Genomic DNA, 144,179 nt, shown 5'->3' on the forward strand with positions numbered 1-144,179 from the left:
TAAATCAATGTTTTTATTGCAATACTGTCTGGCAACCCTACACGTTTGCTTGCTGTTGGTCGTCGTGCGCATGGCAACGAAGTCCAGCGTCGCGGCGGCGGTCATCGTTTGACAGAGCCAACAGTGAACGGCAAATTGCGCGCAATGTTTATGAATCAATCTCAAGGCATCCTTTTCTTTGGGTGAAGATTCAATTCGCCTAGATGCCATACACACAAACCCACTCACTGGAGGAATTTAGCGAGATCATACCGCTGGGTGGCACCGTTTTAAGGGATATTCAAACCTACGGGCCGAGACTGGGTCCGGGCCGGGGCCGCGGCCGAGACTCGATAGGGCTTTTGTCGCTTCGTTCTCACTGCACAAAATGCTCACCGGGCTATAGCGCCTGCGCACCAGCAATTTATGTTGCGCGAACGCACGCACAGTATGAAGCGGTTGTCATTTATTTTTGTTTTTGTTTCTCCGCACTTTCTCCAGTGTGTTTGATGTACATTCATCCAGAACTTTCTTTTGTAATTTCTACAGGAATCTAGGATTCCTCCAGCTTTTTTATGATTTCCCTTGGAGTGCTTTCTGGGACTCTCCCGTAGTTCTTTCTGGAAAACCTCTAATGAGATTCTTCTAGGAGTCCTTCCTGGTATTTCTCCAGCTACTCCGTCTGGGTTTTTGTCCTTGAGTTATGCTAAAATTTCTTCTGGTATACTTTCAAGAACTGGTTTAGAATTTTTCTCCAGAAATTCCTCCAGGAGTAGCTTCCCACAGTTTATTTATTTTCAGTTCAACGGGAAGCCCTCCTGAAGTTCCTGAGAGTGAGTTCAGGAGCTCCCCAGGCATTCCTCCAGGGCACACCCAAAAAATACCAAGGGAATTTCTTTAGAATTAGCCCAAGAATTCCTCCAGCATTTGTCGTAGAATCACCTTGGGATTTTACTGGGAATTTCTCCATTATAACTCTGGAAATTAATGCAGGAGTTCTCCAGCAATAATGCATGCTTCTCTTCAGTATTTTTCCCGAAAATTACTGAAGGACTCAAGGGATTTCTCCAGAAATTCCTGCATTAATACCACCAGGACTTCCTCAAGGGATTCCTCCAAAAAATCCTCCACGATGTCAACTAAAAATTCTTCCAGTAGTTCTTCCAGGAATAACTCCAGAAATTCATCTCGAAATTCCTACAGGAATTTCTCTTCAGGAATTGTGGAAGGGATTTAATCAGGAATTCTTCCAGGGATTTTTCAATAAATTGCTCCAAGACTTTCTTTAAGAATTCCTGCAAGGATTTATCTGGGAATTCCTCTGAAGATTCCTCTAGATTTTTTTCCACGGTGTCCCCCAGGAATTCTTCCAGTTATTCCTCCATGAGTTCCTGTAGGAATTCATCCCGAAATTCTACCAGGAAATCCTGCAGGGATTCCTCCAGGAATCCCACCATAAAATCCTCCTGTAATTGCTGCAGGAGATTCTCTAGAGGTTCCTCCAAGGATTCCCCTAGAATTCCTTCCAGAATTTCTCCCAGGAAATCATCAAGAAATTCATCCCAGGAAATCACCAAGAAATTCCTCTAGAAATTCCTCTAGAAATTCCTTCAGTAATTCCTCCAGAAATTCCTTCAGTAATTCCTCACAGAATTCCTCTAGGAATTTCTACAGGGATTTCTTCAAAAATTTCTCCAGAAAGTATTCCAGGCATTTCTCCAAGAATTACTTCATGAATTTCTCCATAAATTATTCCAGGAATTCCTCCATAAATAACTTCAGGTACTACTCCAGGAGTTCCTCCAAGAATTCCACCGGAAATTCCTCAAGGAATACCACCAGAAATTCAATCAGGTATTTTTCCAGGAAGTCTTCTTGGAAATACTCCAGGCATAACTCCAAGAATTTCTCCGTGAGTTGCTCCAGGTATTCCTACAGGATTCTTACAGATGTTTATCCAGGAACTACTGCAAGGTGTCCTCCATTTTTTTCCAGGAATTCCTCCAGTGATTCCTTCATAAATTTCTTCAGTAAATGCTCCAGAAAATTCTTTAGAGATTCCTTCAGAATTCCTTCCTGTATTTCCTCCAGGAAATCGTCCAGAAATTTCGCCAGTGATTCCTTTAATAAATCTTCTATGGATTCCTCCAGGAGTTCGTACAGAATATCCTCCAGAAATTCCTCCAGACATTCCTCCAGAAAACACTCCAGGAATTCCTCTAATTTCGCCAGTGATTTCTTTCGTCCAGAAATTTCGCAAGGGATTCCTTTAATAAATCTTCTAGGGATTCCTTCAGGAATTCCTACAGAATATCCACCAGAAATTCCTCCTGGCATTCCTCCAGGAATTCCTACAGAAAATACTCCAGGAATTCCTCCAGGAATTTCACCAGGAATTACTCCAGGAATTTATCCACGAACTTTTCCAGAAATTCCTCCAGGAATTCCTCCGAAAATTCCTCCAAGAATTCTTTCAGGAATTTTTCCATAAAGTCTTCCAGGATATACTCCATGAATTACTCCAAGAATTGCTTCAGGAATAACTCGAGGAACTCCTCCAAAAATTCCTCCAAGAATTCCTTCAGGAATTCTTCCATAAAGTCTTCCAGGAAATATTCCATTAATTACTCCAAGAATTGCTTCAGGAATAACTCTAGGAATTCCTCCACGAATTGCTTCAGAAATGACTTCAGGGATTCATACGGGAATTCTTCCATGAACTACTTCAGGCTGTCCTCAAAAAAATCCTCCAGGAATTCTACAAGGAAATACTTACGGGATTCCTCCAAGAATTACTCCAGGAACTACTCCAGGAAAGCCGTCAAAAATTCCTCCCGGAAACAATTCAAGAATTCCCATAATTTCTCATTGAATTACTCCAGGAATTCGCCAAAAAATTACTTCTGGATTTTTTCCAGAAATTCCTCTCAGAATTCCTTTTAGAAATACCTCAAGGAAATGCTTCAAGAATTTCTACAGAAAATCCTTAAAGAACTCCTCCAGAAGTGCCTCCAGCCAATCTTTTAGAAATTCCTTCACGATTTTTTTCAGGAACTTCTCCAGATTTTGCTTAGGAATATCCCCAGGAATTAGTCTTGAAGAACTATTCCAGAACGTACTCCAGGAATTACTCCAGGATTTCCTCAAGAAATGTCTCTAGAACTTCCTTCAAGAATTCCTTCGGTTAACTTTCCAGGAATTCCTCCCGGAATTATCTCAGGTACAGTAGTCCTTAAAGAGTTAAATCTATGGAGTTACTACAGGGATTCCAGGAATAGCTCCAGAAACTCCGTTAGAATTTACTCCAAGGATTCCTCCAGGAATCACTCCAGTAATTCCTCGAGGTAGGATGTCATCCAGGAATTTCTGTAGGAATTCTTGGAAATAACTTTGAACGGATTCTTGATTGAAATATTGAAAGAATTCTTGGGGGAGTTCCCGTAGCAGTTTCTGGAATAATTTCTGGAGGATTTTCATGGAGAATTCTGGAGTGATTTTTGGGGAAGATCCTGTAGGAATTTCTGGAGGATTTCCTGGGAGAAATTCTAGAAAAGTTTATTTAGGAATTCCTCCCAGACTTCCGCCAAGAATTGCTTCAAGAATCCCTCTATGAATTTCTCCAAAAATCCCTCGAACAGTTATTCTTGGGATTTTTGAAGAAATTTATTCAGGAATTACTTTACAAACTCCTCCAGGAATTCCTTCACAAATTCGTCCAAGAATTTCTCCATGAATTCCACCAGGAAATCCTCCAAAAATAACTTGTGAGATAGCTCCAGGGATTCCTCCTTGAATTCCTCCAGGTATTCCTCCAGTGACTGTTTCAAAAACTCCTTCAAGGCTTACTACAGGTATTTCTCTAGGGATTCGTAATGAAATTTCTCCAAGGAAATCCCCCAGGAATTCTTCCAAGACTCCCTCCAGGTATTTCTTCAAAAATTTTTTCCAGGTATTATTTTAAGAGTTCCTCCAAGGATTCCACCAGGGATTCTTCCAGGGAGTAATTCCTGAAAGAAACTCCGAAGGAACTCCTGGGAGGAATTCTTAGATAAATTTCCGGATGACATCCTACATAGAGGACATACTGGAGCGATTCCTGGAGGAATTCTTGGAGTAAGTTCTAACGGAGTTTCTGAAGCGCTTCCCAGAGGAATCCCTGGAGTAGCTCTTTAAAGAATTCCTGTACCTGAGATAATTCCGGGAGGAATTCCTGGAAGATTGACCGAAGGAATACTTGGAGGAAATTCTAGAGACATTTCTTGATGAAATCCTGGAGTAATTCCTAGAGTAGGTTCTGGAATAGTTTTTGGAGAAAGCCTTGTAGTAATTCATGGAGAAATTCTTAGAGTGTTTCTGAGAGGAATTTCTGGAGGCCTTCCTTAAAAAATTCTTGATGAATTTCTAAAATAAAACCTTGAGAAATTTCTGGAAGAATTTCAGGATGAATTCCTGGAGATATTCGTAAGCAATATCTGGAGGAATTCCTGAAATAATTCGTGAAGGAATTCCTAAAAGATTGGAGCCACTTCTGAAGCAGCTCTTTTAAGAATTTCTGAATAAATTCTTCAAGCATTTCCTTGAGGTATTTCTAAAAGGAATTCTGGAAAAAATCCGGAAGGTTTTTTTTGACGAATTCCTGGAGTAATTCAAAGAGAAATTATGGGAATTCTTGGATTGTTTCCAGGAGGAATTCTTGACGGCTTTCCTGGATAAATATTGGAAAGAATTCGTGCAGGAATCCCTGGAAAAATTCCCGTAGGAATCCCTGAAGTCATTCCTGGAGCAATTGCTGGAGGATTTTCTAGAGTTATTCCTGAAACAATTCTGGAGGAGTTCTTTAAGGATTTTCTGAAGAAATTCTTGTAGCATTTCCTTGAGGTATTTCTAAAAGGAATTCTGGGAGGAATTTCTGGAAAAAATCCAGAAGTAATTTTTTGACGAATTCCTGGAGTAATTCAATGAGAAATTATGGGAATTCTTGGATTGTTTCCGGGAGGAATTTTTGACGGCTTTCCTGGAGTAGTTCCTGGAGTAATTCTTGGAGGAATCCCGTAAGTATTTCCTTGTAGAATTCCTGGAGGATTTTTTTGAGGACAGCCTGAAGTAGTTCATGGAAGAATTCCCGTATGAATCCCTGAAGTCATTTCTGAAGCAATTCGTGGAGGAATTCCTAGAGTTATTCCTGAAGCAATTCTTGGAGTAATTAATGGAATATTTCCTGGAAGACTTTATGGAAGAATTCCTGAAAGAATTCTTGGAGGAATTTTTGGAGGAATTCCTCGAGTTATTCCTGAAGCAATTCTTGGAGTAATTCATGGAGTATATCCTGGAAGACTTTATGGAAAAATTCCTAAAAGAATTCTTGGAGGAATTTTCGGAGGAAATCCTGGAGAAATTTCTGGAAAAGTTCGTGGATAAATTCCTGGAGTAATTCCTGGTGAAATTCCTGGAGGAATTCCTGGAGTATTTTCTGTAGGAATTCCTGGAGGAATGCCTGGAGGAATTTCAGGTGGATATTCTGTAGGAATTCCTGAAGGAATCCCTAGAAGATTTATTAAAGGAATCCCTTGCGAAATTTCTGGACGAAAGAAATCACTGGCGAAATTAGAGGAATTCCTGGAGTGTTTTCTGGAGGAATGTCTGGAGGAATTTCTGGAGGATATTCTGTACGAACTCCTGGAGGAATCCATAGAAGATTTATTAAAGGAATCACTGGCGAAATTTCTGGACGATTTCCTGGAGGAAATACAGGAAGGAATTCTGAAGGAATCTCTAAAGAATTTTCTGGAGCATTTACTGAAGAAATTTATGAAGGAATCACTGGAGGAATTCCTGGAAAAAAAAATGGAGGACACCTTGCAGTAGTTCCTGGATAAACATCTGTAAGAATCCTGTAGGAATACCTGGAGCAACTCACGGAGAAATTCTTGGAGTTATGCCTGGAGTATTTCCAAGAAGACTTCCTGGAAAAATACCTGATTGAATTTCTGGTGGTATTCCTTGAGGAATTTCCGGTGGAATTCTTGGAGGAACTCCTGGAGTAGTACCTGAAGTTATTTATGGAGGAATTCCTGGAATAATTTATGGAGAAATTCATGAAGTAATTCTTGGAGAAATGCCTGGAATACTTTCTGGAGAAATTTTTGAAGAAATCCCTGTAGAAATTCCTAGAGGAATTCTGTGAGGAATTACTGAAGGAATTTCTGGAGGAATTACTGAAGGAATTTCTAGAGGAATTTCTAGAGGAATTTCTTGGTGATTTCCTGGGATGAATTTCTTGATGATTTCCTGGGAGAAATTCTGGAAGGAATTCTAGGGGAATCCTTGGAGGAACCTCTAGAGAATCTCCTGCAGCAATTACAGGAGGATTTTATGGTGGGATTCCTGGAGGAATCCCTGCAGGATTTCCTGGTAGAATTTCGGGATGAATTCCTACAGGAACTCATGGAGGAATAACTGGAAGAATTCCTGGGGGACACCGTGGAAAAAAATCTAGAGGAATCTTCAGAGGAATTCCCAGATAAATCCTTGCAGGAATTCTTAAAGAAAGTCTTGGAGCAATTTATTGAAAAATCCCTGGAAGAATTCCTGATTAAATCCCTTCCACCATTCCTGAAGAGAAATTCCTGTAGGAATTTCGAGATGAATTTCTGGAGTTATTCCTGGAAGAACTACTGGAAGAATTTTTAGTTGACATCGTGGAGGAATTTTTGGAGGAATCCCTTGAGGAAGTCCTGGTGGTATTAATGCAGGAATTTCTGGAGAAATCCCTTGAGTCCTTCAGTAATTTTCGGGAAAAATACTGAAGAGAAGCATGCATTATTGCTGGAGAACTCCTGCATTAATTTCCAGAGTTATAATGGAGAAATTCCCAGTAAAATCCCAAGGTGATTCTACGACAAATGCTGGACGAATTCTTGGGCTAATTCTAAAGAAATTCCCTTGGTATTTTTTGGGTGTGCCCTGGAGGAATGCCTGGGGAGCTCCTGAACTCACTCTCAGGAACTTCAGGAGGGCTTCCCGTTGAACTGAAAATAAATAAACTGTGGGAAGCTACTCCTGGAGGAATTTCTGGAGAAAAATTCTAAACCAGTTCTTGAAAGTATACCAGAAGAAATTTTAGCATAACTCAAGGACAAAAACCCAGACGGAGTAGCTGGAGAAATACCAGGAAGGACTCCTAGAAGAATCTCATTAGAGGTTTTCCAGAAAGAACTACGGGAGAGTCCCAGAAAGCACTCCAAGGGAAATCATAAAAAAGCTGGAGGAATCCTAGATTCCTGTAGAAATTACAAAAGAAAGTTCTGGATGAATGTACATCAAACACACTGGAGAAAGTGCGGAGAAACAAAAACAAAAATAAATGACAACCGCTTCATACTGTGCGTGCGTTCGCGCAACATAAATTGCTGGTGCGCAGGCGCTATAGCCCGGTGAGCATTTTGTGCAGTGAGAACGAAGCGACAAAAGCCCTATCGAGTCTCGGCCGCGGCCCCGGCCCGGACCCAGTCTCGGCCCGTAGGTTTGAATATCCCTTAAAACGGTGCCACCCAGCGGTATGATCTCGCTAAATTCCTCCAGTGAGTGGGTTTGTGTGTATGGCATCTAGGCGAATTGAATCTTCACCCAAAGAAAAGGATGCCTTGAGATTGATTCATAAACATTGCGCGCAATTTGCCGTTCACTGTTGGCTCTGTCAAACGATGACCGCCGCCGCGACGCTGGACTTCGTTGCCATGCGCACGACGACCAACAGCAAGCAAACGTGTAGGGTTGCCAGACAGTATTGCAATAAAAACATTGATTTATTTCACAAAATTTTGAATTCAAGATTGTGACAAAACTATGAAAGATACAATGTTGCACCAAAGGACAGTTTGGTAGCGTATCAAAAAATGTATGTTTTGTAGAAGAACATTTCTCACATTTATCACGTTTTTCACGAGTAAACTATCAAAAAAGGTGAAAAGGGGGTACATTTTTAAGCATTTTTTACATAAAAGTCAAAATTTCTGCACTTAAATGACTTTTTATCAATTACCTGTCCAAAGAGCATTAAAAGACAAAGCTTTAAGCTTTCTATCCGTGCGCTAAGATTGATTTTACGGTTCATAGTTTCTGAGTTAGAGATGTTTAAAGATGGGGTAATTCAATAACACTAATTTTTGAATAACTCACTTAGCAGTGATTTCCGGACCTACCTGTAGAACAATTTTTTGCTGCAAATATGGTCTACTTTCACCTCCTTTCGGGTGTAACACGAATTACCAGTCACCCTGTATGTATACCAATTTAACCCTTTCTTTGGGACCATATATGTCTCCGCCGATAAAACCGAGCATAGCAAGCGTGTTCAAGTTCAGCGAAACTGCGGCAGCATCGGCGAAACAATACGGTTCCAAAAGATTAAGAGAGATGCAGGGACGTTTAAACCTCCAAAGGTTTCAAGGAAATTAAGATCTTATTAGTGGCAAGGTAATGGCCACACAGGATACGTTCGGTCAGGTTTTAGACGTCTCAAAACAAGGAACAAGCTCACCAAACCATACGACTCTCCCGAACAATACACTACGACATCAGCCAAACACAAACATACACACACCAGATAAACCACCAGACGTTTCACGATTCAACCGACCGAATTCAAAACAACGCATGCAAAGGAATGTACGTGACAGACCGGATATTTCGGGTGTTCTAGTTATAAAAAAAAAATGAAACGGCAAAGCTCATATTACAATCGGGTGTCTGTGTATTATACATATATTTATAGCTGTCTCCAACTGCTCCTTCCTGGTTATCACCTAGACATAATCACTCACTCTAGAAGTGTTTGCCACTCGGATTGGGTGATACAGCACTTCCCTTTTATGCTTATGCTCATACTAGGATTGGTTACTTTAGCGCACACCTTCTCTAAACCCTACACTTCATCCATATCAATTTAGTAGTTTTCTGTGTTTCCCTAATATTCTTTATTTTTATAACATGTTGCGTCACTTCCATTCTGTTTTCAAAACTTCACATCACTTAATCCCTCTCATGGTATAAAAATACTGCGTTTATTCTTCATATGTGTGTGTAACTGTATGTGAAGCGTAACAACGGACCGAGTCAAACAAATCGAAACGTTCCGCTTTATGAGGCGGAAAACAACTGTCTGGGGTAGGTTCAGATAAGTAGATATTGTCTTGATCTCCGACCTCGAACGGAAAGATAGTAGTTGAAACTTAGCAGTAAGAGTGTTTTAAAAACTTGTTATTTTAGATAGCGAAACTTTTGCCTATTAGAGCATTTGCCATACATTACGATTGATTTCCTCGCACAAAATGCGAGACTCAAGAAAGGAAAGCCGAAAAATTCTCTGAATCTCACGCCTTTGTTTTTTTTTTATTCTTTCACACGCCCATTCATCATGCATCGAATTGGGTGTATTTGGACGGAAAACAGTACATTTGCTTCTAGTATTTTATCGCTTTGCTTAGCCGGGAGAAATTACACTATAAAAAAGCAATCTCGTGTGGAAAACCGAAGGATTAAATAAAAGGCAAACACAATATGTCATCGAGAGTATAATTTGAGAGACTTCTTCCTAGTGATAGCGACGTCATAGAGAGAGTCTCAACGAACGGACTATTTGAGCCAACGGTCTTTCTTTGCTTTTCTCGAGTTACTAGCTGTTTCAAAAACATGGGGTTTCTTGCTTGCACGTTCCGATTCTACGAAGTTCTAATATTAATACCGCTTCCTCTCTTTCAGTGTTCATCACGAATATTTACAACCTCACACGTTCTACATCCAATCATACCGGTTGAAACACATCTACTTCTCTTTCATTCACTAACATTGTTCTTAGGAATATATTATCTATCTCACTAGTAGTGTTTTTGTTTTACTTTCTTTTTTTCATATAGGTTATTAATTTGAATATAATTCATAGCGGTTTGGGGGATTAGTTAACTAGTTTCTGTTCTGAGAATTGCCCCCACGTGGCAGCAAATAAAACGACCCTAAATGTGGTTACCTGACTAATTAAGAGTAGAGGATGGAAGGACTGACAATTTCCTTGTTTCTCATTTTTGTCACAATCGGTTGCGTAGCCTTTCGCGTTAAAATTTGTCCCTAGATCACATAATAAAACCGAAAACAGCGATGTTCGAAGACGGAAGCCAAAGAAGGTCAAACTGAAAGTTTCCTCACCTCATTGCCCCGTGGACCTGGACAACGACAAACTAAAACTGAACCGTGATATTTACATTCCAGTTCGAACCTCATTCGAGCGGAGTGGGCTCCTCGGGGAATCCGGACACTTCGGTTTGCTCTAGGATGGGGTTACCGTCGCACTGGTACGATATCCGCAATCGCATTCGGAGGGTGGCCTGATTTCGAAGATGGGAGGATGGAGAAAATGCATAGAAAGATGAGTTGAACGTTCACTACAAATACATGTGGCCTTAGCTTCTAAACGATTCTCTTAATATGGCGACCGTGACATGATAGAGAAACAAATTCGGAATTGAATCATAAGGAACAAATTTACATATTTTTTTCTTAGTAAATATGCAAATTTGCAAAAAGTTTATGGCGCGAATTTCCTATTTGCAGGAGAACGTACCTCATTTCATTTATTTAGTTAACATCAAATTCATGATAATACTGAATCAACCATTTGCCGCCATAATACTCGATTTGCAGCTGCAGCTCTCCAACGTCGGTCACGCCCAACACTCGCCAGATCACGCTCCACCTGGTCCGCCCATCGTGCTCTCTGCGCTCCACGCCTTCTTGTACCAACCGGATGGTTAGCAAACACCAACTTTGCAGGGTTGTTGTCCGGCATTCTTGCAACATGCCCTGCCCACCGTATCCTTCCGGCTTTGGCTACCTTCTGGATGCTGGGTTCGCCATAAAGTGCAGCGAGCTCGTGGTTCATCCTTCTCCGCCACACACCGTTCTCCTGCCGCCGCCGAAGATCGTCCTTAGCACCCGTCGCTCGAAAACTCCGAGTGCTTGCATGTCCTCCTCGAGCATCGTCCACGTCTCGTGCCCATAGAGAACCACCGGTCTTATTAACGTCTTGTACATGGTACATTTGGTGCGGGGGTGAATCTTTTTTGACCGCAGTTTCTTCTGGAGCCCATAATAGGCACGACTTCCACTGATGATGCGCCTTCGTATTTCACGGCTCACGTTATTGTCCGCCGTTAGCAAGGAACCGAGGTAGACGAATTCTTCTACCACCTCGAAAGTATCCCCGTCTATCGTAACATTGCTGCCAAGGCTTGTCCTGTCTCGCTCAGTCCCACCTACCAGCATGTACTTTGTCTTAGCCGCATTCACCACCAGTCCGACCTTTGCTGCTTCACGTTTCAGGCGGGTGTACTGTTCTGCCACCGTTCCAAATTTCTAGCAATAATATCCATGTCATCCGCAAAACAGACAAATTGGCCGGATTTCGTGAAGATCGGCTGTTGAGCCCGGCTTGTCGCATAACACCTTCCAGGGCGATGTTGAATAGTAGGCAGGAAAGTCCATCACCTTGTCGTAGTCCCCGTCGAGATTCAAATGAACTGGATAGTTCACCCAAAATCCTTACGCTGTTCTGCACACCGTCCATCGTTGCTCTTATCAGTCTAGTCAGCTTCCCGGGAAAGCTGTTCTCGTCCATAATTTTCCATAGCTCTGTGCGGTCGATACTGTCGTATGCCGCTTTGAAGTCGATGAACAGGTGATGCGTTGGGACCTGGTATTCACGGCATTTCTGGAGGATTTGCCGTACGGTGAAGATCTGGTCCGTTGTCGACCGGCCGTCGATGAAACCGGCTTGGTAACTTCCCACGAACTCATTTACTTTAGGTGAAAGACGACGGAAGATGATCTGGGATAGCACTTTGTAGGCGGCATTCAAAATGGTGATCGCTCGAAAGTTCTCACACATTAACTTGTCGCCTTTCTTGTGGATGGGACAGATTATCCCTTCCTTCCACTCCTCCGGTAGCTGTTCGGTTTCCCAGATCTTGACAACTAACTGGTGCAGACAGGTGGCCAACTTTTCCGGGCCCATCTTGATGTGTTCCGCTGCGATACCGTCCTTACCAGCCGCTTTGTTGTTTTTGAGCTGGTGGATGGCATCCTTAACTTCCCTCATCGTGGGAGTTGGTTCGTTCCCGTCCTCTGCTGCACCAACATAGTCATTTCCTCCGCTGCCTTGGTCCTCTGTGCCTACATTCTCTTCCCCATTCAGGTGCTCGTCGAAGTGCTGCTTCCACCTTTCGATCACCTCACGTTTGTCCGTCAGGAGGCTCCCGTCCTTATCCCTGCAGATTTCGGCTTGCGGCACGTAGCCTTTGCGGGATGCGTTGAGCTTCTGGTAGAACTTGCGTGTTTCCTGTGAACGGCACAGCAGTTCCATTTCCTCGCACTCCGCTTCTTCCAGGCGGCGCTTTTTCTCCCGGAAGAGACGGGTCTGCTGCTTCCGCTTCTGTCTGTATCGCTCCACATTCTGTCGGGTTCCATGCTGCAGCATTACCGCCCGCGCTGCATCCTTCTCCTCCAGAACCGCTCTGCACTCCTCGTCGAACCAATCGTTTCGTCGACTCCGTTCTACGTACCCGATAGTGCTCTCAGCTGCGTTGTTGATGGCTGCTTTGATTGTACTCCAGCAGTCCTCTAGAGGGGCCACATCGAGCACACCCTCGTCCGGCAACGCTGCCTCGAGATTCTGCGCGTATGCGGTGGCGACATTCGGTTGCTTCAGTCGCTCTAGATCGTACCGGGGCGGCCGCCGGTAATGTACGTTGTTAATAACGGAGAGTTTTGGGCGCAGTTTCACCATCACCAGGTAGTGATCGGAGTCGATATTAGCGCCACGATAGGTCCTGACGTCGATAATGTCGGAGAAGTGCCGTCCATCAATCAGAACGTGGTCGATTTGCGATTCCGTTTGTTGTGGTGATCTCCAGGTGTAACGATAAGGGAGGCTGTGTTGGAAGAAGGTGCTACGAATGGCCATGTTCTTGGAGGCGGCGAAATCGATGAGGCGTAGGCCATTTTCGTTCGTCAGCTGGTGGGCGCTGAACTTTCCAATCGTCGGTCTGAATTCCTCCTCCTGGCCTACCTGAGCGTTTAGATCCCCTATGATGATCTTGACGTCGTGGTTTGGGCAGCGGTCGTACTCGCGTTCGAGCTGCGCGTAAAATGCGTCTTTGTCATCATCAGTGCTTCCGGAGTGAGGGCTGTGCACGTTTATTATGCTAATGTTGAAGAATCGGCCCTTGATCCTCAACCTGCACATTCTTTCATCGATCGGCCACCAACCGATCACGCGCCTCTGCATGTCGCCCATCACTATAAAAGCTGTTCCCAGCTCACGTGTGTTGCCGCAACTCTGGTAGATGGTATGATTACCTCTAAACGTTCGCACCATAGATCCTGTCCAACACACCTCCTGCAGCGCTACGATTCCGAACCCGCGGTCCTTCAGTATATCGGCGAGTATGCGGGTGCTCCCGATGAAGTTGAGAGATCTGCAGTTCCACGTACCGAGCTTCCAATCGCAAGTCCCTTTTCGTCGCTGTGGTCGTCGCCATTGGTATCGGTTCGCATTCTTCTCTTGTTGATTTTCCGGTGCTAGTCTTTTTTACGGCTGGCTCGCAGGGCCTGACACCAACCCACTAACCCAGGGAGCTGGGCTTACCTTCCCGGAAGCTACGGGTTCTGCATTGGCATTTCCTCCAACTACAGTGCTAAATAGCTAGGCTCGAGCACCAGTCTTCGCCGGGGGTGGTGTTTTTAATGGGCGCCCAGGAGAACGTACCTGTTGCAGACAAAATGGAAGCTGAATTTGTTGCGTACTTTTCAACTCGTGAATAATCAATTATTACTAACCCAAAATCGAAACTTTTTGATGATCCATCTTCAGCAGCGTTGCAGCGTTTACCGACTCGAAGTTACCGCTCGAAAATCACAATGCAAGGCTTAAAAATCTCTAAATTTGTGGTGCACGATCTTTGTCCTATTCTGTTCAAGTTGGGACAAACGAATGTTGCATTGGGTAGAATATCGCTCAGGTTGCGACATTGTCGTTATTGTTGCGCGATGGTTGAATTTTGATTCACTGGGTATGGGGTATCCTAGTGTAAACTACGTCCGAACCGCAGATCTTGGTCAACCTTCAACGTCGACCCAGGGACCTCGCGATCAACTTCCCGACGCTACCCCAGAATCACAGACCCCAACGAACATAAGGGTATTTCGACGGATCAAAGCGAACTCGCTCGTTTGCTTGCTATAAGTAGACTCAATTATATTCTCCGAAATACCCTTATGTTCGTTGGGGTCTGTGATTCTGGGCTAGCGTCGGGAAGTTGGTCACGAGGTCCTTGGGTCGACGTTGAAGGTTGACCAAGATCTGCGGTTCGGACGTAGTTTACACTAGGTCATCCAAACCGTTCTTGAGTTTACATCGTAAGGCCTACGGGTATAACGATAACTTTTTTCACTATACAAGCTACAATATGTAATCTATCATGTCCAGTAAATCTTCTGAATGTTCAATGCAGTGCACATCATCATGTCAGCTGGGGCCATCCAAACCAGGTCTCGTGCCCGTGCTTGCGAAACTACTGTCATAGCCATAGATTTTTAAGAACTGAGCTCTAGAGCACTAGATTACACAGAAACCCAAAAAAATCTAGGAATGATTGGTAACCTTCAACTATTCAGTGAGCATGATTGATTATGTAGGGTTACTCTATGTAGCGGGGAAATTTTTTGATACAAATGTTAACTGAAAGTTCTTAGTTGTAGGAAAGTTTAATAATCTTGAAATATCTCTAAGGTATTTTGGAACGGCTCTGAGGAGTTTCACAGAAGTTTTTTTTAACTAGTTCATTTATTTGGGGCTCAATCGCGTTTAACGCTTTGCGGATCCAAAATTCATTTTTTGATATTATGTACAAATATAATTCTTATACAACATAGTTAGTACGGGACAGAGCCAGGATACTCGTGGCAGCTCGAGATTATTTCACAGAAGTTTGCGGATGTGGGTGGTTTAGACTAGGTAACGTAACTTTTCACAAACGATTACTACAACTAATGCAGATTTAAAAAAATGAGTGTCATAACAACATGTAGATTTCAATGAGTTTCTGTAAAACCTTAAATATTTCAAAGGTAAAGGTAAATATTTCAAAGGTAACTAACAATCGCATGCCACAAACAAGCATGCATGCTGAATTGTTGCTTTATAATAGTAATGATAGCTGAACTACAAATATGCTGCACACATTACAGAATAAAAGATTTTTCAATTGAAAAAGCAGCCAATGTTCAACCGTTCAACCTTTCGCATCGATATTAATGATAATTTGAAACACTTATCAAGAGTTAAATTTTCTATTCGATTTGCAATCATGTATTTACCTTTAGTAAACCAATACCGTTTTCTGCTTCTTGTTAAGTTGACGTACAAATTAGCACATGTATCTGTATAATATGTTTTTCACAAGTCGAAAAAGCGCTTTTGTTTCATCTGTACTTCGACTCAGAGTACAGGATGCAAAACACGTGTTTTTACTGAACAGCAGCTGAACTAATATATTGTTCAGTTGTTAACCATAATGTTCTGTGGTTATGTGCCAATTCACCACTGCTGATTAGAAGTTGAAGCATTATCACTATTAAACCACGGGAAGTTTATGTTTTGATTCATCACTTCTAGGATGACACAGATAGTAAGGCATGTGACTGACAATCGGCGGGTCTCGAGTTCGAATTTTGATTTGAGTAATTTAATGTGTAATTAATATTTCATAAGAGTTGTTTGTAGCATAAGTGTCAATCATCAACTCTCGAGGATATTGAAAAATTTTGAATTTCAATTATTTTTAATCATTTTTGCTAAAGCTGAATAACAGCTTTACTAAAACACTTTTAACAACAAACAGCTCAGTTGGCACACAACACTATGCTCTATAATTTCTCCAGATTTGTGTGAACAAAACCCAAACAAAGGTTGTACCTGAAAATTATTCAAATGTTATTCAGCATCATGCTGAATTAATTCGTCTGAGAGCAAATTGAAAACTAACTTTGATATTGTGATATTGCAAATAATGATAACTTAGGTTGTGGTCATTTTAACGGTTAAAACATCAAAAATAAGAGAAGAAAAATATTCCCATAACATCAAGATGGAATCAAATTTAATCAATACAATCAATAAAAATATGATACCAATTTCTGATTACAAATCAAATTTTCGAATTGCTATCATTTTGTTGTAAGACTTTGCTCGGATAATCTTTGAAGAATATTAGAAAATATGATTTATTATGTATCGTTGTTCAATGCAGAAGGCTAGCATTGCAAGTTTAGATATAAGGTTGCGTACATAGAAGATTTGATGACACAAATTATCACAAAACTATCATGGAGTGCCCCTTGAGAGTTAAGAGATTCATGGACCCTTTGGTTGTGTAAAGTTATTTTACGTCCATTTATTTTATGCCGGATTGATTTTCGTTAACATTTTTACGTCCAAAACTTAGATTTTAACGTCCATTTCAATCATTGCTTTAAATCTTGAAAAGTTTTCTAAAAAACGCATAAAATGTTTGAAAGGACAACAAAGGCCAAACAGTGATAGCTCCTGATACCATTAATTCTTCTGTTAGGTGGCAACACTGTTCAAATATAGGCATATATTGCAAAATATTTGACTCTTTAACACAATTTAAGTAGACGTCAAACGCTATTTCATGTTGCATAGAATAAAAGTTCTCTTTGAAAGCTGGCAACACTGCCAAACTGTAAATAAAAATCTGAATATGTAATTCACTACATTTGGGATGGTGTTCATGTTCATTGTAGTTTGAAGTAAAGCCTTGAAGTAAAGCCTGAAGCCTTGGTTGATCTGGAATATCTCAAAAGTATCTTCGAATGACTCATGAAATTATTACAGTTGGATGTGTAACGTTACAGTTCATTGTGAAAATAACTACTGTTACTGTCAAGAGATAAACTACAGGACAGTTTAGACGACCCTAAATGTCCTGAAGGTTTATAATAATATCTGGCAGACTTCAGGTTGGCCCAGTAACCGCGATTGATTATGCAACATTAATCAGTATATCAGATATGGCTGCTGTTACGAGTATATACCTGAACTTCTAAACTCTAAGGTAGTTTGGTTAATCTGAAATATCTCTGTAGTAGGGTCTCCAAATGACATTTGAGAATTCAAGAGCTTCACGGATCTCATCATATTATGTAATGCTATTATTTATGGCGAAAAACACATAAAATTATTATTGTAGATTTGAAGGACGTCATTTTAGGGCAGATTGGACGACCATGAATGTCCCAAAGCTTTATTAAAATATCAAGTTACTTCAGATTGGTCCAGTGACTGCGGCTGTTTTCGCAACGTTACTCAGTATAACAGATATGGCTACTGTTACGAGTCTACCTGAAGTTCTAAACTCCAAGAAAGTTTGGCTGACCTGGATTATCCCTATAGGCGTTGTGGAGCGGACCTGGTGTGGTGGTTAGAACACTTGACTATCACGCCGAGGACCTGGGATCGAATCCCACTCCCGACAAACTTGCGAAATGTGAGTTCTTCCTTCGGAAGGGAAGTAAAGCGTGGGTCCCGAGATGAACTAGCCTAGGGCTAAAAATCTCGTTAATACAGATAAAAAAAAAAAAATATCCCTATAGTGTTTATAAATGGTGTGGTGATTTATAATACTGCCAAGTGGGCCGTGATGTTTGAAGAGCCATTACTAGTCAACCTGTCAATAAGTGAGGATCTCAAAATACCACATTGGCGACGACCAACAAGAACCCAGCGTAGAAAATCGAAGCAGATTGGAATTTAATTTGGAATAATAATTATCAATGGTAAATATATACTGTCTGATCCCGACGGATAGTATCTGATCGGGTCAGACAGAAAAGGGCAAGGTGCCTCGCCGGCGGATGAAAATCTGGCCGGTGCAGGCGAAAAGAAATAGCTCACCTCAAGAGGGAGCTGCCGTAAAAGGGAGCTAGATGCTGAAGCGAATCGCTTCAAGCGATGGATTCGATCCATCGGGTCCAGCGATAGAATGCCTACCTAAGAAGGAGGCAACCGAAGCGGCAGTTTCGAACTGTCGGGTCCGGTAGTCGTAAAAAGCTCGCCTTTCGAAGGGAGCTGCTGAAGCGACGGATACGGTCCGTTGGGTCCAGCGCCAAGAATCCTCACCTTTTAAAAGAACAACCGTAGCGGCAGATACGATTTGTCGGGTCCGGTGGTCGAAAAGAAACAAATACATTCTGCCAGGTTTGGCAGCGGAAAAAAGGTAAGGTTTTTAGACGAGGATATCAATTCAATCGAAAGGATATGGTCTACACAACCTTAGTCCCAAGGTTACATGGCCAAAAAGGAGCTACCGTAACAACAATTGAATTCGGTGGAACTACCCAACTACCCAACTCGCCTCGAAAGGGAGTTTCAGAGTGTTACAGTTACTTGATAAAACCTCGAAGATCGCATGTAGGTAAATATAGGTAGATGAAGTGAATCATTTGCTGATGAGTGAGGCATGAGGCAGTCGTCAAGGATATGTGCTCCACATACTATTGAAAAGAACACCGACGGCATCAACGAGTATTTGTAAAAGTAGTGTACTGTACAATATACTTTATTTATGTTCACGCGAATGCTGTCGAAGATCTAGTTAGGACTCAGCTTTCGAATTTGAATTTTGGATTTTGAATAGATAACTGTAGCTATGACTACATTACAGGACTTCTGAAGTGTGACGCTTCTGTTTAGGAACATCTATGAAAACTTTCTCTCACTTCACTTGAAAAAAAGGAGATGTGGTGATTTATAATACTGCCAAGTGGGCCGTGATGTTTGAAGAGCCATTATTAGTCAACCTGTCAAGAAGTGAGGATCTCAAAATACCACAAATGGCATTATAGATTTCAAGAGCTTCACGTATCCCAGTAAATTATGACAAAACACATAGAATTGTTCTTGAGGATTTGAAGTACTTCACTATAGGACAGTTTGGAACGCCTAGAACATCCCAGAATATAGAAAACCATTTGATATTCTTGACGAAGGTTGAATCAATACATATGAACGTAACTCATATCTAAATTTAGCTTTTAGAACAACCGGTATGTCAATTATTTTGCTTCTCCAAACTTCATGCTGTTCAGGATGTTCTAGGTTGTCAATGAAGTCTCAAATACAAATTTTCCCATTTTTCCTTAAAAGATTATTTATTCAATTTGCAGCAACTTTGCCGAAGACATTGTTCTGTTTTATTAAATGTGTGAATTTGTATTCTGTACAGCCCTTTCTACGATCCATAAGGATTTCTCCAGAAATTTCGTCAGGGTGTTTCTTCTGGAACTTCATTGAATATACTTTTAAATGCCTTCCAGGATTTTTCACAAGATTACTTCCATGCTTTTATATCTTTTGGAATTTATTCCGGATTCCGTCATTTTTCAATATTCGATCATTTCTTTCCGGAATTCCTCCTGTAGAATCTTCCACGACTCATGAACTCCGAAATTTTTTCAGATGTTTTTATAAGGATCCTGTAGTATTCCTTCCAGAGGTCTTTCGGCATTGATCCCAGAGTCCCTTGCAGGATTTATCTACGTTTTTGTAAAAAAATGTGACCTTTCGTAGGGTTTATCCCGGGAACTCTACAAAAGATTCTCGCAGAATATCTCTCAAATGTTTGTTGCGGATTTCTCTTAGAGTTTCTTTTGAGATCCATCTTGAATGATTTTCCGTGATTTCTCCCGGAGTTTCTTTCTGGAATATCCCAGGAGTTTTTTCCGGGATTTTTGCAGAGCTTTTACAAGAGTTATTTCTGGGATTTCTACTGGAGTTCCTCCAAGGATATAATAATTTTTCACAAATGTTCTGCAGAAGTTTCTTCCGGATTTCTTCCAGAGGTTTTATTTGTATTTTTCTCCAGAGTTTCTTCTATAATTTCTTCTAGGAATTTCTCTCCGGATGTGTGTTAAAGGTTATCACGGGATTACTTTTGATGTTTCAACTGATTTTTCCTGGTGCTTTTCCCGGCGTCTCAAGAGTTTTTTTAGGAATTTATCCTGGGATTTCTTCTTAGATTTTTTCGGGGTTTCCTCAGGACTCAGGCTAATATTTCTCATAGACTTCTTTCGGTCATCTCAATTAGAGAGTTTCTTAGGCGTTTCCTCGTACATAGTTTTTTCGGGATATCTTGCAATGATCCTCCTGAGATTTTTTCTCCAGATTTTTCCGGGATTACGCCTAGAGTTGTCCACGAAATTCCTACCCGAAAAATCCCGGGATTGCCCGGATGTTCTTCTTGGATTTTCTCAGGGATTTTAGCAAGGATTTTCAAGAATTTGTCTCGGAATACCACTTGAGATAACCTACAAAACCTCTTGTAGAGAATTCCCAGAGGAATATCTTAAGAAATGCTGGATAGTTCCTGCAAGGCTATACTAATTCATCACACATTTTCTGCAGGAGCTCTTCTCGTTTTTTTTTTCAAAAATTGTCACTGCTCCCAGTGCACAATGGGTCCAGAGCCGTATTTACGAAGACAAAAATGTTTGTGCCTAAACCATAAGTTTTAGATACATGGTGTCTTTGGAAAACTTTCTTCTTATTTTTCGACCTTTTTTCTCATTATTGTGAAATTAGGGTGGTCCCTCTGGTTTCGCTGATCCAAACATCTGCTTTTTAATAGTTTTATGTACGTTCACAAAATGTTCTACAAAGTTATAAAAGAACTTATTTAGAGCAAGTTTGCCGAAGAAACCATTATTCTATCTCTTAAGGTTCCTAACTTATAATTTTTTAAAGATTCATGTTAGGGTGATCCATGAATTTCAGTTTTCCTGAAATAACTTTTAATTCGTTCGTTTCTCGTAAATACTTTGTTCCGAGCACTTTTAGAACTATCAACGACGCATATTTTTTCCAAAGAGCTCAAAGTTCTAACTCTCATAGTTAAGAAGATATTGGCATTTTTCTTCGAAAAATCACTTTTTTTCAAAATGTCATATCTCAAAAAGGAGCATATGGATTTTTAATCTCCCGGTTGCATTGGAAATATCGTACTCTGTTCTATTTATGGTGAAAAAACTGTAGGTACCTTTTTTGTTTAAAGCTTTTTATTGAATTTTGAAAATACGATTTTTTTTTTTCATGGAAAAGCAGTTGTAACTTTGAAAATCGATGAGATACAAACTTGGCGTCTTCGACAAAATTGTGAGTTTTTGGCTGCTATAAAAGTGCCCAGAACAAAGTATTGCGAAAAAATCAACTTATAAAATTATATTGAGTAAAAACAGATTTTCATATGGAAAGCGGAACAATTTCAGCAAATTCAACTCGTCTTTGTTAGATAGATCAAAGTAGCCTGGTAAATGGTCATCCATTTCATTGTAGAACCAATGTTTATTTATACTATCATCACCATTTAGGCACAATGTTGATAAGATATTGTAAATCATGTAACTTTGATAGGCTTTTACGTTAACCTAAACATATACTAGTGATTGACATTTTCACTATCCATACATTGAAGTGATGAAATTGAAATTAAATTTATGGAAATCAGCTCAAAATCACATTTTAAGTTGAGTTCATTGACGAATTAAGGATTATAAACAAATTTAAATATTTTCGACATGGTTACTTCGATCTATCTAACAAAGACTAGTTGAGTTTGCTGAAATTGTTCCGCTTTCCATATGAAAATCTGTTTTTACTCAATATAATTTTCTGTGTTGATTTTTTCGCAATACTTTGTTCTGGGCACTTTTATAGCAGCCAAAAACTCACAATTTTGTCGAAGACGCCAAGTTTGTATCTCATCGATTTTCATAGTTATAACTGCTTTTCCATGAAAAAAATCGTATTTTCAAAATGCAATAATAAGCTTTAAACAAAAAAGGTACCTACAGTTTTTTCACCATAAATAGAACAGAGTACGATCTTTCCAATGCAACCGGTAGATTGAAAATCCATTTGCTCCTTTTTGAGATATGACATTTAAAAAAAAGTGATTTTTCGAAGAAAAATGCCAATATCTTTTTAACTATGAGAGTTAGAACTTTGAGCTCTTTGGAAAAAATATGCGTCGTTGATAGTTTTAAAAGTGCTCGGAACAAAGTATTTACGAGAAACGAACGAATTAAAAGTTATTTCATGAAAACTGAAATTCATGGATCACCCTAACATGAATCTTTTAAAAAAATATAAGTTAGGAACCATAAGAGATAGAATAATGGTTTCTTCGGCAAACTTGCTCCAAATAAGTTCTTTTACAACTTTGTAGAACATTTTGTGAACGTACATAAAACTATTAAAAAGCAGATGTTTGGATCCGCGAAACCAGAGGGACCACCCTAATTTCACAATAATGAGAAAAAAGGTCGAAAAATAAGAAGAAAGTGTCCCAAAGACACCATGTATCTAAAACTTATGGTTTAGGCAAAAACATTTTTGTCTTCGTAAACACGGCTCTGGACCCATTGTGCAGTGTCTTTCACGAGATTTCTTCCGAAGATTCTTCTATGATTTCTCCAAAGAATTTCCGTGTGCTTTCTTCTGGAGTTTCTCCCAGGAGTTATACTGGAGTTTCTCTCGGGATATTTCCAAAAGTTATTTCTCTAAGAGTTTCTCCATGAATTTCGCTTGGAATATTCTTCCAGGTGCTTCTCCCGAGATGTGTCTTAGAGTTTTTTAGGAGATTGTGCTGGATTTTCTCTTAAGCTATTTTTTCGGAAGTTCCTCCAGAGTTCCTTTTGGGATTTCTGCAGAAGATAAGGCTGATTTTTCTCCTGAAGTTCTTCCAGCGATTTCAATTGGAGAGCCTTCCAGTCTTTTTCTCGTAGTTGTTTCCAGGATTTCTTGCAGTGATCCCCCTGACATTATTTTTTCCAGATTTTTCCGAGATTACTGCCAGAGTTCTTCCCGGAGTTTCTACCGGAAATTGTCCCGGGATTACCCCGAATGTCATTTTTAGTATTTATCTGGGAATTTTGCGAGGATTTGAAGAAGATTTCCCGGAATATCTCTTGAGATAACCTAAGGCATTCCTTGTAGGAAATTTCCAGAAAAAAATATCAGAAGAAATCCTAGTGAAATCTTACAAGAAACTCGGGGAAATCTAAAATGGGACTTCGCAGGAAATCCTGAGAAAAATTGATAAACAAAAAAATGTGGGAATAATCCTGGAGGAGGCATTGAGTTAATTCCAGGAGAAACTCTGAAAACCTCTAAGAGAAATTTCAAAACTTCTCAATAGAAAAACTCTGAGAATCTCAGAAAACTCTAAGAACTACAGTAAGATTCTCGCAAAAATCCCCAATAAAACTGTTGCAAAGTCATCCCGGTAAACCGATAAGAAAAATTTCTAGAGGAACTTTAACTTTTCCGAAGATCCCTGAAAGAAATCCTAAAATGTTGGAAGAATACCAGGAAAACCACTATGAGTAATTCCGGAAGGTACTCCAGAAGATCCTTTTTTATCGGATTGATGCTGAATTCCAAGACTGTCAACCTCTGTGCATGAGAATAACTACAAAAGATAGAGCTAACTGTGCTTTCAATCCTCCTAAGATGTTTTCCGCACTACGACGGTGTAGTGCACGGTCAGCGTGCCTGTTCTGGTCTTATTGACCCCAACATCCTACTAGGGTTAAAGTATTTTATGCTTACCTTTGCAGTGCTGGATACTCTCATCTCCTGAGTGATGGTTCCCCCGGGTGCAAGAGTGGAACCAGACGGCGAGAGCATCTGTAACGTAAAGCTTCGGGGAACGGCAGCCTACAAAAAACATGTTTTCTTAGTCACTGACTATAATGAAAGTTGTTCCTCGCCCTACCTGAAAAAGGTATTGTTCTAGTGTAATTAACGAGTTATTTACAGCTGTCATGACGATCTGCAGACATCCACCGCTATTCTTCGCCACTAACTGTACAAGTAGACCGTTCTTATCTAAGGCTGTCAAGGTTTTCGCGTGCTCCTGAAATAATTCGAATTTAAGATTAACATCGGTGATTGATGTAAGCTAATGGAATGCATTACCTCATTATTGTTAATCGACGAGAAGTCGTTGAAAAGGCTATTGGCGGTACTACTGCTATTGATGAGGCTGGTTGGTGAGGCCAGTCCCGTTGGAATTGTCGTCGCTGCCGTTGTCGCTGGCAACGTCACGTTCGAGTTCAGCAGATTGTCCAATCCGCCGAACGAAGAAGAACTCGTCACACCCGTGGTCTGCGGTCCAGGAGCCTTTATACTGTTGTCGTTTAGGCTGTTCAGATCCAGTCCAATGCCTCCGCCTAGCGGCGGTATGGCCGCTGGTGGAGTGCTGGCTGGCATATCCAGCCCTCCAAGCAGATCCAGTAGGTCCTGATTGTTGGAACTACTTGGAATGGGAGTCTTTCCGTTGGTCGTCGCCGTTGGAATGATGGAGTTTGTTGGTGAAACAAGGCCAAGACCGTCCGCAGGATCATCGCTTCCACCGCCCAGTAGATCAAGAAGAGCATTCTAGGGGAAATCGAACGTATTTAGATGTTTTAGAGATAAATCCACCTAGAAATCAATCATCAATCTCACCGAATCAGATCCCACTTTCAAGCTACCACCTCCTCCGGACAGCGACATCAACCCGCTGCTTTCCAGCTCATCGCCTTCGATCAGATCGATACTATTCGAGTGCTCGTCGAAGATGCCATTACTGTCGTTTCCATTGGGCAGCGATTTCTGTATCTTGGGCATCTTCTCCAGTAGAGCCGGACGCAAGTGACTGTAGTCACGGAAGAGCTGTGAAAATTCCACACCCCGCTGCTGCAGGTCAATGTGCAGATGCGTTCCGAACGCTTCGATGATCTGTTTCGCCCGAGCTTCCCTAAGAAAATATTTGGAGAGTTGAAACCCCTGCCCGCAATGTGCCTAGAGCTTGAGTTAATACTTACTCTTCTTTCGAATTAATTCTAGTGCTGAGCTTGGCCAGCGACACCAGCGTGTACTGCTTGCTGGCCGTCGACACCGATGTAGACCATAGCAGCTTCTGGTACAGTTCCACCAGTTCACTCTCTGCAGGAATTTCAACATCTTTGGTTTAGGCAAGTGTGTGTTCAACGAAAAAGAGAGAAACAAAAGGAAGCTACGTTCTAACTACGGCTGTACGACTACGTGATTTGTATCTATTCTAGAGGTGAGATCCAAGAACACTCGGACAGAGTAATTTCACCACACGTTCCCTAGTAGCACATATGTCATACATGAGTCGGTATGACTCTAATGTGACCAAATTTGGTCATATAGGAGTCATATAGACTCATCTACAACATATGTGTTATTCGGGTTACCTTCGATCCGTTCGCTGCTCAACACCAGGTCGCCGTACTCCCCGATCGTCCAAACGGCCACCTGCAGCAGAGGTTGCTTATCCTCGAACGAGTTGGTAATGTTGTGAAGTGAATCCCACAGCCGGAGCCCGATGTAGGCCTGCTCCTCCGGTGGACTGTTCAGAATCAGCTGAATGGTGGAAGATACGACGTCATCCCGAACGTAGTTTCCAGCCTGTAATGAACGATCGCATCAATTTGTCATCGAAAATAACCATGTTCAGGAACCCTTACCGCAATCAACACGCTCAGCAGAGTATCCAGTCGCCAGCGAATGGACGTGGCGTACCGCTCGGCCACGTGCACCATCCGACTGCTGCACTGCGCCTTGAACTCGGCATCGGCCTTCTCCAGGAAGATCAACAGCTCCTTGGACATGGCCCGGATGTTCTGGGAGTTGATCAGGGCAAACGAGAGTTCCATCGCTCGGCGCCGTATCGAAACGTCCGGATCTTTGAGACATTCCAGGATGGTGCTGCGATGTCGCTGGACGGCACTGATGTCGGCATGGACCGTCCGCAGGAGCGTGTTTAGGGCCACGTAGCGGATGTTCTTGTCGCTGTTCAGCAGGAATCGACCGAGAATGTTGACCGCCAGCACTCGCAGGCCGCCTTCGGATCTGGGAAGAGTGGGAGATATACGACAGTGAATAACTGCTGAAACCCAGTTGTTATTTCACTCAATACATAATATCTCCCTCAAGCAACACACGTGTTATATAAGAGTTTCGACAGCGCAAGTTTTGGTTGTATAGAAGTTAATTATACGTAATTCTAACATTGTGTTGGGATAACGTCAAATAAACTTCTATACAACCAAAACTTGCGCTGTCGTAACTAATATATAACATTTGTGTTGCTTGTGCCACTAATTACAAAATCTTCCGAAAATTTCCCCAAAAGAATTTTAAAGAAGCCACACAAAATAATCAATCTGGAATTTCTCCGAGAAATCTGCAACAAGTTCCTTTGATTAGATTTGGATTAGATATGGATTTGATTTGAATTGAATTTGAATTGGATTTGGATTGGATTTTGATTGGATTCAGTCTGGATTGAATTTAGATTATATTTGAAATGGTTTTGCGATTGGATTTGGTTGGGTTTTTGATTGGATTTGGATTGGACTATTTCTAGATTTGGATTGAATCTAGATTTAATTTGGATTGGATTTGGATTAGATTTGGATTGGATTTGGATTGGAAATGGATTGGATTTGAATTTGGATTGGATTTGGATTGGATTGGAATTGGATTGGATTTGGATTGGATTTGCATTGGATTTGGATTGGATTTGAATTGGATTTGGGTTGGATTTGGATTAGATTTGGATTAGATTTGGATTGGATTTGGATTGGATTTGGATTGGATTTGGATTGGATTTGGATCGGATTTGGATTGGATTTGGATTGGATTTGGGTTGGATTTGGATTGGATTTGGATTGGATTGGATTTGGATTGGATTTGGATTGGATTTGGATTGGATTTGGATTGGATTTGGATTGGATTTGGATTGGATTTGGATTGGATTTGGATTGGATTTGGAGTGGATTTGGATTGGATTTGGATTGGATTTGGATTGGATTTGGATTGGATTTGGATTTGGATTGGATTGGATTTGGATTGGATTTGGGTTGAATTTGGATTAGATTTGTATTGGATTTGGATTGGATTTGGATTGGATTTGGATTGGATTTGGATTGGATTTGGATTGGATTTAGATTCGATTTGGATTGGATTGGATTTGGATTGGATTTGGATTGGATTGGATTTGGATTGGATTTGGGTTGAATTTGGATTAGATTTGTATTGGATTTGGATTGGATTTGGATTGGATTTGGATTGGATTGGATTTGGATTGGATTTGGATTGGATTGGATTTGGATTGGATCTGGATTGGATTTGGATTGGATTTGGATTGGATTTGGATTGGATTTGGATTGGATTTGGATTGGATTTGGATTGGATTTGGATTGGATTTGGATTGGATTTGGATTGGATTTGGATTGGATTTGGATTGGATTTGGATTGGATTTGGATTGGATTTGGATTGGATTTGGATTGGATTTGGATTGGATTTGGATTGGATTTGGATTGGATTTGGATTGGATTTGGATTGGATTTGGATTGGTTTGGATTTGGATTGGATTTGGATTGGATTTGGATTGGATTTGGATTGGATTTAGATTGGATTTGGATTGGATTTTGATTGGATTTGGATTGGATTTGTATTGGATTTGGATTGGATTGGATTTGGATTGGATTGGATTTGGATTGGATTTGGATTGGATTTGGATTGGATTTGGATTGGATTTGGATTGGATTTGGATTTGGATTGGATTTGGATTGGATTTGGATTGGATTTGGATTGGATTTGGATTGGATTTGGATTGGATTTGGATTGGATTTGGATTGGATTTGGATTGGATTTGGATTGGATTTGGATTGGATTTGGATTGGATTTGGATTGGATTTGGATTGGATTTGGATTGGATTTAGATTTGGATTGGATTTGGATTGGATTTGGATTGGATTTGGATTGGATTTGGATTGGATTTGGATTGGATTTGGATTGGATTTGGATTGGATTTGGATTGGATTTGGATTGGATTTGGATTGGATTTGGATTGGATTTGGATTGGATTTGGATTGGATTTGGATTGGATTTGGATTGGATTTAGATTGGATTTGGATTGGATTTGAATTGGATTTGGATTGGATTTGGATTGGATTTGGATTGGATTTGGATTGGATTTGGATTGGATTTGGATTGAATTTGGATTGGATTTGGATTGGATTTGGATTGGATTTGGATTGGATTTGGATTGGATTTGGATTGGATTTGGATTGGATTTGGATTGGATTTGGATTGGATTTGGATTGGATTTGGATTGGATTTGGATTGGATTTGGATTGGATTTGGATTGGATTTGGATTGGATTTGGATTGGATTTGGATTGGATTTGGATTGGATTTGGATTGGATTTGGATTGGATTTGGATTGGATTTGGATTGGATTTGGATTGGATTTGGATTGGATTTGGATTGGATTTGGATTGGATTTGGATTGGATTTGGATTGGATTTGGATTGCATTTGGATTGGATTTGGATTGGATTTGAATTAGATTTGGATTGAATAGTATTTGGATTGGATTCGGATTGGATTTGGATTGGATTTTGATAGGTTTTGGATTGGATTTGGATTATTTTTGGATTTGATTTGGATTGACATGGATTTGGACTGGGTTTGGATTGGATATGGATTGGATATGGATTGGATTCGGATTGGATTTGGATTGGATTTGGATTGAAATTGGATTGGAATGGGATTTAATTTGGATAGGATTTGAATTGGATTTGGATTGAATTTGGATTGGATTTGGATTGGATTTGGATTAGATTTGGGTTGAATAGGATTTGGATTGGTTTTGGATTGGATTTGGATTATTTTTGGATTTGATTTGGATTGACATGGATTTGGATTGGATATGGATTGGATATGGATTGGATTCGGATTGGATTTGGATTGGATTTGGATTGAAATTGGATTGGAATGGGATTTAATTTGGATTGGATTTGGATTGGATTTGAATTGGATTTGGATTGGATTTGGAATGGATTTAGATTAAATTCAAATTGGATTTGGATTGGATTTTGATTGGATTTGGAAAAGATTTGGATTGGATTTGGATTGGATTTGGTTTCGAATTTGGAATCTTTTGATTCTCTCGATTCTCTTGGTCCTCTTATTTCTATTGATTCAATTGATTATCTTGATTCGCTTGATTAGAATATCTTGATTCGCTTGATTAGATTATCTTGATTCTCTTGATTCTCTCGATTCTCTCGATTCTCTTGATTCTTTTGATTCTTTTGATTCTCTTGATTCTCTTGATTCTCTTGATTCTCTTGATTCTCTTGATTCTCTTGATTCTCTTGATTCTCTTGATTCTCTTGATTCTCTTGATTCTCTTGATTCTCTTGATTCTCTTGATTCTCTTGATTCTCTTGATTCTCTTGATTCTCTTGATTCTCTTGATTCTCTTGATTCTCTTGATTCTCTTGATTCTCTTGATTCTCTTGATTCTCTTGATTCTCTTGATTCTCTTGATTCTCTTGATTCTCTTGATTCTCTTGATTCTCTTGATTCTCTTGATTCTCTTGATTCTCTTGATTCTCTTGATTCTCTCGATTCTCTCGATTCTCTTGATTCTCTTGATTCTCTTGATTCTCTTGATTCTCTTGATTATCTTGATTCTCTTGATTCTCTTGATTCTCTTGATTCTCTTGATTCTCTTGATTCTCTTGATTCTCTTGATTCTCTTGATTCTCTTGATTCTCTTGATTCTCTTGATTCTCTTGATTCTCTTGATTCTCTTGATTCTCTTGATTCTCTTGATTCTCTTGATTCTCTTGATTCTCTTGATTCTCTTGATTCTCTTGATTCTCTTGATTCTCTTGATTCTCTTGATTCTCTTGATTCTCTTGATTCTCTTGATTCTCTTGATTCTCTTGATTCTCTTGATTCTCTTGATTCTCTTGATTCTCTTGATTCTCTTGATTCTCTTGATTCTCTTGATTCTTTTGATTCTTTTGATTCTCTTGATTCTCTTGATTCTCTTGATTCTCTTGATTCTCTTGATTCTCTTGATTCTCTTGATTCTCTTGATTCTCTTGATTCTCTTGATTCTCTTGATTCTCTTGATTCTCTTGATTCTCTTGATTCTCTTGATTCTCTTGATTCTCTTGATTCTCTTGATTTACTTGATTTTCTAGATTTTCTTGATTCTAATGATTTTCTTGATTTTTTTTTTTGATTAACGAATAACACTTACTTGATATCCATAATGGACAGCACCGTCTCGTACAGGATCGTATTCCCGACGTTTTTGCTCGTCTCCGTATTGGTGGCAACCTGCGCGAGGATATCATTCATCGCCTCCGAAGCATCCGGATCGTTATGGCCGAGTATTCTAAGTAACCGGAGGATTTTCACCTAAAAAAGAACAGATAAAAAGAAGCAGGTCAACAAACAGCTAATTTACATTTTCATAAGAAAGAAAAAACATCAAAGAGACGTGCGGAAACTTACCTGCAGAAACGGATCGCTAACGCCACTCACGTCGTGCTCGGGCGAGTAACCAGCTAGGATTAGATTTTTCAGGATCCGCACCAGATTGGGGACAATCTAGTAGTTCGAGTCGAGTGCCGGATGAGGGGCGAAAAAGAAAATGAGAAAAGAAAATTAGATTAACGTTCGGTGGAAGCGACCCAGCCACAGTGCAGTGCAGCAACGTTGTCGTCTCGTCGAATATCTTTGTTTTTTTTTTTTTTTGAGTGGGTGGTGGAGGAATGCTTTTTTTCCGCGTTTTCCATATCGCATCGAGTGCGACATTAGGGCGGCTTTATTTTTCCGAGTAGCAATGATAAAGCACAATGATCAGGGTATTTTTTTAGCCGTTTTTTTTTGTGTGGCTGGGTAATGGATTCAGTCCGGTGATGGACGGTCGGACGAATTTTCTCATTTTGAGATATGATGCACATGAATCACGAGATGGGGAACAATGGAGAAAGGGCTGACAATGTTGCAACTGCATACCACGGTTCCACTAAGGGCCTGTCCATAAACTACGTAGACTCCTAGGGGGGGACGGGGGGGTCTGGCCTAAGTCTACGCTCCATACAAATTTCGAAAATTTTGTATGAACAAAAGTCTACGAGGGGGGGGGTCTGAGATGGCCGAAAAAAAGTCTACGTAGTTTATGGACAGCGCCTAAAGACTGTATTTCAAATCAGAGCGTATATCTTCAAGACTTTTTTAAGCAAGAAAAAGAGGATTGAAAAAATGTGGCACATTTTCAAATTTCAGCAACAGATAGATGTTCTTGCTTTCAGTGAAAGTAACAAGCTCCTGTGCAATCATTGTACGGAAGTTTTTTTATACATTGACACTATGTATCGCTTCACAGTTCTCAACGGGTTTCCAGATGCAGTAGCAATTCATTGTCAGCACTTTTCCATAGTGCTGGTGCTGACAGCGACCTTTTTCTAAAGTAGATTTTCACTGCCAGCGATTCGAAGAGAAATAAAAAATAAAAGGCAAATGGTTCCAAGAGAAAATGAGAGCACAAAAACACTGGAGTAAACTTGAACAATTAATGAACACGTAAAATGGAAAAGCAATCAGTAGATCCATGAGACACTGCACGGGTAAAGGAACGTCATAGAGTACATATTGAAAATATGACTAGAAACTCAGCGACACGAAATACTATGATCACGATGCAATGTTCGTAAGCGATTGATCCATTCGATATGTAATCCTAGGGGAAAATGCATGCTGCATTTCACCACAGGGTTAAGAGCAATAGGTTTGACACATGCACCACGGTATACATTCCCTACCTACTGGACGACGTACATTCCGAACGATTGCATGCATAACATAATGAGTTATGTAGGACGGTGCGGTATGTACTGCGAAAATGCATTTAGCTATGCTAAAAGGATAATGAGGATGAATGATTAATCTTTGTTGACTATCCTTTCAGGAGAGGATTACATTAATGGTTTTGGTTGGCTTATTAAAAATGTGATCAACTATCATTTGGGCAGGAGCACCTATTTTGGGCACCCAGTACTATAACTCAGTTAATTTCAAACCATTTGACCTGAATTTTTGCACATGGCTAGATACTGTGTTTATCTGATTGTTTCTCAAAAAATCAAGTCAGTCGGTTCAAAATTGACCGAGTTACAGCAGCAAGTGCCCTAAATAGGTGCTCCTGCCCAAATGGTCCCAGACCCTACTCCGTTAAAGTATACTAACTTATTGGGTTTCTCATCATCCAGAATCTCAGAATCCACTGAATCATCATTTCCCAGCGAAATTTCACACTAAACAAACATATTTTGTTTACCTGTTCTGCATCCGACGCCCCTGTCATGAACTCAACCGAACTTGTGTATGCCAGCCGCTGTGAAGTCGTGTGCGAAATTCGACTGTAATGATAATGAATTTTGGCCAAGTCTAAATGGGTGCAAATGTCGCAATACTTTCAGTCCTGATAACCCATGGTGGTGCAGAGGGCCGGAAAGTATAGTTTCAATGAGTTGCAAACTGAATTTTTTAACACAAGCTGGATAAAACCTGATCAAATCGAGTTTTGTAACGAGTTAGGCAAGTTCTTCCTGGGAATTCTCCAAAAAGTTTTTCTGCAATTCCATGAGGAGATCATCAGAATTTAATTCTGAAATTCTTCAAAGAGTTCCTATTGGCATTCTTTCAGGAAATTCTTCTGGGATGGTGCACTGAAGATTGCAAGGGCAAAAATTCCAAGTACTTCTAGAAATTCCTCCACGAGTTACTTATGGGGGTTCCTGCAATAGTTTCTTCTGCGATTGTTGCAAGATTTCTTTTCGAGATTCTTGCCGGCGTTTCTTGTGGAATTCATCCATTAATTCGTTCTTGATTTCCTCCAAAGGCTTCTGCTAGTTTTGTCCCAGAATCGTTTTTTTTTTTAATACAAAATTTCAAGATTTTTTTCTGTGAATCCTCCAGAACTTTCTTATGCGAATCCTTCAAAAGTACTTTTTAGGAATTACCTGAGTACCATCAGGATATCCTCCAGAAGTGAGCTCCTTCTAAAAATTTCGAGGAGTTCCTGCTGGGAATCTCCCAGAACATCTTTCAGGAAATCCTCCTGAAGTTGCTTTTCAAAATCTTAAAGAAATTTCTTCTGAAGATCCTCCAGAATCCTTTTGGGAACCAGGAGCTCTTTGTATGAATTCTCCAGAAATTGCTTCTAGAACACCTCCAAGAGTTCCTTGAAAATTCCGTACATTGCATTTCTGGATTGAGGGAATTCCCAGATGAATTGTAGTCTAAGCTGTTGTAAGAATTCCTAAAGAAACTTTTGAAAAAATTTCTGGAGAAGAGAAAGGAATCCATAAAAAATATGGTGGGACCCAAACGCATTCGCAAAGAAAGTCCCAGAAGGATTTCATGTTGAAATACTCTAAAGGTGTTTCTGGAGAAATCTCCAGACGGAATTCCTGGAGTAATCTCCATCTCCAGAGGATTTTTTTTAGGAATCCTCAGGCAGGACTTCTTGGAGGAATTACCAGAAAAAAACTTCGGAAGGAATGCCCATAAGAACTTCTTTTATTTAGGAATCTCCAGCTGGAGTTTATGATGTTGTGATCGGGAGACTCCAGGAAAGAGAACTAAATTCAATACGTTTGAACTACTTGGGATCTGATTGAACTTGTTTTTTTGCTAACATGTAGTGGGTTGTTGCGGCTCATAATAACGCGATCCATGGTAGACGCGATGCTCTATTGCCTAGTACGCCAATATCCTATCTCAATCGGCCAATCCTAGACATCCAGATGTACCGCATCCAACGGCGGTTTGGTGAACAAACCCGTCATCGGTTTTCATATGACCATACGTGATGCTTTACCGCTACTTTTAATGTTGGTAACGGTCCAGGAACCCAACGGGGAAACAAATCGGGGATTGTAGACAGTGTATTAGTGGATGCTGTCACACTATTGGAAATGATCATATAAAGTTCTTCTTTCAGGTCTCAGTGCGTCCATTTCACATGGAGGTAGAATACTAGCTGCACACTATCCGCGAGAATCGGCCTGACGGTGGCGAGTCTGATAACCGCACCGGTCTTGTCATGTGTTTAATCGTATTGCCGGATGCATCATCCTGCTGTCCAAACATCCATTTCAATTTCAGAGGCTTCACTCTCTTCTGATAGTTCGAAATTGGACAGACCTTGATATCTTCCACCTGCAAATGATTTACGATTCTTGGTTGGCTTTATCGACGACAACAACAATGGCCTGATGGCCCCTTTCCCCCTCTTGCAGCCGAATAAAAGGAGCTTGTTCAGATCCGGTCGAACACCGAACCACATCTCAACAGGAGTAACACCAGAGGGCAGGGTTCGGTTGAACCTCTCCATTGAACACCATTCTGTTGGCGAGTGTACGCTACCGTCATTTCACCGTCAGATCAAAGAGAAACATCAGAATGAATACGCTCTAAGGGCCGGCTAGCCCTACGTTGTGCTCCTATGAACGGTTCGCGAAATTGCTTGGCTTGTACACATGCGTCGTCACAGAAATCGATCTTATATGCCTTTTTTTCCATAGCTTTCAGCATTTTTTAACGGGCCATGGTCTCCAATCCGCGTTGGCCGATATTTTTGAGTCGACGATGCCATAAGTTGCCGATTGCTACCTCGCAGTGATTCGCCTTTGCTTCCTTCAACGACCGCACAAGCTCGTACAGAGGTCACCTCGGTTGCCAACAATTTGTCGCTTTTTTTCAAGACTTCCATAGAACAGAACATGAATACCTGCATCGGCCATCTCCCTAACGCATATGAGGTTCGCACGAGCTACAGAACGTAAAGTACTTTCTTGCTCACAGCATTGATTTCGCTGATCTATTCCGCAAGCATGGTTTCTCCTTCTTTAGCAACCTTGATCTTCCATTCATTTCACTAGCCGACAAACATTTTCTTCATAATAGTTCCATAGTTTACTTATATTCTATTTAATGAAAATATCCATATGATTTCACAACTCCTTCAAGGATTTCTCCATGAACATATTCAGCGGTTCCTACCAGTAATCGTCTCGTGATTCCTCCGCATAATTCTTTAGGCATTTCTCTCAGGATTTCTTCTGACATTCTTCCTGAGATTTCTTGAAGTATTTGTCAATAGAGGTTTTTCCAGGAATTGCTTCCTGGAATTCCTCCTGGGGTTTCTTCAAGGATTTCTTGTAAGATTCGTTCAGGGATTTATCAAGAATTCTACCGAAGATTTATCTAATTGATTGATTCCTCCTAAAATTGCTTCATTGTTTTTCCCGGGTTTTCTCCCTGTATTTCTTTAGATATTTCTGTTGTGTTTCCGAGAACCCGGGAAAACCAATGAGGCAATCTTAGGAGGAATCAATTTCATGTCAAAGTCTTTCAAAGAATTCTTGTAAAAATCTGGAACTCTGCAGAATTGTGGAAAAATCCCTGAACGAATCTCAGGAGGAATCCTTGAAGATATCCCAGGAGGAATCCCGGGAGCAATGGTAGGGTTTCCTCCCGGGATTTTTTCAGGGGTTCTTCCAGATATTTTTCCATCATGGATTCCTTCAGGATTTTTTCACGGATTGCTTCAGGAATTTCTCCTGAATCTTTTCCAGGGTTTCTCTCATTGATGCTTCCAAGATTGTTTCAGGGATTCTTCCTTTCAGAGATTTCTCCGGTGATTCACTCAGGAATCTCGCCAGTAATTACATCAAGGATTTTTTCATCGATTCTTCCGGAATTCCTTCTCTCCCATGACTTTGTTTCGGATTTCTTCCGGGATTTCCTCAAACATTCCTCCAGTATTTGAGTGTAGAATTAGCTTGAAGTTAAAATACACACAATTATTTATTTATAAAAAAAAAGCTCCATTATTTACTCTTTCTATGGTTCTTCCAGGGATCCTTCCCAGGATTTCGTCAGGAAAACCCCCCATCTCATTGGTTCTCCCAGAATTGAGTTTTTTTCCGGTGATTCATTCTAATATTGCCCCTAGGTTCCGAGTCATTTGGCCGAATCCCGTTTGGCCTAATGCCATTCGGCCGAATGGGTCATTTGGTCAAACGCCGTCGAACTCCAAGATATCATTGAAGCAATTTCTGGAAAAGAAATGTCTTGAAGGAATATCTAAAGGAATGTGAAAAAAACATTGGGAATATCCTTAAAATGTCCCGAAGAATTTCCAAAAGAAAATTCTTTTGAGAAAATTTTAAAGGAGTTCTGAATTTCTGATTCGAATCCGTGAATCATTTTCTAAAAAAATCCACGAGGTATTTTTGAGAAAGTTGTCCATAAAAGAGTTATCCAAAAATCTTTCGATTTTTTTTTTTTTTTTCAAAGTTATCCTTTGAGAAGTTTGTAAACAAATCTCTGGAGAAAAATCTGGCCATATTTATAAAGAAATTATTAGTCGAATTCATATTGAATTCCATGGGAGATTTTCTGAAAGCATTCCTGCAGAAAATTCCAGAATGGATCTCACGATTTTTTAAAAGAGTCCTTGAAGGAATTTCCAAGGAATCCCAGGAAGATTTCCTGAGAAAAAATCAGATTTTCAAAAAAAAACTTCCTGGAGCAATCCCTAGTGGAATTCCCGGAGAAATTGAAGGTTGCTGTGCAAAATTCTGGTGAAATCCTGGCAAGAATTTCCAGAGTAACCCCAGTACAAGTTTTTGAAGAAAGTTTTGAAACATTTTCTGAAAAACTCTGGAATAGTTTCTGAAGGCATCGTTGAAAGTTTTATCAAAGGAATCTCTTAAGATTTTCCTGAATGAATCTCTGAACAAATTTTTGAAAGAATCCCTGGAGGAATTTCTGCTCAAATGGATAATTTGTTGGAAACAGAAATTAAGGAATTTCAGAACTAAATCATGCAAGATGCTTTGAAAGAATTCTTTGTGGAATTTTTAGAATAGGTTCCGCAAAAGAATTATTCTTTGTGACACTTCTGGAGGAACACATGGAAGATTTTCTGAAATAATTTGTAACCTGTAGGCGAATTCCGACGCCCTTTTTCTTCGAAGAAAAGAAAACTTTCTTGCTGGTAAGCAATGGAAGAAAATTTCTTCTCTTCGAAGAAATTGTGCGCCGGAATTCGGCCACTGATGACTTAATTTGGGAAGTTTTCTTTGGAGACCGTCGTAGTAAAGTGAAAAATCCCTTGAGGAATTTCAGAAGGGATTCCTGGAGGAGTTTGTGAAGCAATTCGTAAAGGAATTCCAGGGAAAATCCTCGGCGACATGTTCAAATCCCTGAATAAATTTCTGAACATTTTGAACTGCCGGGACATTTATGCAAATAACGTTAATGATAAATAAGTTAAGTGAATGAACCATACATATTTTTGAAGACAAAAGATTTCGATCGTAACTAACTAGCGAGATACTGGTTTATTCGTTATTTAGCGAGAATTACTAATACTAAAAACTCCGAGCCTCCGAAAACTCAGTTTTCATGCAGTTTTGGTACATTTTGGAAGACAAATTAAATAAAAAGTAATAAAAAAAACTATTGCTTCGATTTTATGTAAAATGATTTTTGTAGACATTTCGAAAATTGAAATGTCCACTGAATCGAGGTATTTGTAAAGATTATATTGGCAGCTAGAATGTCAAAAAGTTTCTTTGAATTATTTTGATTATAATTCGGTCAAACGGTATTTGGCCAAACGACAATCGACTAAACAGCGTTCGGTCAAATGGCCGGACACCTTGCCCGAGTAGCCCTAGAATTTCTCCGGGGATTTTTATCAGAAATTGAATTCCTCCAGATAACACCTTTCCAGGATTTCAGTCAGGTTTATTCTAAGTACGAAAGAAGAGGAGTCTTCAATAGTCTAACGGGCTATATTTCTGCAGCATTGCTGGCGAGATTCATAGCATGATCTATGACGGAACACTGCAACAAAACTGCCGAAAATATGCAAGTTCCCCTATATCGGATATCAGTCGAAATACGAAATATCATCTGCAGAATCGAAGCAAGATTCTAGACGTAGTTCATCAAAATTTTTGCTTGAAAATGCATATTTCATGGTTGATAGGTAATTGATTGGCGTTTAATGCCTCTAGAGATCAATGTGGGCAATGGTTAGGTACTTGATGGATTCCTTTCAAAACCGTTGAATGCACGAGTATACAGAATGTTATGATATTATTGACGTAATGGCAAAATCAGCAAAGAAAAGTTGTTAAAGTATCCATGTATCCTGATTCCTGAAGGAAAACTCCGAATTCCTGAAAGAATTTATGATTTATTGATCTGAGTTGACGTTTGAGAAACATTTATATTTGAGGAGCAAATCTTGTGCCCTAGTAGTACTCAAGTCCTACATGAGTTGGTGTAACTTTTACATGATTCAATTTAGACACATGAAATGGAACAGCACCGATTTTTTATTTTATTCTTTTGTAACTGAATTACCAATTTTGATGAAGAATAGTTACTGTTTGTTATGAAGTGTAGTGTAGTGGTGCGATTAACATGATCACAGAACTTATTCGACAATCAGAAAGGGCTAGACAGTAAACGACAAAACATGGAGCCAAAATGAAGTACACGTAATATCGAAAATAATGTGCAGAAAAAGTAAAAACTTACCAACAAAAACATAAAAGAAATACAAAAGCTACCCAATGTTCATGCCGATCGAAAAACATACATTGTTCGGAAATGTTTCCATCAGGATCTAGAACAGTCTAGCAGAATAAAATATGCAAAACTAAAACCAAACAACGCTTCAAGCTTAGAAGCAACAGAAAGCCGACAGAAAGAACTTCTCAAGCGCATCGAGTTCTGCAACTTTTCGATTTCCATTTTTCTGGTACCACCGAGAACAAGATGGAACGACACTTGACGGGCAACATGAGATGAGAGGGTAACGACAAAGTGGTACTTTGATTTTTCGTACAACATAGCGATGGGAAAGAACGAAAAAAAAACTGCGAAAAGTTAACGAAATTGGAAGAAAAATTACTGCAAAATGGGAAACGAAGCGAGGGGGTTTTCTTCTCCTCCACAACAGCAACGACGCGGTTCTAGTGCGCGTTTTCCCTCGAGATGGGATGGGGGGAGCAGAAATTGGAATTTCAATGAGAGCAAGCAAGAAGGAGTGATAATTCAAAAATTGCTTTAATTAATTAGAGACTGTTGCAGACGGTTGACGGTGCTCTGTTGCAACCGTTCGAGAGGGACTTTGAGACGAGTTTTAAAGTGGATCGCGGATAAGCGAAAACGCGAGACGACATGACTTTATAAAGACCGTTATTATAAATCTGGGGAAGGGGGTTCACTAGAAAGAACGGGAACTGGAAAAGCAGGGAGCTGCATTACCTCTTGGTTTCCACTATCCTGGCAAGCAATAAAGTATGGGTAAGACGTACACCAAGAAAATGGTTAAATTCATGAAGTTTATTTGAGAAATTTTCGATTGTGTTGAACTGGGAATTGTCGAGCGAATGATGAAGGATGTACATGATCTAGTTGGGTTAAGTGGCGAAAATCTTCAAAAACAAAACAAAAACTCAAAAAATAAAAATCGTCTAAAGAACTAAAAATCTTGCAATGTTGTTAAGAGTATTCAAAAACTATTCGCTACAGACGAGGACTACTGTAGTATATCAACCCTTTTATTCACTTAACATTTGAGCTGAAGCAATGAACGTTTAGAGTAGGCAGCTCATTCATTGAACGAAGTTGATTTGACTCCGCTAGAAACGCACTAAACACTTGATTATTATTATAACAACAACACAAAAAAAAAATGAGACAAAAGTCAAAGATTCTAAAAATCAACTAATTCCCTACACATGTCACTAGATAGAAATATCAATGCTCAAATGTCTAAAAAGTGAAAGACTACTCCCATAATAGGGCAAAAATCTAAGGACTAGATATAAGTTTCACGGTCGCAAAAATAGGTCACTAAAAAGAAAAACTAATTCTCAAATGAGAGCGTTTCACAGCTTTCGAATTATATTTTTGGTAAAATTTCAAAAAAAAACTAGGATGTAGGTCTAAAATGAATTCAGTTCTTGTATCATAAAACTGGGCTAGAGAATATCACTTCTTGTTTCTCATTAATTGGTGATTATCTCATGAATCATTGGAGCCATACCTATTATTATTATTATTATTTTTTGAAAAATCACAATGTGATACTCCCTAGACCCGACACTGTAGTAGATGGCTCAACATATGAGTGCCGAAATAACCAAAGTCGACCGACATACACTCCCGTTCAAAAGTTTGGGGTCACCCCCTCAAAAACATGTCATTTTTTTAGGCCCATATCTCCGCCAACTCGTCCGATTTCAAAACTCTAGGTTTCATTCAAAAGATATTAAGTCAAAGAAACTTTGAACATGATTTAAAAGAAACTTTTTCAAAAAAATGTTGTATGTAAGCTTAACCCAAAGTTGCCAAGTTTTCTAAAAAATGAATATAAACTTACGGCAGTGTCGCTGGAAATTGGGTCGACCAAGTTTTAAGACGAGCGCGGTAATATGACCCATTTTCTATTAGCTTTCAACTGCTTTTTACAGAACTTAGCTAAAAAATCTAGAAAAAAAGTTATTAAGTAAATTAATCCTTGATGTCATCGATCGAAAGTTTGGGGTCACCCCTCAAAATGCTGTATCGGCCAAAAGTTTGGGGTCACTATCGTAAAACATGGAAAAGTGATTTGTTGATATCTTTGTCATCTTTCATTTAATTTTAATTCTTCTTGGCTTATTTGAAACAAAATGAATGATACTTACTGCATAGACATTGAACCACTCATATTTGTTGAAATTTACATACTAAAACTTAACGTAAAGTTGCCTCATTTTTTGAAGCGTGGTAAAATGTGCTAACTTTACATAACATTTTTATATACAAAAATCGTTAAATACGTTAAGTTGAAGACATCAAACGTAAATTTAGTTAATTATCTTTGAAATGAGCCAAAAATAATCAAAATTGAACTATAGATGACGAAAATATCACCAAATCACTTTTCCATGTTTTACGAAAGTGACCCCAAACTTTTGGCCAATACATCATATTGAGGGGTGACCCCAAACTTTTGGTCGATGACATCAAGGATTAATTTACTTAATATCTTTTTTTTCTAGATTTTTTAGCTATGTTCTGTAAAAAGCAGTTGAAAGATAATAGAAAATGGGTCATTTTACCGCTCTCATCTTAAAATTTGGTCGACCCAACTTCCAGCGACACTGCCGTAAGTTTATATTCATTTTTTAGAAAATTTGGCAACTTTGGGTTAAGCTTACATACAAAATTTTTTGAAAAAGTTTCTTTTAAATCATGTTCAAAGTTTCTTTGACTTATTATCTTTTGAATGAAACCTAGGGTTTTGAAATCGGACGCAAATTGGCGGAGATATGGGCCTAAAAAAATGACATGTTTTTGAGGGGGTGACCCCAAACTTTTGAACGGGAGTGTATGTACCTACCAAACTAAAACTCGTTTAGAGGGGTTGAAATGGAAAAATAATAAACTCACCGGAAACAGGCGAAACAGATTAGAGAGACTTACCTTTTTGAAGTGATTCAGCGTGTCCTGGCTCTTCTCGCACATTTCCGTGATGAGGGTGACGCCGGCGATTAGGATACCTGGGGAAAGGGGAAGCAAAGGGAGCAGAAAATGGGTATTAGATGGAAACATGACATGTAACCGAAAACTCATACATTTCAGGAGTGGTACATTTAGGTTGACAACTCGCGATAAACTGCGGTTTGAGAAAATAGGAACATAATAAAAAGCTTGTCTTAGTCATTACTTAGGTATCTTGACGCAATGCAATACAACTCCATGTGCAATGACGGAATTAAGTACTTCGGATGCAATAAGCATGTACAGGGGATGGCCAAAATGTTTGGGATAGGCAACTTTTTTTTTTTTAAAAAAAAGGTCAACAAGCTATAACTTTTCATAGAGCGCATCAAAAAATCTCAAATTTTGACTGTTTGTCAACCTACTATATGTGCATCATTGGTACAAATTTGGGCTCGATTGATTAATATTTCGCAAAGTTGGAACCGTTCGGGTAAAACACTATTTTTTAGACAACTCATTTTTGAGCTGTCATATCTCGGAAACCAGTAAACCGAATTGAATGAAATTTTGAACGTACTCTAACAATATGTAAATGCTTCACAAACTATTAAAACATAGGTACTTTTTAAACTTTGAAAAAAGTTATCATAGATTGACACTTTTTGGATTTTTCTCGAAAAAATGTAATTTTTTTACATCAATGTCAATAAATTTTAGTGTTGATATCCAAAGATTTTCCACTTCTGTTCTCAAGTTATCTCTAATCAGATATACAGTGAAACTTCCATGAGTCGATATTGAAGGGACCATCGACTCAAGGAAATATCGAGTAGTGGAACAAAAATCCTTTGGGAAGCTTTTTGGGGGACCATCATAGTAACCCAGAAATTATTTTTCAGTATGGAAAAAATTACCTCCATGAGTCGATATCGAGTCAAGGAACATCGACTCATGGAGGTTCGACTGTATTAGAGCCTATTTAGATTGAAGGAAGAACACATTTAGTAATTTTTGTGTGGTATTGTAAATTTGACTTATTTTCCTCTATATGGGTAAAAATTTCAACCCGGTATAACTTAATTCGTCGTGGGAAAATATTATATTTTATAATGTCGTATTAAGTATCAATATATCGTTGATAAACGTTAAAAAATTCATTCAATTCGGTTCACTGGTTTCCGAGATATGACAGTTCAAAAATTAGTTGTCTAAAAAATAGTGTTTTACCCGAACGGTTCTAATTTCGCGAAAAATGTATCAATCGAGCCCAAATTTGTACCAATGATGCACATATAATAGGTTGACAAACAGTCAAAATTTGAGATTTTTTGATGCACTCTATGAAAAGTTACAGCAAGTTGAATTTTTTTGTGGGAGAAAAAAAGTTGCCTATCCCAAACATTTTGGCCATCCCCTGTACTTCGTTTTCGACGCGTTCACCGTGAGTCCGACCTTTGCTGCTTCACATTTCAGGCGAGTGGACGTTCTGCCACCGCTACAAATGTTCTAACAATAATGTCCATTTCATCCGTAAAACAGAGAAATTGGCCGGATTTAGTGAAAATCGTACCACGGCTGTTGAACCCAGCTCGTCACCTAACACTGAGTCAACCATCTTGTCGTAGTCCCCGGCGAGATTCGAACGAACTAGACAGATCGCCCGAAACCATTACGCAGTTTCTTACGCCGTCCATCGTCGCTTTGATCAATCTATTATGAACTTCCGTTCCGATGCCGTTCTCGTGCATGATTTTCCAGAGCTCTTTGCGGTCGATACTGTTGTACGCTGCCTTGAAGTCGATAAACAGGTGGTGCGCTGGGACATGGTATTCGCGGAATTTTTGGAGGATTTGCCTCACGGTGAAGATTTGATCCGTTGTCGAGCTGCCGTCAACGAAGCCGGCTCGATAACTTCCTACAAACTTTGGGTGAAAAACGACGGAAGATGATCTGGAATATCACTTTGTAGGCGGTATTCAGAATTGTGATCGCTCGTAAGTTCGCGCACTCTAACTTGTCACCTTTCTTGTAGATGGGGCAAATGACCCCTTCCTTCCACTCCTCTGGTAGCTAGTAGGTCTCCCAGATCCAGACTATTAGCCGGTGCAGGCAGCTGTACAACTTTTACGGACCTATCTTGATGAGTTCAGCTGACTTATTGTTTTTGAGCTGCTGGATAGCTTCCTTAACTCCACGTTCGTCAGTCAAGATGCTCCCGTCCTTATCGCTGCACAGTGAATCAAAATTCAACCATCGCGCAACAATAATGACAATGTCGCAACCTGTATTTGTTGCGACAAACAAACCCATGCGACATAAGTTTGTCCCAACTTGAAAATAATGGGATTAACATCGTACACCACGAGTTTAGAGATTTTTAAGCCTTGCATTGCGATTTTCGAACGGTAACTTCGAGTCGGTAAACACTGCATTCTGGTGAAGCTCTATCATCAAACAGTTTCGACTTTGGGTTAGCAATAATTGATTATTCCCAAGTTGAAAAGTACGCAACAAATTCAGCTTCCGTTTTGTCTGCAACAAAAAATTTCGAGATCATGTCATTATCTGTTACCACACTCAGCGAAGTAAACTACCGAAATTCATCAAAATACCTTATGAAATTTAGCCATAACTGTAAAGTATGGATGCCATAAGAATACCTTATAGAAATTGAACATGCTTATCATGACCTAATTACATAAGATAAACTTATGGAAAGAGCAGAAAAATCACAAAATGATGCAGACTGGAATCGATCCATGAACGTCGAGATCACTGAGCTCGTGCCCAAACCACGCGGCTATCGACGCTTGAGAATATCGTGTTGCTAAATGTGTATAAAAGCCAAACTGTGAGTCGATTCTGCGTCATAGACCGACCTTATGAATTGTTTAAAGGCCATTTCATAAGTTAGACCTTATGATAATCTTAGGTTTATTTGCCTGAGTGCAGTAGGGATAAAGAGTAATCGTCGCACCTTCTTTGTTGCTTGTTTTGTGCCTCTTTTGTCTGACAATTCTCTTCACCCCTGCAAATTTCGGCTCGCGGCACAAAGCTTTTGCGGGATACGTGAAGCTTATGATAAAACTTTAGTGTTTCTTGAGAACGGCACAGCAGTTAAATTTGTTCACTTTCCGCTTTTTCCAGGCGACGCTTTTTTCCCGAAGAGACGAGTCTGCTGCGCCCGCGTTCTTTTATATCGCTCAGTAATCTGTCGGGTTGCGTTCTTCTCTTCCAAAATCTCTCTAGACTCATCGTCGGCCGATGTGATGTATCCTGACTCTCGCTGATCTCGTCTTTCGATAAGTTTTTGTCTTCCTTCTAATTCATCTCATTCTTAGATTTGCTTTCATTCGGGTGCACCTGCGCCACATTCAAAATGTCCGCGTTGTCAACGACGATTTCTTTTTTCAAAATTTCTACAATTTCATCCTACACCGTTTCTTACGAATACCACTGATACTATTACTTCTCCAGAGGTGCGGAGCGTGGGAGGGGGGACGGTGGGGTTAGAACTCCTGACTATCCCGCCGAGGACCTGGGATCGAATCCCACTCCCGACAAACTCGCAAAATGTGATTTCTTCCTTCGGAATGGAAGTAGAGCGTGGGTCCCTAGATAAACTAGCCTAGGGCTAAAAATCTCGTTAATACAGATAAAAAAAAATACTTCTCCAGATACAATCCCAGCATATGAAAGCTTCCCTTCCATCTTGTCATTGAGGGCAAGAGTCCCTCCGATGCGCTTTCGCTTGACGATACAAGAAAAACGTTTCCTTCAATCCTTCATAAAATAATCTTTGTTGTCGGTTGAAAACGCCGATCCATGACGGGATTCTTGTTTCGACTTCCATGAACACTTCTCGGATTCCAGTGTGCATATGATCAAGACTAAGCCCCGCGGGGAAGCTTTTTCGAATCACGTGTTTCGAATCACGTTCCCAAACTTTTCAAGCACCAAAGACAAACTTCCATTCGTAATTTCCGGTGGCAAATCAAATACACAAATGTATCGCATACTAACGCTTGCGATAGACATATGTACTTCTATTGATTGCCTATTTTAATGGGAAAATCTTCTAGCCTCTGTGTTCTTCCGCAATGATTCCTCCGGCATCGATTCCTCAATGGCACGAACTTCGCGAAAAATGAGCGATCATGTGCTTTTCTATAGGTATGCTGTTTCAAGTTGTTTGTTTGCAGCTAGTCCGTGTCCAACTTCTTCATAAAAATCGCAATTTCCACCTAGGATGGCCGTGGGCTACCCAGCGGAAAGCGGAACTGCACCGTATTAACGAACATTTCGCTCATTTCAATCATTTTTGGTGCGACACTAACGAAGGATATGACCTACCGACAAACAAAGCAAAGCGATAAACGATATCCAATGTCTAGCAACGCAAACTGAAGACAAAAATACTACCTGAGCAAAGAGTACAATCCGTCTGTATCAAACCTCAGCTTCGACAAAACTGAATTCACTAAGAATTCCTTCAGAAGTTACACCGCAAATTTCCGCAGAAATTCTTGGAATTTGTCAAGCAGATCAACCGAAAATTCTTCTAGTAGTTCCACCAGAAACGTTTATAAAAGTGTCACAAGGAATTCCTCTAGAAATTGCAAAGAGTATTGTTCTTTCTCGGAGCTCACTGGGACTGCATCCAAGAGATCCACCGGGAATTTATTCAGGGGTACCACTTGGAATTGCTGTAAGAGTTTCACTCTGATTTCTCTAAGAGTTCAGAGAAGTTTATCCAGAAATTCTTCTGGAAGCTCCACCCGAAAGTCCACTAGAAGTTTCTCCGTGTATACCTCTAGGAGCTCCATCGAGAATTCCTTTGAAACTTCCACCGAGAATTTCTGTAGAGAATTTCACCGGAAATTCTTTAGGATGATTTGCAACAGGAATAGCTCAAGGTGTTTCACCGGGAAATTCTCTAGGAGTTTCACTGAAAAAATAACTCTGGATGCTCCACAGGCAATTCTTCTAGGACTTCCATCGAAGATTTTCTTGGATTACCATCAGAAAACCCTTCAGGTGTTGCTCCAGGAAATCTTCAAGGATTTTCCTCATTTTCGCAGAATCTTCTACAATTGGAGGTTTGAGTGTTCGACTGTTTGGATGCACTGGATGTTGGATCTCTCGGCTATGCAGTAACCAAACACCTTGGAACGACAACGGGGACGGTTTTATTTCGTTGTCGTTCCAAGGAGTTCGGTGACTGCGTTGCCGAGAAATCCAACATCCAGCTTATCGACAATTTCTGTAGAGTTTACACCAATATATACTGTTTCAGAAATTATAAATACCCTAACGATTGGTTGCCTTTTCAATTTGAGCACAATATTTAAAAAAGTTTCTTCTAGCTCTTTTGGCAAACATTCTAACGAAGCAAATAATACCAACTTTGTTGATTTGCTCTGTAAACAAGATGATTAAAATTTGAAGTTGCACAAAGCGGTAAAAAATGTAGCATTGTAGAAAAGAAAAAAATCTCATAAATAAAACATGTAATCTCCAGATATAATGAAAGTTACTGTATCGATAAGAAAAGATATTTCTCGATTAGTAAAAGTAATTTTCTCTGAAATGTTTGATCCAGAACTATCATTGTGGGTCATCTCAATGCAATTTTTTTTTTCAAATTTCTCAACAGGGAAGCGGGAATCGAACCCTCACCCATAGCATGGTGCGATTATGAGCTTGGTCACCAAGCCATGGTGACTCTAACCGCACAGTCACGAGGATCCAGCTTTAGTCTTCCACATTTAGTGATAAATGATGTTGAAATGATTAAAAAATACCTTTGTGCAAATGCCAATTTGGAAAATGAAGTTAGCTGTTAGATAACACGACTGTTCTTCAAAATATCATGACAATTGGAAGGAAATACAAAAAATATTGAGTACAATATGCTGTACTCTTAAAGAAGTTGGTAGAAATCATCAGAACAGTTCATTTTATATGATAAACGAAGTGTATTTATGATTTCTGAAACAGTCTTTAATTGCTCTACGAGTTTAACTGGGAGTCCATGTCGACTTTCCACCAGGAATACTTCCAAGAGTTCCACCGGGACTTTAGGACTTTGACAGGAATCTCCCTAGGAGCTCCACTGCGAATTCTTCTAGGGAATCTATCTAGCAGGAATTCCTTCAGTAGACTTTCCAACTTTCGTTCATTAGGATTAGAACTTCGTTCTCAGGTAAATTCTGCAAATTCCTTCATGATTTCCTCCGGCAATTTACTCAAGACTTTTTTCCAATCTTTTCATTTTTCTAGTTCCTTACGCATTTTTCAAGTTTTCTAGGAGTTCTGTAAGGATGTTCTATTGAAGATCGACCTAGAATTACTTAAAAAAAAATCTCTTCAGGAAACCTAGAGGATTTACTAGTGAAACTCCTCGAGGGATTCCCAGTGAGACTCCTTTAGGTATCCCTGAATAGCTTGTGGAATTTCCGCTGGAACTTCTATATCTGAAGCTCTACCGATCGTTCGGCACTGGATTGAAACATAAAAGGCACCTTGAAAAGCAATGCTCTAAGCTCCTATCAATTAATCATTCACTCAGTTTTAATTTAACTGCGTGAAAAATCACCGATGCGAGTGTTCATCCATGACGATCCGACGGCAGACGACATGTATTGCTTTTACTCACATGAAGCCAGTTACCGATAGCTACAGTCAGTTCCATCGTCGTCGCTTCTGCCTGAATCACCTTCAAACTGAAGCGCGCGTGCCATATAACTCATTCACATGATGATGATAGTAGCTAGAAGGCACACATTCCAGTCCAGCACGTCTTGCTCGATTTATTTACCAGCAAACGGGCAATTGCATGGCCATAAACGAGTGGTTCTTATTGCTACTTTGTGTGAGATAACGCACCACACGCCCCCCACGAATTGCGGTACTGCAATACGACGACGGAGGATCGCCAGCGATGCGAAGTGTGGAGGGTTACGGCGAGCCTTCCAACCCAACCCAGCTCAGCTGGGAGATAACACGCTAGTATAGTGGTCGTCGCTGTCGCTGTCGCTGTCGAACGATGCGATCCGGAACACGCACGCACGATCCATAGGCAGCCAGTTTGGTTTGTACAGTAGCCAGCTGGTCTACGACGCGACGACGGTTGTTGTGTGATTGCCTCTGCATCAGTATGGACCGGACCATCCTCTCCGCTCTATACGTGTTCCGAAAGCAGCAGCAGCATGATGGGAGATTATTTGCATTGACTGCAAATTAATTCACGAACACAGTCGTCGCCATTTCTTCATTCATTTTGGGACCCGCTTGTACGTTAGGTCGTATGAATAAATTAGATCCAATTTGTGCCGGCAGCAATGAATGTAGAATACGATGGCGACGATGACGGTGTGGCTAACCCAAAAACAGCCGGCTTCTTGGGCCGACAAACAGAGTACAGAATACTTCATCATGGGGGTTGGGTGGGATTACAAAGGGGTTGCGTTGAAACAAAGTGGGAGGATTGTAGCATGAATCTGTGACTCTGAGGAAGTGGGAGGGTGCTGGCCTAAGTCAACGCTATTTACCGGAAATTTTGTATAGATAAAAGTCTACGAGCGGTTGTCTAACATACCGTTCAAACCAGGATTGCGATCAATACGATGTTTGTGATAGGTCTATCATGTTAGCATGTAACTTATTTCTGAAGTTTGTTGATTACTAGACTAAAACTAGGAGGAACTCGATGGAATCCCAATTCAATATCATCATGGCCCTCATATAGTTAAGACAGAAAACTTTCAGTTATTCTACAAACCAATGTTGAGAACAACTGAGATGAAATTCTTGAGTCCAGTCGAGGTTTCTTCAGGATTAGAAATTTTCTGTTTTGTTTGAAAAGGGTAATTATGTAGTTTTACAAATAGGGAGGCACATGCAGAAGAGAAGTAAATTCAAGTATGGATCGGAACGATATGCGGAGGTCTTATGCACCGCCAATAACTGTAACAATGTAGGTGTACCCGGATTACGGATTACCCTTCAATAAAATAAGATAAAGATACTGCAGCGTATTCTGTTCAGCAGTCTTCGACTACTTGAGGAGTTATTTGTCATTGATCGTTGAGCAGTGGAGGGGCTTATGCTCCTCTGAAAATGGAGACTGCGAATTCAAACACTTACCGTGATTCTTCTCGTTCAGCAGTGACCGGGTTGCCGGCAGGAAGATTTCCATCAGCTCCGGTACCCTTTTGATGATCCGAAATGCACAGAGGGCAGCTTTTTTCCGGATGTAGGCATTGGGCGAGCGCATCAGTTTTTCCACCTCGCCGGCCAAATCACGGGCCATCTCCGGTGACGCGATGGCTCCCAGGGTACACAGTGCCAGACCAACCACAAACTGGGTCGTACTGTTGAGGTCACTGTTGGTAGAAAGAAGAAATTGTTGACTTTAACTAACAAACAATGACGTAAACTAAAAGTACTAACTTTTTCAAACAATTTGTGATAAGCAGGTGGACGTCTTGCCGTTCGTCCAGCAGTAGCATCGCCCCCAGATAGCCGATCCGTTTGTCTGTGAACCGGGGACTGGCGGTCAGTTTGAGGCACTCGAGCTGGCCAAAGTGCGCCGGATAGCCGAGCATGTGAATGTACAGAAGTTTGGCAATGTTTCGACACCGCCACACCGAGTCCTCCTCACGGAATGTGCCCCGGATGTAGGCGCATTCTCGGTTCACCACCGCCCGCTCCTCGGCGGCCGTCCGGGCGGCACGGATCTGTCGGATGAGGTCGCGCAGGCGGGTCGGCGTCGGGATGCGTACTGTTTTGAGTAAAGCACCAAAGTCTAACGTTACAAGGTATCAGTCGCGGATCGTTCCAGTAAAAGCTCACAGTGCAGTGTGGGAAGGGACACTCGCGGGATGTTGAATAGTTACACCATGTTGAGTTGAAGGTTTGTATGGGATGTTCAGTCCAAATATATGGGAAATTGGATGACCTCCAGTCTCTCATACAGCAAGCCGGTTTTGCGAATTCGGCTCAAAATTGAAAGAATGGTAGTTGATACCCCAAGGAACAACTTTGTAGAAGGCCATATCATGAAAAAACTTAATTTAGTTGCGGTTTCAGCTAACGAAAACAGGATGAGGACATCTTCACCCGTTTACTCTCGGTTGTTACATGCAGCACATGTTTGCCATTCGAAACATGCACACTGCATCATAGACGGCTATATTGTCCTTGCTTTCCATTGCTCACGCACGTGGTGGATGGAAATCAAGACAATGAAGAATTACATAGCTGCCTATGATGTAGCGCGCAAGCTTCGAAAGACACACACGTGCTGCATATAACAACCGAGAGTAAACGAGTGAAGATGTCCTCATCCTGCTTTCGTTAGCTGAATCCGCAACTAAATTAAGTTTTATCATGATATGATCTTCTGCAAAGTTGTTCCTTATGGTATCAACTACCATTCTTTCAATTCTGAGCTAAATCGAACTCGCCAAACCGGCGTGCTGTATGAGAGACTGGAGGTCATCCAATTCTCCATATATTTGGACTGAACATCCCATTACAATTATGCTGCACACGGCAGCATATTTGAGCAAAAATAACGAAACTTTAAAAAATACCGTGTCTCAAGGCAACATGATGTAACTGTTACATTTTTATAAATACGACTTACCTCGTTCAATTGTATCGTTGATCGCCTGTCTTATGGTGGCCATATTAAATGCTGGATTGAATCTGTTGGAGAAAGTGATAGAAAGAAACAAGCATAAATTAATGCTCAGGGGGACGGTTTTCGCCAGCTAGACATAATTGCACTTAAGTCCTTAAGTCCTCCTTCGTCAATAATTGACAGTGACTGCTGTTGGAAGCGACGAAAGGAAAATCATTAACTGATTCATCAACAAACAACTTTACGAGCAACACTCACAAGCAAGTGGTGTTGGTTACAGCTTTGATGCTTTGTCACGTGTAAAAAGAACTCTGAGAAACATCGGAAAAAGGAACCTGAATGAAAGTCTTTTATAACTGCTTAACCGTAAATAAGAAGACGTCGGTGAGACCTGCCAGTAGACCAGATTCTGAAATAGTGCGAAGTTATTAAACGGTACGTCATCGATCCGGTTATAGACTAGTGTCAAACATAGTAAACATATGAACGTAAAGAATGTATGTAGTTCATAGGCATAAATGTCTTGAAACATGAATAAATTGCGAGCATGATTGGAGCCTGTTTCCGAAGAAAAGCATGGAACGTGGTGAACATTGAATTCAAGTGGGTTTCGTAGATAAATAGGGTAAAAACACTAGATTTCGCCCCCCTAAAATTCTACTCTAGTCTTCGCCACTTCATACATAAAAAATGGAATTCGTATGTAGGGGGCGAAGACTAGAGCAGTGGCGAAGTCTAGTGCTTTTACCCTATCTAGCGAAATGCAGATTATGCTTCCACAAAGCTCTTCATAGCTCTTCGTGGAGTGGGTATTCAGCACGACCACGCTGAGGGTGACGGGTTTGATTCCCGGTCTGTCCAGGAACTTTTCATAAAGAAAACTTCCTTGACTTCCTTGACATAGAGTATCTTCGTGTCTGCCACACGATATACACATGCAAAATGGTAATTGACAGAGGAATTCAGAAAAGCATAACAAAAACATAACATAATTATATCAACGATCAATGAATATTGTAGCAGGATATGATAGATTTAGTTTTTTTTTTTAGAGTGACCAGGTGGAGCTGCAGGACAGCTGAAAGCAAAGCCTGGACCCTTTCCCTACTTTCCCCCTACTATGACCAATACTCACGATGGAGACGATGTCGTCAACTTGAGCAAAGTGTGCAGTATTTAGTATTGGGTCGTAGTAGTTATCAAAATACAGTGTCGCTTACTGTTCTCATCACACCCGTATTTTGTGGAAGCTCTAGAAATGTAATGTTTTGATACTTTTGAAGACTACTCAGTGACAATTATCAGAACTAGCGTTTGTAGCCGGTATGGGCAACTAATTTTTCTGACATCATCTCCAAACAATAATCAAAAAATATCCCAAGTTACATTGTGCATTCTGAAAGTTATTTCAAGTTAAATACCAATATTGTTATGATGAACCGATGTTGATCATCTACTCACTGGAATCATCTTCAAATAACTCTCTTTTTGAGCTTCTATTTGATGTTGTGGACATAAAACTTATCAGTCGAACGCCTTATGTTAATGTACAGTTAATGTATCCTATGTCGTCGCTAGTCGTCTTTTGCTTCTCTGTGTTCATCTCTTGTATCCCTATGAAGTCTGAATTATCCCTATGTCCACCGTATCATAGCATAGTTTATACTACATCCAAATTACTACAGTTTTCCATGTTTCTGGATCCTGACAAAAAATAAGATTAAGTTTTAATTTTGATCACATCATAACTCCTGCTCCTTTACTTTTATTGTCATAATATCGACTAAGTCAGGTCGTAAGGTAAGGTCGGTTAGTTGGTTATTGTATTAGCAATTGAAACTAATAAAGATCATCCATCAACTATGGTGTACTCATCCCTAACACAATCTATAAAAATAAACAAATCTCATTTTAAAATAATAATTTTCTTCATAATCTTCTAATAGCAGTCAATTTGAATGTTAACATAAAAGCTTCCACTGTAAGCAAACTTGTCTCAGCGTCACAGTGCTTGGAGTAAACTTATGATAAATACACCTAAGGGAGCCCCTAGGATTCTCAGCATCGGTCATGTCTATATAAACATTTCCTACTCTCACGTTATTCTTATAATGCCAATTACATTGAAAACGTCAACGTATAGAGCCTGTCACGATGTCCACCTAGTCAAGTAGTGAACCATTTCTGTCGAGTTTAGTCAAGTCACGACGTTCCGGCGTCAGAAATACGTCTTACACGTGACCAGTGGATCTATTCGATGGTTTATCACACGTTGGAAACAGAATAGTTATATTCTTACCTTAGGTGTTTTTTATGATTTTTACTCACGATTCCTCTTCATTTGGGCTGCAAAACGGTGAGTCGATAAAGAGCGTCCAACATAGCTCTGGTCCTCACAAGTTCCTACTTCATGCTTCCACGGGTCAAGCGATGACAAAGACCGTCAGCTAAGAGTTGTGTGCTTAGCTGGTAGTGCAGCCTGGGCACTGTTGTCCTTCTGACTTCAGCTAGATTGAGGAGGTACGATTCGAGCGTTTGTTCACCAAGGAGGTGCGGCTCAAACAGCGTCTGTTCTGGCATCCAGCGGCTGAGTAAGAAACGCTGCACCACGCCCAGCTAGATCCAAGGTGGTAGACCTATCAGTGTGGTCGTCCCAGTGTTGGTTGAGACGTTAAACAGAACTGGCACGATGGCCCTTCGGCGAGACAGGAATGTTGGCGTAGGCCCAATAAGCCTTCCGTAAAAATCCCCATTGCGAATAACATAGGCTACTATGTACAGCAGAGGCCACTCCGGCCTTAGCCCGGTAAGGTAAGTCCTCTTCATTCGATTCCGTTGTTCATGATGAATGGTGTTTTGCTTTCACTTACGTCTTACATGTGGCCGTGGTGATAGAAATACTCGGAGTTGTTATTTTGCTCATGTAAAAGGAAGGGAAAAGAAAAGAAGGGAAGGAAAGGATATGATTAGTAGTTGTTATTCGATACAGTAGAGAGGTTGTGGTGATACACTGGATTCAGTTTTTATATGGCTGGTCGATTCGCAAGATGAAAATATGTAACAATCCAATGTATTCACTCAATGGCTGTTCAGAATGGTTCCACGGACATGGATAGCAAATCATTAATTTTTCAACATATCGGATGTGTTTTAAAAATCGTTCATTTATGTAATGTACTTTTTCCCTGAAGTACGAAAACGCGCGATCGCGAGTTAATGATTTACATCCCATCTTCAAGGGATCCCTACAAGCTCAATGCATCATTCTAGCACTTTAGAATATCAGCGTTGATGAAGCTGTTCAAATATTACGTAACATGTTTGGGAAAAAAATATATTTTATTCACTCAAAATAAATTACATTACATAATCTTTCAACAACCCTTTACTTGTTCTCCCAAAAACCCTGCCTCGACCAAGTTGGCAGGACGCTGCCCAAACCCTCTCTGAACTAAAGGGCAGGGAGGATATGATAGATTTAGTTTGTACAATTCTTTATTACATCAACGAACCAAACCGCAAAATGACTGACAATTTTCAGGTCGTTTTGACAGATGTAATATGAGCATGAAAAAGACAGTAAAAGATCGATGAATTAGCATATACATATGATCCGTCTTTTTCGTGCATGTGTGTGGTTTGTCAAAATGACCTGAGAAGTGTCAAACATTTTCATGGCTAGCTGTGTTGATGCAATGAAGAATATGACAGAATAAAAGGACGTAATAGCCGTTTTTTTAACCTTTCAGGACGCGCGCCATCAAGCAACCCAAAACTGCACCGCGCTCGTGCTGTATACGACGAGCGAGGTTTTATGGTAGTGTTGTACTTTTTACAACAGCGCGCGTGCTTAACCCCTTAACTGACAAATCTCAGGTCATTTTGACAGATGTAACATGAGCATGAAAAGGACGGCAACAAGATCGATAAAGTAGAATATGTTATCCGTCTTTTTCGTGCATGTGTGTGATCTGTCTAAATTACCTGTGAATTGTCGAACATTTTCATGGCCAGCTTTGTTGGTGTAATGAAGAATTTCATTAAATCATTACAATTCAGAAGTGGGATATGCTACCCGTATTCGAAGGCATTGGATCCAAATTTTGAGTTAGTTGCTAAGAACACTGCAGATGATTGTGAAACAGTTTCCAACAAGAAAGCGAAATCGAAAATTGAAGTGCGGTCTTCCAAGGAAAACGTTGGAATTTAACAAGGAATGTTGGGAGAAGCGTAAGTACGGCGCATTACTCTCGAGCTGGAAAATCTGAGGATCTTGTGGAACAGAAGGAGCTAGCTGTAATCTAACTGTAACTGGTCAACGCAGAAACATAGCGTATTCTCAAGAGCGAGGCGCAATAAAACATCGGATAGTATGTTACCGTGTTGGAGTTTGACGGATACATGAAGTTGGTGAATCACATCGAGGACGATGTGTAACATCAATATGGCCGAATTGTAGCAGGCTATGATAGATTTAGTTTGTACAATATGAAAGAATAAAAGGACGTAATAGTCGGATCTAGACAAATTTAATTAAATTATAACAATAAGTAAAAAAAAATCGTGTTAAGTACTGTTTCTTTGAGTTCCACTAAGAATTTGCATCCTTTGACAGATACGTATTTCGACCTCAACTGTAAGGTCGTCTTCAGTGTATTGTACTTGACTCGACTGACTCGACGAGTCAAGTACAAGACACTGAAGATGACCTTACAGTTGAGATCGAAATACGTATCTGTCAAAAGATAAGGATGCAAATTCTTAGTGGAATTCAAAGGAACAGTACTTAACACGATTTTCTTTTTACTTACAGATATTCCCCTAACAAGCCCAGGTTCAACATCAAAATCATTACAATATGTATACCGTCAAGGCGCCATTCACCGTGGGGGCTCCATTCACCGTGTGCCTTCGAATATTTTTTCATTATTTCCATATTATGATTGAATGATATGACAATTTCCCTTCAATTTCACCAAAACAACACTAATGTATTGTTACCATGTCAAAACGCTCATTAGAAACATTTAAAAGTATCATTTTGACACTAAAGTGTGTTTACATGAAGCGGGTTTTTGCTCGGTCACTGCATTCATAGTGAAAAAACGAAAACTGCGCTAAGGTGATTTGAGCGATAAACTAAATGTAGTAACGTTTTTATTCCACCAAGAAGCAATTAAATTCACATATCAGGTATGTATTTTGCATTACCGAAGTAAGTTTAACAAGAAAGAACGATTACTCGTACTTTTTAATTGAAGTAAAAAGGCACGGTAAATGGGTACCCTAAAAATCAATGGTCTCCATTCACCGTGCCCCATATTGTCCCATATATCTAGAAAAAATCGAAAATTTGAACATTCTTTTTTCTAATTAAATCTTGCAAGTTATTACTTGAAACGAATTTAAACGAAGAAAATTCCCTTGGCTGGGTTGTTTTGATCATTTTTAAACAAAGTAAAATAAAATTTCTCATACACGGTGAATGGGTCCCTACTACCACGGTGAATGGTGACCTACCACGGAATTAGGCGACCTTACTACCCTTTACTAATTGTACCATATCACCAAATTTTGTGAAAATTTTTCTACTTCTGTGGGTATTGCTTTGATTTTAACCTATAATGAAGGCAATTAAAAGCGGCACCAACAATGTTTATAAGACTGGTGTCAAATGACAGCCCTTATTTGCCCCGAATCCTCTTAGATCCACGGTGAATGGTGCCTTGACGGTATTAAGGTTTGTTATATTTAGATTTAGATAGTTTTGCTGGAAAACAGATTTGTATTATATCATAATTATAGCAAAGTTAGTTACATACAATAAATTAATAGGGGGATTCACTTAACAGCGTAAACTGATTAAACGTCGCGATCACCAAGGCAATCTTTGATTATTTCATTCGCAAAATCATGAAACATTTAAAATAAGTAGAAAATCATGGCTTACGCAGCAATTAAATCTGTTTAGTGAGTACCCCTAATATGTGATCAGATCATTTTTATATCAACATCATAACAAACTCAGTTATAGTTTCGATATTTTAGATAGTATATTTAGTGGGTAAATTAATTACTCTATGGCACCATTGAGCTTCCTCTCGCTTGTCGGATGAAGATCACTGCGTCCAGATTTTAGAACTATTGTGATACCCTTTTGCTGTGCGGTACGCAAGTGATCTCAGTAACATGTTTGTCACTGAGATACCTTGGTATCGACTGAACTAAAGACCATCTATTATTGATGAATAGAGATCCTGAGTCACAGTATGTGACTCCCCCATTCTGGCGAGACTAGCTTTATAAAGTCAACCACGTCCTTGGGAGATAAGATCCGTATGTCAGCAGGCCCTAAAAAGGGCTTGCTGAGAACTTTGAACCTACGTTGGGTGAGTGCACTGCAATAGCCGAGGATGTGTTCTAATGTTTCTCTCTCCTCGTCATAGAAGCGGCAATTTGAGGTTTGGATTTCTCCGATCTTTTGTAGATGGTATCTGCAGGGGCAGTGTCCAGTTATTAGACCGGTGTAGATGTTGAGATCCCTTTTGTTGAGGTTACGTACCAAAGGCTGAATTACGAAAGGCTGAAGTACCAAAAGGCAGAACCACAAAAGGCTGAAATTACAAAAGGCTGAATGCATCAAAAGGCTGAAACAACATAAGGCTGAAATAGTGATTCGACTAGTTTTAAAACGCACCAGCCAAACGACTAATCTCAACACTAGCGACTCAGACAAACAGGCGTATCACTCTAATTGGGAATAATTACATACATACACTGATTTAACGGTCTATTTAAAATTTTGCTTATTGACAGGTTAACCGTGGCACTCGCATTGGTTTTGCTTGAGCTTGACGTTTGGTCGTCCTTTCACCCCTAGTTCATGGCTGGCCATACTAAGCCCGTTTGGGGAACATGCTTCAATTACTATGTTCAAAATCGAAAAGCTTTACGACTGTTCATAATGCTATGCATTATTGAACGCCTACATTACTAAGACAATCTGTTTCAAAAGAATAGCATACATTTCAAAGAAGGGAAAATCTTGTATAAAATTGTAAGTATCCGTAACGACAACAATCTCCGAAACAACATGACTAGAAAGAATAGCCCATGTTTAAGGAAGGAAAAATTTACGATATAAATATTATCAGTTCCTTTCTGTGTTCGTTGGTATGCATCATTAGCCTATTCACTAAGCTCAGTTCCCAAACTCAGGTCCATGCTGAGGGTTACGTGTTTGGGCCAAGAACTTTTCATTATGAAATGTTTCTTGACTCTCTTTGGCATGGAGCATCTACGTGCCAAAGCTGAGAAGCAGGCTTTATATTAGTTGGGGCTTAACTCCAGTAAAATGACGAAGTTCTGTAACGTATATATGTTTATGCATTTTCGTATTTTCAGCCTTTTCAATTTTCAGCCTTTTGTTATTTCAAACTTATGTTACAGTTTCCTGATTTCAGCCTTTCGTATTCAGCATTTTGTGCATTTAGCCTTCTGAAATTCAGCCTTATGTTACCATCCTCTTTTGTTGAGACCTAATAGTTGTTGGGTTTTCTTGGGGTTAATCGTTACGAGCCTTTTGGATTGGCTCGTATGGGGAAGTGCATTCCAGTTTGATGTGATTTGACTGACCATAGGGTCTGGGACCATTTGGGCAGGAGCACCTATTTTGGGCACTTGCTACTATAACTCAGCCAACTGTGAACCGATTGACTTGATTTTTGAAACACGATCAGGAAGGCGCAGTATCTAACTATGTTCAAAAATTCAAGTCAATTGGTTTGATATTGACTGAGTTATATCAGCAAGTGCCCAAAATAGGTGCTCCTGCCCAAATGGTCCCAGACCCTATATGGTAATTCGTCAATTGTTGAACGGTTAGTACTGGCATTTTTGTTTTTGTTTGTTTTTCCGTGCATAGTTCCACTTTAGTTGAAAAATATCCAGTGAACGTCTAGATCCACTCATTCCTTATACTTCCCATTTAATTTGTATTCCCTTAAATTCCGTTTTCTAAGAGAAAATAGAACATTTAAATGGGAAGTCTGTAACCCAAATGTTGAACGCTTCCATCAGTTAGCTCATCCTAATGTTGGACGATTCTCGCCAATTGTTGAACGGTTCAAGCTTTGTTCGTAATTGATGACGTATAACCCGACATAAACCTATCATTGACCTGTATTTATTTTCGCCACCAAACCCAACATAGACCAAACAGTTATGATGTGGGTCCAACAGTGGTCCAACATTCAATAAAATTTGACCCGACATCCGATAATTTCTTACTCTGGCGGATTTTTTTCCGGGTTTTTCGTGTTTTGTGCCCAGTTAGTCATTTGAGTGACAATTCATTCAAATGAGGGAGCGTTCACAAATTACGTCATACAAAAAATGTCCATTTTAAACCCTCCTCCCCCTAGGTCACACTATTTGTATGAGACCTCTGAAATTTTTGTATGGGTCGTCACACTTTGCTCCCCTCTCTCCTCAAAGCGTGACGTAATTTATGGACGTTCGCAAGGAATCTCTTCCCATTTGAAGAGAGCTCTAGTGGACTGAAATTGTTTTAAACATAACCAAATGCAAAAAATGGCTTAAAAGATTTAACTAGAAGCGAAAACGACTGAAGAAAAGAACGCATTTGAAAGCCCCTGAAACACTCCTGGAAACACATGGGACCCACTCAACCCCCTAGAACACCTTTGGAGCGACCCTGAAATGCTTTGAAAACCCGTGGATCGCTCCTGAAAAAGGTGCAGTGAAAAAAAATCTGGCAGACATGCTAACACCGTAGGTTATGCCAGTGTTCATCAATTGGATCTTAGATGCATAATGATAGTGTGATAAGAAAAATATTTTTTTTTCAAACGAAATTACAACAAAAAATGTGATTTTGAACAATGGTAAACTGTTAAGGACATCCTTCCAGTTCTTGTAATTATGGTGTGACTTTGATATTAGCGGTCGATTTGCCAGCAAAGCTAATTTCGTAGCAGCAATTTCTAAAAATTATTCTTAAGAATTGTGCAGTTTTCGTGTCATCAGCGGTAAAAATTTGCAATCGATATTTTTGACGTAAAATATGTATAATTTTGTAACTTTGTTGGAGCAATCTCATAACACACATGTACACGCATCTACATCATACTTTTACGTTGATGGAAAATTACTTAAGTTAAATTTATGATAACATCTTCAAAACTGTTCAACATTTGGGTAGTGTTCAACAGTTGGCAAATTACCCTATTTGTTTAGTTCCATTTTTACAGACCAGTCTGAGATCCCGCAGAAGGGCTTTCATTAGATCCATTCCTGGCTAGCTCATCAGCAATCTTGTTTCCCTCTAGACCCGTATGTCCTGGGATCCTATATAGGTATGTAGACACGATTGCGTATGGATAAGTTTTTCAAAGCCAGAATGCATTTCCACACTAGCTTTGAGTTACAAGTGTAGTTATTAAGCGACTTAAGTGCCGCTTGGCTGTCAGAGAAAATACATATTTTTGTAAATTTATACTTTCTCCTCAGGCATGATAACACGCATTCTAATATTGCATATATTTCTTTTGAAACTTTTTCATGGTTTTTCAACTTTATGACGTTATAACTCCCAGAGTAGTTTATGGATTTCTACAATTTTTACACACAATAATCGTGAGTATGTATGTAAGATATATGCAGTTGACAGCCTATACTCGTAGCCTTCGGACGCGTTTACCGGTCTCCCGTGCTTCATACCGTTAAAATGAGTGGTGTTCGGAAAAACACATTGGTAGTTGATTTTAGCGTTGTTCCAGGACGACCCGATGTTCGAAAAGTCGAACAATTTCTGGAAAACGAAATAAAATTAAATCTTTCGGACGTTAAAAGTCTCCAGTTGCACAACACGCGTAACTGTGTGTACCTTGAGATGGTAAGCAATGATATTGCGCTGCGCTACGAGGAAGCGCACAATATCAAACGAGTCTTTGTTTGGAAAGACAAACCATTCAAAATACCGGTATATGTGGACAGCGAAGCAGTGACTGTCCGAGTGCATGACCTTCCCCCTTCAGTACCTCATACTACGGTAGCGGAGTTTATGAAGAAGTACGGTGATGTGTTCTCTATACAAACTGAACGCTGGAAACACTACTTTGCTGGCATACCCAACGGGGTTCGTGTGCTGCAGATGCGAATCAAGCACCCAATCCCATCGTATCTTTCAATAACAAATGAGATCTGCTATGTGGAACACCTAAACCAGGTCAGAACATGCAGGCGATGCTCCAAACCAGTGCATCCAAAGCAGAGATATTTGGATGTGAGCGCATCCGAAACCCAAACAACAGCTACAGCAGCAGCAGCAGCAGCAGCAAGTGCCCCATCAAGCGAACCGATATTCACCCAAGCTGATTTTCCACCGATGTGCAGTCATTCCAGCGAATCTTCTCCTGATGTGAGTGATACTTTCATCGAGATTGTAGCAAGAAGCAGACGTGCACTTGCGGAACACGAGACCAAAACGACTACCATTTCAACGAACCAAACCGAACAGCAGAGCACGAATGAAGACGACGACGACGACGACGACGGGAACGACAGTTCAACTTCACCATACGAGACCTACGATGGCACCAACAAGCGGCGACTGTCAACGAAGCGTAGGAAGGATAAAAAAAGTTGTGTGCAACTCAGGAATCACAGAATGGCTGTGATTCGAACTTGTCCAATAAAATGTGTAAATAGTAAATTCGGCCCCGTTAAGCCTTTTTGGCGCATGGGCCTACCAAATAAAGAGATTATAAAAAAAGATGTATGCAAAATTTGAACTAAATCCATTAATAAACAAAAAAGTTGTTCATACACCAATCGGACACATCTCATATAGAACCGGATGGGGGCTACTTTGGACATTTTTATCTATAACAAAACTGCATCTCAAATTCCAGGGTTATTTAGAAAACTACTTTGTACCAATACTGTAGTATACTGTATCATACATAATTTCAATAAAAATATGCGTTCTAAGATGGTTCTGTGCTACCTTTGGTATTATGAATAGCGTGATATTGCTATATAGATAGCCTGAAAAAAAGGGACCATCAATCCTTTATTTAGGTGAAACGGTCATTTATAATGTATAACGATACAAATATTCGATTGTTTATGCTACGTTGATACATTTTGAATGAATTGATCAACCCTTTGAAATTTATGAACTGTAAAAACAACGCTTCAAATGTTCTGATACGTTATGTATATTTTATTGGTTTATTCGATGTTTTTTTCGCGTCCTGACAAGCAATACACGGCCTGTTTGAAAAATAATTTCAACCAAATGAAGATAAACTATTGCTTCATAATAGTCCCAAAGACATCAAACAGATTTGAACCATATTTTGAATTCAAAAAATCCATATTCAAAAGTGTCCAAAGTAGCCCCGCATTTCACGACGGTATTTTATTGTTGATTTCCCCTTGAGTTGCTCTAGAAATTGTGGCTGAATATTTCTTCAGCAATTTCTCCAAGTATGTCCTTAGAAAGGCCTCCGATGATTTTTACAAGAAATGCTCTAAAGATTCCTTCTGAATTTCTCTAATGCCAGAAGGATTTGTTGAAAAATAATTTCGTATACATTTCTCCTTTGAAAAATCCTCCAGAGATTCCAAAAAGAATTTCTTCAAATAATTCTTAATAAATTCCCCCCACGAATCTCACAGGAATTCCTCAAAAGATTCTATTATAGCAAGACTTTTTTTTCATAAATTTGTCCTAATGATTTATTCAAGCATACCTTAATGAATCCTTTTAAATATTTATCCAAGAATCCCTTCAAAAATTGCTCACAGAGTACGATCAAAAATTTCTTATAGGTTTCTGCAGAAATTCCTCCTTGGCCTACTTGCGTATGTTCATGCCTGACGACGAAGTATGAAATGGTCATTAGAAAAGAAAGCTCTTGATTAATAACTACGGAATTTCTAATAGAACACCAAGCTGAGAAGTAGGCTTTGTTTCAGTTAGGACGTTATGCTAAGTTCTTGCACTTGATTCATGAAGGTACTCCTTTCATGGAACTTTAAGAACTCCCCCAAAGATTATTACAATAATTTTCTCCCAAATTTCCCTTGGGAATGCCTTCAGTGGCAACTTCTTAAAGGATTATTTCAGGAACTCTTCCAAGGACTTCCTCCACGGATTCCTTCAGGAGCGCCTATAAGGATTAATTTTAGAACTCATCTGAGAATGCCTTCTGAAAGTATTCTAAAAGTTCCATCAGGCAATGCGTTAAGTAAATAAAGTGTTTAGTTCAGCCGCGAAACAAAGTGTTCTCTGTAGTGACCGATATTCACACGGGTTCCATTACAAATTCCATCGAAAATTACACCAAATACCCATTCTGGGATTCATTGTACTATTCTTTTAAAAATTCAATCATGAATTTATGAGTTATATGTTATAATTGTCAAGATCATCATAGGGGATCTAAACGCTCAGGTAGGCCAGGAGGAGAAATTCAGACCGACGATTGGAAAGTTCAGCGCCCACCCGCTGACGAACGAAAATGGCCTACGCCTAATCGATTTCGCCGCCTCCAAGAACATGGCCATTCGTAGCACCTTCTTCCAGCACAGCCTCCCGTATCGTTACACCTGGAGATCACCACAACAAACGGAATCGCAAATCGACCACGTTTTGATTGATGGACGGCACTTCTCCAACATTATCGACGTCAGGACCTATCGTGGCGCTAATATCGACTCTGATCACTAGCTAATGATGGTTAAACTGCGCCCAAAACTCTCCGTTATTAACAATGTACAGTACCGGCGGCCGCCCCGGTACGATCTAGAGCGACTGAAGCAACCGGATGTTGCCACCGCATACGCGCAGAGTCTCGAGGCAGCGTTGCCGGACGAGGGTGTGCTCGATGTGGCTCCTCTAGAGGACTGCTGGAGTACAGTCAAAGCAGCCATCAACAACGCAGCCGAGAGCACCATCGGGTACGTGGAACGGAGTCGACGAAACGATTGGTTGAAAGAGGAGTGCAGAGCGGTTCTGAAGGAGAATGACATAACGTGGGCGGTAATGCTGCAGCATGGAACCCGACAGAATGTGGAGAGAAATGGAATGGAACTGATGTTCCGTTCACAAGAAACACGTAAATTCTACCAGAAGCTCAACGCACCCCCCAAAGGCTACGTGTCGCAAGCCGAAATCTGCAGAGATAAGGACAAGAGCATCCTGACGGACAAACGTGGGGTGATCGAAAGGTGGAAGCAGCACTTCTACGAGCATCTGATGGGGAAAAGAATGTAGGCACGAAGTTCAAGGCAGCGGAGGACGGGAACGAACCAACACCCACGCTGAGGGAAGTTAAGGATGCCATCCATTGGCTCATAAACAACAAAGTGGCTGGGAGGACGGTATCGCAGCAGAACTCATCAAGATGGGCCCGGAAAAGTTGGTCACCTATCTGCACCAGTTAGTAGTCAAGATCCGGGGAAACCGAACAGCTACCGGAGGAGTGGAAGGAAGGGGTAATCTGTCCCATCCACAAGAAAGGCGACAAGTTAATGTGTGAGAACTTTCGAGCGATCACCATTTTGAATGCCGCCTACAAAGTGCTATCCCAGATCATCTTCCGTCGTCTTTCACCTAAAGTAAATGAGTTTGTGGGAAGTTACCAAGCTGGTTTCATCGACGGCCGGTCGACAACGGACCAGATCCTCACCGTACGGCAAATCCTCCAGAAATGCCGTGAAAACCAGGTCCCAACGCAACACCTGTTCATCGACTTCAAGGCGGCATATGACAGTATCGAACGCACAGACCTATGGAAAATTATGGACGAGAACAGCTTTCCCGGGAAGCTGACTAGACTGATAAGAGCAACGATGGACGGTGTGACGAACAGCGTAAGGATTTCGGGTGAACTATCCAGTTCATTCGAATCTCGACGGTGACTACGACAAGGTGATGGACTCTCATGCCTACTATTTAACATCGCTCTGGAAGGTGTTATGCGACGAGCCGGGCTCAACAGCCGGGGTACGATCTTTACGAAATCCGGCCAATTTGTCTGTTTTGCGGATGACATGGATATTATTGCTAGAACATTTGAAACGGTGGCAGAACTGTACACCCACCTGAAACGTGAAGCAGCAAAGATCGGACTGGTGGTGAATGCGGCTAAGACAAAGTACATGATGGTAGGTTGGACTGAGCGAGACAGGACAAACCTTGGCAGCGATGTTACGATAGACGGGGATATTTTCGAGGTAGTAGAAGAATTCGTCTACCTCGGCTCCTTGCTAACGGCTGACAATAACGTGAGCCGTGAAATACGAAGGCGCATCATCAGTGGAAGTCGTGCCTACTACGGGCTCCAGAAGAAACTGCAGTCAAAAAAGATTCACCCCCGCACCAAATGTACCATGTACAAGACGCTAATAAGACCGGTGTTTCTCTACGGACACGAGACATGGAGGACCGGACCTGCAAGCACTCGGAGTTTTCAAGCGACGCGTGCTAAGGACGATCTTCGGCGGTGTGCAGGAGAACGGTGTGTGGCGGAGAAGAATGAACCACGAGCTCGCTGCACTTTACGGCGAACCCAGCATCCAGAAAGTGGCCAAAGCCGGAAGGATACGGTGGGCAGGGCATGTTGCAAGAACGCCGGACAACAACCCTGCAAAGCTGGTGTTTGCATCTGATCCGGTTGGCACAAGAAGGCGTGGAGCGCAGAGAGCATGATGGGCGGACCAGGTGGAGCGTGACTTGGCGAGCATCGGGCGCGACCGAGGATGAAGAGCTGCAGCTGCAAAAGTTGTTAACTCATCACAATGACATCCGTCATGCACTATGTCTTCTGTATTATTTTGATAGCAAAATTGCGACATTCGCACATCGAAAACAAACACCGATGAACCGAATGATGCCAAACTGAATCGATTATGAAAGACAGCTGCCCGGATTTTTTTTTTCTTTTTGCTGTCCCGGAGAAGCATTTCGCGTATCATTTCAGTTGCCATCCACTTTCATTTAATTTGGCATTATTGTTAGAGCGCTTTTTCTCCGCCATAACCAGCAGTTTGCAATAAAACAAAAACACAATCAAACGACGCTGGAATGAGGCGCCGAAGAAAGGCGAAGAAACTATAGTTTTATAACCAACTGGTGTCGCAGTATTTGTTTTGGAAGACGTAAAAACTACTGAAAGAATGGCTGAGCCGAAGAGTAGCTCACCCGCAGGGAACACAAAACCTAGCGGTTGTTGCTCAGCTGCTAGTGGTCGATCGAATGGCCATGGTTTGTTTTTAAACATAAATTGCACATGTCCCCTTTGGGGGGCTTATGAGAGCTTTGTTCTATCCCTGCGAACTTGGAAATGGAAGTTTTTAATCGATTTTCACTGGTTGACCTAAAATTAAACTGCATTTCATGATTAGTTACAAGGTCCTGGTACCCTTACTAAGGCGGACTTTGAACATGATTTGATAATTTTACTAAACGTTTCAAGAATAATTGTTCTCAAGAGATATAGCCAACAGTTTCGTACTTACAACTATCAAACTGGCACAATAAGCACAGCTATTACTTTCCAAGTATTGCTCCCGTATCAACAAAAACCGCCAACTCTGCACGTGTCTGATATCAACAACACTTAAACTGCCAGTGGAAATACTCGGAAATGCTTTCTTGGTGGTTCGGTTCTGCCACGGCTGTGTAGGAAGTTATGAATTGAATATATTTGCCAGCCAATTTGCATGCCACCACATACTTATGTACTACTAGTCAGTTCTCCATATACCTACCTACAGACAGACGTGCTAAAAAGGGCGGCAAAACCTTGTTGAGACCGTGCTAGGTATCTACGCGTCGGGTGAATAGCAACCACCGACGAGACCGACTCACTAGGACTAGGTAATGCATTGACACTCTGCGAAGCGAAGTAAAGCGAAGAGATTTGAATTCCATAATGCTAGCCATAACGAGTGGTAATCACTTTATTAACCCTTTTTAATGCACCATCTCGGAGAGGGTAGATACCTTTTCGGCGGCCACTATGGTAAAGGTGCATATTCGCTCCGCGTTGAAAATTTTCGGGTTCAAAATGTAGAACTTATAAACTTTCAATCGATACCGATCTGGTTTTGTTGCTGCTGTTCTTTATTGTGCAGTGATTGTAAAGAGTTAAATCTTGCCTAGTTTGGGTAGTGGCTATGGTTAGGACAGCTCAGATTAATCTTCTGTGTAAAAGAACAGCAACGTTCAATTTCTGCAGACTTATGCAAAATGGTACAGCTCAAGTGATTTTAATCCAACCTTACTTTCGTAAGGGGAATTTCTATCACCTTGTGAACCTGGTGTTTGCTGTTTTCAGCAAAAATGAAATGGCAAACTCGCGTGTCATGCCTCGAGCATGTGGCTTGTCAACAACGCAATCTTTGCTATACTCATCTCTGAACTAACCACCAGATATGCGTGTACTATCGAATCCTGAACCATACCGAGAATCGAACCCAGACACCTTCAGCTTGTTGGACCCACAAACATTCGTCTTTATTTATCCAATCAATTCGCCGAGATTCACAGTCTCACCCAACCAGTAGTCAATTGATTTGTTTTTGCGTCGCGCAGTTCCATCTACTCAATCGCTCGACTCGACTCGCCGCGCCGTCGTCAGTCCAATTAGCATCGATTATCTAATTGCGCGTGTTCAAAGTCACTCGTGCCCATGTGTGTCGGCGAACAATACGCATTGACTTGCGATACGAGCCATGTATTGTGTTCGAAAGAACTATTCATTCGGATAAGGGGCATCATCCGTCAGAATAAATGACTCAAAATGTGCAGTAATACCTAACAATAACCGAAGTTTAGTTTGGAATATCGAGGTGCCTGTCCCGTAGATTCTGACGTGACGACGTCCACGTTCCGAGTGATTCATGGTTTTCGCAATTGCAAACAATTTTACGTTGGGTCCGGCCATTACTGACCGCAGTGGTCGTAGTCATCGACGACGACGGAAAGCTTATTGACTTTGAGCGAGTGACACAGATGGGCACGTTTCAGTTAACCATCCGTGCTTTTTCTTCCAACCAGTCCAGTAGTGTGTCTACACCGTCTACACAGCTATAACGTGTGCACGACGATGATGGCTGGCTCATTCATCATGCAAAAGCGTTCGGATTGAGTGAAAACAAATCCCCGATTGCTTGCGGTGGTGCGAACGACGACAGTGATATGCGGTTGAACTACACGACACCTTTCAACCGAGCCTTCTGCGCTCTGACTGCTGGATCTGGGATGACGTATGTTTGCATGACTGCGAACAAAAGGGCAACATATTTTCTCATACATATACTTAGGTATATAGGTATAACAACAGCCCAGGAAACGAACCAAAAGCTCTTTGCTCCTCTTGGGACGCCAGACACCAAAATCAGAACAAAGAGACATCGACACCAGCAACGACACCTTGAAGGTGTGTGAAAATGTGGACGGAATAGTTCACCTAATACCGGGTGGGAATAGAAATGGTGTTACTAATTCACCCCATGTATAATAATCTTAGACCAGTCTCATAATCCACTCATTAAGGAGTGTATCGGAAATTAACTTAACTATATATGTTCAAAACATCCTAAAAAATAATTTATTCAAGTTATAAATAATTTTATTTTTGGAGGTACTATATAAATCCTTAGAAAAAGGAATGGCACTTTTGCTTTTGTAAAAATAATTATTTTACATGGACATCAATCTCAAAGTTTAAACGCATGATCTTGAAATTTTGGACACCTCTTAAAAATTTGAAATTGCGGAAAAGATGGAAATTTTTTTGATTTTTTAAAATATTTTAGCGCAAATATATATTTTCCCAGATTGCTCATAATATAGGTAAAAAATTATTTTCAAGAAAAAATTCGACTCCATTTTAGCGCAACTCTTAAAAATGAAAAAAGGTCATTTTTCAGGGAACCCATTTTTTGATGCTCATTCAAAGCACGATTACGCAAATAAAAAATACATCCAATTGATAATTCAATTTTTCTTAATTGGAAATGTTTTTAGACTTAACGACGAGGTAGCTTTAGTAGAGAACGGAATTGTATAACCTTTGAAGATATTTGAAACAGACTGTCAAAGTTCGACAAAAAATTAGTGTTTTTTTAGGAAAGGCCATTTTTTAAATGTTGAGGGTTTTTCGATCATAAATATTTTTTTTTTAAGTTGGTGTTCGGTGATATGTTATGTGTACATAACTGCTAACAATAATTAATATTTTTTGGATTTTTCGTCGTACAAGTTTTATTCGCTACACGTTATTGAAATGCTGAAATTTTTAAAAAAAACAACAATTTGTCCAAAACTTTAATTTGTGAGATGTATTCATTCTACAATATTTTCAATAATGCTAAACATTTTTCAATTTTTTTCAGGCTGTTCTAAACTTGACTGTATTGTGAAGATTTGATAGAAGAACCGAAATGATAAGACCAAACATGCTTCGAGATAGAGCATCCTGAATGTTTATAGTTAATTTCCGATACACTCCTTAGTGTGAATCGAAAAAAAAACCAGAAGAGCTTTGTTGGAAATGTCTATCCTTTTCCTTTCCTTTTTTGTTTAACGTTCTATTCGGAAAAGCCCCTGCTTCTTACCCTGCAACCGAAGACCAACAACCTACTGTTTCCGAAATCTCAAAAACTGTTAAAGATTAGGATAAGTCACGAACTGATTTGACGGCAAACACTTTCTGCGCGAACAACGGACACGAACTGGAACTTAGAACATACTAACCATAGTCCAGCAGTGCACAGCAGTGCTGGACCAGCACGGTAAATGTCGTATGGCGTATGATGTTTAAAACCCTTAGGTCAAACTTGGGAACACACTTTGGTATCAAGTCTTTGCTCGAGTATTCTGCTGGTCTACAAGGCGAACCTGCTCCTCGTCACCGTGGAGTTGGTGTCCTGCTCAGCGCTCACGCCTACGCTCCACCCATGAAGAAAGGATAATTGTGGCCAGATTCTGAACCCCTGTTTGAAACCTTACCATGATCCAATGTTACGGATACCGATGTTACCGAAGGTAAAGAAAACATTTGAAGCCTAACCAACTGAATGCTACACCGAAAAACTTATAATCAGAAGGTACAGCATGTTGTTATTGGACAAATTGAGAGATAAACCTGAGAAAAAAATCCCGTTCTGCATGGATTCGAACCCACGACTCCGTATTCGCTATACCGAATCATTAACCAATTAGGCCACAGAACAGGTAATGATTCTGTGGAATAGAAAGCCAAGCTGAATCCGAGTCCACACTTCCTGAGGCCTGAACTGAATGCTGCTACGGATGAGATTCTAAAAGGCTAAATCAAGATGGGTTACTTCAACGCGAAAGTTGATTCCGACAACTCGAGCCACGAGCACGTCAGGGGACGCCATGGTCTCGGAGAAATAAGAGAAAACGAAGAGCTGTGTTCACAGTTTCGTGGCAACGGCGACCAAACTAAATTGACCACATCTGCATCAGCCGAAAATAGAAACGAAACTCTCTTGATGTGCGGAACAAACGTAGCACCGTGTCTAGTGTGCAGATTTGGGGGTTTTTAAACTCAAAACTGTCCATTTTGGAAAAAACGGGCTTCAGGCGGTCGAAAATCGCCGACTGTCCAACCCACAGCCCAACGCGTGAATAAGCTTCCAGTAGAAGTTGGACTGGTGGGAGCCAGTTCCAGAGGAGGTCGACGAAATGGATTCCTAGGAAGCCTAGACTATTTCCATTTCTCAGTTGGGAAATCGACCGTATCACAATGGTCGGAAAAAGATAAAGTTCGGCCAAAACTCTTTTTATCAGTGTGTGGATTTTTATCGCGAACCACTGAATGGTTCATGCTCAGCAAGTGATACATTCGTGAATGTAACATTTCGTGAACCAACATGCTCGGGAACGCTCCTCGAAATTCTGTTCATTCTCTTGTCCGGTTTGATACGAGAGCGCAATCAAGAGAGAGGATGCTCGATGACGCTAATGAAAGCGATGCATTCGATAAGAATATTTTATTGCCATAATTCTTTTTTTATTGTGACTACACAACCTCCTACGTCATGAATACAGTTGAATTAAATAATAGTTCACGTTTTTAAAGCGAAAACGCATTAAATACTGATGAAAATAACGATTATTCACAGTTGCCCCAAGCCAACGATGAGAGATCATCGGTAAGTGTTACACTTAGCGATGCCCGCTCATAGCCGCAGCTTGTCTATATCGGAGTATCTTCTTTGTGTTCCTTCGTGAACCATGCGACTCGACGAGAGAACATACACCGCTTGGTAATTGAAACAGAACCAACAGAAGGGAAGAAAAACTGCCGAGTGGTTCACTGATCACTTTTTCGTCCAAACACTGCTTTTTATGTGTTTAATCGAAGTTATAGGTTGTCTAGATATGTTATATAGTATTTTTAGTGTACCCCTTTTTAGGTATTCAAAAATTACGTAACTTCAACAATTTCAAAAACGGTAAAAATCAGCAAACCCCACATTTTTTGCGATTTTTGTTAGAAAATCAATTTGAATTTAATTAAATGATCATCTTTCGATCAAATCCAATCAAGTTTGTTCAAAACGTGTGAAAAATGTGGGAATATAAATTTTATTTCAGTGAAAAATGGAAAAATAACGTAAAACATATGAAAAAACATGTCTTTTTTAAATAGCTCTAAATTGAAAAACTGCAATTTCTGCAAAAAATTTAAACGTTTTTATACAGCCCTAAGCATGATGTTTAAGATGTACTATTCGAAATTGCGGCGACACGTGACGACACGAACTGTTTTTTAACTTTAAAAATTACCAAAATTCCTAAGGTACAATATATGAAAATTTGAAAAGTTTTGTGACATATTAATTTTTCACCATACGTGGATAACATAAAACATATATTCCATTCTCAAAATATTATTATTTTACTTTTTTCGAATAATTCATTTTTCAATTTTATGACTTAGGCCACTTTGGCAGTGAAAATGTCAATGAAATACAAAAGCATGTATGCTTTTAATTAAGAATCATAAAACTACAATACATTATCTTCGTTATAAGGCGAAAAAAAGATTAAAAATATCAATTCCGTTTTTTGAGAGTTTTGGCCGCCCCTTTGTATGGAGCCCGACCAATGTGCGTATGCAACAATTGTTAAGATCTATGGCATAAAGCTATGTTCATTTAGAATCCGGAATGACAAAATCACGTATATCTTAGGGAAGGAATAACAAACATAAAAGGTGAAGCCCTCAAAACAAAGGTTATTTATTGTACTTTCATGGAAAAATATCATTGAAATTATTTATTTTTATTTTTCACACATTTTCTCACTTTTTCAGTGTTGACCTCTCTAAAAATCTGCAAAACGGTGGTAAATTTTAGCAACAACCCCTTCCGCACGTTTGTTAAACAATCAGGTCATCTATGCAGTGTCCTGAGTGCCTTGACTAGTCTGACTGGGATTCCGAAGAAAAATTGCCAAACTTTTTTTTATTGCGAAATGAGGGGCAATTCAGTGAATTGAGAAAACGCGAAATTTGAGTGTTTTTTTTTTTTCGTTGATAAACACTACCCATCTGTGACGATACCACTGAACGTCTCCGGCTGTCATGGCAGCTCATCAAAATAGGTAAAACCTCTACATATCCCTTGTGTGCGTTTTTGAAAAGCAGCACGCGATTCTTGAGGCTGTCATCCTTGTATGAATTGGTTCTCATCATCTTGTTGCGAAAAAACCATGCCCAGAGTTCGAACTTCTTGCCAAATCTTCAAATTCAAAGCAGATTTATCAATGAACCCAAGCTTTTTTCTTCCGATGACACTTCCTTATGCCATGGTTAACAACATCTGTGCACATAACACATAATGAATGGTTTTGACAATATTAACCTTTTTCGCGACTGTCGTACCTGACCACGCTAAATTTTCAACGTGTTTGTGCAAGATTTTTTTCCTCCTCTTGTCTTCAATCTGAAATAACTTTTCACTCGTTGCAAGAAAATCGATGAAATTTTCACCATTTAAAGAGTATTAGTGTATGATCAGAGTGTTGCAAAAGAATGATGATTATGTTCATTGAGAGCGCCACTAGAAAAGTTGACATGATTCCGGATTCTAAGTGAACATAGCTTTACCCAGCGCAATCTATGCCTAGTAGGGTGTCCCAAAATAGAAAAAGTGTCAAAAAGTTAACTTGCTCACTCCCTGAATGATAGATTACGGTTTTAGCAACAATAGTTCCATACATGAAAACTCAATCAAAAAATATTTAAAGGTTGCACGCATCGATTTTATGAAAAATGGACGGTTTTTGGTATTTTTACCAAAAAAATGCTAATATGAGTTGAAAAATAAAAGAAATAAAAGTCATCAATCAAAGTAAATCATAGTTCTGGGTCCCGCAAACAAAGTTTGGAGGGATTTTAGGTCGACAAAGCTGATTTTATATATTTGGCAAATGTTCAAATATCAAGAAATCGCGATTTTTTTCACCAAATTTTTCAAAAATGCTCAATTTATAAGGATTTTGAAATTTTCCCTGTGATCCGCGATTCCCTTATTTTATAGCAAATTTTATGTAGATTATTTCGGCTGAAACAGTTTTGAGCTATCTCTTTCATGAGCTGAGATATCGGTATGATAATGATAACACAATCAATGAAAAAATCGTGTTTTCTTAAGTTAATCGATCTTGTTCATTAGTTTCCATGGCTACCATGCAATTAAAACAACACACGACAAATGTTTCTAAGACCCTTATCTATCATTCAGGGGGTGAGCAAGTTAACTTTTTGATACTTTTTCTATTTTGGGACACCCTAATGCCTAGTTACGAAGCAGTTCTGGAACTTCGTCAGATCTAAGCGGAACGATGACGGACTTCCTACTTCAAAGCACTTTAGGGAGCTACAAGTAAATACTCGATTACTAAATAATACGATCTTTTTGCCATTCAGTTAAAAGCGACCTTCAGCAGTTCCACCGCGTCATCTGCACAAGTTGAGATAGCCACTCGTGACACTCCGCGTGATGTGGTGGACTTCAGCACGTTTCGGATTGATACAGAAGATGTTTCAAATGCGATTTGTAAACTGAAATTTTCGTACTCTGCTGGCCCCGATTGTATCCCGTCAGTATTATTTAAATGTTGCTGTTCAGCGATTTTCAAATCGTTGGCAAGGCTCTTCAACCTCTCGTTCCAATGTCAGCAGTTTTCATTAAACTGGAAACAATCATTCCTGTTTCCAATTCACAAAAAAGGAAACAAACGTGAGGTCAGCAATTACCGCGAAAACCTCCCTATCAGCCTGCTCCAATGTGTTCGAAATCATAGTAAATGATGCACTTTTTACCTGTTGCCAGCATTATATTTCAAATGATCAACATGGATTCTTCCCGTGACAATCCGTCACCACCAATCTGTCTCAGTTTACTTCAACGTGTTTGCAAGCAATGGATGCCGGAAAGTAGGTAGATGCTATTTCCACCCCATATTTCTGTGTCGTGTAGTTCAGATCTCATCTGACCGGCCGATTCAGTCAAAAGCCAATTACGTTTGATTATTCGCTAACGAATTGGTGCGTTCGATACTGGAGTTTTCCGTCGTTGTTAGGTGCTCGTTCCGGAAAACCAGAACGCATTGAGTTCGTCCATTTTACCCTGCGGAATCTTTCTTGACGCGAGGATCAACGTTTGATTCTTTATGTCGGCCAATATGTCGACCGCCGTCAGCTTCTTAGGATTGACACTTTAGAAACGAGACGTCATACCGCACAGGTCATGCGCATTGCAAAGACCCTGAAGGGTAGCATGGATTCATCGGCCTATCTCAGATTAAAGTGTACGCTACTGCATGAACGCTTTGAAGATGGGACATTTTGCGGCTGGATCGGCGAAACAGTTGTTACGGACAATACAACTCCATACGATTCATGTCAACTACTTTCAACGAAGTTCATGCTGCCGACTGCTCAACAATGCGATTAGGTCCTTTGATTTTAATATTTCCAAGACAAGTTTTAAACATAGATTAAGAATATTAGGGCTGCAAAATAGTGAGTCGAAAAGGAGAGCGTCCAACATTAGCTCTGGTCCAAACAAGTTCCTACCTCATGCTTCCACGGTGATGACAAAAACCGCCAGCTAACATTTGTGAGCTTAGCTGGTAGTGCAGCCTGGGCACTGTTTTCCTTCTGACTTCAGCTAGATTGAGGAAGTACGACCCGAGCGTCTGTTCACCAAGGAGGTGCGGCTCAAACAGCGACTGTTCTGACATCCAGCGACTGAGTATGAAATGCTCCTCCACTGGAAGCAATACCTAAGGCGGCAGCCCCACCACGGAGGATAGGGGACCTTAGGCCAACAACCTACTGTCTTCGAAACCCAAAAAACCGTTACTGAAACCGAAAATGAAATACTAAGAACTGATTCAACGGCAACGAATTTTAGCGCGAAACAACGGACAAGAATTGGAACTTGGAATGCTGGGCTAGGGTTAACCAGCAGGGTAAACTGGCACAACTAGCTAATGAGGCATGCCATATGAAGCTTGATATTCTAGGACTGAGCGTGTAACCAACGGGTTCCAATTTTTCTAACTAGGCCCAAACTAAAAAAAAATAAAAAGAAATTGTTTTGTTTTTTTTTTTCATTTCCTTTTTACAACCCTTTTCTCGATGGAGTCCCATGGTCGATTATCTAGCGTCAGCGAGTGTTGTCGCAATCAGGCTGAGCAACCAGAGCCAGGGACTAGAGTTGTAGCCCGCCATCTGGTTTAGGGTGCTTAGCTTATTTCTGGCTAGAAAATCGGTCATGGAAGTGAGAGTGATCAAAATTAAATGTAATTGAATTAAACTGTACGGGCAAACTATAACAAAAATTGAATTGTATAATTGAATTGAATTAACTAACCTACACAGCAAAAATTAAAAGGTTGCCATAAAAGAGGGCGTTGTATGCCCTATGTAAAATAAACTTTTAGTTTCTGCTCAAATTTAGCTAGCAATTTCACTAATCCAAAGCGCCAGCATCACTCTCAAAAATAATAAAAAAGCTAGGGTAGAATTAATAACCGTCAATACAAACTTCATTGCTGAATTCGTATGAGGAGCTTTTGCATACCAACGAAACTTGGCGTCCACGGGTAGATGGATGCATTGGAACGTGGAGTGCGTTTTTGGGCGATTCTGTGCGTTCTGGACCAGAGAGGGAGAGTTCCGGTGGATAGAAGGAGAGCCAGGGATATATAAGAAGGTGGAGCCAGGTGGTTCGGCCTCTTTTACCAAATACGACACTAGTGTGACGGGAACGCGGTTAAACTTGAGTGCGGTTTCGATTAACCAAAAAACGTTACATTCGGGCGATTTTCGGGAGTGCAGTGAAAGTCTGGATTTTTGTGAGAGTGTTGAAGGTCTGGAAGTTTACCCTATAGTGTGTCCATTGGACAAAAAAGCGCGGCTATTAGGACCGGTCCACCAGGTGTCGCCTCGCTAGAGGTCCTATAGCTAGTCGCATGCCCGAATCAAAGTGAGAATAGGGACTTCCTCTCATAGACCCCACTCTAGTCAGTACACCCTGTAAAGAATCTAGTGTCCGCTCAAGTTCGCTTCGATCGTACGTCACCAAACGATCCCGCTTCTCGTCGATCGATCATCCGATGTGGATGACGATACCTTGTCGATCACGTCATCACGATCGATGAAGATTACGTACACCAGGAAGACACCGGGAACGAATCCACCACCACGACAAACTATTCCCCGACCACGTCCACCACCACGAAGGAAGCCGACCCCACTCTCCTCCACCACCCGCCCACGCACGCCCTGTCCGGTAGTTGACCGGCGCTCAAGCCCGAGGACCCTTACCACCACCACCAGCGACCGGCGAGTCGCTCATCAAGGTATGTGAGAACCCCTTTTCGTCATCGCTGTCTGACCGAAGCCTCAGTCAGTCCGCAACTTCTGCTCAACAAGGCGCCCACCCGACCGACGGCCGCACCATGCTAGCCAACGATATTGTAATTTTGTGTAACCCATGCATGTTTTCTTTTATGATTGGAATTTGCTAAAAATTTCAACGAATAATGAACTCAAACTTCGTATGAAACTGTTTTATTCATATGAGAGCATATTGTGAGGTCTATTTAGAAAAAGGTAAGTGCCCATTTATCGTTCTAACCCTGAGTTTGCCCTGAGAGTAGTTTCTAGCCGGGAATTGCATTGCTCGAGTAAAGTGAGGTTTGAAGGATAGTTACAAGCGAAGTCCGTTGGCCGAGCTTTAGAGAGCACAGATTGCCGTCGGGTCAAATTCTGCTATACTCTGGAATACGAGATGAACACGCTCCTCACCACCGTGAAGTTGGTTTCCTGCTAAGCGCTCACGCTCACGCTGCGCTCAAAAAGTGGGAACTTATTAATGAGAGGATAATTGTAGCCAGATTCAGAACACGGATTCGAAACCTTACCATGATCCAATGTTACGTGCCAAACCGATGCTGCCGAATTGTAAGATAAAGAGAACATTGACAGTCAACTGAATGCTGTCGTGGACAAGATTCCGAAAGGTGACATCAAGATCCTCATGGGCAACTTCAACGCGAAGGTTGGTTTCGACAACTCGGACTATGAGCTCGTCATGGGACGCCATGATCTCGGAGAAATGAGCGAAAACGGAGAGCCGTTTGCAGAGTTTTGTGGCAACAATAAAATGGTGATTGGGGAATCGCTCTTCCCTCATCGACCAGTGCACAAAGTGACATGGGTTTCCCGTGATGGCGTCACGGAAAATTAAATCGAACATATCTGCATCAGCCGAAAATGGAACGCCGACATTGCGTCCGACCATCATCTCCTAATCTGCAAGATCCGACTGCGCATTGCCAGGATCCAGCGACAGGAGGAGAAAACCGGGCGCCGGTTCAACATACGCCGACTAGAAGACGCTGTGGTGAAAAGGTCCTTCATCAAGGAGGTAGAGAACCGTGCTTCGAATATTCCAGAAGGTGAAAGCGTAGAAGATCAATGGAACGCCATCAAAAACGCCTTCATCGCCACCGACGAGAATAATTTTGGTGAGCTACGCACCCGAAGAAAGCAATGGATCACAGATGATACCTGCACTCTTAGAAAAAATCATGTAAATTTAAGTTTTCTTGGATGCACATAAAAGGAGCGGCCCGTTTGACACAAATTTACGTCTTCTATCACAAATAAAGTCGAGCTAGTAATCGCTAAAACCGAATCGACAGATGACTCATATAAAACTAAAATAATGAACTGGACTCGAACACTGGTCCGCTGATTGAGAGGCACGGACTACCTACTTGGTCAGATAGGTTTGTTGACATCTTGTGCAATCAACTCGAACTTACATGATGGATGTAAAATTCAGTCAAATTTTCCATTCAGTCATAAAATGCTTACGTACGTTGATGGCTTACGTCACGTGTAAATTCCTATTTTTTAAGAGTGTGGAGGAAGGTAAGAGGAGCGAAAGAACGCCAAAGCCGCGATATAGCGAGCGAAAACACGAGGAGCCAAAGCCGTAGCCCGTCAGCGCTATTCGGCTCTCGAGAAAGAAGTGAAACGCTCATGTAGACGGGACAAAAGAGCGTGGGCGGACTCCCTAACCCACGAAGGCGAGAAAGCCGCAAACACAGGCGACATCCGTCTCCTCCACGATGTCTCACGTCGCCTTAGTGGGACCAAGATGAATGCTACGATGCCCGTGAAAGACACGTTTGGACAGTTACTAACTGACCGACCCGGCTGATCTGGATGCTGGTTCGAGCACTTTGGAAACCTTTTTCAAGTGACGCCATCAACACCTCAGCATGATCCGCCAAGGGTTCGACGCATTACCCGTGTCAACACCGATGCTCCCTCAGTGCAGGAGATAGAAACAGCCATCCGTATCATAAAATCGAACAGGGGTCGATCGCATATCAGCTGAGATGCTCAAAGCTGACCCCGTTAGAATCCGTACAACTAATGCATCAATTATTCTGCAACATATGGGAAACCGCGACATTGCTGGCCGAGTGGATGCAAGGCGTCTTAGTAAAGGTACCCAAAAAGGGTGACCTGACTGTATGCGATAATTGGCGGGGCATCATGTTACTGTGTATCGTTCTCAAAGTCCTCTGCAAAGTGATCCTTAACCGGATACAGGAGAAGATTGACGCAACTCTCCGACGGCAGCAAGCAGGATTCCGTGCCGGACGAACTTGTGTGGACCATATTGTCACGCTTCTTATCATTCTGGAGCAAATCAATGATTTCCAAGAGTCTCTCTACCTGGTGTTCATTGATTACGAAAAAGCTTTCGACCGTCTCAATCACGGAAACATGTGGGAAGCCCTCAGGCGCAAGGGTGTCCCTGAGAAAATCATCGGCCTCATTGAAGCACAGTACAGAGCATTTTCTTGCGGTGTCTTGCCCGATTCAATTCGAGTCGTAGCTGGAGTGAGGCAAGGATTTATACTAGCACCGCTACTGTTCCTCATCGTAATCGACGAGATTGTGGTAGGTGCGATTGGTCGTGAACCGAATTGTGGGTTGCTGTGGCAGCCCATTACCATGGAGCACCTAAAAGACTTCGAATTAGCTGATGACGTTGCTCTCCTAGCTCAAAGGCGGTCTGATATGCAAAATAAGCTCGATGATCTTACCGATCGCTCTTCGGCGGCAGATCTTACCATCAACGTCAACAAGTCCAAATCGATGGATATAAACACAATCAACTCTTCCAGCTTCACGATAGCTAGGCAAGCAGTAGAGAATGTTAAAAGCTTCCAATATCTTAGTAGACAAATCGCGGCCGAGGCGGCACCTAAATCGACATAGGTGCACGGATCAAGAAGGTGAAGGGGTGACGAGTTTAAGAATTGTATGGAAAAACAACCAGACTAGTCGACGCACCAAAATCCGAAATTTCAACTCGAACGTGAAATCTGTGCTGCTGTACAATAGTGTTAACCCAGTGGCCACTGATACGGAGAACACTCCACGGCTGCAAGTCTTCATCAATATGTCTACGGTTTATAAATTCGTGCATGGTGACCTCACTATAGGATCTCCATTAGGGTGGTCCACACTTATATGAAAAACAAAAATTTCGAAAAATGCCAAGTCTTACCTCCTAAACCAGTTGTTTTGGACTCCCAGAAGCTACGTTCAAAATTTGATCAAAATCGGTTGAGCCTAAGAGGGCGCTCAAAACGCTTGAAGTTTGTATGGGTAAACTTGGCCAAATATATGCAGAAATTTTAAGTTTTCTTATTTTGCCGCTAGGTGGCGCTGTAATCGTTCAATTATCAAACCCTTTAGTATTATAGAGATAAGTGACATTTGATCACACGAACACCCCATACAAACTTCAAGCGTTTTTAGCGCCCCTTTAGGCTCAACCGATTTTGCTTAAATTTTGAACGTGGCTTCTGGCTCTGGGAGTCCAAAACAACTGATTTAGGAGGTAAGAATTGGCATTTTTCGAATTTTTTGTTTTTCATATAAGTGTGGGCCACCTTAATCTCCATCCTCGATGCCATTGATAGCGAAAGCTGCCGGGAGCGAAAGTGAGGGTTCGCTAGGTTGCTCTGGCAGTCTACGAAATGTTGTATTTTAACACATACACACACAAGAAAAATATAGAAACCTCAGAATGGCATTAGATTCTCCTAACCTATAGAATGCTTCGTCCAGACAGTTTCAGTGCATCGCATACCTTTGCTCAAGCAGCAAAAAAAACGAAACCTTTCTCCCGCCAGGTTTGAATCGAAAATTGAAATTGATGTCACAGAGAGGCCCCATTCGAGGTTGAAAGCCCCATTAGCATCGTCCGGGTACGATAGCAGGAAAGCCAATCGGAGTAGCAGCAGCGTAATCCTTTTATGTGGCCGGCACCGCACCGTGAGTCGGCAGGGATGTGACTGGTTTTATGGATCCATTTAGGATAAACCACATCAGCCGTAAACATGCTTCGAAGAACGGATTTGAGGTCGTTCACAGCAATCAACCAGCAATGCACTTTGCTTGGTCATTGAACCAGAACCAGGCAATCATCATCATCAGTTGAAACTTCGAATAATTAATCGACAGATTAAGCAAAACTCCTACAAAGGATTCATCTTCTTTCATTATCTTTGGCTTCGGGACATTTGGAATCCCTGACATTTCCGGATTTGGACGTGGGCTGAAGAGGAGAGATGAATGTGCGCAGCGGAAATCTATTATTTATGCCGACCGATCCTTTTGAACAGGAGCTCACTTCGTCTGGTAAAAATATGCGACTGTCGGACACGGACAGAGGAGCCATAATTCAATATTCAGTTTTGTACTCGAGCAGAATCCGCTCACTTTTCCAATTCATAGAAGGATATTCTGCGTACAGTGCCGCAATTTCATATTCGAACAGGCCAATGTTGATGATGATGAACCTGTTGTTGATGTTGAACCTTATGAAGGCTGATGTTTTCAAAATCTTGATCGAGCAGGAAACAAACAGATACGATGACAGATACGTATTTCGACCTCAACTACGAAACTCTTAGTGGAATTAAAAGGGACAGTACTTAACCCGATTATCTTTTTACTTCAACTTTCTTAAACAAAAATAAAAAACAAAACATACAGCAACTTAATATTGTATCGCATCAATATTGAAGATACAAATTTATGTGAATATGGCATATCCTATGAAGACATTGATCACATTATATTTAATTGTTCTCAGTTTATTGCACCGAGGAAAGTATTGTTTGAGAGCATTACACTGTTCGACAAAAAAAAACTTTTGCCGTGATCAGAGACCCCATTAGTAGGGCATAAAAGCGCATGGAAAATGTAGAAAAATGCCATTTTCAAATCTGTTGGAGCACCCCCAGAAACATTTGAAATACAATATCTTTGAAATGCAGTTTTGTGCACCGCTGAAATTTTCACAGATCTGAGAAGCAACTTTGATAAATAACTAGTCAAAATTTGTAACTATTACGACATTCCGTTTTATTGATACATATCCGCGAAGGCTTAACTCTAACTTATATAGTGAAAATCTTTTAGGTTTTTTTTTTAATCTAATCCCATAAAGCACGCCCATATTCATATCCATTTTAAAAAACTTCTATGCGTTAATGTCGTGCAGCGTCAGTCTTCCGGATACTTCGAACGCCTCGGATTATTGGATGGATTTCCGCTCCAGTAGGAGAAAACGTTTCTTTACAAGTTCTCCACTAGGTCACTAGATGTGACGTCCGTTTTCTAGTGTTAATGTATTTTTTAGTCTCTGACTGTATTTCAAACATCTGGTTTAACTAAGTATGATTCTTGAAAGCTATACGAGAAATTTTAGGATATGATTGCAAAGGATCCACAGTAAGAAAGTTAGATTAAATCTTTGAGGTCAGCATGAGTGTTTTAAGGAAAAACTTTTCCAAATAAATTTAATGTTCTAATTGCAGTTTTCAAAAACTTTTTCGTCGCTTATGAAAATGAACAAAGTTTATTGTAACATTTGACATCAAATGTTATTTTCAACATCATGTTTAAATACCAATAAACTGCTATTTTGAATGCGATGGATTAGGATCACAATTCAGGCAAAATACACTTCGTCCACTTAATTCAAGGAAGTATTTTGTTTTGATCGAATTTCGAGTCGAGCCCAAATTTAAATACCTATATATCGCATATGGATTAGAATGCTTTTCAATGTTTTCGAGTGTACCTGAGTAGTCGTTCCAGATTGCTTGACCTGGTTGATATCAAGCAACCATGTTCTTAAAAAATTAAATACGATGCGGAAAATATATTCAAATTCCAACGACCTCTGCATTGAAACAAATTTAGACTATTTGAACTAAATAAATTATATTCACTCGTCTTAGTGCTTCTGGATAGATAGTATTTAACACTATATTAACAAATAGGGTGTAGGACCATTTAGGCAGGAGCACCTATTTTGGGCACTTGCTGCTATAACTCAGTCAATTCCAAACCGATTGACTTGAATTGCTGCACATAGCCAGATACTATGCGTATCTGATCGTGTCTAAAAAATCAAGTCAATCGGTTCTAAATTGACTGAGTCATAGACACAAGTGCCCAAAATAGGGACCCTGCCCAAATAGTGCCAGACGCTATGCCGCTGGAACTTATAAAGCAATTTTACAACCGTGGAGGACATTATTGAGCATGAAATTAAGATTGGAAATATTTTACTACATGACAAATTCAATTAATTTTATAAAAGTGTCTTCAATGGAAATGCCCCAACATACACATTCTGTATTGTAAAACTAACTTAAATGTGATGAAAACAACAGTGCTTGTACGATTACTAATAGTAAGTGAAGAATGTTCTCATTTTTGGCTTGCATTTTTTTAAGTTTGTATTGTTTTGAACAGTCGTGAACAGTTGAACCATGTTTTCTGCGCAATGCCAGCTTCAATTCATAGTGAAATAGGTTTGTTTTATTCAAAAAAGTTATCAATTTTACCACCTTGGTATGGCTAGGAGGTTCTTCGAAACATTAAGTGAATATAGACAACCCACGAAAACACTGGAAAAGTTTTTTTTTTGTGCTGATCGCAAAATATAAATGTGGCTATGCAAGCATCACTCCTGTAGGGGTGAGTATGGCAGCATAATCGATCGCGTTCGCTATTGTCTCGAGTGAAAATCAAAACAATAGATTCGCGGGTGTTTAGTGTTCAGTATTGTGTTGTTCTTTGCTGAGTATTGTGTTGTTCTTTACAGAGAAGAACATTAATCAAGACATTTAGATGATCGGCAGTGAACCACAAAAACCCCACAACAATTGGTGAGATCTTTCCAATACTATATATTTACAAATAATTCTACTTCAGTATTTTTACTTTATAACTGCATATAAGTTGAAAATTCGCTATTTCCAACATCCTTTCATCAATTGGAAGATGCTTCAGTTCTGGGCTCTTTCTAAGTTGATGAAGGGATTTATAAATGCTTGCAAGGACTTGGCCAGGTGTGTGGAGCTGAGTGAATCTATGACATTGTAGATAGTAGCGACATCAGCAATGTCAATAGATATTAGAGTGGGTCAACGTTGTATGGAGAAACTTTAAATTTGATCGTATCAACCCGGAACAAAGCTTTTTCAACCTATGTTAGCGTCCAAAACAACTGTGCAAAATTTGGGAGCGATTGGTTACGTCCCCGTATTCCGCATTGCGAATGAAATTTGTATGGAAGTTAGTATGGGAAAACGTGCTTTTTTGCATTTTTCTCATAAATTGAATTTTTTCGTCTAAAACGATATAAACAATGACGTTAAAGTATAGCCTAGGATATGCCGAAAAACTTTGCCGAAGACCGCAAAGTGATCCGATGCTTGTGAAAAAAGTTATTCGCTTGGTAACTTAGGCCAAAAATTGAGATTTTATTATTGATGTTATTCCTTTACATGTTAAATGTTAAGCACCACTGGGCAATCTGTACGTTATAACTTTTTTCACAAGTGTCGGATCACTTTGCGGTCTTCGGCAAAGTTTTTCGACATATCCTAGGCTATACTTTAACGTCATTGTTTAGATCGTTTTAGACGAAAAATTTCAATTTATGAGAAAAATGCAAAAAAGCACGTTTTCCCATACTAAATTCCATACAAATTTCAATCACAAAGCGGAATACGGGGAAGCAACCAATCGCTCCCAAATTTTGCACTGTTGCTTTGGACGCTAAAATGAATCGAAAAAGCTTTGTTCCGAAAAATCGACTTTGTTGACCCAGTCTAATGGATATATTCAACTTTGCAACTCCATCCAAGATTGCAAGTATTCATGCTATGCTATGATATGCATCGCAAAATATAAATGTATTAGATTTTATTTTTATTTTTACACAGGCTTATCACGTTAGTAATTTGAAAAATCGACCGGATTTTCTTCTCGAAAATTTGAATTCAATTTAAAATTAGATCATAAGTGTAGTATTTCGAAGTCAAATTAAAGTAAAATAGTTATTTTGTTATGATTAGATAAGGATAGGGGCTTGCTTTTTGTGATTGTATTAAGAGAAAACTTCAAGGATTTGTATTATATAAGTCATATTTGATTCTTCCCGGATATGTATCGATGAAATGGAATGTCGTAATAGGCTGAAATTTTGACTAGTTATTTATCAAAGTTACTTCTCAGATCTGTAAAAATTTCAGCGGTGCACAAAATTGCATTTCAAAGATATTGTATTTCAAAAGTATTTATGATGATTTCTAAAGCTTGTGTCAAACCTTAAAAAATGAATAAAATTCAAACTCATCTCAAAAAGTTTCTAGGGGTGCTCCAACAGATTTGGAAATGGCATTTTTCTACATTTTCCATGCGCTTTCATGCCCTACTAATGGGATCTCTGATCACGGCAAAAGTTTTTTTTGTCGAACAGTGTTATCGCAGCAGGTTTTCCAATTCCTGTATCTATACGGGATGTTTTGGGCTCAAAAAATGAAACCATATTAAAACTTTTATTCAAATTGAGATTGCATTTTTTGTTTGATACGCTTTTTTTTTTGTATACTTTATTTTCAGCCATGAAGATTCGTTTCTCATGAACCCCTATCCCCTCCTCCCACAAGGATTTCTGGAGATTCGTTTCATGATTTGGCATGTTGTTCTCCTTCAAGATTGCGGCTCTGCAATGGCTTCTGCCGTGTGAGCCTTTAATTTTAAGTTATTATTATAATGTCATATGAAAAGATAAAGAGGTTTTGTGCCTCTTTGAGAAAGATTCCGTTTTTGTAATGTCAAAATCACTCAAAGGGATTTTTTCCCTCTTTCAAAATTTGAAGTTAAAATAAACAATAACAACTTAATACTTTGTTTTGAGTAGTATGAAATTGGAAGCAGTCTGTTGAACAGATGGAACAATTCCCTTTCTTGCTAATTACAAGAGTTTTGATATTCGTGCGTCCAATCAATATGAATGTTTGATAAAACATGTTGGTTCAATTGAGAAATTGTTGGCATTACATCGCAACTGAGATAGACACTATTTCTCAACTCTGTTGTCTACTACATACTATAGTATTGTTTAGAACTTTCCAAGTCATTTTCTCGAATAAGAGTATCTGTCCACATAAAAAGACGAGTCCCTGTTGTCGCAATTTGCATTTCTATTTGCAAGTTCTCTTCTTTGCATAAAAACAAAACCCACCTTCCGTGACACCGGGTTCTCGTGTGTTTGCTGTAGTAAAAACACTGTCCCCCAAATTGGAAGCGCGAAGATAAGATAACAATGAACCTCGCACTCTCTTCTTCACCTGACACACTGTTCCGATTCATGGTTGCACGTGAGGAGGAGGAGGCTCTCAAAGCCAAACAAAACGAGCTTAACAACAATTGTCCCGTTGTTTTCTAAGTTTAGCCTGCTGATGGCCCTGCAGGTACTGGTACGTGGTACTACACCAACAATGTGTTCAAAGAAGAAGTATGGTTAGCTGGCACGAAAACGAAGAAACAAGATGCGGGTTTACGAGTCGAGGCTCTATTCCCGGAAAAGTGGATTTCAGCTGGATATAAGGGAAGCGCTACCGTTTGTCGTACGGGAAACCACCGCCAACCAGCAGCGTGGGTAAATATTTAACGGTGTTGGTTGGATGAACTTTTTGATAACAAGCCAACTGCCAGTCAGCGTCGTTTTGCGAAAACTTCGGTGGGAATTTTTGGGGCGATGGTGGGAGGACTTCTAGAAGGGGGTGGGAGTTATCGATAACATCAGTGGGACGGAAACTTTGCGTGACCGATGGCCCCGATGGCAGATCAAACCGCTTACGGGTGATGTTATCAATGGATGGTCAAAGTGACACAAATAGAAATGGACGAACGCCATTTCAAGTGATAAATTACCTTGAAGGTCTAACAGGTATCCGACAAACCGGTTTCTTTATTTACTTCAGTCATTGATAATGAACATGGTCCCTATCGTACCCCTTCCAAAACATCAAGATTATTTTGATCGTAGGTATTCTCATGACTACAGCAGTTTGGTCTGAACAATACCATTGGAATTGTTTGTTAACACTTACCCATGATCGGAGGCATTCATCTTCCTCTCGGTACTCGATGTTCGACTTCTCCTCTAGATAGATGACTGCTCAATTCTTTCGCCTCCAACCGCCTAAATCGCCACTCGAAACGCCTTCGTCTTCTCCTCTTGCCACTTTATCACCAACTTCCTCAGCACTACCCCCAGCAAACACAATTCAATCAACAATAATTGTACCGTAAATCAGCGAAACACGACACAGCGCGGCGGCGGTAGTAGATCCAGAGAGATTATTTTTCCTAACGGTGGCACTGCTGCTGTTGATGATAACGACGATTTGTCGTCCTCGTCGCCGCCGTCTTCTATGATTTCTTCATATATGTGGTACGTTGAAATCACCTGAAATCCTACTATCACTTCACGCAATTGCTGCTGCAATCACACTGCATACACTTTGATCCCGCTAGCAACAGCGCCAACACTAATCGATTCGGTTATCTTCTTTCACACAACACCGGGGCATTTGGGGCGATTACAACATATGCTGCTATTTCACGGTGGTGTTTTTATGATAGGTACCTATATTCGCTTTTGATAGATCTATTGAGGACACAGATTGAAAAGGGGGGATATTATGAACACACTTTCTCAGTGGATAACTAGTAATCGATATCGATAGAATCAAAAATAGCATAGGAGCAGCCACTGAGCCGAATTGAATGCGAGCGAGAAAGGATGGAAGACGAGCAGTGTACGCACATCGATGATAATGATGAATTTTGAAAACAATACTTTTAGATCATTCTAATAGTGATCTGTCAATTTTAAGCTGGTTGATTCGCTTTTGTTTTATCGACTTTTTATCAAAATGTAATCAAAAAATTATCTCTTGCTATTGTAATTTCGAAGCGCTTCATTCCGCTTGTGTGCTGTTATCAACTGACAGTCGTCATCACTTGGATAGGTAGATCAGATGTTCCGAACTTCGAAACTCTAAGTGAAACCTCAAACAGCAACTTGCGTTAAGATTAATCTCACGGAAGTTAAGGACAAACGTCTTGAAATCCCGCTTCAACACTACATCAAAACTTCAAACGCACATATCTCAAGAAGCAAGCTTCACACAACAGTGCATTTCATTATTCTATTCTTGCTCACTCGTAATAAGCTTAAAATAAGAAGATCAGATGCACTGGTTTTGTTTACGAAGAAATTTGTGCCCTCAAAATCGTGAGTAGGTGCCAAAGTCGGCCATTGTGGCGGCCATTTTGGGACTCTAACAAGTCTGTCCTTAACAACAAATCATAGGATGAGCATGAGCATAGATGACCGCACAATTCGTAGTTGCTACTCCGTGATTGACCAGAGCAATCGAAATTGCACAAGGAACCAATGAATAGGGCTTGGGACTAGCTTACTATTCTCAATGTACACAGTTCGAGAGCTCTCAACTTTATTAAGGTCAATAACGGCGCCGGCCACGTCCTTACGGTCATCGAGGAAGGGAGGGAATGTTAGTAAGACAAACGTTGTTAAAAAGACCGCGAATCGCTGCATCTCCACGTTTGTCTCAGGAAGGATTTTTTTGTTAGTAGGGTAAGGTACATTGTCAGTCCGGGAGTCACCTATGGTTGGTGATATGATTTGAGAATGGATCAATATACACAAACCGCCGTTAACAACCGACCACTTTTCGACGCAAAAACTAGCCAAAAAGAAAATTCTATCGCGCGTCTCCACTCCACTAGGGAGCAGAAATCTTTAGTCTATTCCACACAGAAATACACTGAACGCGACTCACTTGTCGGCGCCCGGATTTTTTCTCGACCGGCGAGCCCGAACTAACACTTTTCACTCTTTTGTGTGAATGCAAAAAAATGAAAGAAAATATTTATTATCAACTTAAAGTATTGGGAACTAGCGCCGACGGAAAGCGAAAAATTCGGGACCGACTCGATCCACGACGCGTCCACCGCACACTCGATTAATCTCACGGAAGTTAACAACAAATCAAGGGATAAACCCCTAGAGAAATTTTTAGTGGAATTGGTGAAGAACTATAGAATAAAATTTCTGGTAGATTTGCATATGGTCAAACAAACCTGGAGGATTTTATAAGAACATGTCTAGCATTGTTTGAAAACTTGGAAAGAATTTCCGATGACAAAAATAGGTTAAACCGCCAAGGCATGTTTACGTATCAACATCATAACGTACAAAATTAAGATTAATCCCTTTTGTTTGTGTACGCACGCACATCGATAACGGTGATCATAATGATGAATTCCAAAAACATTACTTTCACATGATTCCACAATCGACATGATCTGGCAATTTTCAAGCTGCTTGATCCGCTTTTCTTTTATCGACTTTTTATCAAAATGTCATCAAAAATGTATTTTTGGCTTATGATGTTTTATCAGTTACCAACTAATTTGTTATAGGTCGAAATGTTTTGATTCCGCTTTGTATGTTGTTATCAACTGACAGTCGTCATTAACAGGGTACGGTAGAGATGTTTCGAACTTCGGAACTCGAAGTCAAGACAAATCTCACGAAAGTCCGTAACAAATTACTACAGAAACCTTTAGAGAAACTTTTGGTGGAATTGGTGAAGAATTACATCACACCGTATGGGATACTACTAATATAAACATCAGAGGTGAGTATCTGTTATAGTTTCTTTCTTCTAAGAACATTAACATTTGAAATTATGGTGGCTAGCCCACGTTTGAAAACTCCATTCGTCAGGAAGTTTTGGACTTGACTCTATGTAGTTAGATGGTCTATTTCTGGTAAAATAGAAAACTGGCATGAAGAAATGTCGATGAAAAATCATCTTCGAATGGGAAGGGGTCTAGTGTTAGAAAACGTTAGAAGATAAGGAAACTGATCGTGAATCTTATCTCAACGGTTCTACAGTAATTGGAAGAGTGCGTCATAGAAAGCCACATCAAGTCCAAAACACCATTCATTGGAATATGCGTCCAAGTTCAAAATCCTCAACTCCTACCAAGAGAGCTGCCCGAATAAAAAATTACCATTCATTACATGGTAAATATTATTAACAAATGGCTGGTTTTATTGTTCACAATAAAACACATAGTAGATATTTTGTTACTTTTGACAATAGAAATCAAGCCCATATAGTTCGTACAATAAGTGAACATAAGCTTTATTAGTGACTAATTGATTCGATTGTTTTTCAATAGTTCTATAATAATTTAAAGCTACTATCAGTAAACATTAATTTAAGTTGTTTTAAATAGTTGCAAAAGTGCCTGCAAAGTTCTCATGGACTTTTTATTAAAAAAGAGTTTATTTCTCAATTACACTTAAAAACAATTCGTAACAAATAAATAACAATAAATATTATTGTTGCTTGGATCATGTTTGTATAATCAAATACAAAATCACTTGACATATTTTTTATAGTTTTCGTTTTAAATTTGAGTACAGTAGATGTTTCGGTTATCGAATGTTATTCGCTAAAACTTCAACGACTGACAGACGTCAAGCCGTGTTGGCAGAGGAAGCTCTCAATAAATAACTGAGAAAGTACTTATAGAAAACTAGCTGAAAAGCAGGTTTAGCCAAGTGAGGATGTTACGACAAGAAAAAGATGAACAATGATTTTTCTAATGTTTTCCAAAAAATTAAAGGAATCTAGTAAATAGTAAATTACCATTGATAACAATACAAATACAATTAGTTTAATGGGGTCAATTGAACCGATGTTAAAATAAACATGCAATAATATTAAATATTGTTGTTATGTAAACAGATTTCGCCTTTGAAAAACCAAGGAATTCATATTTCTCGGTAACATTTTTATCCAGCATTTACAGATACTAATAGCCACATGAATTGTGAACGATTTATGGTATGGATCATACGACCTGAGGTCTGACTTGTGATATTTGACAGTTATTTGAAAAGATTGAAGATAGATCTTATCATCAGCTGCCAAGCAATACATACCAGACAGGCATCAGAGTGTGCATATCATTCTGGCGGACGTTAGTGCTCGTAAATGCTGGATATAAATGTTAGCGTGAAAATGTAAATTCTATGGATTTTCAAAAGCGAAAACTGCTTACAAATAACAACAAATATTATTGTATTTTTATTGTAACAACGATTCATTTGACGCCATTCAATTAATTGTATTTGTATTGTAAGAACAATGAAAAAACATTAAGATATATTGTTATCTTTTGAAAATTGCCCTAAAAATGTCTCATAAAAACACAATACATTCTATTGTTTTTAGCGAAAAAGTGTATGAAAATTTTCTCAAAATTTTATGGTTAAGATACATAACGACCACCATTTTTTATTGTAAAAGCGCCATTTACCATTCACCGAATGGTATAGAACAATAGGGGTGATGGTGAGTGTGCCGTGTAAATTACAATATGTTTAATGGTGAATATTTTTCGAAAAAATGGTGTTGTAACAATAAAATTTATCGTATTTTTATTGAGCTTCTCAAAATTTATTAGACTTTTGTGCAAATAATTTTTGCACAGTGATTATTTGCACACCTCACTGAACACCTGCGTTTGCTCACGGTTACCTCGACAACAACTTTTCTTCTCATTGTTAGGATTTTTTCACTCAACGTTTGATGAGTTCAATTGTTTTGATTACCGTCGTATCTGCACAGTAGGTAAATACATCGAAGAGCCAGCAAAAAAAATGCGAAATAGTTCAGGAACATGGGGTTCTCGGAGTAAATTGTAGGGAATTTAGGGCTCTGCAAAGTTTTGGCGAACCAGCTGTTTGAATCTGGGGAATCTAGAAATAATTTGGGTGCGGATTCCAAGAGCCGGAATCAGTCGAGGGAAAGTTGGGGGAGGAATGCATTACAGATCGTAAGTTAATAACTCCAAGCGGGGGATTAATTTAGTCAGTAGAGAAATGAAAGGATACGTCGGGTAGGAACTGTAATTTTAGTTCTAGAAGAAAGCTCGTGGACTCATGGCGGGTACGAAAAAATCGGCACTTTATTAGCTGCATCACACCGCCCGGTCTAGAATAAATTGCCAGCGCATATCGTTCAGGGAACAATTATTCTTTATCTCTCGTTTTACACCTTGGTTCACCCGGATGCAGTCAGACCTTATCCGGTTGATACACGAAATATTTCCCATCCCGCTGAAGGTCACCGTCTGTGAGTTCGTCTCTCTTGGTTAAACGTCAAATATTTTGATGCACACGCCTACTAAAATTAGTGAGTGTGCAAATCGTATCTCACTAAAGCAAAACTGCACTAGAGTCTAACAATTCAAGCAATCGATATTTTTTTTATCAGGGTGTCCAATTCAATCAACTAGTTTGAGCATAGGTGTTCCATGGTGGAATGAAACTCTTGAGAAGCTTAGGAAGACTGCGCGTAGGGAATTTAACGGCGCCAAACGAACCGCCTATTGAAGCCTTTATAGAAAGGCTCTGACGAACTACAACAAAGAAATAAGATCAGCCAAACGGACATTATGGATTCAACTGTGTGAAAGCATAGAGAATACCCCCGTAGTGGCCAGATCCCCAAAAAAAAATTTCAAAGGACTACTTCATGATATGGATAGCCTCCGAACAGACGGTTAGCTCACTATAGAGTCTAGCGATACATTGAATGAACTGTTAAAAATCCACTTCCTTGATTCAATCCCTGAGTTAAGCATCGGCAACCAAGACACTAGAACTGCTGTCTCAGATCCACAAGAGATCCAGTTTTGGGTTTCAGGATCTAAAAACGACGCAATAAAGGTTGCAAAGGAAGCTTTCACTCGGGCCAAGGTTAAGAGGACAATGAGATCTTTCAAGCCATTTAAGTCTCCTGACATGGATGGAATATTCCCAGCGTTGATCCAAAAAGAGGAGAAAAACTGGTTTCAACCTTTATTACAGATTTTCAGGGCGAGTCAGATTTTGGGGCACATAGGGTATTGTACCATTTGGGCAGGTGTACCTATTTAGATACTGTACGTGCCTAACTCTGGACAAAAATTCAAATCAATCGGGTTGAAATTGACTTAGTTATAGCGGCAAGTGCCCAAAATAGATACACCTGCCCAAATGGTACAAGACCCTACCTACCGATTGGCGTCTAGTCCGGGCTGTCTTCGGAAGGCATGTTAGAGAGATAAAACCAACCCCAAAGCATTCGGACCGATAAGTTTATCTTCTGCATTGCTCAAACTTATGGGAAAGGTTCTTTGTGAGTACATAAATTACAAACTTATGAAAGCAATGCCTTTGTCAAAAACCCAATTCGCTTATCAAAGTGGAAAATCTACGATCTCAGCCAGTGAATCAAAATTCAACCATCGCGCAACAATAATGACAATATCGCAACCTGTATTTGTTGCGACAAAACAACCCATGCGACATAAGTTTGTCCCAACTTGAAAATAATGGGATTAACATCGTACACCACGAGTTTAGAGATTTTTAAGCCTTGCACTGCGATTTTCGAACGGTAACTTCGAATCGGTAAACACTGCAACTCTGGTGAAGCTCTATCATCAAACAGTTTCGACTGTGGGTTAGTAATAATTGATTATTCACGAGTTGAAAAGTACACAACAAATTCAGCTTCCGTTTTGTCTGCAACAAAAAATTTCGAGATCATGTCATTATCTGTTACCAGTAGGGATAATGACTAATCGTCGCACCTTCTTTGTTGCTTGTTTTGTGCCTCTTTTGTCTGACAATTCTCTTCACTGATCTCAGCACAACATACGGTAGTTCAAAAGATCGAAAAAACACTTAATACAAAAGCAATTGCGCTTGTAGCAATATTGATAATGTCGTCGCGGTTGAAATCCGAAGATTCCTCACACCCGGTAATCGAATATTCTCAAAATCCATACGTGAAACCTACCGTCGGACGTAGTGCGCTGGATAGCGAAACTGGCCCTCTATCCAGTGCAATGTGCCAGACGTACGTCCGACACACGGTTTAGGAGAAAAATCGATTTTCGCGTGTCAAAAATTTTGATTTTTAACTGTACGAACAATATTGAAGGTGCATTCGATAACGCTTCTTATTCATCAATAGGGTCAGTAATGCCAAGGAGAAATTTCGACCCATGAATTGCTAGCTGGTTACATGCTGTACTAACAAATCGAAAATCTCCTCTGAGCTTAGCGGTTTATACAACACTGTGAAAGCAACAAGGGGGTGTCCGCAAGGCAGAGTGCTTTCTCCTTTGTTGTGGTAGTGGATGAACAACTAGACAGCTTAGAGAAAAGAGGCTTCAAAGTGGTTGGATATACTGATGACGTTGTCATTATTGTACGAGGCAAATTCGAAAGTGTTACAGTGGATATTCGTCTTTCACTAAACGGAGGAAGATCCAACTGAAACCCCTTTTCTTTAATCAAACACAATTAGTTTATTAAAATGAAGCTTAATAGCTAGGTGTCATAGTCTACTCGATGCAAAATTGAATTGGAACTCTAATCTATAATCAGTTGTGCAGAAATGCTTCGAGGGCTTTTGTTACCAGTTTTATTTTTCTGTTGCATGTTCGATTTTAACTTGTGAATATTCTCACATTTTTATTGTGCATTTATAGGGTTCTTCCATAACTCAGGAGAAAAATAGCCCTAGCAACCAAAGCGGTTGCATACTTCCAGGTCATTCCTAACGATAAATGACTGCAAGACAGGCAAACGGTTCCTAGCACGGACATCAAAATGCAGCCGTCTTGCATTAAAACCCGATTCGGGATGGCCAAGTAGGATTAGTTTTCCTAGACAAAATTAAGCTATGAACACAGAACAAAGACTGTTAACAAGAATGCAGATCAGGCATACAAAACACAAACTCCAGGATGACTGATGGACCTAGAACAAATATGAAACCTCCTCATCCTGTGATCGTAAATAGTTGCCCATTAGGGTAGCAGGCCAAATTTTATGTTTAGTGTTGTATTGCATGAAAATTTATGTTTTGTGTGTGTCAATTTGTGAAATCGTGCATTATTGTGCATTTGTAGTGTTCTGAGTTATTTTTCCCAGGGCCAAGTGAAAAATAAAATAGAACATTTGTAGGGTTCTATGTTATTACACGTAACATGGCGCCCAACTGAAAAACCCACTGTGCTGTCCTTATAGTAACACAGGTATTGAAGATGCGATTACTTATTTGTAGATTATTTTAGGTTAATTAGATAGGCGTTAAAGATAGTCTCTTGATGATTTGTCACCTTAATTGGCGTGGCTTGAGCTTCTTTATTATTTTGATGCAGTTACCGTACCGTTACCGTTAAGTAAAAATAAGTCAGGTTAAGTTAGGCTAGAAGTTAATCAGCCTTTTCAATATCTTACCTACAAACAGCCTTACGAAATTTTTGTGGATGCTTTGCAATCATCCACAAAAATTTCGTTCTCCGTTGGTGAAGGTTGTGTTACCAGTTTTATTTTTCTGTTGCATGTTCGATTTTAACTTGTGAATATTCTCACATTTTTATTGTGCATTTATAGGGTTCTTCCATAACTCAGGAGAAAAATAGCCCTAGCAACCAAAGCGGTTGCATACTTCCAGGTCATTCCTAACGATAAATGACTGCAAGACAGGCAAACGGTTCCTAGCACGGACATCAAAATGCAGCCGTCTTGCATTAAAACCCGATTCGGGATGGCCAAGTAGGATTAGTTTTCCTAGACAAAAAGCTATGAACACTGAACAAAGACTGTTAACAAGAATGCAGATCTGGCATACAAAACACACACTCCAGGATGACTGATGGACCTAGAACAAATATGAAACCTCCTCATCCTGTGATCGGAGCCTTGGAGTACCAGGGCACCCTCCAAAGAATTTTGCCCTTACTGCGCTAACCGGGGCAATAGCGCGATGGACCTTGTATTTCTCCGAGACAATCAGCTGCCCTTCTTCAATCTCATACTTGAGGCTGAATAAGGGCGGGATTATGAACATGTTGTTAATTAGTTTAAATTTTTACCTATATGGTTTCGCATTATGCGTTTTACACAGTGTATTTTGTGCATCCTCGCCTTTGGCGCACTCAAATCGATACCGATCTGGCTTTATTGTTGCTGTTCTTTTTTGTGCTGTGATTGTTAAGAGTTTAATCTTGCCTAGTATGGGTAGTGGCTACGGTTAGGATAGCTCAGATCAATCTTCAGCACAAAAGAACAGCAACGATCAATCTTTGTAGACTTATGCAAAATGGTACAGTCCAAGTGGCGTAAGGGGAAATTCGTACTTTCGGGAACTTTCGTAAGGGGAATTTCTATCTAGGAAACCTTGTGAATCCGGTGTTTGCTACTTTCAGTAAAAATGAAATGGCAAACTCACGTGTCATGCCTCGTGCATGTGTGCTTGTTTTTTTTTCATTTTTATTTATGTGTATTTTAACTTAAATGCTAATTCTACACTGATGTGTGCTTGTCAACAACGCAATCGTTGCTACACTCATCTCTGAACTAACTACTAGAGATGTATGTGCTATCACAATCGATGTATCTGTTGGAACCTCATCAGGAAATACGTTTATTGTTCGGTTTATTTACCGCATGATGAACCATCCCCTACGGATGCTTTCAAGCAAGTCATTGCATACTGCACTTCAAAAGGCCTTCCGCTAATTGTTGGTAGTGATGCTAATGCTTACCATATAATCTGGGACAGCTCAGACATCAATTTGAGAGGCTCCAGTTTAATGGAATACTTAAGTAGTACAGATCTTGGATCACTTAACATAGGCAACCGCCCAACCTTCATGGTATCTGCTAGAGAGGAAGTGTTAGACATAACGCTTTGGTTCTAGTAGAATTAGTCACGAGCTAACCAATTGGCACACACTTAAAAAATATTCGCGGGCTCGGCTTTCCGCGCACAGCCGATTACTCAGCAAACTCAAAAACTGATATCTCAGTTAAAACTGCATTTGTTAGCTGATTCTCAGCAAAGCAGTTGCTGTACCTCAGTAATGAACTGTCAAAGTTGCTGAGATCTCGGTTACGTTGTTGTTTGCCGAGCGCTCGGCTGTGCGGATCTCGGCGAAAGTTTGAGAAAATGCTGAGATCCCGGCATTTCAAATTAAGTGTGCATGTCTCAGATGAAGAATCTTTATCTGACCATCGCTACATCTTGTTTGAACATGTGAATGGTACTTCGCAAACTTTGCGTTTCAGGAACCCCCGGTCAACCAACTGGGATATCTTTACCGATTTGGTTGCAGCCAAATTTCATGGATACTCACCATCTATTGACAATCCAAGTGATTTAGATGATGCCGTTTATACTACAACGGCCTTCATCATGGAAGCTTTTGAAGAAGCTTGCCCTCTGCGGTCTGTGAAGACCACAAGAGGAACCCCTTGGTGGAACTCTGATCTGGCGAAGCTCAGGAAACAATGTAGAAAGAGTTGGAACAGACGACGTTCGGCTGGATCGGAGGCTTTCAGGTCGGCTTCAAGGCCTACCAGAAAGCTCTTCGGTCAGCTGAACGATCCGGCTGGAAAAACCTTTGTACAAATGTTTCCAGTCTGAGTGAAGCCACACAAAATCCTTGCAAAATCTAAGGATTTTCAAGTGAACAAACTTCGTTTGCCAAATGGTGATTTCACTTCCTCTGATGAGGAAGTTTTGGAATGTTTATTCAGTTCACACTTCCCTGAATGTGTGGATATTACAACTACGGATTAACCTGATGTCTTTTCTTGTTAGTTATGATTCCCTGGCCTCGGCTCGGAGTATTGTAACTATAGAATCGATTGAGTGGGCACTTAATAGCTTTGCTCCTTCCGAATCTCCTGGAGCAGATGGGATTTATCCTATTTTGCTCCAGAAGGGATTTGATTATTTCAAACATGTTTTGAAAAAAATACTTGTTTGCCCATATAGCCGAGGCGGTAAACGCACGGGTATTCAGCATGACCATGCTGAGGGTGACGGGTTCGATTCCCGGTCGGTCCAGGATCTTTTCGTAAAGGAAATTTCCTTGACTTCCTTGGGCATAGAGTATCTTCGTGCCTACCACACGATATACACATGCAAAATGGTCATTGGCAGAGGAAGCTCTCAGTTAATAACTGTGGAAGTGCTCATAGAACACTAAGCTGAGAAGCAGGCTTTGTCCCAGTGAGGACGTTACGCCAAGAAGAGGAGAGAGAGGAGAGGAGGGACTTGTTTGCAGTTTTGCTACAGGGTATATTCCCAAATCCTGGCGGGATATTACTGTGAAGCTTATTCCGAAAGTGGGTCGTGCGTCGTATGAAGAAGCAAAGAGTTTCAGACCTATCCGTTTGGCCTCTTTTCTTCTGAAATGCTTAGAACGCATTGTGGATCATCACATCCGTGATGTTCATCTGGCCAACGTGCCTCTTCATGTGAACCAACAAGCTTACCAATCTGGAAAATCCACTGTGACTCTTTTAGACCAGGACGAGAAGGCATTCACTCAAAAGCAATCCAGCTTGAGAATTTTCTTAGATGTTGAGGGTACATTTGAGAACGTGCCATTCGATGTCCCATATTGGAAGCCGCACGGGGTCATGGTATATCTCCAATGATTTCCAATTGGATTCACCAAATGCTCAAAAACCGACATCTCTTCTCGACATTGCGTCAAGCGGCGATTAGGAAATTGAGTGTTTGTGGATGCCCCCAAGGGGGAGTCTTATCACCACTTTTGTGGAATCCCGTAGCAGATACGCTATTGAGGCAACTCAATAATAGCAGTTTTCCTACTTATGGTTTTGCCGACGACTACCTAACATTGTTAGTTGGTATGTCCATCATCACCCTTTTCGACTTGATGCAAAGCGCCCTTCAACTAGTTGGCCAATATGGCCTTTCGGTAAATCCGAATAAAACTTCTGTTGTTCTTTTCACGGAAAGGCAAAAGGCGTATTAATGGCGTTCGACCGTTACGTCTCTTAGATTCTAAGATCGATGTGACTGAACAGGTAAAGTACCTTGGAATCACTCTTGATTCCAAGGTTTCCTGGACACCTCAAATTGAGTTCAGAATCAAGAAAGCTTGTATGGCCTTAGGGCAATGCCGGCAAACCTTTGGTAAAACTTGGGGTCTAAAACCCAAGTATATCGAATGGATTTACACAACTGTTGTTCGAACAATATTGGCCTATTTTTTTAGACGCTTTAACCAGTTTGGTCATTTGCGTCTACAAATATATTGACCTATGGATGTCTTGTGTGGTAGCAGAACGGCGAAGTGAGAACGATCCAATCAAAATTCGGCCATCTCCAAAGGAAGTGCTTAATGGCGATGACTGGAGCGTTCTCTTCAACTCCCACGGCAGTGCTAGAAGTTTATACTTTCACACTACACATTTATCGCAAACAAGAAGCTCATTTTTGCACTTACCGTTTATGGGTACTCGGTTTACTAGAGAAAACTCCTGTGAACCGCAGATCAACACACACCTCGTTGTTTCCACTTTTGGCGGATTGGGACAAAGTTGTCCATGCTCCAAGTGATCTTACAACTGCTTGTAATTTTCCACATAGGACATTTTCCACGAAATTCCCTTTCCGGGAAGAGTAGACATCTGTATTTCAGACGGCATCGTATGTTACACTGATGGCTCCCTTCCCGAAGGTCGAGCAGGTGCTGGTGTTTATTCTCGTGAGCTAAGGCTACATCAGTCTTACTTACTTGGTAGACATTGCACCGTTTTTCAAGCCGAAATCTTTGCTCTTATGTGCGGAGTGCAATCAGCACTTCAGCAACACGTGATGGGCAACTTCTGTTCAGACTTCTGTTCAGATAGTCAGGCTGCTTTCAAAGCCATTGCAATGCATTCTTTTGACAAACTCTAGGTCGAAGTAAGTTATCGCTTGTCGAACGCAAATCGAGGAGCTGAGTTCAGCAAACGCTGTTCACCTTGTACCTGGCCATTCTTCCATCGCTGGAAATGAATTGGCTGATGAGTTAGCTCGCTCTGGAGCATCACATGACTTCATTGGCCCTGAGCCAGCTATTCCGGTATCCAAGTGTTGGGTAAAGCTTCAGATTGACACCTGGGCTGCCATTCAGCACAAACAATACTGGAATAGTTTGGAGTCATGTCATCAAACAAAATTTTATTGTACTGAGCCATCTCCAGGGGTGGCGAAGTATCTAACAAATCTGTCCAATCATAATTGCAGCATGTTGATCAAAGCATTGACTGGCCACTGCCGACTCAGTTATCACATGGCGAATATTTATCAGGCTGATTCATTTGTATGTGATAGCTGTGAATCCGATTATGGAACTTCGTATCATTTGATATTTATGTAACTGTCCAGTTTTTGCGCAACTGCGTTTCCGAGTACTCGGTAAACACTTTTTAAGTCAAACTGACTTCAGAAACCTGAATCTTCAGGATGTTCTGTAGTGCTTAACCCGTTGGCTGTGGTAAAGAGCAATAGGCTCTCTTTTACGCTTTATGCGTTATTACATCGCCCTTTTTAGGGTATTCTAGAACCAAAGATCGAAAGCTCTTAAAGAAAGTAATGACGAAACTCTAACTAAACATTGATACTGGAAGTTTAGTGCATCTTTAATAAGACTTCTTGGTATAAGTGCCTTCAACTAAAAAACCTTGTTGAACGAGTGCTGCCCAAAATTCAAACCCACGACTAGCAGTACTGTTGATGTCGACGCTCTCCTCAGATCACTTCAAGCTTTTCAATCAGGTTTGCTCTGTCGCATTCAAAAACCAAATAAAGGCAGAGTACGAGTCTGCAGTTCTCAAATAAAACCAATACAATCAACCCGAATCTGTCTGCCATTAAAAGTTTCAACGCGCAGAGGGGCCTACACCTGAATGAACAACTCATTGTTTACTTTCACTGAGCTGCACCTTGTCTACGGGGAGTTTTCAAAAGCTGGATAAGTTGCAGGCGGCGGCAGCTGAAGCAGACTGCTTCCACTGACGTCAGCTTGTTCATTTATGTAGGTGCAACATTAGGCCTTCGCTTCGGCCAATTAGTGATGCATAATAGGCCAAATCAGAACCGAAAGTGTTAATCTTTTAGGAAATGGCTTAGTTACAGATGCTCGAAGTAGGGTTGCTCTTAGAAATCTTTGCAGTTTTAAAAGGAACCTGACAAAGTATAAAACATTCAAGTTCCAAAATCCTGTCTGATAGGCAAGTTTCTTTAGCAAAATGCTTCAGCAGATCAAGGACTTCCGGTTGGGTTTCTTTCTCGGTTGTCTCGCTTGAACCACTTTTAATCACTTAGTCCGGATTTCCATCCAGAAAACGGTGCCAGCCTGAAAGCTGAAACCGACCACAAGTCGCTGACAAGCATTATATTCCGATGTGCACAACTTCCTTCCTTCCTCGCTTCTTTTCCTCCGCCCCAGCCATCAGTTCCGGATACGATTTCTCCGCGTGACACACTCTTGCTGCTGCTGGTTGTCCTCCACTTGTTATGCACCACACCACACACAACCACTACTAGTTCCAGCAGTGCGGGGAACACGTCTATCCATAACTGGTTTTTGATTTCTTCTTTGCTCTCTTCAGCAGCTTTCTTTCGATCCGTCTGCTGGAGGAATCAATCGAATGACCACTCCATTTCTCCGGAAACACGGTAAAGCAACTCGCGAACGCTTCCCCTTTCACTTTTAGAACCCAACTTGCGCGTCTTCCCAAAAAGCCAGCGAATCCTCCCACAACTTTCTGTTCCCTGCTTCCTGTGGTAGGTTCAATTTAGTTGTTCCTCGGCCTGCCACCTCTTCAAAATCGAAAAAAGAACCTTCTTTTTCACCGTCGTCCTACCCACACTTTGTGGGGCGCCCCTCACGCATACAACCTCGCTGCCAGCACTTTACGCACGCGGGGTCGCAGCACACACACTCACACAATCTTCCCCACAGCAAAGCACTCCCAAAGAAGCAGCAGCAGCACCAGCTCCACCGTAACCTCCCGATGACTGTGGAAAGAAAAAAAAAACCTTCCGGAATTTCCACCACAATCGGAGGCGACACAAGACACTATTTTCGCGTAGTTTTCCGCCACGTCACGTACCGAAATCGAACAACCCGACGCACTCCACGTATCGGCAAATACCGTAGCGATTCTGCACAGCACTTCTGGAACTGCTGATGGGGCTCGAAATCTCCACACGATGGACGATGATGACGGATTACACACCAGAGCGAGAGAGATCTCGACGGGACGAAAAATTACTTTGAAATGCGAAAAAATCACCAGCCGAACACGGAGCGAGCGGGCCGAGATGACGCAAAGTGACATTTCTGCGGCTGACAGTTGCACCTGCAGGGGTGTGACGTGATCGACATCTGGCGGCAGGTTACTGAAGATCGACGCTTCATTCGTGCCCAAACGACATCACTCCACCGCAAAATCGCTAGCGTGCAACGAGCGACGCGATTCCATCTTTCGAATGGTGGAGGACATTGGTACCTTTTTCGCGGTGTTGCTTTACCGTAAACAACCAACACCGCGAAAAAAGTACCTACACCCTCCACTATTTGAAGGATGGTGGAGCGTCGATCGTGTAAGCAACAGTGTAAGTTTATCGTTTGGCAGTCAATTCGCCTTCAAACGTCATCACCCCACCGCAACATCGCTAGAGTAGAACGATCGACGCGCCACCATTTTTCGAATGTTGGAGAGCACAGGTACCTTTTTCGCGGTGTTGCTTCACCGTAAAAAACACCGCGAAAAAAGTACCTACATTCTCCATTAAGCGCTGTTTACAGATCAGAAGGAATTTCTCAGCCTATAGGCATCTCCAACGGAAGCTAACGATCCCTCCGCATCTGGTGGCAGGAATGAGAAACCTATGAAAAGAGGGGCTCCGCCAAAATTTGCCATTGCGCAGCATAGGCAAACTGCACTTTTTCATATTGCATTCCGCATCGTAGAGAAACAAACCAGCACTTTTTGAAAAGAAAATCTAATTCTCTTTCAGATGCGCTTAGATCCGGTAGGTACTTACGAACAACTTATGTGATTAATTTGAGGAGCTCTTGCTATGCCTCCGGCGGGCAATCTTCCGGATTTTTTGTTAGCTGGTCAATCCGGTGTCTGTCGCCGTGGGCATCGAGATTGATAGCCATTACCAATGGAAAATAGCAACCACCAAGGCAAAATATGAGTTAATTTTGAAAACGAAAAATTGAATTTTTGATGTATTGCATCTTGCTTTGCTTTATAGATTACCGTGCAAATGTTCAATCGTCTAAAATATTTGTTCACACGTCAAACACCAAAGAAAGTAGCAAGTAAACAAACCGATTATTCCATGCACCACCCAAAAAGTGTAACCGACGCTTAAAATTTCTAGCAGCGAAACGAACCAATGTATGCTGAAACTGGTGGGAGCATATTGTGGTGTGACAAAAAATTTCTGCAGGGGGTCGAATACGGTGCAAAAAAAGCAATAAACAAACGATTTTCACCTTATCTCACTTAGCGCCTCTACAATTGGGGGTCATCTGAATTCCCTATATGGCCGGGCTTCTGCTAAACCGAACTAAGCGCCAAAAAGATAATTCCGAGATAATTAAGCTTAAAGTTCAACCACTCACAAATAAACAACAGCGGAGATTATTTGAAACTTTTCCGCACACATGTAACATATAAGCCTTCATTAACCATCAGAAATTAAGAATACATGTAAATTATTTGGAATCATTGATATAATTACATTTTATTTCTTGGTACTTTGCACTCAGTTCACTCTGGCTGATCAAAAACATTAGAAAATGGTTGGTAGTTCAGTTTGGCTGAATGTGTTTTTTTGTTTTAGGTAAAACCAGTTGGACAGTGAAAAAAATCTCGATTTTTCATCGTCTATCAAGTTGAAATCGATATCACCCACAATCCTTTACATGAATCAAAAAGGACGCGTATAGTATGGTAGCACGAAGGCCTCAAAATAGTTTGAAATATGAACGGCGGAAGCCCTCCCAGCTCAGCTTTTCCCACCCATGCTTTTTCTTCATAAGCGGTGCATGTGGAGGCACAGAGCAAAAGTGATTATTATATGTCAAACGATGTCCTTGCATACCCGCCCGCATAATCACAAACTGTAAATGCAGAGTTTCTCATACTGTATATGACTATTAACAACAGTCATTTAACCATTGTTCAAGCTGTCCGAGATAACAGTAAGCTAACCATGTCACGTACAGATTTGCCAGTCTGACAAATGGTAATCCGCCAAATTACAGTATGTGGAATAGGCGGTTAAGATAGGTTACCATAAAAAATCGCTCATTTTCTCGAACAAATTTTTCGCGAAACAGTGTAGGATATGGTTAGTTTATTATTCAGTTTTTCAAACAATTCACAGTATAGCAAAAAGTTAGAGAACAGTTCAACAATAAATCTGGAAGAAAAACGGACAATGTATGTGTTATTATTGATTTATGGTCGCCAATAGTATTTTAAACGTATGGTATATGGTTGTGCTGTATTTAAACTATTAAAATAAAAAGTCGCTTGTGCGTTCATCAAAGGTTTATTTTTTATACAAAAAACATTACAAGCATTACTTTTTTTGGGATATCCGGTAGCAACTACGATGAATTAAAAACTCTTTTTGGGTCTTCCTTCAGTAGAGACGGTTTTTCCATAACATTTTCGCCTAGAGCAGGACCAATCCTTCCAACGTCCCTTTTGCGGAGTCCCTCGTAGTAGCACAGTCAGGCGAAATGGGTCGCAAAATCTGCAAAATTATTTTCGTGTGAATCGTTATACCACCAAAAGCAAAATAGAATTAACACGCAAAACTTACCTCTGTTTAGTATAGATCGCTCCAAGTGCTTCAAACCGCTTTTCGCAACGAATTTTCATTTTGTTTTTCACTGTACAGACGATGGCCGCACGAATGATTTTGTTTTATTTTTCTACATAACTGCGCGAACTGCAAAGTTCGGTCGTTACAAATACCAATGTTTGCAACTATTTGGTTAACTGTTGAATTTAAGTGGCATACTATGCAATACACATGTGTAAGTGAATTGTGCAAACATAATTACAAACCATTTGATATATGACCATTCTATATTGCTACCATGTCTCACGAGTATTCATCGCTATAACATTTGACAATTTCTGCACAATATGATATACTGTTACAACTTGATATGTGTTATTTAGACCATTCTTTATGATCTCAAAGCCTCCGATCATAGTTTTCAACAGAAAAGCACCTGATCGTTATACAGTAACCTTAACAGATAGTCGTGACGTACTGTTTGAAGTTTAATACAAACTGTAATTTACTATGCGGGCGGATAAAAAATTACCATTCATTACATGGTAAATATTAGAGGTGGGCAAAACGGCTCACTTCAGTGATCAGATCCGAGCCGTATCCATCACTCTTGTGAACCGGATCTTTTGAACGGATCGGATCTGCGGCTCAGACATGAATGACCGAACTGAACCGAGCGAATAGGATTGCTTGCAGCTCATTCTCCCAGACACAGCATACGACACTCACTCTCCTGATGTGTTTATGGCATTCCCGCATCCGCATTACCCTCTTTCTTATCACCAAACAACATAATATTATTGCTGATGAATCAGACGAAAGAAGTATAAATGGGAGAGTAGTAGCTGCAGTTTGGTTTGGGTCGTTGGAGTCAGGTTGGCCAGCAGTACAGTCGGATCTGTGCTCTCCCGATTAAGCATCGTGTGCGTTGTTTGTGGACCGCATGCGTGAAGTCTTCGCCATGGGACATAATGCGTTTGGTAAGATTGTGGTGGTGAGCGTACGGAATCACCGCTGTTTAGCTGTTTGCTTTGCGTGAGGAAAAAGCATGTGTCGTTGGTGTGGCAATGCGATGCAAAAAGGAGCGAACGTTTTTTTTTTCTAGGGTATTTCGTACAGAGGCATGCGGACGTTTGATCCGATTCTTCCTAGAAAAGAGCCACGGTTCACTCGCTCATTTCACTGATCCGGATGTTTTCGACGGCTCCGGTTCTGATTGCCCATCTCTAGTAAATATTATTAACATATGACTGGTTTTATTGTTCCCAATAAAACACATAGTAGATATATTGTTTCTTTTTACAATAGAAATCAAGCCCATATAGTTCGTACAATAAGTGAACATTAGCTTTATTAGTGACTAATTGATTCGATTGTTTTTTAATAGTTCTATAATAATTTAAAGTTACTATCAGAAAAAAATAATTTAAGTTGTTTTTATATAGTTGCAGAAGTGCCTGCAAAGTTCTCATGGACTTTTTATTAAAAAATAGTTTATTTCTCAATTACACTTAAAAACAATTCGTAACAAATAAATAACAATAAACATTATTGTTGCTTGGATCATGTTTGTATAATCAAATACAAAATCACTTGACATATGTATTTTTTAATAGTTTTCGTTTTAAATTTGAGTACAGTAATTTTTCGGTTATCGAATGTTATTCGCTAAAATTTCAACGACTGACAGACGTCAAGCCGTGTTGGCAGAGGAAGCTCTCGATGAATAACCTGAGGAAGTACTTATAGAAAACTAGCTGAAAATCATGTTTTAGCCAATTGAGGACGTTATGACAAGAAAAAGATGAACAATGATTTTTCTAATGTTTTCCAATAAATTAAAGGAATCTAGTAACAAGTAAACTACCATTGATAACAATACAAATACAGTTTGTTCAATGGGGTCAATTGAACCGATGTTAAAATAAACATGCAATAATATTTGTTGTTATGTAAACGGATTTCGCCTTTGAAAAACCATAGAATTCATATTTCTCGATAACATTTTTCTCCAGCTTTTACAGGTTGTAATGACCACATGAATTGTGAACGATGTATGGTATGGATCATACGACCTGAGGTCTGACTTGTGATATTTGGCAGTTATTTGAAAAGATTGATGATAGATCTTATCAACAGCTGCCAAGCAACACATGCCAGACAGACATCACTGTGTTTGACTCTTATCATAAAATGTGCATATCATTCTGGCGGCCGTTAGTGCTCGTAAACGCTGGATATAAATGTTAGCGGGAAATATAAATTCTGTGGATTTTCGAAAGCGAAAACTGCTTACAAATAACAACAAATATTATTGTATTTTTATTGTAACAACGATTCATTTGACGCCATTCAATTAATTGTATTGTAAGAACAATGAAAAAACATTAAGATATATTGTTTTCTTTTGAAAATTGCCCCAAAAATGTCTCATAAAAACACAATACATTCTATTGTTTTTCGCGAGAAAGTGTATGAAAATTTTCTCAAAATTTTATGGTTAAGATACATAACGACCGCCATTTTTTATTGTAAAAGTTCCATTTACCATTCGCCGAATGGTATAGAACAATAGGGGTGATGGTGAGTGTGCCGTGTAAATTACAATACGTTTAATGGTGAATATTTTTCGAAAAAATGGTGTTGTAACAATCAAATTTATCGTATTTTTATGATATTTTTTATCAGGGTACCCTGAGGTCCTGAGATGTGAATGTGGAGCAATTTGTGTACTTCATATTTATGCTGGTCGAAGAAAACCATGAAAATATTCTGCCAAAGTTCACTAAGTACAACAAAGTTTTCAAAAATATAAAAGAGATTCGATCTTGTATCATCTGAGTGATAACCAAGCGCGTTACCTCTAGGTCATGAATGGGTGACAAAACGTCGAAAGACATAACTTCGAATGCCAAAACGTCGAATGCCAAAACGTCGAAAGGACAAAACGTCGAAGGGACAAAACGTCGAAAGGACAAAACGTCGAAAAGTGTGTAACTGTTCGCAGTTCAGTGTGGATTTTTAAAGATTTTGTGTGGATCGATTTAATCCTGTTGATAGCCTGAGCTCGAGCCTGAGAGGGGTGGCGATACGGTAGATCCACTAAGATGGCAGGATGATGAACTATTTTTTGTGGAGCCTCGTAGCCGTGCGGTTAGGGTTACCAAGCTTATAATCGCACCATGCTATGGGGTGAGGCCCGGATAAAAACTAACCATAGGGTGTTTGGTGAAAACCATTCCTGCACCATACAGTGTATCAGCTACAATAATGAATATTGTAATGAAATGGTTCACTAAAAGCTTCGCACATTGTAGCTACTATACATTTACATTCGATTTTTATGTAACAATATATTATACTCATTTTCTTACGATTGAACCATTCACTTTTCCGAAACATTATTTTTCCGTGCATTATTAATTATTTATTCAGTTTTAGATTTTTCCGTGCTTTGTTTTGTTGATGTTTGTGACTTTTTTGATGCAAAGGAAAGGAAAGAAAAAAAGTGAATAAGTTGAAACACCAATTTAAAAGTAAAAAGAAAATCGCATTAAGTACTGTTCCTTTGAATTCCACTAAGAATCACAGGAACAGTACTTACACACTAAGATCAGCTCGGTATTTTCCCCATCTTTTTACTGAGTTCTCAACAGCAGATTTAACTCGGTACGCTCGGTTATTTATTTTGCGGATATTCTGTAAATGAGTTACCGAGCTCAGCTCACAAACTGTCAAAAGTTACTGAAGCACGGTAAATATCGTTACTGGTGAACGGTAAATACGATTACCGAGTGTACCGAAATAAATCTGCTGTTGAAAACTCAGTAAAAAGATGGAAAAAATACTGAACTCAGTGAAAAAATTACTGAGCTGGAACATCTGAATCTTAGTGTGTAACGCGATTTTTTTTTACTTACGGATATTCCCCTAACAAGCCCAGGTTAATCATCATCATTAATTTAAAGTCAATAAAATGTTTAAATAAGTAGTAAACCAGATCTCTTAAGAACTGCAGATCCAAGAGATATGGTGGACTAGGTATGTAGAGTGCGATGAGAAGAATACGATTGACGTACTTTATCGTAGAGCCATCTTTAACATATGGACTGGACTGAATACTGAAAGAAATTCTAATATAGGTTCGTCTGTGGGTTCGCTTTTTAACCTAACTTATACTTGAATCGAACTTGACAGTTTTCTCATGAGTTGTTATGTATTTCCTCGTGTATTTCAAACTTTAGTCAAACTGGAGCCTCAATATTGCAATAACGGTTAAGCACGCTGTAATGATACTTATGTACCTCGTCACCCACTTCATGCAACTACATTAGTGGTCGAATAATACTTAGCGCGCTCGGCATAGTTCCATCATGCCGCTCAAAGTGTTGCCACAAATAATGCTTAGTTTGCGAAACCCAGTTATCTGGCTGGTGGGGCATGGGAGCCTAAGCTTCAACTGTTAATGCAATCAGAGACTACTCAGACCTCGACTCAGACTTAGACGTGGGCGATCCAATAAGAAGGGTTATCCAAAACGCTCTGGAGAATTCCCAAAGCGCATTCTCATAATGCTAGTAAGCCTAAGATGCCATTAACAGGAGGAAAATGACAAGATAATATAACATTATATGGTTTATGTAATGTAAACCAATACAACATAACAAAAGAGAACCATTCCAAAACCATTTAATTAAATGTATAACCAGTAGTGAAACTACAATTAAAAACAATATATTTACGGTACATTTTATTGTTTGAAACCATATGTGTACCATACAATGTACGGTTTATTAAAACCCACGTATCAGTATTTATAACAATTCATTTACAATATAATGTATGGTTTTGCAAAAAAATATATATGGAGAAAAATATTTTTTTATATTGTTACGATACTTAACCACCCGTATAGTATATTGTAAAAATCTTATTTACAATTTACTATATTGGGTTCTACATTACATTTTATTGTTTTTGTATTTTAATTTTTACAGTGGTGTCTATTGTAAAAATATGGTTTTAAATAGTACTGTTACAATACAACGTTCGGTTTTTCTACTGTATTTTTTATTCGGGGGGTTCGATTCCCGCTTCGGGCATTGAAACTTTTCGTGAGAATAGTTTCTTCCCCGCTTCCACTGGTATTATGTTTCCAGTTCAAAACCGAATTAGCGACATTTTTTCTTTTACTTGCGCTGCTTTTGCCTTGCGTTAAACACAATGTCGGAAGTGGGGCGCTGTATTCTACACCTGGTATTCTATACAGCGCCCCACTTCCGACATAGTGTATAACGCAAGGCAAAAGCAGCGGAAGTAAAAGAAAAAATGTCGCTAATTCGGTTTTGAACTGGAAACACAATACATGCTCCATTGTCCGTTGTCTAATGTTAAGTTTAAAACAGGGAGAATAACTCCCTGGTTTAAAACAGTCTGTACAGCCGAAAGCTGAAGACGTTGTCCGTGTCTTTTATAATTAACGGAGACACACTCATTATGTCTCATTATCTCGGGTCACTGCCCAAGCGCTGAAGGTCAGTGACTCATTTTGCACTCTATGATGGTTCAGACCCGAGTTGAAATCACCAGCTGTTTAAAGATTATTGTGTGGAAACTTGGCATTGTTGTGCTAGTACCACGGATGAATTGCGGAGAAGGACAGCCGTAACAAAACCAGACGCCCTTGAAGGAATAATGCGCCCGATGATCGCCATCGCCCTAAAGGTGCCAGAGATCCGGCCGACGATAGCTAGAGGCCGTCATCGTAGCCACCCTGAAGGAAAGTGCCACTGACATTGTGCCACTCGCAGTGTTGCATTTGAACGCGATAAATTTGCGTTGAAGTTCAAAAACGGCACGCTGCGATCAAACATATTTGAACATTGTTCAGTTCAAAATTTGGAACGCACGTGAGCTCGAAAGTGAACGCAACTTGAGCAAGAACTGAACCCGCAGAATGCCAACATGCTAACATGGTACCCTGGTACCTGGTAAACTGAAACGGTCATGTTTCTACCATTTTTTCACCAATTCTAGCCAATCTTGGGCTGGTTGGATTCAGAAACTCACCCTCAATTGAGAAGGGGAACCGGTTCGGTCACCGTGGAATACCGGAAAATCCGGATTTCGCTGCAGAATCTTAATGCCCGATGCCGAAATATCCCACTTCATTGTAGCGCATATTTTCGCGCAACAACGCATGTATGTAGATGCGTCACAAAGTTCTAGGGCAGCACCTTGATCAGGACGCATATAAGATTTGATGACACATCCAAGCTCAATTCATTTTGGCTCGCGTTTAGTTCAATTGCAACACTGGGTGCCAGTAGAAGAGGTTCCAAAGAAGTAAGAGAAGAAAAGACCGGCAAAGTCCGGAAATAAATAATGTTACACTTAACGTGACGTGATATGAGTTTTTATATACGACAGTGCGAATATTCCCTATCCGCGAAGAACTGGTCAAGAAACATGCCCATCCTGAGGTGTTGTTTCAGGGAGCCTCAGGAAGGCTCCCCTCTGAACTAGTTGGCAGATTACAAATGAAAGAATGAATATCCTTTAAAAGAATAAAGAACTTACTATTTGCTTAGATTACTGATTTTCGACGTTTTCGACGTTTTGTCCTTTCGACGTTTTGTCCCTTTCGACGTTTTGGCATTCGACCTTTTGGCATTCGACGTTTTGGCATTCGACGTTTTGTCTTTCGACAATTTGTCCCTAAGCCCTAGGTCATATTACCTTGATGAAGGTGAGTCGTTAAGTCTGAATCAAGTTCTAAACATTCTTCTCAAGGATGGTTTTCGTGAAAACGCCATTTTTCCATTTTTCGATCAGCCAAAGCGAACCAAGTGTTTGATTTTGTTCAAGCTTTATTAATCTAATTAGGCATGTTGTTCAATGACGGCTCCTGTGTTAAATTACAAGTATGAGGTGTATCGACATAACGCTGGTATTAAAAACCAGTTGGTTTTTGTATTGTTGAGAATAAATTGATTCTAAAATGCTGTGGACTTGGTTCGGTCTGGCTGAATGTGATTTGGAAAAGTGGCAATCAGCGCCATCGAAACATAATTGATTCCTTCCACACCCATATTTCTAATAACGTGTTCATTTCTCTCACAGATTGTTTCTATGAGTCGGTTAGAAGTTAAAAATCTGACGGCAATGAGAAGAACTTGAAATGTTCATTACCTGGACCAAAACTAAAATATTTCGCTGATTCTATCGAATGGTTTGCAGTTCACTCTGGTTGGATGCAAAATGATGTTTCGTATGTTCCGCCAAACAGAAAATTGGAATTTACTCCACGAAGAGCTGTCAGAATTACTGGATTTTACATGGAAGGAAGATCATTAGTTTCTTAACTTAATGGTTAAGAAAACTCAATTTTTCAAAAAATGGTCTTTGGTTCGGTTTAGCAGAACCCCGACCATATTGATGCATGAGAATTTCCTTGCCTAAATCGCTCAAGAAACCGGTTTTTCTTCGATCGCAGTACGCAGTAGTGAAGAAATGATAGTTCAAATGGCAGTCACCGAAGAAAGTTTCTGCCAGGAATCACTCAAGAAGTTTTGCGCTTTATTCGGAAAAGGGTGGCGCGTCGATCGTTGCACTTTCTAGGCTAATCCAGATGACCCCCAATTGTAGAGGGGCTAAGTGCGATAAGGTGAAAATTGTTTGTTTACATCAAAAATTCAATTTTTCGTTTTCAAAATTAACTCATATTTTGCCTTGGTGGTTGCTTTTTTCCATTGGTAATGGCTTCTATTATCATCAATCTCGATGCCCATGGCGACAGACACCGGATTGGCCAGCTAGCAAAAAATCCGGAAGATTGCCCGCCGCAGGCATAGCAAGAGCTCCTCAAATTAATCACATTCGTAAGTACCTACCGGATCTAAGCGCATCTGAAAGAGAATTAGATTTTCTTTTCAAAAAGTGCTCGTTTGTTTCTCTACGATGCGGAATTCGATATGAAAAAGAGAAAAAAGTGCAGTTTGCCTACACACCAAATTTTTCGAAACGCTTCCAGCACAAAAAAATCAGCAAAATAAATTGCTGAATTTCAGCAAAACTTTTGCTGAACTTCTGCACAACGTTGCTGATCAACTGTCAAAATTGCTGGATGGTTCAGCAAGTTGAAAAATAATTGCTGATATTCAGTAAATTCATATTGCTGCTGAATGAAATCAGCACAAAAAAAATCAGCAAAATTTGCTGAATACCAGCAAACAAAATTTGCAGTGTATGCTGCGCGATGGCACGTTTTTCGTAAGGTTCTCATTCCTGCCACCAGATGCGGAGGGATCGTTAGCTTCCGTCAGATTCGCCTACAGGTAAACCCAACGGAAGCTGACGATCCCTCCGCATCTGGTGGCAGGAATGAGAACCCTATGAAAAACGCAACTTCTAGAGCAAAAAATGAGTAAAATTTGACGACAAAAAATTGACTTTTTTATGAAAACAAACGATTTTCGCCTTATCTCACCACGCGCCTCTACAATTGGGGGTAATTTGGATTAGCCTATAAATACCTACTTGGTAACAAACACAACACTCTAAAGAATTTTTACGTCCGATTTACGTGAAATATCACGTAGCTCATCCTTAATCATAAAATCTCAAAAGCTACCTGACGTTAGTACCCAACTAACAATCGCAAGCCGCAAACCAGCATGCATGCTGAATTGTTGCTTTATAATAGTAATGATAGCTGAACTAAAATTATGCTGTACACATTACTGTACAAATGTTTTTTCAATTGAAAAAGTAACCAATGTTCAACCTTTCGTATCGGTATCAACAATTATAAATTTAAACACTTTTCAAGCGTTTAATAATATTTTTATTCGACTTGCAGTTATTTCTTTACAAAATAGTTTAACAAGTCCTTTTTCTGCTTCTTGTCAAGTACATGCAAAAATTAGAACATGTATCTGTACAATGTGTTTTTCACAAGTCAAATAAGCGCTTTCGTTTCATCATACTTCGACTCAGTGTACAAAATGAAAAACACGTGTTTTTTACTGAACAGCAGCTGAATTAACGTGTTCTTCAGTTGTTAACCATAAACAGAACATTATTCACCACTGCTGAATAGGAGTCAAAGTGTAATCATTATACAACCACGGGAAGTTTATGTTTTGATTTGAGCGCGTCAATTCATCATCTCTAGGATGGCGCAGATAGGAAGGCAAGCGGCTGGCAATCGATGGGTCTCGAGTTCGAATCTTGATTTAGGTAAATGTATTTGTTGTTATTATTTCACAATAGTTGTTCACAGCATAAAGTGCCAATCATAAACTCTCGTAGAAATTGAAAATTTTTGCATTTTATTTTTTTAAATCATTTTTGCAGTAGCTGAATAACAGCTTTACTATCAGTTTGTAAAATGTTTTAAACAACAAACAGTTCAGTTGGTACACAACACTATGCTTTATTGTTTCTCCAAATTTGTGTGAACAAAACCCGAACAAAGGTTGTGCCTGAAAATTATTCAAATGTTATTCAGCACCATGCTGAATTAATTCGTCGTAAAGGTGCTTGTAAAAAGAGTAATTGTTAGTTGGGTAACTATCACCCGATAAACACGGAGTATTCACCGCCCTGTTTGGTCAAATCCACCTAATTTTCACGTAAACCGTTTGAATGCGTTTGTGTTAGTAAACTTCTGACTTGTTACGTGAATTTCAGGTGTGCAGAATAAAAACAATATGGCGTTGAAAATAAGTTGGTACAGGAACCACGCCGTTTCAGAGCAAGTTGCTGTGAATATTGAACGGTTATTTAATTGTTTAAGGCAATGGATGATTAATTATAAACAGCGTTGACTTTTATTATTTTCCTTAGTTTCAGAATCAGGTGTTAAAGGCTGTTAGCCCCCTGATGGTGACGGAAAACTATACACTAAAAATAATCCGCATCTAGTTTGTATATGCCGCGCACATAGATTTTTGCAATCAAGCTTTGCACATAAATTTGAGTGGCCTTGCACATAGAACCAGATTCCTAGCCCATCTTAGTTTGCAGATGCAATGCACATAAAAAGTAAAGGTCTGTACTTTTTCATTCTAAAGGTCAATCTATTACATTTTATATGCCATCACCAATAAATATTATGTGTATTTTTTTAGAAATAAAATCATTATCTTATGATGAAAAAATGTATTTAGAACTAGATTTGGTAACTTTGGTGATCAATTGGATATTTACTAGAGGTTCCAACCCGGGATATCCCGGGACAAAAAATCCCGGGATCTTAAAAAAATCGGGATTTCCCGAATCCCGGGATAAAATTTTTCACCGTCTCGAAAATCCCGGGATTCCCGGGACACACATTTCCTACATTTTTTTCGCTTTGATTTGGATTTGGAGAAGCTTTGAAACGTATTCGAAGAGTCGTGAATTTTTTTTTTCGAAAATTGCCTTTAAGAAAAAATCACGTAAATGTTACATATACCACTTTAACTGTGTGTGGACGTCAAAACTCATTGGAATTCCACTGAAACGATTCCAGAGCACTTCATTAGCTGTTTTGTTTGCATCAAAGAGACACTTTCCGAAATAGGCCCTTCAGGTCTTATGTTTGATAATGATTTCGAGGTTGCAATAAACCTCCAGGAAGCTCTTCAGCCAATCAGACTTGCTTAGGAAGCATTGGGAAGACGAGATGCTACATTACTGTCTGCGGAAGGCAGCTTGAGTTTCTTGTATTCGAAACTTAAAAAAAATAAATCCGAAGTTGGAAACGATCTCTTTGACGCAATCACGAAGAGAATCAACGAATGGCGACAAAAATAAATAATAACAGTGCTGAAGTTCCTTCAAGATCTTCCGTTGTCAACGTAAGTGCCAGCAGAACTCGAATGCTAAACGAAAACACAAAGGTTTAAGATCATCAAGGAACTAGGAGTACGATTGTTGCAAGACTTCCAAAGGCAGACCGATAATGATGCTGCCGAGTTGAATGCTGGATTGTCCTGCATGCGCGACACTATCGAGCATACGTGAATAACTGGAATCGGCTATAAAGGAATATGCCAGCCAACCCGTCCCAGACCGATTCGGCAATGATTGGTTTTTCAAAAGTTATTGCGAAAGATCTGTGAGTTACATGGTGAATTAAACCGACAATTGATCCGACGTCAACTAATAGCGAGCGCATCTTTTTGAACTCCTGATATATCTGTTCTAAAAATTGAACCTCACCGTCCGATGAAATCATTACAGTCAGGTTTTTTTTTACGCGGGGGATACGTACCGCGTAAAAAAAAAACTCAGTTCAAAATCCGAAAAACCGCGTAAAAAAAGTCTCACCATTTCTCGACGAATCATGCAAAAATAAGACGATGAAATTTTTTTTTGTATGGAGTTTTCATTTACGCGGCCGCGTAAATGAAAACCGCGTAAAAAAAACCTGACTGTATTAACATTTTCTTCTTAAAATCGTATCTTCAGAGAACGAATTCAAATTGATAATAACAGTTACTTGATTTTTAATTGATGAATAAAACATATTACTAACCACAAAATTGCGTTTTTAAGCACATTCAAAAATTTCCCGGGATCCCGGGATTTCCCGGGACAAACAACAAATTTTATCCCGAATCCCGGGACAAGCAAATTGGTCGGGAAATGGAACCTCTAATATTTACAAATGCGATTTTTCGGTGACAGAGCTTTTCAACAGTCCGGGCCAAACGAATAAGCGATGTGGGTGAAAAAAACGAGGAGATTCCCTCTGATACGGTGGGGACTCGCTGGTACTTTGGGTTTCTTCAGACTGGAGCTTCTCTTCGGAAGACCTCGGTGGCGCGGCGCGTTTTTGCTTACGACCAGCACCTCCACTTAATCAAAACTGATATCAAATCCCTGAAAGAAATCGTTTATTTAAATCAAATGCTATTTTATCAATCACAAAGAAATAAATACTTACGGGCTCTTGTCTCCAAGCGAAAATCTGCTGATAGACTTCACCTACTTTAGGTTTATGACAGATTCTGACGAATCTTCGGAAGTTCAACTTTGGTCACCGTACTATGCAGCGTCGTAACCTCGATCTCGATCTGTTGGCATTATGTGATTATTATTACATAAAAGAAACTGATTAAAATACGTTACCTAACCTTAAAAAAACTGCAGGAATTGGACCGGGAAATGTCGACCGTAAACTCGGCCAACAATGAAAGTCTTTCATTGCTCCACCATTTTTCCGTTAACGAAATGTTTTGAACGTTCCGAAATATCAATCGATGCACTCAAAATTTATATTCAATTAACATAGGTTGTTAATGCATCATTTTTAGAATACATAGCAGTGCATATGAAAAATATGTGCAACTTAATTATATTTGATGTAAACACTTTAAAATCTAAATGCCGCACATAAAATGAGGATTTGAACCACCGATTCGCTTTTATCTGCTTTGTGCACATAAAAACTAATGGAGTTTTCATTTCAGTGTAGTTCAGCGAGTATTTGAAACAGCTGGACTACAAAGATTTTGAGTCGAAATTTCTGCATTTGTTTGGAATTTAAAAAAAAGACGCGGACACCGTTTTCAGCCAGAGGCTGTACAGACTGAATGAAGCTAAACATTAGACAAGGGACACACGGAGCATGCACCAGTGGATACGGAGAAGAAACTATTCTCACGAAAAGTTTCATCGCCCGGAGCGGGAATCGAACCCTCACCCCATAGCATGGTGCGATTAGAAGCTTGGTGACCCTAACCGCACGGCTACGAGGCTCCACTATCCTTGGAGAGTACGAAACGTATGTACGTGTAGATGGTTTTAATTATTATTTATTATGTTTGTGAATGCAGATTGAATAACTCTGAATAAAAGACTGATAAGGAATTTTCTTAAATTGTTACATATATGTAGCAGTAGTATGGGACAAACATCAAATTCTCGCTCCAGTCGACTTTTTTGATTCCATTTAGGTCCCATACCAACTGTGCAAAATTTCAGCGCAATCGGTGAAACTATAATTTAGCGCAAGCGATTAAAAGTTTTCATATGATTTACTATGGGAAAAGTTACACTTTCAGATAAAAAATCCCAGAAGTCGCCCCTTGTCTCCTTAATTCAAATCGATCAACGCTTCTTGTAGAAAAATCATTTATGAAACTTTCCTTCGAAGACCGCAAAACAATCAGATGCTTGTGAAAAAAGTTATTGATTTATTACCGATTAGTGATTCAACGAACGGCTTTTTGTTTTGTTTTATCAGCAGCACTGTAGTTGCTGCCTTGGCTGCTGCTGTTTCTGGGGGTGGTGATGCCTCCCGCCACCCCATGCGACAACGGCAGCAGCAGTGCTGCTGATAAAACAAAACAAAAAGCCGTTCGTTGGATCACTAATCGGTAATAAATCAATAACTTTTTCCACAAGCATCGAATCGTTTTGTGGTCTTCGAAGAAAAGTTTCATAAATGATTTTTCTACAAGAAGCGTTGATCGACTTGAATTAAGGAGACAAAGGGCGACTTCTGGGATTTTTTGTTTGAAAGTGTAACTTTTCCCATAGTAAATCCTATGCAAACTTTGAACCGCTTGCGCTAAATTATAGTTTCTCCGATTGCGTTGAAATTTTGTACAGTTCATATGGGACCTAAATGGGATCGGAAAAGTCGACTGGAGCGAGGATTTATTTTTCCCATACAAGCGTGTCCCATACTAATGTAGCAGCTTGTAGCGTATTTGAGGAGTCAAGAGTTTTTACATCCCTAAAGAGGTGAATTCGGATGACCCCCAATTGTAGAGGCGCTAAGTGAGATAAGGTGAAAATCGTTTGTTTACATCTAAAATTCAAGTTTTCGTTTTCAAAATTAACTCATATTTTGCCTTCGTGGTTGCTATTTTCCATTGGTAATGACTTCTAGTATCATCAATCTCGATGCCCACGGCGACATACACCGGATTGACCAGCTAACAAAAAATCCGGAAGATGGCCCGCCGGAGGCATAGCAAGAGCTCCTCAAATTAATCACATAAGTTGTTCGTAAGTACCTACCGGATCTAAGCGCATCTGAAAGAGAATTAGATTTTCTTTTCAAAAAGTGCTCGTTTGTTTCTCTACGATGCGGGATTCGATATGAAAAAGTGAAAAAAGTGCAGTTTGCCTATGCTGCGCAATGGCGAATTTTGGCGGAGCCCCTCTTTTCATAGGTTTCTCATTCCTGCCACCAGATGCGGAGGGATCGTTAGCTTCCGTTGGAGTTGCCTATTGCATTTTGAAAGGATTAAAAATCTCTTGCCTCTTCAAATGCGTTGCAAGCTGGTACTGCTGCTTTATTTTCATATAAAAATCATGAATAAATTACGTGAAATTTACATAAAACTAATCTTGTTTTCACATAAAAGTTACCTGAAATTCCAGTAGCACTCACACACATTTCACGTAATCGGTACTTAAAATAAATGTCAAGTTTACCTGACTTATCACGTCGATGAGCGAAGCTCAAATTTATCCAGCTACTTGCCATTCCGGTGAAGGTTACGTGAAAAATATGGTGGACGAAAACTACCTATCTTTTCACGGACGTGATTTTTTTTTCAGAGTAAAGCCACACGTACAAGAAGCCACCACATCGTTAACTTCCCAAAAATAGTCTGTCAGCGACGTGCAGTGGCGAGTTTTGATAACATACGGTGGTACGAATCGCTCAATACTAGACATCGGATGCCAACAGCCCTGCATCAGGAATAATGTTTTGTAAACATCTGAAGACAAAAACTGATTCTTTAAAATCAAAACAAGCAAAACTGCATATATTTTGCTTAAAAATTTTGAAGTGCTCTAACATTACTGATTTCCAAAAAAACATAGAACCTATGCTTATAATTGAAACAAAACGTGCTACAAAATGCGTTGTCTGATAGATACGTGCAATACTGATTTGCAGAAAGCCGGAATATCCAGCCACAGGTAAGTTTTAATCGAATCCGGACAACTTCGCCAGCTAAATACTTTCTTATTTTGTTTCGCCAGATTGCCTAGGAAGGAAGATAAGCGCGTCGCTTGGTTGAAAGTCTTGGATCCTACCGGCACCCAGTACAAGCTAACGCCCAACTCCAGGATTTGCTCCCGGCACTTCGTGGAGAGTGATTTCTACTACGTAAACGGAACATCTGGGAGGCGCCACCTGAATCACAATGCGGTGCCATCCGTAGATCTGGGCCCTGCTGCTAACTTTGACGTCGCTTCGTGTCCATATGGCGGACGGGAACCATGGGACATCCCACGGAAACCAGCTGTTCGCCTTCGAAACCCCGAAAAGGTCTTTGTCCAACCCATAAGGTATGCCGGAGATCTGAAAAATGCCCACCTGGACAAGATCAATCCGCAGCTGGCCAAACACGTGCTGCCAAAGGTTTACAAACAGCTACAGAACACCTCGAAGCGACTGGCTCGTTACAAGCAGCGATGCTTGTACTACCGGAAGCAGGCATTCAAACTGAAGAGCTTACTGATCGAAATGAGTGCCCAGCACGGCATTCCCATACCGAGTGGCGTTGGGATGAGGGAACAAACGATGCCGTCTTCGCTGCCCGAGGATGATAGTGACTCCGATGACGAAAGGGATCCGCTGAATGAACCAAAGGTGGAGGTGAAAAATGAGGCGGAGGAAATTTCGGAGGACGAACAGCATAACGATGACGGTGGTGATGGGAACGATGATGGGGACGATGACGATGATGATTATTTCGGTGTACGGCTTGAAGATGAAGCCGTCGAAGAATTGATGTCAGCACTATGAGAACTGGGACAATGAACTGTATGATGTTTTGCGAATATTTTTTTTTTTGATTAAACGACACGGCCATTTGAAAATATAGTATGCCTGTTAATCATTTATTACATGATTGAAACTGTTGAATAAAACTACTTTGAATATTATTTTATTCATGGTGGTGAATCCCTCATCAATTATGGTTGCCAGATGTTGCTCTAGTTTTTTTAGCTGTATTATAAAGCACTAGCCGTTTTTTCCCCTGTAGGGGTACACAACCACTGCGACCATTAATTGATCTATTGTGGTAAGACCCAGTTGCTTTATGCAGTACATTAGTACACTCCCTAGTATTAAGAACTAGCGATTGTTTTTTTTTAGGCCTGCATTAAACCCAAGTCTGGAATAGCTTCCAAAATAAAAGCCACTACCTTCTTGGGATTTATATTCCACCAGATATCTCGGGGATGCATCCACCGGAATAACGTTAAACTTAAATAAAAAGAAAATCGGGTTAAGTACGGTTCCTTTGAATTCCACTAAGAATTTGCATCCTTTGACAGATACGTATTTCGACCTCAACTGTGTCTTGCGTCTTCAGTGTCTTGTACTTGACTCGACTTAAACTTAACTTAAAGAGAAAACTACACTCACAAAGTAAATGTTCCGAGGTTTCAGAATTGAAACCACAGAACCGACATTCTTCTGATTGAATCTTCTTGAGCTTCAATAGAAAGTGCCGAGATGGGCAGTGCCCGGTTAACAATCCTGTGTACACACTTAATTCGCGTTTACTAAGTTTCAGTAGTGTGTTCGTGTTTTTCACGCTTGGCACGATGAATCTCTTTGACTGGGATATTCCAGGTGCAGTATGTCAGTTTGCTCCTACGCTCTGTTTCTCCCATTTTTTTTAGCTCCATCGATAGAGCACCAGATGATACTCCACAGAAGGGTTCCGGTCCATACAAGGCACCCAGAGATCCCTCCCTAGCTAGCTGGTCCGCAATTTCGTTGCCTGCAATTCCACAATGACCTGGTACCCAGAATAATTTTACAGTATTCCTTCCAGCCAGTTCCTTCAGTAGTGTAATGCACTCCCATACTAGCTTAGAATAACATTCAAATGTGCAAACTGCCTTTAAAGCTGCCTGACTGTCTGAAAAGATGTAGATATTCGCATGTCTATATTTTCTTTTAAGACAGATGGTAGCGCATTCCAAAATAGTTTGAATTTCAGCTTGGAACACCGTTGGCCATTTACCCATTGGTATGGCGAGTTTAGTCTTGGGTCCATATACTCCAGCCCCAGTTCTATCACTCATTTTCGATCCATCCGTATAGAATACAATAGATCCTGGTCGAACCGTTGGTCCTCCTGATTCCCATACGCTCCGATCATCAATCGAAACTTTGTATGGTATATCTAAGATGAATTTTGATTCCATCCAGTCTTCATTTTGTATTGAAATTTTTTTTCGGCTGTCGTTTTTGCACCATTTTATTTTCTAAAATTCGGTTGATTTAAAACTTAAATTTTGTTAATTAGGGGGATTAGGGGCATAATGGACACCCCTGTTTTTGCCGAAACCGTTGACTTTTATGTAAAACTTTTAATGCATAAGTATAAAGGAAGAAGTCATGGTTATATTTTTCAAAAGTACCATATATATTGCTCCAAAATAACCAAAATATCATTGAAATTTAAAAATGTTTTTCATACGGTGAAATTCTTATAATTTCGAAGCAGCATCGAATAAGGTATTACGAGTGTTGGGGTGTGTCCACCATAAAAACAAGTAAATTGCTACCTTATCTACATGTATACGAAGAATTAGCAATGGATGAAGTATTTTATTTTTGATCAGAATTTACTAAAAATAACAATTTTATTGTTGTAGTCGATTCGGGGCGAAATGAACACCGGCAATTACGAATGGATGTACGCGCATTGCATACTGTTAGGCGTTTTAGAAAGTTTGGAAAAAATCAATCCGATTATTTTATCCTAAAGTTTATTTAATTAACTTTGATGTTATGTAAACTCGTCCAAGATGGAGCATTATATCTGTGGTATTGATCTCCGTAAGCAAATTACTTAACTGGTCGACGTAACCAAAGAATTAGCATAAAATATGCAGGGGTGTCCATTATGCCCCGATGGGTGTCCATTTCGCCCCGTACCTTTCCTGCCAGCCCTGAAAAACACACGGTTTACAATTCATAATTTCTTCACAATAAAGATATTCTACCTCCTGTAAATGATTGAAAGACGTAGGAAACAAGTTAAAGTTGTAAGTGAACTGATAATATGTTAAGTTTTACTCTGTTATACAGGCCTAACGTACTCATTTGCTTAGGGTGTCCATTATGCCCCTAATACCCCTAATTAGTGATTAAGCAAATTAAAATAGTGGAACATGTGACCGACCACAAGTTTTTAACCAAAGTTTTCAAACAGCTGAAAAAAAAATCGGTGTCGTTTGGTTCGAATAAAAGTGTCAAAAACCGTTCCATTGTGGGCCGAAATAACCATAGTATTTGTTAGCTGTCAATCTCGGAAGAAGGAAGTTGCACCTATCCTGGTTTACGGGTCTCAGCGGATTGTCATTATCTACTCATTGAATTGAGCAAATCCGATGAAAAGCGTCCTCCAGCGGTGCTCGTCGAAACCAGAAAACCACCGCTAATAATTTGGATGCATCCTCAGACGGGCCACACGATCGCCAAGAAATCGCTCGACAATCTGATGCCACCTAAATGAAGAGTACAAAGTTTCCCAATCTTTTCAACAAATTCGGTGAGATCTATCCATAATTCATTATTTTGTGGTTATTTTTTAAATTAATGGTTCAGATTGGGCTGTTTGACATCATCTTATAATTAAGTCTATTACCTAGGAAGAACATTTTTTATCCAATTGCATAACTTAATCATACTGAACTCCAGACCATTCCCGCACCAAAATCCCACATCCTTTCTGTTTACGAGGGCGTCGGTGAGTCGCTGGCACCTCGATAAACAGATATTATCCCTTCCATACTATCCCTTCCCATCCACATAACGTATTTCTTATCGTTTCAGAGAGCGATCAATGGCGCTTAAGCCTAGGCTTTTCAGCCAGGACACAGTGAAAATGACTGTGCCCCATCCCTGGAGCGAAAAGGACCATGGAGTGACAAAATCTTTTAGCTACGTCACTCCCAACGTTGGTGTTTGATTATACTAAAATACCTACACTCACATCAACACATCTACATGATGTACACAAATACACTTATACAATCTGAATCTTTCGCATCACTCGCTTATAGTGACTTCCAAATCAACCCATTCCAAATATCCAACTCCTTGCCACCTATGGGAGTGTCGGTGAGTCGCTGACCTCTTGTAAAGTAGGTGTCATATCATCACATCCTTTCCTATCCTCGTAACGGAGAAGATGGGCGTGGCCAGCAATGGAAGTTTTCATGTCTTTTTTACTTCAACCTCTGATTGGATAGCTGTTCCTTCCCAAATAGCAATCCATAAGCAATTAGAATAGGAGTATTAAAGTTTTAACATGACAACTTTCAGTATGCAATCTACGAATTACTCCGTTACAACGCAACGCAACGCATCCAGTCTTCATTTTGTATTACTAGTGGATTTACAGTAACATTGGTTAAGATTTCCAAATGTCCTGTTAGATCGCCTTCTAAGATGTTCTTGTATCTTTCTAACTTCAAGGCACTTTTCTTCGCCTCTAGTTGCACAAATTGGTGCAAGGGTAGCAGATGCATAAGCATCTAGTGTTGAACCAGGAGTACTTCGAATAGCTTCTGTTATTGACAATGTTGCTAAACGTTGAAGTTTAGCCAGCACTCGTTGGGCTGTTTTGGTTTTGGTTTTGGGCCACCAGACTAGAGAGGCATAAGAGACTTTGGGTCTAACAACTGCCAGGTAGATCCAATGAACTATCCTGGGTTTTAGCCCCCACTTTCCCCCGATCACTCTCCGACAGGCCCAAAGAGCAGCTGTTGCCTTATTTACTACATGCTCTGGATGTTCACTCCAGTTCAGTTTTTTTATCTAGTATGATCCTAAATATTTCACACTGGAGGAGAATGTCAACTGTACCCCATCCAAGGACGGTGCCTTTATATTGACATTTCTTTTTCTTGTAAAAATTACAAGAGTAGTTTTTGAGGGATTTGCGTTTAGTCCCTCTCCTTTACACCAGGCAAGAGTGTAGTTTAACGCTATTTGCATTCTGTTTGATAGTGTTCCATCATGCTTCCCTCTTACCACTATCACGATATCATCTGCATAGTCAATGACTTCGAATCCCATTGCCACCAAACTATAGTCTATTTTACGAAACGACAACAGTGTTGATATTGATATTAACACTCACGGGTTTGGGCGCAACCTCCTGTCAAATTTTCATTCATGAAATGAGCGATCAGCTGATCCGAAACGTCTCGTAAAATGGCTCATTAAGCAAGTCATCAACAATTAAAGACCACAGCAATGGTGAAAGTACACCTCCTTGGGGACAGCCCTTAGACCAAGCCCACGCATGGGCTCCATACTACACACGCAACAGCACGTCGTTAACGATTTTTAATTCCGTTACCCACCCATTTTCGCACCGGTCGTTCGTTTCCATGTGATTAATAGTAGTTTACGCAACAAGGTGCAGAATGACGATTTTTACAGCACGAGTCGTACATTTATCCAACGAGGCTTGCCGAGTTGCGTACAACATTTTTTGCAAGTTCATAAATTACCGCTTGAGGATAGTTTTTAACAAAACTTTTTCATCAAACTGCACACTGATGATCAAAGCCATATTTAAGAAAATCTGATCATAGCAGGTTATACTGTGCAGTTGTCACAATTTTTCAAACCTGCGTCCAGAAAGCATCAAGAAGTTTATCAAAACTGAAAACAGTGCTGTAATGGTTCATTACGCAACGCAAATCAGTGCTGTAATGAACCATTACAGCACTGTTAATTTGATGTGGAAAAGTAGGCCTTTTCCTGTCAGATTTGCGTGAGGTAAAACAGCCTATTACGATGAGAAATTGCAAAAAATAATTACCGTGACCGGCCCTAATTCTGCGCAGTCCCTAATTCGGCGCACTCTCTCGAATATACCACGAAATCACGGACGCTAGTTCAATATTAGCTTCAAATATATTTTTTGAATATTGCTTCAATAGTAATGAAAAAGTTTGTGAAGAAAAATTTTTCAAATCAACGATCATTATTTTGTAAAAAAAATAAAATTATGTTGCAAGTACTGTAATTGCCTGAAATCTGTGTCCGTTAGCGAAACTGCTAAAAAGTTGCTTCATGAACTGAAGCATTTTGCGACATAAATAATGAAGAGAATGTCTGCTTTTCCATGCGCATCCTGTACTGCTATCTTCGAGGAATCAGAATCGGCAAAAAACAATTGAGTTTTCTTCTTCTTTTTTTAATCTTCTTGTTCTTCTTAGGTGCGCAGAATTAGGAACCGGTATTAAATGGTGGTCCTAATTCTGCGCAGACATTTCAACACTAAGTTTTGAACATATAATTAATAAACAAACATCATATATTATGCCTCTCAAGAAAAATCAGAATATGGCGATTATCTGCCTCTGGCTTCTGATATCAGCGCGACAGTCACTAATCATAACAGCGTCACCAGATTTAAAAGTATATAATTCCACTATATGGGGTTTGACAGCAAGAACACTCATTCCACTGAGCCACTTGCCGTTCGTCACAAATACATTCAAAAACATCTGTCACTTCGCGAAACCCACGTGCTTTTGTTTTTGGCGGGAACACTTTTTCTTTTGTTTTGCCTTGCGACTGTCATGCGGCGGTATGCCTTGCGAGCGTACGACCGCCGCAGGACTCTAATAAAAGATAAGCGCGACAATAAATGCCACCATAGTTATAACTAGGATATTCTATGTTTCTAGCAATCCGGTGAATGTAATTACGGCTCAACAAGTTAGTTTATGAACTTTGAAGGCTAATTTACGATTTTTGAATTTTTGATCTGATAGTTCGACCGGACTAATTACTTGTTTTAAACATTTGCTATCAACCTCAGGTGAAATTTTATGTATTCATGCAAGCATTCGTCAAATGCGATATATGATGTGAGTTTACATGGAATTTCCTTAACACTGGAAACTCTGGAGTTTGACAAGAAAGAAGTCTCAGTTTGCAAACAAAGATTGTGCCACCTTGCCATGGCGAAAAAGTTTATATTGCCTTTAGAAATGAAAGTAAATTTTACTAAAATGTGCATATGCGAAGAACTAAAAAGCTTTACGTAGTAGTATTTGATAATGCTACAAAATCCTTTTGTGTATTATGATTAAAATTCCCTTTGCTTAGTAATCAAAGCAGGTAGTATAAATGTTGAAGACATGCAAAGTTCCAATATGGTCGTAATGTCGTATAAAAGTTGAAAATGAAGAATTCAATTGAATTTCATCTATGAATCATGTTCTCATTACAATATGTTATCTTTTTAGAGTTTTTCCCATGTGCGCAGAATTAGGAACATTAGTGCGCAGAATAAGGAACATTCCGAAAAAGGGTGCGCAGAATTAGGAACAGAGACACACTTTAGAATTTTCATGATTTTACATATAAATTGAATGTTTTGTATAAGAATTATATTTTTCCCTCATTAACAAAGCTAATAACTATGTGCAGTCAAAAATTCAGCCAAATCGGTACGATTTGGAATTTGTTACAGCTGATTGAAATTGAAAAAGTCTTAGATGCGCAGAATATGGGCCCTCCACGGTATCGGTCGCCTTTGCGCACCGGTGGTCTCTATTCCATCCGTATCATCGATTTTTGCACTGTTAATCATCCGTGGTGTCAATGCAAATCATATTCTGGCAAATAAATAATCTGAGCAGTAAAGATTTTAAAAGAAGAGGGTTTTGGATAAAAGTCAGAACTGTTCTTTGCTACGTTTAAACATAACATTTTCTCAAGAATGTGTTATTGGATTTAATTCCGGAATTCAAGTTTTTTTTTCTTAATAATATGATTGTGACTTATTGTACGACTTGTAGGTTGATTTTTGTTCTAAAATAATGTTTATCTCTTCGATATCCATGTTGCCTTTCTCGCAAGAAATTTATCAGCCCGCAAATAATATATCTGAATTTGAGCTTCTGAGCATTTTTTTTATATTGAGGTTTATTGAGTAATAACATCCCTTGCATTTTCCTTATAATTTTCTGGACATGTGTGTAAAATACATTCATAATGTAGATGTCTCCACAGATAACAGACGTTTATGCTTATATTGGCAATGTGTGTAAAAATGCTCAACAGTCATTTTGTATGTAATGAGCAGCTGAAACTCATGTGGCAATCATTTAGAGATGGCGCAGTGATCGATAGTCAGTAATCGCTTTCAAGATTGCATGCACTACGCAATTTTACATTCAAGATTGTGTTCGATCTTGAATGAAAGTGGAACTTTGAAGTATTTTTGCATTCAAGTTAGATGTAATGTCGCAATCAGTTGAGTAGATGGCGGTAGTGAGCCAACGTTTATCGTTTTGAACATTTACACAGGATTCTGCGAAAAATTTGTACTAGCATAAACATCTGTTATCTGTGATGTCTCCTTTACAACTTCGCGTAGGTAAACATTCTTGGTCATAGTAAATACATACTGTCTTCCAACAGTCTAGATTTATATCGGTATGATTTTCTTTTACAAAAAATATACCTACCTACCTACTCTTGAGTATATTTTTTTTTGCTGGAGTTAAAGGCAAACTACCTAGTGAGAGTTTAATCTATTTACTCAAATTTGAGTTATTGGGCCAAACTATGGGGTTGCGTCAAAAGAACTCAAATTTGGATAGTTTGGCGGATCCGTGTGTAAGATCACGCCCAATTACTGTCCTTGTCAATATTGATGATTTCAGCGTATCAGAGATATGACACATGTATCAAAGTAACCGAACTGAATCACTATTCAATATAAGTTCTTCAAATATAGGTTTGAAAACGATCGGTCGAATAAAACATTGAAGGTGCAATTTAGAACAATCGAAACTACTTTTAAGAGAAAATCAATATATTTTCGATATGTATGATCGGCGAAGAAAGGAAAACTTTATTCAAAACATACAGGGGATAGACAAAATGATCGGGACAGGTACAATTTTCGCTTTTCAAAAAATGTTCAACTAGCTGTAATTTTTCGAAAAGTGCATCGAATATTCTCAATTTTTTACTGTAAGTTCATCAACTAGTTGTGTATCAGTGGTCCAAATTTGGAAAAGATTGGGCCCTTTTAAAATTATCCGATAGCCAACTTTGAACTGTTATATCTCCGGATTTGATGGACCAATTACAATTAAATGTTGACCATTCATGACTTATACAATGTACTCTCTAAAACATTCAACTTAACTTGAATTTTTTTTACAAGAGAAAAAGTTAAAGCGATTTATTTTTCCCACGATTTTTTAGCAAATTGGTCTATTTTTTAATATGTATTCCGTTACTTTTCAATTTTTTTGGCGGCTATGCCGTTACTTTCCTTAAAAACACATTTATATATGAGTCAATTAGAGGGAAATTAAATGAACTATAATTTGCATCTTGAATTTTGAAACATAGTTTTGGCAACACTGGTTTGCTACGTAAACAAACCAACTTCTTGCGTTGCATTTTTTTCGAGTTTTTTCACGTTCTTTCGCAAAGTAAAAACGTGATTCGGCATTCTGAATCCGCCGGTAGTTCCAGAGGACCCGAGTGGACAAAATGCGGCAACGAAAACGTCGCAAAAATCCCTCCGAAGTCAACCACAATCCAGACAGAAGCGTAGCTTAGAGTCGGAGCATAACCTCAACGACCCGAACCTCCACCCACCCCGACCGAAGAGCCCGTACATGTCCGAAGTGTCACAGACAAGTAGACGACCACCCGGCAGCAGCAGCACACTTCAAAGCGGAATCAGCGTAACCGTGAGTAACGAGTTCGAATTACTATCGGAAGAAGAGGAGCACAACGACACAATGCCTACTCTTACCCTACGACGAGGACGGCGCCAAAAACTAAGAAGGTTCGTGTCCCCCCGATAACGATTGTTAACCAATCAAGTAAGCAACTGCGAGAGCTAATGTCAAACAACAACATCGCACAGACGGACTACAACCAGAACGGGAGTGCAGCTACTGTGCATGAGCGAAGAAAGTTTTCACATCTCCTTGGACACGTTAAAAAAACTCAACATTGAGTTTCACACCTACACTCTCCCCTCCGAACAACCGGTGAGAGTCGTTCTATCCGGTTTACCTGTGTACGCCCAGTACGGAGGGTTAGCCTAACATTAGCCTAATGTGAGACTAACTGGCCAGCATGTTAGGCTAACTTTTTGTCTCACTTTTGGCTAATGTTAGTCTAAAATTAGACAGATATGACACACTTTTGTTAGACATGTTGCAAATTCGAAACATGTTGTTAGTCTAACATTAGACTAACGTTAGACATGTTTTACTATGCGCTGTTAGACAAATGTTAGGCATAGATTTTATGCTGCTTGTTTTCATTCCAGCTGTCATTCGAGCAAGAAGTGTGATTGTAGTAGTGAACTTTTGTCGACGTTCACTACTACAACCGTACTCTTGTCTCGAATGAAAGCTGGACGAAACATGTTTAATAAAAAAACTTAATTTTAATTTAATTTTAATTTTAATTTTAATTTTAATTTTAATTTTAATTTTAATTTTAATTTTAATTTTAATTTTAATTTTAATTTTAATTTTAATTTTAATTTTAATTTTAATTTTAATTTTAATTTTAATTTTAATTTTAATTTTAATTTTAATTTTAATTTTAATTTTAATTTTAATTTTAATTTTAATTTTAATTTTAATTTTAATTTTAATTTTAATTTTAATTTTAATTTTAATTTTAATTTTAATTTTAATTTTAATTTTAATTTTAATTTTAATTTTAATTTTAATTTTAATTTTAATTTTAATTTTAATTTTAATTTTAATTTTAATTTTAATTTTAATTTTAATTTTAATTTTAATTTTAATTTTAATTTTAATTTTAATTTTAATTTTAATTTTAATTTTAATTTTAATTTTAATTTTAATTTTAATTTTAATTTTAATTTTAATTTTAATTTTAATTTTTATTAATTTCAATTTGAATTTTAATTAATTAATTAATTAATTAATTAATAAAAATTAAATTAAAATTAAATTAAAATTAAATTAAAATTAAATTAAAATTAAATTAAAATTAAATTAAAATTAAATTAAAATTAAATTAAAATTAAATTAAAATTAAATTAAAATTAAATTAAAATTAAATTAAAATTAAATTAAAATTAAATTAAAATTAAATTAAAATTAAATTAAAATTAAATTAAAATTAAATTAAAATTAAATTAAAATTAAATTAAAATTAAATTAAAATTAAATTAAAATTAAATTAAAATTAAATTAAAATTAAATTAAAATAAATTAAAATTAAATTAAAATTAAATTTAATTGAAATTAAATTAAAATTAAATTAAAATTGATTGATTGATTTGTCTCTATGTAAGAGACTTTCAGTCCTTGGCTTTGAAATTGAATCAAAATTAAAGTGACTCACCGACTCGATGAGGCGGAACGGAATCGGACACTGTTTTGGTGATGATTGGTTCCGGCGACAATACGACGAGAACGAACAAGGCTTATTGGCCAGCAGCAGCGACGAGGCACTAACGGGTTGGACGACGGAACGACTGAAATGGTTCCTACGGGTTTAAACTAACTGAGACGCGAATTTTTTATTTCATTTTCTCGACCGGCGAACGCGATTTTCTAGCTGCCGCAACTAACAAAGTTTTTTTCCACTGCCATTTGCTCAACTGACAATGATGCGCGAAAAAATCGAACATTCAGCATAAATTCGGGGTTATGATTTATGCTCTCCAGCAATTTTCGATGACCAACATAACTAACAAATGCCTAACAGTGTCGAACGCCTAACTTCCTCCGTGCTGGGCGATATCGCCGAATTAGAGGAAGAACTTGCTACCCTCGGTGTAGTTTGTGCAGAAGTGAAACTACTTTCCCGCAAAGTCACTGGGGCCGAAGAAAGTGCTTTGTACGTACTGAACTTTGTAAAGGGGAGCACAAAATTGTCGGAGCTGCAAAAGGTGAGAGCAGTTTTCAACACCACAGTGAAATGGCGCTATTTCGAAAGAAGACCTACTGACGCCGTGCAATGCCACCGCTGCCAACGTTTTGGTCACGGAATGAGGAACTGCAACCTCCCCCCTCTATGCGTCAAATGTGGCGAAAAACATCATTCTGCAGAGTGCAAGCTACCGAAAAAAGCTGACCTGGAACGCGTCGACAAAAGTGAGACCCGAGGACTGATCAAATACGCTAATTGCAGCGGTCAGCACACTGCCAACTACCGTGGTTGTCCCAGCCGAAAAGTCTACATCGAGAAGCTGGCGAAACTGAGGACGGAACGTCGGTATCCAGCTCCCCCTCCGCTTCTCTTTCGAACAACTGAGGGTCGTCCAACCAGCTCTACCGCTCCTCCACCGCGTGGCTCGTATGCCCAGGTCCTACGAACACAAACAACCGTTAACCAAGATCTCTTCTCAATGTCTGAATTTCTGTCTCTGGCAAGGGAAATGTTCGAGCGTCTGGCGAGCTGCCAGTCCAAACAGCAACAAATTCTAGCTCTTTTTGAGCTTACTACAAAATATATCTACAATGTCTAGTTTAGATAATTTGCGTGTTGCTAACTGGAACGGACGTTCCGTTCATAGCAAGAAGCTTGAATTTTTTGACTTCTTAGTCCGTCATAAAATAGACATCGGTATAGTAACAGAAACTTGGTTACAACCAAATGTTCCTTTTTTTCATCCACACTTCTCCTGCGTTCGTTTTGATCGCACCTCCAGCGATGCTGAAAGGGGGGGAGGAGTCCTGATTGCGGTTCGCAAAGGCATTAAGTTTGCGGAGCTAAACATCTCTACTAAAGCAATCGAAAGCGTAGGCATCACGATTAACACGACAGACGGCAACGTTCACATCATTGCCGCCTACTTCCCTGGAGCGAAAAGGAGAGCAATCTGGACTCAGTTTCGTCGGGACATCTCAACTCTGACAAGAATGGCTGAACCGTTCTTCGTGGTGGGTGATCTGAACGCTCGTCATCGCCTCTGGAACTGCTCGAAAGCAAACAAGGCTGGAACACTGCTGGTACAGGAGGCAACAAGCCGCAATTTTTATGTTCATTTTCCGGACGCCTTCACTTTCCATCCCACGGGTCGCGGTCGTCCCTCCACACTGGATCTTGCTCTTTCCAACAACCTGCTAGACATGACTAAGCCGATTACATTAAACGACCTTTCATCGGATCACTCTCCGGTAATCTTCAGTGTAAGCCTTTCTGCTCCTGCCATACAGACATCTCCGAAGTTTCGTTGCTACGCGCGTGCAGACTGGTCTCGGTTCCAACGGGAAATCAATTCAAAGCTAAACCTACTTGATCCAGTCATCTCAACCCTTGACAACGAACACGAGATTGACACTGCAATTGAGTTTCTGTCGAAAATCGTCGTAGATGCAGAATCAGTTTCGGTTCCTGAAGTACAGCAACGACCATACCAAATAGCCACGATTCCAGAGAGTACCCGCAGACTGATCGCTCTACGAAACAAACGGCGGCGTCAATGGTATAGAAGAAGAGACCCCATCTACCGGAGCATAGTGCTGTCGCTGAACCGAAGAATCCGGGAGGAATGTGATCAGGCCAACTGTAGGAAATTCCAGGAAACGCTCCGCACTCTGAACAACGATCGAGACACACTTTGGAGAATCTCAAATGCACTGAGGAAAACAACCAAGTACAGCCCACCCTTGCGCCATGGAGACAATATCATCGCTTCATCCTCAGAGAAAGCTCAGTTACTTGCCACGAGTTTTTCTGAAGCCCATACCAACCAAATGGCTGATGATCCGGAAACAGTGATTGCTGTAAACACCTCCATCGCACACATCGATCGAATTCGACTGACTGGTGCCCACCCATGGTTGATACATCCGAAAGAGGTAATCCAGATTATCCGCAGACTCAAGGCGAAGAAGTCTCCTGGTCAGGACAGCATCAGGAACTGCGTGCTTAAGAAGTTACCCCGAAAGGCCCATATTCTCCTCGCCAGAATCTTCTCTGCTTGTGTTCGGTTTGGGTACTTTCCCTCCAAATGGAAGCACGCGGTAGTAATCGCTATCCCGAAACCGAATAAGGACTCCACGAATGCGACCAATTACAGGCCAATTAGCCTACTCTCTGCCTTCAGTAAGCTTCTTGAGCGCATAATCTTGAAACGTATCGAGCTACACCTAGAAAACACGCGGATTATCCCCGACGTCCAATTTGGCTTCAAAAGCGGTCATTCTACCAACCACCAGCTTACCCGTCTTGTGAGGGAGGTTCGAAATAATTTTGCAATGAAGAAGTCGTCAGGCATGGTGCTTCTGGATGTCGAGAAGGCATACGACTCCGTATGGCAAAAAGCAATCTTGCACAAGATGCTACTTGGGAACTTCCCCTCTTACATCTTGAAAATTATTCGTTCGTTCCTGATAAACCGATCCTACCACGTGACTGTTAACGGTCATACATCCATCAGACACGAAGTACCCTTTGGCGTACCTCAAGGGGCAGTTTTGAGCCCGACTCTTTACAACATCTTCACCGCGGACCTGGTGATGCTAGATGGCGTACAGTATTTTCTTTTCGCCGACGACACCGGGTACATTGCAGCGGATTCGGACCCAGTTATCGTAGTTACTAAACTTCAAGCAGCCCAAAACGCTATCGAAAACTATCAACGAAAATGGAAGATCAAAACCAACGCTAGTAAATCTCAAGCAATTTTCTTCACACGAAAGCGAAGCCCGCAAAATCTTCCGCAACAAAAAATCTGCATCTGGGGTCAACAAATACCATGGTCGGACGACGTGGTATACCTGGGCCTTACTCTGGACCGAAGGCTAACCTTTGCCACTCATGTGAAGAAAACTTTGAACAAGTGCGACAGGCTTACCAGAATGCTATACCCGCTAATCAACAGGCGCTCACACCTGGACAAGAAGTCGAAATTACTCCTCTACAAATTGGTGTTCAAGCCATCGATGACGTACGGTTTTCCTGCCTGGTTTGATTGTGCCGCTACCCATCGGAAGAAACTCCAGGTGAAACAAAACCGATTACTGAAGATGATGCTCAACCTGGACCCGTTTCACCCCACTGAAGATGTCCACAGTTTAGCGAAGGTGGAACTCATCGACGAATGGATCGAACGTGTACTTCCCAAGTTCTGGTTGGGATGTGCAACTTCAGCAAACCCGTTGCTGGAACAACTGATGGCGCGCAGACTGTGATATTAGCATAAGAATATTTTTCCTTTCCTCTAGCTATCCCAACTCTATTTCCAATTTCTGAAGGGTTTTTCAATAGTTTTCCTTTCCAATGTTTAGTTCATTCCATGTTACCAGTAATTTTGTTTTGAATATTGAATAACTAAGCTGCTGCAAGGAAGTCCAAATCTCAGCTAAGGAAATTATATCACATTTGTAATGCTAAAATAACTTGAAAATAAAAATGAAATGAAATGAAAATGAATTTTGAAACGATGTTGAAGTTTTGGATGATTTGGTGTTTTAATAGAAAAATAATCCAATCGTTATAATTTTATTCCGTGTTAAGAATTTTAAGTTAAGTCAAGGGTTTTTCATAGCTCATTATATAAGTCATAAATGGTCAAAATTTCATTGCATTCGGTTCACTGAATCCGGAGATATAATAGCTCAAAGTTGGCTATCGGATAATTTTACCTTTTCCAAGAATCTTTATAACTTCGTGGAGAGTGGCCCGATATTTTCCGAATTTGGACCACTGATATAAAACTAGTTGATAAACTTACAGTAAAAATTTGAGAATATTTGATGCACTTTTCGAAAAGTTACAGCTAGTTGATCATTTCTTCAAAAGTGAAAAATTTATCTGCCGTTCGTATTGTCACTGTATCACTATTGTATGTCAGATAAATTGTTATGTTTTTGATGTAATTATCTAAGATATTATTTCGTTGGAAATTTGAAAGCAAGAATAAATATCATTATTTGATACAAACTATTATAAATTACCTACAAAAAACTGGGAAATCATTCTCTACAAACTATATGAACCGAACAGGAACAATTGTCAACAAATCCCTACTCATATTCTTTCGACTCCTCTTTGCGCTACCCAGAGAGGTGAACGCGAGAGAGCGCACAAGCCTACGGATAGAGACCGTAGTTTGCTTGTCTCTAAATTCTAAGCCCCGTTACGAACCGTACGCAAGCTTTTTGTTTTCGAGCCCTTCTTAGCAGCAACCGGTGTGGTTCGCGTCATTGTTCGCGGCTCTACTTAACGTTAAAACGCTTGATGGAGCCCATGCGTGGGCTTGGTCTTAGACGTACTTACTTTAATGGTTGATTCGCCCAGTCTGGAGACAATACATCGGGACATCTCAGCGCTGCAGTGCGATCCAGTCAACGATTGAGCCATGAAAGCCCCGTTTATCCATAGCTGATCTGATTGAAGTATGTGAAGCGTTATCAAACGCACCTTCAATATCAAGAAATGCACAGTACGCTACTTCCTTGTATTCGATGCTTTTATCTATTTTTTGTGTCAACGTGTGAAGGGCTGTTACCGTCGACATGCCTTTGCAATAGGCAAACTGTAATTTATTCAGCTTGTGAGCTTTTAAAAACGAGCCTTTGATATGCTCGTCAAGTATCTTCTCCATTATTTTGAGTTTAATTGAGGTTAGACTTATTGGCCTGTATGCTTTAGGTTGTGTTTTGTCCCGTTTGTCGTTTTTTGGTATGAATATCACTCATTCCACCAACTGGGAATGTAGCACAGTGTCATGCTACTAATAAACATTTCAACTAAAGCAGGGATGATTATGTCCCTACCGTGCTGTATTAGCGCCGGAAAAATGCCGTCTTCTACAGCAGATTTGAAAGGGTCGAAGGAATTTATTGCCCAGTCCACCATTGCCACTGTGAAACTTTTTCGGGATTCCATGAGTGCATCTTTTCTGTTCATATTGCGTCCAGAATTTGTCCTCAATTGTCCCGATGAATTTTCATCAACAGCAAATGAGCCTGGGAAATGTTTTTCCATCAGTACTTCCAATGTTTCTGAAGGACTTCTGGTGAATGTGCCATTATCCTTCTTAACGTTGCCTAGGCCATTTGAGTGTTCCTTAGAAATGACTTTTTGAAGCCTGGCCGCTTCTGAAGTGTAGTGGATGTTTTCACACATGAATCTCCAATGTCTTCGTTTGCTTTTCCTTATTTCAGTGCTATATTCGGTTAGAGCCTTTCTATATTGGCTCCAATCCGAAGTTGCTTTTGCTCTGTTGAAGAGTTTCCTTACTTTCCTCCTCATTTTTTGAAGAGCGGTGGAACAACGCTTTCCTGTTGCTAGCTAATCGTTAAATCTCCTCTGAGCTTAGCGGTTTATACACCACTGTGGAAACAACTAGAGAATGTCCGCAAGGCGGAGTGCTTTCTCCTTTATTGTGGTCACTGGTGGTAGATGAGGTTCTAGAGAGAAGAGGCTTCGAAATGGTTGGATATGCTTGTGATACATGCTGCAAGGAAGAATAGAATATCTTGCTATTTTTGCGTTGATGGCCATTAGTGTTCGCACCAAAAGATAACAAGCTAATGCCATATTACGATTGCCGCTCTGATGAACTCTTTATGGACTAACAGTCCAGTGAAGAAGTAAACCCATATCGGCATAAGTACGGTCGATCCCGACTTCACGAAAATAACCATATCTGGGTGGATTTTTAATCTCGGCACAGCTTTTGATAGCAACAATGTTTAGAGAAAAAAAAACTGGGGAAAACGAAAAGCTCTGTAAAGAACAAGGGGACGGCAACCTATTTTTCACTATGGAGTTTGACAGGTTGTATAGTGCCTCCTTACGTGGAGCATAAATTTATGCTCCAGCCAAAATATTCACCAATACAGTCGTGAAATTTGAATGTTTACCCTTTTACGAGGGATATTGGTGCAAAACGCTTGCATCACATAAGATCTCGTGTTGATCATGAAAAAGCGGCATTATTTGATAATTTTTAACTTGAGAATTTCAATATTTAGGAAAAGTTCCTACAGAGAGTGGGAATTGTTTGTGAAAAGCCACACAACACCTCTTTTCGCAAACTTTGTTCCCCAAAGTGCGTTTTTATTTATTTTCTCCCGCTGCTGTATTGAGTGAATGTTGGTATTAGTGAGCTCTGGTTGCGCATGATAAGCGGCAACAAAATAAGATCACCGTAGCACCCCCGTGGTAAAGAATGCATAATTGGCATATGGCATCTGAGGAAAAGTTAGGTCAGTGCCGTTTTTTTATCGCAAGCACTACATATTTTTGCATTAAGGACAGACTTGACACCTACCCGGGTAGAGGCCATCATATCTCGTTTTGCCATTCTTCTGTTATTATGAAAAACTTAAAATGGCAAATCAATAGTAAAATATACAATCATAGCAAATCTTGTCATTAATATGTTATTCATGAATAATGCTAAATAACACATTAATAACAAAAATTACTATCATGGTAAAACTTGCAATTTAGCACCTTTTATAATGAATTGTATAGAATATCAAAACAATAACATAATTTACATTCCTAGCTAAATTTGCCATTATTTTGATATTGTGAGAAATTATTTATAAACATTAGGCACCATAACATATTTTACTCTTAAGGTGACTCCCTGTATCACTCCTATTTCAGCACTTCTTTTTCGATTCTTATTTCTAACAATCATCGAACGCAACAGTAGTGGTGTTGCCTTTTTACATTTGTTATATAAACAAACAAACAAAAATAGCACCTCTTTGTCTCGCTTTCACCAATGTAAACATTTCAAGATTATTAATAATCTAAAAGCAATTCAAGCAGTAGACAACTCTGTTTTGCTAAATAACAATGAAAAATGTCTCAATATTACCAAAAACACCGAATTTTATGTGTAATAAGCTAAAAATGATCGAATACTCTTAGTATGCTCTTCCGCTGTTGATGTTTGCAAGCAGCAGCAGTGTTGGCGGACAGTGCGGAGGAGATTTCACAAATAAAAATTATTTGCTTTTATTACTATCATATGTGATTCAAAGTACAACAATAATCATTCGAAGAATAGTTTTCGATTTTACGACGTATAATCGATAAATTTCAGTTGACCGTTTCAATGATTTTGATTGATTTTATTGATGCATTGGCTCGCAAGATCGACATCACTGCGTTCAATGATCGATGATTGTGTGCCGGACGGCACCGTCGCGTCGCGCTGCTGCCGTCGTCGTTGTACTGTGGGGGGTGGTAAACATTGCCATCGAACTCTTGGTGCGGTTGAGACAAATTTGAATAATTTTCAAGTTTGAGTGAAAATATTTCTTTGTGGTATAGATAGTTCGAAAGAGAATTATAATTGAAATAGTGTGTTCTATATTTCTTTTCAAAATATCTTGCGTGAAGTGGAGAATTTTAGAGAAAAGGTAAGCGTCGATTTTCTTACGTAAATGTATTAGTGTGATACTGTGTAAAGTTGAATTTGGATGATGATTCTGAAGAAGCCATTTTGTGATGACACAAGAAAAGGCCTTAACCCTCTAATACCCAATCCCGCCTTTAGACGGGGTATAGTTTGAGCATTTTTGTAATTTTTGTTTCGTGGAAAATCATTTTTTTTATATTTTTGGCTGATATCTAGGACTGTTCTGTATATCTCAAAATGGTTTTTGGTGTATTTTAAAGCGTATTAACATTTTTTTTAAATCATTGAAAAATTGATGTTTTAGTCACCTTTTAGAAGTCATTGTTTATTTTGTATTGAATCGCTATAATTAACATATTTTAAATTTTTCCCAAATCATTCTATCCTGGTTTAATAGTTTAAGGGAATCGAATACACTCTAAAATTATTTTCCTTAAAATTACACGGAAAATAAAATTTTCTGTGAAAAAAATTTAAAATAATAATATTTCAACAATAATCATGAAATCTCAAAATGTTTTCATCTCAAAAAATCCGTTCCCCAAATTGGCTTCCAGGAAAAATATAAAAGTGTGGGGATGTTCAAAAATAAAAATTAGAAAAATCAAAAACTGAAATTCACGATATCGAGAATTAAAAAGAATCATCTTCCAAAACATGTTTAAATCGATTTTAGATGACGAAAAATGATATTTAGATCAAAATCAAAAATTTGGGTATTAGAGGGTTAATATACCATTAACTATTATATTGTATATTTCAAGCATAACTTTTCAATTCGACGTATCTCGCAAAAGTAAACAAATCCGGATTCTCAGCTGTGTGTTGTTTGTTTGTTTGTTAATGTATTTTCGACACTTTACACCTAAAGGGAGGGCACTGGTGTAGTGGGATTATTCTTGCACATGTAAACATCAATTCTACTAGTTGTGTACACCATAAACTTTTATTTTTGCTATTTTCTCTCTCAATGCTCAGTCAATTTGAGTGCGATTTTTACACTTTGATACGTAATGTTTTGTACTGTTGTCGCTTTGTATATTCATACTGATACATTGCTGTATTGAATCATTGATCTTCATTACGCTGAAGAGATTAGTCTCTATGTAGGAATAAACATTATCAAATAAAATGTTTGTTTGCAATCTCTGACCAACTATGTATGTGCAGTTAGTTTGATCGCAAAGAATTTCCAGTATTCGGTAAAAGTTACCGTTCATGTACCGTGACCGGCCCTAATTCTGCGCAGTCCCTAATTCGGCGCACTCTCTCGAATATACCACAAAATCACGGACGCTAGTTCAATATTAGCTTCAAATATATTTTTTGAATATTGCTTCAATAGTAATGAAAAAGTTTGTGAAGAAAAATTTTTCAAATCAACGATCATTATTTTGTAAAAAAAAATAAAATTATGTTGCAAGTACTGTAATTGCCTGAAATCTGTGTCCGTTAGCGAAACTGCTAAAAAGTTGCTTCATGAACTGAAGCATTTTGCGACATAAATAATGAAGAGAATGTCTGCTTTTCCATGCGCATCCTGTACTGCTATCTTCGAGGAATCAGAATCGGCAAAAAAGAATTGAGTTTTCTTCTTCTTTTTTTAATCTTCTTGTTCTTCTTAGGTGCGCAGAATTAGGAACCGGTATTAAATGGTGGTCCTAATTCTGCGCAGACATTTCAACACTAAGTTTTGAACATATAATTAATAAACAAACATCATATAAATGCCACCATAGTTATAACTAGGATATTCTATGTTTCTAGCAATCCGGTGAATGTAATTACGGCTCAACAAGTTAGTTTATGAACTTTGAAGGCTAATTTACGATTTTTGAATTTTTGATCTGATAGTTCGACCGGACTAATTACTTGTTTTAACCCTTCAGCGCGCGCGCTGTTGTAAAAAGTACAACACTACCAAAAAACCTCGCGTTTCGTATACAGCGCGAGCGCGGTGCAGTTTCGGTTGCTTGATGGCGCGCGTCCTGGAAGGTTAAACATTTGCTATCAACCTCAGGTGAAATTTTATGTATTCATGCAAGCATTCGTCAAATGCGATATATGATGTGAGTTTACATGGAATTTCCTTAACACTGGAAACTCTGGAGTTTGACAAGAAAGAAGTCTCAGTTTGCAAACAAAGATTGTGCCACCTTGCCATGGCGAAAAAGTTTATATTGCCTTTAGAAATGAAAGTAAATTTTACTAAAATGTGCATATGCGAAGAACTAAAAAGCTTTACGTAGTAGTATTTGATAATGCTACAAAATCCTTTTGTGTATTATGATTAAAATTCCCTTTGCTTAGTAATCAAAGCAGGTAGTATAAATGTTGAAGACATGCAAAGTTCCAATATGGTCGTAATGTCGTATAAAAGTTGAAAATGAAGAATTCAATTGAATTTCATCTATGAATCATGTTCTCATTACAATATGTTATCTTTTTAGAGTTTTTCCCATGTGCGCAGAATTAGGAACATTAGTGCGCAGAATAAGGAACATTCCGAAAAAGGGTGCGCAGAATTAGGAACAGAGACACACTTTAGAATTTTCATGATTTTACATATAAATTGAATGTTTTGTATAAGAATTATATTTTTCCCTCATTAACAAAGCTAATAACTATGTGCAGTCAAAAATTCAGCCAAATCGGTACGATTTGGAATTTGTTACAGCTGATTGAAATTGAAAAAGTCTTAGATGCGCAGAATATGGGCCCTCCACGGTAGATCCAAGAACCTGTTTTTACATTGATTGATGAACTTAAACTTTATTGAAGAAAAAAAAAAGAAATAGCTCATTTTAACTTTCTTCTGCTACCTACTTTGAAATAAAATAATAACTGAATCTACCATTATTGAAAATTGAATTTGAACAACTAAACCTACCATTATTTTAAATGCCACATAAACAGCTAAATTTGTTCTTATTCTGTTATCAATAACTCATGAATGTCATATTTTGTTATTCACCGATAACAGTTAATTTGGGTCTTATTTTGTTATCAATATCTCAATAATAACTTATTTTGTTCTTCAATTTAATCCGCATGCTTTACCATTACTTTGTTATTACAATGGCAAAATAAGTTATTTTCAAGTTTTTCTGCTACCAAAATTTTGTTATTATTTTTGTTATTTTAACTCTTATTTCAAACAAACAAATAACACATTTTGCCATTCAAACATTCTGTTTTAATGGTAAAATTTGCCATTTTTTTGCCATTAAGCTTTACCCGGGTACTCACGATTTCAAGCGCACAAATCCCTTCTGTAATCTGTAATCTGTAATCTCAACGCATCCTCTGGCCCCTTTGCCTATCTGCGCTTTCCCCTCCGCTGAGCGATACGTCTACTAGATGAAACACGACGATGTTACAAACTCTGGACTTAATAAAAAGTGAGTTTCTAATACCGTTGGTCTAGCCGTCTAGACCTTCACCTACGGCACCAGTGTCCGATCCTTAAGGGACGGTGTGTGTTTCATTTTGGTAAGACAATAGATCCGTTGCGCACTGCTGTTTCTAGATCAATGACGTTCTGCAATGCACTTATGGTAACAAAGTCTAGTTATGATTACTTTTCAGAGAACCTAGTTATTTACAAGCCGAGCAGTAGTACCAGTACTAGTACCGAGCTTGTATTACTAGAACTAATAGGACTTAGCTCTTCTTACTAGTTTAGAAGCTTTTGTAAACTTAAGTTGAATTGTCTAGTAGTTATTATCTAATTCCGCTAAAACGCTCGTTAGCCAGCTTGTAATTGTAAAAAGAATTAAATTAGCGAATTGTGACGTAGTTAATTAATGCCGGATTAGAAACAGCAGATGCGGTTCGCCAAGAGGTCATCCACTAATCAGTTATGTGAAACTATGGGACGGACAAGATATGTGAATTCTCGCAATTATTAATATTACTACCGATGGAAGGAGGAAGTGAGAGTTAGGGGAACTAGCTCGATTGTGGATGATCTCTTGCGGCTGTAAAAGAAGGCTGATTAATGTTAGTTAGTTTACCCTTTTCCTTCCCACGACTGGTATGATTATTGATTGAACAAAGATTGCTATTCTTGGTGTAAATTTGAGTCAATCTAATTGAAATTAGCTTTAAAGCAGATTAATTGATAGTAAACTTAGTTTCATTGTTCATGGAAGATTCTACCGTTACCGTTCTTAATTGTTGAGAATTCAATTGTTGTTGCTATTTAATTATTTATGTTCACATGCCATTGTGTAATATTAAACTGGCTTGTCTTTAATGAATCAATGTAGCTCCGGAGCAACCGTGGGAAAGAGAGGGTCATTAAAATTTGTTAGGATACTCATGTGACATGGGCGACGATTCCAGCATGATGTCCTCAACGGTGGGTTGATGCGATCGTTGGTCATCACTATCAATCATCCATTTATCGGTTTGGCCTCCTCACTCGTTGTCGTCTTCAAGTGTAGTTCGTCTGGTGAAATGTAATAGAAATACAAGGTGGGCCGCTCATATCCTCCGGCCCAGCAGCATTAGTAAACAGTTGCGTGAAGTTCTGCTATTCTGCTATTATCAACGCATCCCCTGGCTTTCGCCCATCTGCGTTGTCTTTTCACTAGGCAATACGTCTACCAATTGATGTTTATGGGCTTGCCGGACCAAGTCATGTAGCTAAGCCAAACACCCCACCTACAACTGTTGGGTAGGCACCATTGTCCCGCCCACTGGTCTTTTACAGCTAGTTGTAGGTGCATGTGTGCGTGTAAGTATTGGAGTGTGTGTG

At 39.7% G+C, this 144,179-nt stretch overlaps 1 protein-coding gene across 9 annotated transcripts; it reads right to left on the reverse strand.

The window, feature by feature from the left end:
• Positions 1–8,708: 8,708 nt before the first annotated feature.
• On the reverse strand, positions 8,709–102,549 carry LOC109416800 (AP-1 complex subunit gamma-1). Of its 9 annotated transcripts, none has more exons than XM_029864186.2 (18): positions 102,323–102,548; positions 102,156–102,227; positions 87,336–87,895; positions 51,230–51,291; positions 50,032–50,386; positions 49,726–49,964; positions 41,557–41,633; positions 39,349–39,366; positions 30,502–30,597; positions 30,245–30,405; positions 25,645–26,029; positions 25,372–25,585; positions 24,976–25,114; positions 24,617–24,908; positions 24,086–24,547; positions 23,883–24,023; positions 23,717–23,824; positions 8,709–10,358 (listed from the first exon to the last, which is right to left on the reverse strand). In XM_029864186.2, the coding sequence occupies exons 3-18, from the start codon at positions 87,353–87,355 to the stop codon at positions 10,251–10,253; spliced, it is 2,877 nt and encodes a 958-aa protein (XP_029720046.1). In that variant the 5' UTR covers positions 87,356–87,895; positions 102,156–102,227; positions 102,323–102,548; the 3' UTR covers positions 8,709–10,250. The 9 variants fall into 9 exon arrangements, with proteins under 9 accessions (XP_029720046.1, XP_062705359.1, XP_062705360.1 ...); XM_062849375.1 differs by having other exon boundaries at positions 102,051–102,227; XM_062849376.1 differs by having other exon boundaries at positions 24,976–25,096; positions 102,156–102,549.
• Between the last annotated feature and the right edge of the window lie 41,630 nt (positions 102,550–144,179).

Source organism: Aedes albopictus, chromosome 2 (assembly GCF_035046485.1).
Source record: "Aedes albopictus strain Foshan chromosome 2, AalbF5, whole genome shotgun sequence".
NCBI lineage: Eukaryota > Metazoa > Arthropoda > Insecta > Diptera > Culicidae > Aedes > Aedes albopictus.

Bases quoted from the DNA above. Each gene is read 5' to 3' on its own strand.
- LOC109416800 (XM_029864187.2), bottom strand. From the start codon at position 87,355: ATGAATGCCTCCGATCATGG. The intron at 24,909-24,975 runs GTAAGTATTAAC...ATATTTTCTTAG, and splicing joins AGAATTAATTCGAAAGAAGA to GGAAGCTCGGGCGAAACAGA. The intron at 23,825-23,882 runs GTAGGGCGAGGA...TGTTTTTTGTAG, and splicing joins TAGAACAATACCTTTTTCAG to GCTGCCGTTCCCCGAAGCTT.